The following is a 144,179-nucleotide window of genomic DNA, read 5'->3' as shown; positions in this document are numbered from 1 at the left end:
CTATACTAAATACGAAGAGTCCACACCTGTGGAGTAACGGTCAGCGCGTCTGGCCGCGAAACCAGGTAGCCCGGGTTCGAATCCCGGTCGGGGCAAGTTACCTCGTTGAGATTTTTTCCGGAGTTTTCCCTCAACCCAATACGAGCAAATGCTGGGTAACTTTCGGTGCTGGACCCCGGACTCATTTCACCGGCATTATCACCTTCATTTCATTCAGACTCTAAATAACTTAAGGTGTTGATAAAGCGTCGTAAGATAACTCAGTAAAATAAAAATAAATAAATACGAAGATATGATATTGATGCACGAAATATATTTCAAACATCTTTATCATCGCTTATACCAAAAAGATTGTTCTGCGCATGCTTTCTATCTATCTGTGTAGCTTCAGTACTTTTGAGTCAATTTTCCGAAATATTATAAACATTGTATTGTATTGTATTGTATTTATTAACATTCCATAGTATTCATACACGCTTACAGCTAGAATATGGAACAAGTCAAAAAACTTAATACTATTATAAAATCTTAATTTATAGTCACAGTCTAGATGAAATATATACAGACGAGATTTACAATATAGTCTACTAGTACAACACAAAGTTTTAGTATCAATTTCATGAAGTGATATTGAATGTCATGAATTCACCTATAGAATAGAAGGCGTGAGAAATTAGGTACTTCTTTAATTTGGCCCTAAATAATTTTATGTTTTGAGTTTCATTTTTTATATCTATAGGGAGGTTATTAAAAATTTTTACTGCCATATAACGCACTCCTTTTTGATAGCACGATAGACTTGCCGATGGAATATGAAAGTCATTTTTGACGTATATTTATGCAATGAACTGTTGAATTAGTTACAAAGTTTTCACGATTATATACGAGGAAGATTATTAATGAAAAGATATACTGACAAGCCATGGGCATTATTTGTAGTTTTTTGAAAATAGTGCTACAAGATTCCCTAGATTTGGCACCTACTTTTATTCTAATTACTCTTTTTTGTAATAGAAATATATTGTTACTATCTGTGGAATTTCCCCAGAATATTATTCCAAAACTCATTACCGAGTGGAAGTATGCAAAGTATATTGTTTTTAAGGTATTGGTATTTACTATCTTTTGCATAGATCTAATAGCAAAACAAGCTGAATTTAGTTTGGGAGTAATGATAGGATACCAGGATTTAGGAGTGATATTTGATATCAGACAGCTCTGTCATAGCGCGTCTACCTCCAGACTAGCCGGCCCGGGTTCGATTCCCGGCGGAGTCAGAGATTTTCATGTAAAATTTATACCTTGGCACTACGAGAGATGCCGGTGCACATCTTGTAATCACTAAATTGTGCACCGATATGCTTAAGTTAAATCCCAAATCTCTTCGCAGTGCATATGAAGGGAAAGTATATGTCACTGTTGAAAGTGATTCGTCCGTCGGACGGGGACATTAAACCTGACGGCCCCTTGGTGCTATTCGACAGGAGTAGGTTACATGTCTGCATCAGGCTTTCCCTTCTCCCTTCCTCACCTTCATCATCATCCTCACCCATTCCCTACACTACACTTACACATACAGTCATCGTTGTGCATTACATAACTCTTTACAGACAGACATCATGTACAGCGTGGCCCGCCGAAGTGGTATACATATTGAAAAATGGGTCATAGTCCTGCCATCTATCCGTAATATGCGGAACCCGAATCACGCAATTGATGTTTGTAAGCATTAGATACATACATTTATCAGATATAAAAGTGAGGAGACTTGAATGACTGATCCATGGAGTTATAATTGTTATAGGGCAACAGATTCCCCAGGATTGCGCTGGGTGCAAAAATGGAGGGTAAAAAAAGTCTCGGGAAATACGGGAGGGTTGGCAACCCTAATTGCATTTAACTTCTTGTGACTGGAGGATTTAACCTCTGTTGCGTTGAAAACCGTTCATTAAATTGCTGCAAATTAGTGATTCAAGTCATACAACATTAGTTGCGGATATACTGTGAGTTGTTTATATGAACAGAGTATAGTATGCTCATTGATTAAAGTTCTCGTTAACACTTTGTTAAAAACATGAAATTTTACTTTGTCATACGTTAAAAGTGTTAAAATTGTTTAAAAAGTATTTATCTTCGACAGACGGCCCGTTTCGACGCTATGTGTCGTCGTCCTCAGTGTCTCTTGAATCACTGGTGATCTTGACTCTGCGATGTGCAGTTGTCGATGGTAGGGGTGGGGGTGTGTTGCTCCTATGGTGGGGGTTGTCTGTTTGTGTGTTATGATGTATTATGACGTCAAATAATGTGTGCGTATCGAACTGCAGTTGTGTGTTAAGTATATATTGTGGGTGTGCTATTGTATTCTTATATATTTCGTACTGTTCTAGGATGTTTAACTGTGAACTTTTCGGTGTGATGTGTAAAATTTCCATATCTGTTTCTATATTATTGTAGTCATGATTATTGTCGATAATGTGGTCTGCATAATTTGATGTGATGTAGGGTTTGGTTATAGCTCTAATATGTTCATTATATCTTGTATGAAAGGGTCTTCCTGTCTGTCCTATGTAAAAATGTGGGCAACTATTGCATTTTAATTTGTAAACTCCAGTTGAATTATATTTATTTGAATGTTTAGTGTGGTTATTTAAGTATTTCTGTGTTGTATTATTTGTTTTGTATGCAATTTTGTACTTGTTTACACATTACACCAAAAAGTTCACAGTTAAACATCCTAGAACAGTACGAAATATATAAGAATACAATAGCATACTCACAATATATACTTAACACACAACTACAGTTCGATACGCACACATTATTTGACGTCATAATACATCATAACACACAAACAGCCAACCCCCACCATAGGAACAATACACCCCCGCTCCTACCATCGACAACTGCACATCGCAGAGTCAAGATCACCAGTGGTTCAAGAGACACTGAAGACGACGACACATAGCGTCGAAACGGGCCGTCTGTCGAAGGTATATACCTTTTTTTTTAACAATTTTAACAGTTTTAACGTATGAGAAAGTAAAATTTCATGTTTATAGTATGCTAGTGCTGCTGTACTCAACCTGAAAGCAATGTTTTGGTACGAAATTCCTAAGACTTCATAAGAATAACTAAGAGCAAGCTTTGAGGACCGTGAAAAAATATAAGAACAAGAAGAAGAAGAGTATATGACGAATTCTTTTAAGGAAATTACAGTGTTTTTTGTTGGAAATAAAAAAAATCCATTCAAATCTAAATAATTATATGATAATTAAAATTATAGGCATATTTTTTCCTATTACTGTTACGTAATCACAGACTTGGTTCGAGTCCTCATGGGGGAAAAATTTTTCTCATGAAATTTCGGCTACTGTATGGGAACGGTGCCCACCCAGCATCGTGATGCACTTTGGGAGCTACGATAGGTAGCGAAATCCGGTTACGCAAACCAGCTATAACGGCTGGGGGGCTCATCGTACTAACCACACGATACCTCCATTCTGGTTGGATGATCGTACACCTCTGCTTCGGCATGTGGCCGTGAGGCCAACAGCCCGCTGATCGACCTTGGGCTGTAGCGTCACGGATTTTTAATCACAGACTGAAGCATTATCATTCAATGACGAGTTAATGTAGGTGTTATCCGCTTTTGTTAGGTAATGTCAAAGTTCATCTTAAAGTCTATCAGTTTATTAATGTGATGCATCAGGTTACAAAACATACCCACTCATGGCTAGAGCCGTTTCAAGTGACACATCACAACAAAGGACACAGTTCGTGACCCTGTTCACGCAAAGTTGTAGCAGAAAGAATAGACTTTATGTTCAGTTATTGTTCAAAGTATATTATTTATAGTTATAATGAGTTCGTTAAATTCTAAAATTGCGTCGGATTAAGTTCATAATCTGCACCACTTCTACATTGCTATTGCATACTGTATCACTAATTAGACCTATCATTAATTAAAGTCTCCTCATTAATGGTGTGATTAAATGTTACTTTACCAAATGCGTCTGCTGTTCAAAACTATATGAAATTAATTATTTAAATAAGTACAACAAACACAAAATAATTTTACAGAAAAAAACGATAAAATCTCTTTCGTGAAAAAAAAAGTAAAAATCTTGCTCTTTAAAACAATATATTATGGTTATATTTCTGCAGATAAGGCCTTCGAATGGCCTCTTTAAATACTGAGATGTATCTAATTCATACCTCCCTTTTTTAAGTGCAGTTTTCCGTATAAGTTATGATATTTAAAACATGAGGTCATTTTTTTCTGTAACTACTAAATCCATTTACATGAAATTTTATATTGTTTTCTGCTAAATGTGTTCTGCAAACTAGACCTGCAGCGGATTTATCAACATCACTCACATAACATAAAAAAAAATATATAGCCTATGCACTGAAAGAAAAATGCGAAAAATTGTTAATCGAACTATTTATAATTTTTTTTCCTATTTGAATAAATACCTAAGTAAATATGGTTTAGAAATTACAATATACCTATTTGTAGGGTTGCCAACCCTCCCGTATTTCCCGGGATCTTCCGTATTAACCCCTAATTTTTAACAGTCTCCCGTATTTTTCTCATCTTCGAGAATTTTTCTCCTTTATTTTTACGTAACGTAAAAATTGTAATTCTAAACATTTGATTTTGCCGTGAATGATAATTATTTTGTACGATGAGTTTTGTTGTTCAAGAGATGTATTAAAATGTGCAGTCTTTATAGAACGTAATGCTTGCCAAGAATGGGTTTTAGTGCTTAGTTGTTTAAAATAAAACAGTGTTAATGTTATGAATTTGGAAAAACTGGCTAGTTTTGTTCTAAGCATGACAAGTAGTAATGTTCAAACAAAGAGGGTGTTTCATCTCATGAACAATAATTGGACTGATGTTCCAAACATGAGCGCAACACATCTAATCTAATCAGAGCTGAAAAATGCTGTCGACTTCAACTATTACGCAAGACAAAATGTCTCAAAATACTCTTAATTTAAGCCTAGGTATCGAAGTGTAGAATAAATATGTTTTTTAGTAAATGAACCGAATAATTTGTCTATTTTCTATGTGAAATTTAGTCTATTCCTTAAGGCTCATTCGCAATGAAAATTAAACCTAACGTAAGCTTTAAATTAAAAAATGTAAACGTTACGGTGAAATCAAGAGCATTCACGATAGGAACATAAACATAACCGCAAACATACTTGGTAACCATGGAAACATAACAACGACGCCATTTCCTCATATTCTGTCGTATACTTCAGCGCTCCACGATTGTGTTCTGTTTGCAAATCACGTAAGCATAAGCATGTAAGTTTGGAGTTTGCAAACATTTATGTTAACGTCTTACGGTAATGTTAATGTCAATGCTTATGTGAATCATTGTGAATGATCCCATTTGGTAGCCTGGCCGCAAACTTCTGTGTTTATGTTACGGTTATGTTTAATTTTCATTGTGAATTGGCCTTTAGTCTCCCATATTTCCTTAAAAAAATTGACAATTCTACATACTTGATAGGTTAAAAATTATACAAGGAATATGAGTGAAGACTTTAATAAGAAGCGTATTGTGCATTTAAATTTTGAGGTACGTTTAAGAAAGTGGGAAAACAGGGTTTCAGTTATATCCTTTTTTGCACTTGAATAAGGAATTTTTTGTTGTCTTTTATACCTCTGAATTCAGAATGATTTATTGTGTAACCATAGCAATTTTGCATTCCAATCTAAGCATTAAAAGCCTAGAAATAATGAACTCAACTTCTGTACTGAAATTTATTTATTATTTTCCTAATAATTGTAACATATAATATAAAATATACAGAGAAACTTTAGCTCGCCCCTGAAAGAGTAGAACTCGTGCTCAGGGGCGGATTCCTGAATTGAAATTAATAATTGAATTGGTCATTGCTAGAAGGCCCTTTGTCCAAAAATGTTAGTTCTGAATAAATAGAAAAAAACTGTTTTTAAGGAATACTAATCTTCGTAGAGCAATGTGGTGACTGTCCATCATAAAGGTATATTTGTGCTTTCTGGAAGCACAATTTTTATTTTGTTGTCATATGTAGTTTGTATAATATTATTAATTAAAAATTCAAATTTAAGGGCCTTTTAGCAGTGAACTTAAAATAATTTCACATTTGGTTAAAAATGGAGTACTGTAATAAAATACAGGATTGTAAATTAAATAAACTACCATTATTTCAAGTTAAAAGTATATTTCTCTTCTTAAAATATATTTTAATTACGTATTATAAAGTTTTAGGCCCTTGTTTTAAATCTAACTTGACGATTTCATTCTGTATTTTCTCTATGTTCTGCTAGTGGAGAATTTACAACTTTCTCATAATAAGGTAACTGTTCATGGGAAAATAGCATAGAATTTTCTTGATATCCTGCATTTTGTCTGGGTTGATTGCAATCAATCCATCATAAGTAGGACGTTGGGGAAGGACTATGTTTTCAATTCCAGGTAGACAAAGAGCAAAGGTATGCCTAATACAACCGTCAATGAACTTGGGTGTTGAAACAGTATGAGGAAGAGTGGCATTGTACATATATTCATAATAACTCGCAGGGGCGAATGACAACTTCGAACACCGAGGTACCTTTCTACCATAAGATTCTACAGAAAGACCTCTTTTGTAAAACATGGGCCACCAGTTAATGAGTGACTTTATTTTTGCGCATGCATAAATATTTTATATAGCTTATAAAGATTTTTGTGGTCTAAGGAAATAACATTTTTATGCAATATTCATTTACGTCAGTGATTCAGTGTAAATATTCTGAACTTACCTACAATCCTCACCAGTTCGTCTTTAAGCCACCAATTCTCCAGAGTAAGTCACATGTTCAGTGCCTTTAACTTTGGCTTTCTTTAATATATTTCGTTTCCAACTGCAAGTATCACTACATCTCTTTTTGCTTTTCAAACTCTCAGTCTCCATTTTAATTAGCCGAAATTGCGTATAATATAATAATTTGTATTAAAACACAAATAAAGATCAGAGCAGAATAAACAGACCGCTTCAAACAATGAAATAGCTGATAGTATAGTAAGTATAAAGGTTTGTCATCAGATGGAAACACCGCTAAATGACAAGTTCACAGCTAGAAGGCCCTCTATCCTGGAGTAAGGGCATTTTAGCATGACACGAAAAATGAAATGATCAACTGTGCGTGTGTATGAATGCTTGAGGAAAGTCCTTTTAGCACAGATTGTGTATTTATGTGTAAGGATGTTGAATCTGTAGTTAACTCATTTTTGCAAAAATACGGAGAAAGGGCCTTTTAGCAATGACCAATTCAATTATACAATACAATTATAATTAATAATTATACAATACAATTTGCAATTATAGTATATAAATTTAAATTTACAATTTTTCAAGTTTTATAAAATCCATACATAACTTTTTAAATTTAATACTAGAACTATTAGAATTGACAAGATTAGGATATTTAAATATAAATTTGTTATATATTCTTGGGCCTAAATTTCTACTATGATTAAATACTGTAACAGTGTTGCATTTTGGTTCAAACAATCTTAAAGAATTCATACCTTTTGTTTCATAACTATGGGAATACAATTCAAAATTATTTCGATTTTTATGTATGAATTTTATTAATACAATATAATACATTTGTCTTGCGTTAAGTACATTAAATTCTAAAAACAAATTTTGAGATGGAAAACCAATAGGTTTATGAAGACATATTTAAATTATTTTCTTCTGTAATAAATAAAGTGGATTAAAATTGGATTTAAATGAGCTACCCCATCCTATAATTCCATACATAATTACCGATTGAAATAAAGTTAAATATATTGTACGTAATAAACTTATTGACAAGTAATTCCTCACTAAAACAAAATAATATACTATTTTACGTAATTTATTACAAAGGTAATTAATGTGTTGGTTCCATTTTAAATTATTATCGAAAATTATGTCTTTAAATTCAGAGGACTCTTTAATAATCGGACATTTACACTGTACAAGACAACAATCAGAATTATGTAATTTAATACTTAATGTAGATGTAGGAGGTTTGTTACATGTTTCAGATAATGAGAATGGAATAATTATGGTTTTTTTTTGTTAGAAAGATAATTTATGTCAAACCATTTTTTTATTAATTTAAGTCCATTATTTGAATTATTATACGCATCATGCCAGGTTTTTCCACCAAAAAGTAAAACTGTGTCATCTGCATAAGAATAGTGAACACCATTGTATTGTTGTAAGTCAATTTTTAATAAGTCATTAATATATATTAAAAATAGAATAGGGCCTAGAACTGTGCCTTGGGGAACATCTATATTAATTGTTAAAGGTTCACTTGAATAATTATCAATTTTCGTTATATGAATTCTGTCGTTAAGATACGAATTTATTAAGTTTAAAGCATTACCTTTGATTCCTAATAAGTCTAATTTCTCAATTAAGATATCATGTTTCATTGTATCAAATGCTTTTCTTATGTCCAGGAAAATGCCAATACATTTGTTACCTTGATCAAATTCTCTAACAATTTTTTTAGTAACTTGATATATTGCATTATCTGTACTGAATTTTTTTCGAAACCAAAATTGATTATCACTTAATATATTATGCTTGAATAGGTCAGGAATCACTACCTACTCTCCTTAAAGTTTGTTTACTGGAGTGTCTTAAAATAATATATCAGTAATGGATGCCTCACATACCTCGTCTGCTTAGAATCAGTCCGTGCTTTATATCCAGTCTCACAGAACAAGAGCGTCCTTGGAGTTCTCCACGTACTTGGCATGTCTCCGTTTCTCATTAAACGCACCGGTTACTACAGCAACACGCACAGCAACAAAAAGTATCTGAGGAATTGCCGAAAAACAAGACTGGAAGAAACAGTTGATATCATAGCTCAGCGGGCTGCGACAAGCGATGGAATAGCCCGCAGGCGATCTGCTGGCGGAAAGAATCGCAGAGAGGTTGGCTGAGTCTTGACAAATTGCTGTCGCTTCTTGTTCTAGAGCGACGAAATAATAAACACCGCCATTTTGTAGTGTGTAACACAAGATGCTGAACTTGAGAGTTGTGCTTCTAGGAGGTAGAAGTCATATAAAGTGGATGCGGGGCTCTTTGGCAAATTGACCCTGTGCATGTAAAAGGGGAAGGTTAATAAAAGCATTCAGACGTCATGATGGATATTTTGAAGAGTACAGTCTGTGTCGAAGGCAAGTATACGCTGTAAGAAATATCCTAATGTAAACACAAGCACGTGGCTGTCATAACCGTGATTGGCTCCCAGTCGAAGCACTCACATGACGCAGGAAAATATAGTCCGTATTTGGAAACTATCATCTTGTATTAATTATTTGAAAATAAAAAATTGAATTCTAGTTGTTAAATACAAAGAAACATATAACTTCACTCACATGTGAAATTTACTTACTTACTTACAAATGGCTTTTAAGGAACCCGAAGGTTCATTGCCGCCCTCACATAAGCCCGCCATTGGTCCCTATCCTGTGCAAGATTAATCCAGTCTCTATCATCATATCCCACCTCCCTCAAATCCATTTTAATATTATCCTCCCATCTACGTCTCGGTCTCCCTAAAGGTCTTTTTCCCTCCGGTCTCCCAACTAACACTCTATATGCATTTCTGGATTCGCCCATACGTGCTACATGCCCTGCCCATCTCAAACGTATGGATTTAATGTTCCTAATTATGTCAGGTGAAGAATACAATGCGTGCAGTTCTGCGTTGTGTAACTTTCTCCATTCTCCTGTAACTTCATCCCGCTTAGCCCCAAATATTTTCCTAAGAACCTTATTCTCAAACACCCTTAACCTATGTTCCTCTCTCAGAGTGAGAGTTCAAGTTTCACAACCATGCAGAACAACCGGTAATATAACTGATTTATAAATTCTAACTTTCAGATTTTTGGACAGCAGACTGGATGATAAGAGCTTCTCAACAGAACAATAACACGCATTTCCCATATTTATTCTGCGTTTAATTTCCTCCCGAGTGTCATTTATATTTGTTACTGTTGCTCCAAGATATTTGAATTTTTCCATCTCTTCGAAGGATAAATCTCCAATTTTTATATTTCCATTTCGTACAATATTCTGGTCACGAGACATAATCATATACTTTGTATTTTCGGGATTTTCTTCCAAACCGATCGCTTTACTTGCTTCAAGTAAAATTTCCGTGTTTTCCCTAATCGTTTGTGGATTTTCTCCTAACATATTCACGTCATCATCATAGACAAGAAGCTGATGTAACCCGTTCAATTCCAAACCCTTCCTGTTATCCTGAACTTTCCTAATGGCATATTCTAAAGCGAAGTTAAAAAGTAAAGGTGATAGTGCATCTCCCTCCTTTAGCTCTCAGTGAAATGGAAAAACATCAGATCATATGTAAAACGATATGTAAAAGAAAAGCTACTTTTATATTTTGTTATGTACTATGAACGCGGATGAATACAAACGGTAGTATCGAGGTAGTCTGTTCTTGTAACAAGCTGGTCGCACTTGAGCTCGTAGTTGTTCACGTAAGCACGTGGTACTGAAGTATGGCTTCTGCATCCTCAGTGTTTTTGGTTATTAATCATAAGAGTGGAAACCCTCTCAAAAGCGGAGAAAAACAAATAATCTTAAATTATATAATAAGTTATGTGAGTTTTAATTGCACTAATTATAAAGTAAATGTTTCCTAAGCAAACGAATGCATAGTAGTGAGGTTAGGCCTACTGGACGAGTAACGGGAAATGTTTAACATAAAACAGAATGTACAACAGTAGGCGGGAACACGTACTGAGAATCTATGGTGCCAAACAGCGGCCAATGAAGCCTCACTTCAGTCACGTGCTATTGTTTACATTAGGATTTTTCTTACAGCGAAAAGATTATAGAACCTAAGCTGCATTATCGACAGTTAAAGTAATGCTAATATTTTAGGCTTAGAAATATTTTACAATTAAACAATTATTTTCACGTTGAATTTCGTATACTGTGAGTATACAAATGGAAAGCAAAGAGTATAAAGTAAAAGCGTGTTTTAACACGCAATACCTCAGGAGCTATGAAGGATAAATTTATTTTTGTAGATTATTTTAAGACGCATTATCTGAATGAGATGAAGGTGATAATGCCGGTGAAATGAGTCCGAGGTCCAGCACCGAAAGTTACCCAGCATTTTCTCATGTCAGAGATCTGTTTTATCACCACTACTATTCACTATTTACGTAAATGACATCCCTTCGACTCTACTGCACTGTAAGCATCACCTTTACGCAGGCGATTTACAAATCTATATCCATACAACCCCTGACTCACTCAATGACGCAACACGCAATCTTAACGAGGATCTTGAATCTATATCTGCATGGGCCAGAAAGTTTGGTTTGACTGTCAATGCAAAAAAATCACAAGCAATCCTAGTGGGACATCAACGTCTATTATGCAACATTACTCCTGCTCTTCCAGTCAAGTTAAACGACACAATAATCCCTTTTGCTTCCTGCGTTAAAAACCTTGGAATTTACTTCGATACGCATTTAAACTGGAATAACCAAGTAACACACATTATCAAAAAAGTGCTTTCCGTACTACATTCCTTAAACAGCATTCGAAAATTCCTCCCGCTATCACTAAAAAAAAATACTAGTGGAAACACTAGTAATGCCCCACTTCGATTATTGTGATTCTCTACTGACTGACCTCAATGTCAACCAGTCGCAAAGATTACAACGTGTTCATAATTCTTGTGTTCGCTTCGTCTGCGATGTCCGTCGCGCTGACCACATTACCCCATCCTTCCAAACTCTAAATTGACTACGGCTTAACGAACGTAGAAATTTTCATTCCCTTGTCCTCCGTTTCCAAGTCCTTCACACCTCTACACCTACCTACCTTGCCTCCCGTTTCACATACCTGTCATCATATCATAATCTCTTCACACGCACGCAAAATAGCCGCATACTAGCCATACCAACACATAAGACATCATCGTATTCATCATCATACACAATCTCGCTCTCGCGCTTGTGGAATACCCTACCCAGTGACATCAGAGACTGTCGGAATTTAGCGGTGTTCAAAAACAAACTTATTAAGCATTTTTTACTGCGTAGATTAGGTTTAATTTTTACTTAATTAATAAAAAAATTCTTCATCTTAACTTCTACAATAAACTGTCTAGCTTTTATTAGTCAGTTAATCTTTTAGTACTTTGATTTTTATTGTATTTGTAAATTTAATATTAATTGTAATTATAATTGTAATTTTAGTCTTAATATTGTGGTTGTAATCCCTTGTTAGAGGTGGAAAGAAGGCCTGATGGCCTTATCTCTACCAGGTTAAATAAATAAATCAAATAAATACATATATATTGGGTTGAAGGAAAACCGCGGAAAAAATCACAACCAGGTAACTCGCCCCGACCGGGAATCGAAGCCTTGGTTTCGCGGTTAGACACTCTAACCGTTACTCCTCAGGTTTGGACATGAAGGATACAGGCTAAATTTAACCCGTCAATGAATAGGTACTGAAAAGTTACATAAGTGCACGGGTTGTCTCTCTCAGACCCATTTTGTAAATATGAAAAAAAGTTGTATTTATTTGAGCCATATAATAATAGTTTTATTTTCCTGCAGAGTTAACATAATAAATGTGTGACTTCCACGACCTTCATTATTTTATAACATATTCAAATGAGTCATATCATTTTCTTTTACAAATACAGCAAATTCAAATATGAATATTTAATTAAACGAGAAGCTCGAAACGTGGGGAGCATAAATTATTAAAAATCATATTTTCACTTTACCACATGAAAATAACATATCCCTTTTACAGTCACTGCACAAGAATTATGTATGTTCTAAAAACAGATAATGATTACATAGACAGCATGAGTAGGCCTATAAGGCTTTTCTGTCTTTGCAAAATTCGTAACGAAGTCTTTTATTTCCGTATTTTCTACGCCTGATACTATTTTCACAATATCACGAATGTTCCTTGCTGGACATTGTGATAGAGCTTCTTCCTTCATTTGTTCTTCTGTCAGATCGAACATTCAATAAAAGGGTATATAAAGAGCTTTGATTACATTTATTTTTATTGCAAATCGAATATTTTATAACACGTTTAATAAAAGAATGCAACAGTACTTTTATAAATAGGGTCCTATTGCTTAAAAAAAGCCATAAGGGCCAAATGCAGCTTTAAATGAACATTGTAAACCATTATTTGTGAAAAACAAAATCATGACTGTAATTAATTTATATATTCTAGAGTTAATTTTGTATGTTAAACATAATCTTCCAACATTAATATTAAGAAATGATATTCATTCCTATGACACAAGACAAGGAAATGATTTTAATATCATGACATATAGACTTGCCAAACCCCAAAAAAACTTTTGTCATATGTCATTGAAGGTTGCAAATAAATTTCCACCCAATATTTATAATGTAAACAGAGCTGCTCTCAAATTTTACACCTTCAATTGGTTAATTTTAAATCCGTTTCATAATCTTCACGAATTTTTTATTGTACAACTTCTTTATAATTTAACTGACCTTGTCTATACATTTTGCTTTAGACATGTAATTTAAACTATTAAACTATTATTTCTAAGGTGCTTAGGAAAATATTTGGGGCTGAGAGGGATTAAGTTACAGGAGAATGGAGAAAGTTACACAACACACATATTGTAAGAAATGTTCAATATTTCTTTTTATTTATATGTTCAGAAAAGGTATATAAATAATGATAAGTATTAGTTTATTATGGGAATAATATAATAGTACAGTTATCTTGGTTTTAATTTCATACTTTTAAAGGGCACAAAATCAAAAACTAACATCGGAATATGAAAATAAACATAATAAAAATGGAAAAAACCAAATTTTAATTTTTTCTTCAGTTTTGTTTGAAAATTTCACCTCTGCCTCCCCTTAAGTGCTATCGACCTGGCCCAAGATCGAACCCGCAACCTCGAGCATAGAAGGCTAGCACTATACCGACTGCGGTACCCAGCCCGACTTCAAAGAATATCCCCTAGAATTAATGACATTACTTAGGTTCACCCTGTATATTTTCAAGCAAAATCAAGATATATAATCCGTTCCTTGCGGACATATGCCTTACATGGACACATGCATATTAACATCAACAGTTTCTTGCTGTAATATGTTTGGAAGTCAAACATAACATTAATTAGGCATAGCAGGATAGCAGCCCAATACGTCACTGCGCGTGGGGCTGCGTGTGGTGATTGTGTCCAACCCGACGCCACCGTCGCGGTAACATTGATTTATGCACGACTCAATTCAACGCAGACTCTGCAGTCTTCTTTCGATAGAGCCCGGGCTTCCAATTTATAGGTGCTTGGAGAAATGAAATATGACTTCCCACGGAATACGTTGCTCTCTAGTTACACTGTTCTCCGCTTATTTATTAAAATAAAATTTGCGACAGAACTTGAGCCAGTCTATTAAATGAGACACTACAGTGTCCTCTGGAGATTAGTGTCTGTCTCCTAGTATTGGTTCTCAAAATTACAATAGTCGGATTAAATATTTATTTATTTACTTAGTTATTTACTTACTTACTTATTTATTTACTAAATTATTAACTTACTTAGTTATTTATTTACTTATTTATTTATTTACTTATTTATTTACTTAGTTATTTACGTACTTATTTATTCATTCACTTATTTATTTACCTAATTTTTTGCTTATTTATTTACTCATTAATTTACTTATTTATTTATTTATTTATTTACTTAATTATTTATTTACTTATTTATTTACTTACTTATTTATTTACTTAGTTCTTACCTTATTTATTTACTTAGTTATTTACTTACTTATTTATTTAATTCTTTATTTATTTATTTCCTGAGTTATTTACTTGCTTACTTATTTATTTACTTCGTTATTTACTTACTTATTTATTTATTTACTTACTTATTTATTTATCAACTTACTTATTTATTTACTTATTTACTAACTTATTTACATACTTATTTATTTACTTATTTATTTATTTACTTATTTATTTCCTTACTTTTTTGTTTATTTATTTACTCATTTATTTATTTACTTATTTATTTGTTTACTTATTTATTTATTTAGTTATTTATTTATTTATTTACTTAGTTATTTACTTACTTATTTATCTACTTAGTTATTAACTAAGTTATTTATTTACTTAGTTATTTATTTACTTACTTATTTATATCCTTAGTTATTTACTTACTGACTTATTTATTTACTTATTTACTAACTTATTTACATACTTACTTATTTATTTACTTATTTATTTATTTATTTATTTACTTGTTTATTTAATTTGTTATTTACCTATTTATTAATTTACTTAATTATTTACTTACTTACTATAAATAATTAAGTAAATTACTACTGATCTACTTACTTATTTATTTACTTATTTATTTATTTTATTTATTCATTTATTTCTGTAACAAGGCAAAACCCCAGTTACAATAGACAGTATATATATATATATATATATATATATATATAATGCAAATATTTGCTTATAACATAAAATTGAAGATAACATGGAAAAAGAGACATAAACAGATACAAATACGCTATTACCAAAGAACGTTTTTTATTAACTCCTAATGAAAAAACCATCTGCATGTTGTTTGCAGAGGTTGTATATCGTTATAAAAGTAAAATTACACGTATACACACAAAAACACACAGGATTCATTCATCAGACTGTGTTGTTTTAGGAAGCAGCTTAGGAACCAAAAAGTTTGTTAGTTTGTGATGAACATTGTATTGAATTGAATTTACGGGAGGGGGGCACTATGACCAAGCACTGTCTAATGCTCTAACCCTCAAGCTAGACGCATTCCCAACCCACACCGGCTGACTAAACTAAGGTTCGCTGCGTACCAAAGTGTCGAACAGACAGCCCCCTCGTCCCTAAGCCAACCTCCACCGTACGTCCATACGTCGGCGATCGGGGAATGCTATGGAATGGTGACGGAATGCTATGGAATGGTGACGGAATGGTGCAAATGTGTAATATGGGGAAATACGGAAGAACTCCGAGAAAAATCCCAACTGCGTCCTTGTCCGCTACAAGCGTCACTATAGACTGTTAAACGAAAAATCCCGGACCTCGCCAGGACTCGAACCCGGACCACCTGCGTGATAGGTCAGAGGTCTGACCACTCAACCACCCTATCTTCCAAAGTGCTAAATAATTATCACTCTGCAATTAGCCAGCTTTCCCACATATTGCATTTGTCATGGAGACACTTCACATAAAGTTTTGATTAATGGCGAAGTCTGCCGTGAAGATACAAGAAGCAAGATACTTACTTACTTACTTACTTTTAAGGAACCCGGAGGTTCATTGCCGCCCTCACATAAGCCCGCCATTGGTCCCTATCCTGAACAAAATTAATCCATTCTCTATCATCATATCCCAACTCCCTCAAATCCATTTTATATTATCTTCCCATCTACGTCTCGGCCTCCCTAAAGGTCTTTTTCCTTCCGGCCTCCCAACTAACACTCATTTCTTGATGTGGCAAAGTTGACTAATCTAACTCCATTGTCATTACTAGTTATGTGTAGGCTCTCTTTTTCAATAGTCGGTTTAAAAATATCCTCCCGTCCTACTTTAGCATTGAAATCCCCCCAATAAAATTTTCATGAGATATCTAGGTAACTGATCAAAAGTCTGTTCCAATTCCTCATAGAAGCTATCCTTTATATGGTCATCTTTCTCTTCTGTAGGGGCATGAGCATTTATAACTATGATATCGCACCATCTACCCTCAAGCACTACATACGATAACCTATCACTGATAAATTCGACCTTTTTTGCTCTCGATTTTATTCTTTTATGAATAAAGAATCCTGTTCCTAATTGGTGATTATCGTTTCCTTCCCCATAATACAACAAATAACCTCTTTTTTGTGTTATGCCGTTCCCATCTAACCTAACCTCTTGTACTCCCATAAAGATGCAAGACACAGTGTAAATAAAATGAAAAATGAAATAGAAACATACTAGCCTACGTAAATAAAAGACACAGATATAGATATAAATAAAAAAATACAAAAAATTAAAAATAGATAAATATAGATATCATAACCTAAAGATGTAATATATATATATATATATATATATATATATATATATATATATATATATATATAATTTGAGCTGGTAATGGAAATTACGGGAAAACGGCTGGACGGATTTTAATAAATGACCCGTCATTTTGAAGCTTGGACCTCGAAGTTTTTCGAAAAAAATAGTATTTTTCAGTGAAATGTACATTTTTCAACATAATTTTCCTATTTTCCAAAATCCATCTGTCGTCAGTTTTGAGTACAAGCTAATAGCATTCACGGCCGACTTGATATACCCTTCGCTTTTTTGTAAAGGAGAAGCGAAGCGACCATCAATTCGGCCGTGTTGCATTTCAGAATAAAACAAAACACATACTACAGTAAACAATATTACACGAAGGCCATGATCTGCAAGAATGCTGACATATTTAGAGCTCAAATTAAATTGGTTATTAAAAACTTAACTTACTAAAAATAATTTACAGGTTCGATTCTGTGGTGTGTAATTTTCTGGGTACAACTGTGTATTGGATATTAAAAACTACGAAACTTGAGGTGGTTTGATGACATTATTACCATTAGAAATGAAATATTATTGTAGTTAATGCCATGATGTGACTATTTTTCATTAATTATACATATTAATGCTATATTGATGACATGAAAGTGAAACGTTTTGGGGTTATATGAGTAGATGTAGAGTATAACTTAAATTAGATTTCGATTTGTATATTTTACTGAGTGGCGGCTATATAGTATATGTTACTGAAAGCTATAAAACTTACGTAAGATAATAACATTATTAAAAATCAAATATTTTTATAGTTATTAATCAAGTGGGGTTGGGTCTTTTTCGTATATTTAATGGCGGTGTGATGTAGATATTTATATGCGTGGTTCTCTTCAGTATTGGCTCGAGAGAGAGTATCTTTCATTGTTATGGAAGCAATTAACTTTCCGAATGTCTGGTATTCTTCATTGAAAATAAATCTGAAAAATTTTTATTTGATCGTCTAATGAACTTAGTTTGCAGTATTTGCTGCACAAGCCACTAGTAAACCATAATTTGAATATCAGTTTCTAGAGTTTAGAGAAGTTTGAACGAAAACCTCGTGCTTTACCTCAAATATTTGGTGACATTTACTTCTTTCGTATTATTTACTTCCCTATTTATTTATTTTCTTACTTATTTATTTAATTAGTTACTTACTTATTTCCTTACTTATTTACTTTTTTATTTACTTACTTATTTATTGATTTATTGATTTATATATTTATTGATTTATTTATTGACTTATTTACTTATTGATTTATTAATTTATTTATTTATCGACTTATTGATTTATTTATTGATTTATTGATTGATGTATTGATTTATTGATTTATTTATTGATTTATATATTGATTTATTGATTTATTGATTTATTGATTTATTTATTGAGTCATTGATTGATTGATTGATTGATTGATTGATTCATTCATTCATTCATTCATTTATTTCTGGAACAAGGCAAAACCGCAATTACAATAGACAGTACATATATTATGCAAATATTTGCTTAGAACATAAAATTGAAGATAACGTGGAAAAAGAGACAAACAGATACAAATGCGCTACTACCAAAGAATGTTTTTTATTAACGCCTAATGAAAAAACCATCTGTATGTTGCTTGGAGTGGTTGTATATCGTTACAAAAGTAAAATTACACCTATACACGCAAAAACACTCAGGATTCATTCATCAGACTGTGTTGGTTTAGAAAGCAGCTTAGGAAACAAGAAGTTTGTTAGTTTGTGATGAACATTGAATTGAATTTATGGGAAAGGGGGCACTATGACTCAGCACTGCGACCTGTTACGATCTATTGCGCTAACCCTCAAGCTTTCGTACAGCAGCTCTATCTGCCCTATATAATGATTAGGGAAATTACGTAACCCGGTTTGGATTCTAAGTGTGATTCTGGAATAATGGCGTTAAGTGAGGACGGAGCTGAGAGCTGTTACAAAGTGAATGATGCGCTCCGAAATAAACAACTGGTTAATTAGCTATATTACGTAGCACCTCTTCAGATCTGGCGCTGGCCGGCATTGTAGTCAATCAGCATTAACTAATACACAGAGAGGGGTAGGGAGGGGGGATTATTATTGTATGCATTGTGTGTTCTGCTCCCAGCACTTTGTGTTTGGTAAACTTATTAGCATATTGCAAATAATTGCACAAGGTTCATGTGGAGTAGATCAAAGAATTGACTGGCACAAATGGCTTGTTTGTGGTGTTGGGTGCTCAATTCGCGGCTGTCTATTCCGAATCAAATTATTCCTCGCTGAGAATATTACCACGTCCGTGATGGCTGTGCCCATGTGCGTAGGCTACAGCTCTGAATTGTTACCTGCAGGTTATATAAGGTTAGATACATGCAAGACAGTCCATCTACTTTATGTTGAGTAATACGTAAGTTGTCATTTCCAAGCCAACATCATCAACATCGATTTTAATTTCTATTGTATTGTATTGTATTTATTAACATTCCATGGTATTCATACATTGCTTTCCAGCTAGAATATGGAACAAGTCAAAAAACTTAATACTATTATAAAGTCTTGATTTATAGTCACAGTCTAGATGATATATATATATATATATATATATATATATATATATATACAGACGAAATTTACAATATAGTCTACTAGTACAACACATAGTTTTAGTATCAATTTCATGAAGCGTTATTGAATGTCATGAATTCACCTACAGAATAGAAGGCGTGAGAAATTAGGTACTTCTTTAATTTGGCCCTAAATAATTTTATGTTTTGAGTTTCATTTTTTATATCGATAGGGAGGCTATTAAAAATTTTTACTGCCATATAACGCACTCCTTTTTGATAGCACGATAGACTTGCCGATGGAGTATGAAAGTCATTTTTGACGTGTATTTATGCTATGAACTGTTGAATTAGTTACAAAGTTTTCACGATTACATACGAGGAAGATTGTTAATGAAAAGATATACTGACAAGCCATGGGCATTATTTGTAGTTTTTTGAAAATAGTCCTACACGACTCCCTAGATTTGGCACCTACTTTTATTCTAATTACTCTTTTTTGTAATAGAAATATATTGTTACTATCTGTGGAATTTCCCCAGAATATTATTCCAAAACTCATTACCGAGTGGAAGTATGCAAAGTATATTGTTTTTAAGGTATTGATATTTACTATCTTTTGCATAGTTCTAATAGCAAAACAAGCTGAATTTAGTTTGGGGGTAATTTCTTTAATACGATTTTTCCAATTTAACACATTATCGATTTTTAAGCCAAGAAATTTGGTTGTTGTTGTTGTTGTTTCTAATAGGGATCTGTTGTTAATTATTGCGCTAGAAATTTGCGAGGTTGAATTTGCACAGGATTTAAATTGAATTATGTTAGTTTTAATACTAATTTAATACTAATTTATTGACTGAGAACCAGTCACATATTTTGAAGAGAATTTCCTCTATTGAAGATTGGAATGTGTTGGAGTTATTGGCTGTAATTACTATACTTGTGTCATCTGCAAATAATATGGGATGACCTACATCTTTTATAAGGGGAGCAAGATAATTTATAAACACTATAAAAAGTAGGGGACCTAATATTGATCCTTGAGGAATAAAATAACTAGGTTGTATTCGAACGCAGGACCTCACGAATATCAGGCCGGAACGCTACCATTACACCATCAAGTAAATATTTAGGGCCATTTTCTACAAATGAGTTTAAACTTGGATTTATTTTATGTTGGTTTAAACCTGAGTTTAAACTAAAAATCATTTTCCCCACATTAGTTTAAACTTTGTATCAAGTTTAAACGTGGTCCAAACTTAAACCTCATGTAGTGTACGTTTAAACCGATATTCGTGTTCAACTTCAATAACACTATATTAGTATATCTGCGATTTTTCAAGTGAAAAGGTTAGTTTCGACTGATAATATCATGCTTCAGTATAAAATGAAATTTGGAAAATAGTACTGCCATTAGAAAATGGATGAACTTATTGAAATTTCTGTTGAAATATAAGATAATAAATATGATGTACAACTAAGGTTATGGAGGCCTAGAATTAATCGTGCGAGAGTTGATCATTTCGAAAAATGTGACAGAGACTTTAATAAAAAAACTGCAAATATTATTTTTACTGCAAATTAGCGGATTTTTTTGTTAACTAACTCACAATAGGGGGGTGGCCATATCAGGAACATGGCCATAACAGGAGCACCCAACTTATATCTGCTTATTTTGTAAGATTAAGGTAATAGCTGGAGATAATATATATTACATTATAATTACCAAATTCCTCTGTAGGCCTACATCAGTTAGGTCTAATTTGGTGGGTTATCGAACTCGTTAAAACCTGGAAATTGTTTTCTTGAATTTCATGGGAAAGGGATAATGTTAAAGGAAATTAATTTTTATATTGAAATGGATCCATATATTGCATAAGATAATGCAGATATCACAAAACATGAGTTATTACTGTAATGTTATTGTACGATGTAGCCTATCTGAAAAAAAAAAATGGAATCGAGAATGCTTTCCAAGAAATTCAAGGAAATATTGGATTGAATGATGTTACACAACACTTCACATGGGTCTAAATAATTTAATTAAGCCTATCTGTAATACTACTGGGTGTTCAGTTCAAAGTGTGTCATGGCTTGCTGTATGCCGTCATGTGGCTAGCCGATGAGCCTAGAGAATTCAATCTTCCTTCACTTCCGCAGAGGTGTATAACCTATGAGGCAGAGAAGTTCCCTAGCAAGTACGGCGTTCATTTTGAAGAGTACGTACCGATACGTACGGTAACGCCGGTAGTGGCAGGAATGTGAACTGTTTGGAAACACGTACTGTCGGGATATGGGGAGAGGGTTAAGACGATTACTTACGTATTTGTTGACATTAACTTCGACGGTCAACATGGATACGGAGCATTTTATTTGTGTTGTGGAATGTTACCGTACTCAACCGATGATAACAAATACCCTGCGTACGACTTGCCGGCGCAAGACACAGTTCGAAAGAGGTTATGGTAGCACGCAGACCGTACAGACCGCCATCTGTTGCTACGGCGTTCAAGTTATACCGTACACGTTCTCAAGTTCAGATTGAAGAACGCCTTAAATAATAGGCAACTTCTCTAACATATAAGCTGAAACTCGCTTCAAATCGGTGACCCAACAACAGTGACGTCATGACATACTTTGAAATAAACACCCAGTAGTACCCGTCGCAATTCTTCTTTATTCGCTTTGATTACAGTAATAAATCTTTATAAACAGCTGGCATGTTGAAACTAAATGACGCACCATCAGTATAGCAGTGTATTGGCTTCACCCACTGCCATATTGTCTGAATGATCCTTCACCTTTGCCGATAGATGTTGACGTGAGGCTATGAACCTGCATGGGCTGTCACACCACTTATTTTATTACATTACACCTATATCTTATGCGTTTAACGTAACTTTTCAAATGTTCTGTAAAATTATCAGTGATGTCTTCGTCAAACAAGGAAATGAAACTACTTCTGAATTTAGGAGCACAGTTGCTGTAATGCACGAATACTTTGACCTCAACTTTCCTCTTTAGTTTAGAGTATCAGTATCCAATAACACCGATAAACCAATATATAATTTATTTTCCATTTACCGATATAACGTCAAACATTGTTTGTAATGCAATTTTTGTAGCTAATAAAATGATCTGCATACCTAGCATATTCGCTTTTAACCTTTATTAACAATTATCGGTCCTGGAAAACAATATTTCGGCTCTTACGGATAACAAAAGGCATTTGATACCCTAATTTTTCATAAAGAGAAATTCAGATGCATAACAAGAAATTAAAAGAAATTAATAACTAACAATTTTAATTAAAATTCACCCCACGCTAATGAACAAAAATAGCGTATTATATTTATAATTCCTTTATCAAGAAGTGTTTTCAGTATCAGTGTAACTATTTCTGAGTTTTTATTCTGTATATAAAACAGTGCATCCAGACGTACACTTTCCGATATGCCTCTCATTTTTGCGTTTCTTTCTTTTGGTATGTTATTAATAAGTTCTTTAAAACAGTAAAGGCAATATAATTTCAACCACATGGCAGGCCAAATTTTAGGGTGGCGAGACGCTACAGACACCTTTACAGAAAATCGGCATTAATGTCGGTAATAATGTAAGTCCTACTTGCCCTGCGCCTTTGCTCCTAAGGAAAAACCTTGATATTTCTTTCTGTTAGAGTAGATCCCAGGACCGCAGTTGGTTTCTTTAAAACAGGAAATCACCCTGAGATAAATATTGTGTTGACATTTATGATTATTGGTTTTAAAATTGATAAATTTGTATTTTACAGAAACAAATATAACTTAACAATTGAATTATAATATTTAAATAGCATATAGCTACATTAACGAGCGTGTATATGTATGGATATACAGGGAGTTTAAAATAGTATCGCATATTTTTATAGGAGATAGCATATCTCGAAACTAGAAAAAAGTTCCTATAAACATGTGTCCAGAAACAAATATCAGTTGATATATGAGCCATGCTGTATTCTGGCCTAAGATCGTCAGTCGTTTAAAAACAGTTCACACCTGTGGAGTAACGGCTAGCGCGTCTGGCCGCGAAACCAGGTGGCCCGGGTTCGATTCCCGGTCGAAGCAAGTTACCTGGTTGAGATTTTTTCCCTCAACCTAATACGAGCAAATGCTGGGTAACTTTCGGTGCTGAACCCCGGACTCATTTCACCGGCATTATCACCTCATCTCATTCAGACGCTAAATAGCCTAAGATGTTGATAAAGCGTCGTAAAATAACCTACTTAAAAAATAAAAACAAAAAAGTAAAAAAAAAAAAAACACAAAACAATATTATGCATTTTTGAGAGTGAATAGCATCCCTCAACAAAACTAAACAGAGAATGTAGTAGTAAAGAAAGGTTCAGGATACTACAGAATCTACAATTTTACATGCGTTTGTAGGTACGTACAGTACGTACAGTATTCAATGTATTTCTGTTTATGCACGAAGGGGCACCACCCCATTTTCTATGCCTCACAATAGTCCTGCCAAAACTCTGGAATTCGTTACCTGCTAGCATCAGGGACTGTCGAAATAAAATTGAATTCAAACGTAAACTTACTAGGCACTTGGTCAGTAATTGAGACTCGTTCAGACATGGTTTCTTGTAAATAGTTCTCTTAATCTATCACAAAATATTTCAATATCCGGTAATTTCATCACTATAGAATTGTGTTATTGTAGGTTTAATTTGTAATTCAGTAAATACAAAAATATTCTTTGTTCTTAACTTCTATGATAAAATGTCTAGCTTTCATTAATCAGGTAATCTTGTCGTACTTTAATTCTTATTGTAATTTTATTGTTCATGTTATAGTTGTAATCCCCTGGTAGAGGGGCAGAGAAGGCCTGACGGCCTTATCTCTACCAGGTTAAATAAATAAATAAATAAATAAATAAATAAATAAATAAATAAATAAATAAATAAATACTAATAAAATAATACCTAACCCGGAGGTTTAATGGGTAATGGATTGGTCGAGGAGGTCCAGTAGCATGACCTTCCTGATCACCTCACCTAAATACTTTGGATTTGTGGGTATGTGGACATTTAAGAACATTGTGTATGCCACACCCATCGAGAACGCATAAACGTTGCAGGAACGTAAATCCAACGCATGTGAGGAAACTCGACAACAACCAGGTGTGGTCGCAAGAGTTCGTGATTCACTGAGAAGAAGGGCTGAAGCACGTGTAACAATGCGTGGTAACTACATAGCAGCTTCTCTAGCGTCTACGTAACAGGCAGATGGGTGTTATAGGCCACAACACAGCATGGCCATATATCAACAGATATTTGTTTTCGGACACATGTTTATAAGGAAATTTGTTCTAGTTTCGGCTAATGACACATCCTATAAAAATATGAGACACTTTTTAAACATCCTGGATAACACGAATTTTAAAAGTGTACAAAATTAGAAGAAAGAGAGAAAATTAGATTAAACCCAATTTCTCTACAAAAGTGGATTGAATACTACAAAAGCCTTATAAACAATAACGGCACAATAAAATTAACATGCATACGGAAAATATAGAAGAAACTAAAAAATAATCTTTCACGTAAAAAGTAGCTTAGACTATGGACACAACTTTAGTGGACGTAACTACTAACGCTGCATTTGAGCGTGCGACCACCGGGAGGTTAATATACAAGGTGAGTTAAGAGGAAAGGTACATGGTGTGAGGGGTGATAATATTGATGATTCTGGACAAAAAAACGTTTATATGAACATATACCCTATTCTTAACACTATCTGACATACAGTTGTTTGAAAATCACGGGCGTCAGTCTCATGTCCATCAGCACTCATATTACCGCTCCTGAGCACGAGTTCTACTCTTTCAGGGGGGACCTAAAGTTTTTTCTGTATATATTATATTTTATGTTACAATTATTAGCAAAATAATAAATAAATAAGTAAATAAATAAATAAATAAATATGCACAACAAACCAAAACGACATTAAGTTGTAGTAGGATCAATGAAACTTATCCTGGGGGTTGGATCGGTCGCTGTGGAGTCATTTGTTGGCCACCAAGGTCACCGGACATTACTATATTGGATTACTGTGCGTGGAGTTGGCTTAAGAGCGAAGTCTATAGGGTAAAGTGGAAACTTCTCGCTCGCATTTTACAAGCTAGTGCTCATTTAAAGGAATATCCGAATCAGCTCAGATCAGCATCACAGCAGCTGTATACAAGAGCTGCAAAGTGCATTGAAGTTGACGGTGGACTTTTTTAAACATTTCTGTAAACAAAATGCACAAACGGTTAGGGAAAACGCAGAAATTCTAGTTGAAGCAAGTAAAGCGACAGGGTTGGATGTAAATCCCGAAAAGACTAAGTATATGATTATGTCTCGTGACCAGAATATTGTACGAAGTGGAACTATAAAAATTGGAGATTTATCTTTAGACGAGGTGGAAAAATTCAAATATCTTGGAACAACAGTAACAAATATAAATGACACTCGGGAGGAAATTAAACGCAGAATAAATGTGGGAAATGCGTGTTATTATTCGGTTGAGAAGCTTTTGTCATCTAGTCTGCTGTCAAAAAATCTGAAAGTTAGAATTTATAAAACAGTTATATTACCGGTTGTTCTGTATGGTTGTGAAACTTGGACTCTCACTCTGAGAGAGGATCAGAAATTAAGGGTGTTTGAGAATAAGGTTCTTAGGAAAATATTTGGGGCAAAGAGGGATGAAGTTGCAGGAGAGTGGAGAAAGTTACACAATGCAGAACTGCACGCATTGTATTCTTCACCTGACATAATTAGGAACATAAAATCCAGACGTTTGAGATGGGCAGGACATGTAGCACGTATGGGCGAATCCAGAAATTCATATAGAGTGTTATTTGGGAGGCCGGAGAGAAAAAGACCTTTGGGGAGGCCGAGACGTAGGTGGGAAAATAATATTAAAATGGATTGAGGGAGGTGGGATATGATGGTAGAGAATGGATTAATCTTGCTCAGGATAGGGACCAATAGCGGGCTTATGTGAGGGCGGCAATGAACCTCCGGGTTCCTTAAAAGCCAGTAAGTAAGTGAGTAAGTAAACAAAAGTATACACAATTAAACAGAACATAAGGTAATAATGTTTTAATGTAACTATCTCCTGCACTTTTCCCGTTCCTCATTGTTTGCATTAGTTTTCTCCGAAACCGTTAAGGACAGGACATATATTCATATAAACTTTTTTGTTCAGAATCACCAATATTATCACCCTCAAACTATATACGTTTCCTCCTAACTCACCCTGTATGTACAGTATCCACCCATCATAACCTAGACACACGATCACAACACTCCTCAATATTATCCATTCCCTCCCACCGAACATCCTTATATTCATCTTCTTTCACTGTGGCTGTTCCTCGGCTTTGGAATTCCCCACCGAGTAATGTCAGGGACTGTCAGACATCAAACCAATTTAAGAATAGGCTAACGAAATATTTTTAAGACAATTCTTGTTAACAATAATAGCTGTTTCAGGTTTCTCAATGTTAAATGGTTATATATATATCACAGATAAATATCTAAATTATCTCATTATTATTATTATTGTCATTATTATTATTATTATTATTATTATTATTTTATTATTATTATTATTATTATTATTATTATTATTATTATTATTATTATTATTATTATTATTATTATTATTATTATAACGATTTCTTACCAATGTTTATTATTGTCACACTAACATTACTTATCCAACTTTCATTCTTTACTTTCATGTTGTGTTATGGTCTAGATATTAATGTAATAATTATGTAAGCAATTCTATTCAATTAGAATTAGAGTCTGGCTGGGCGGAAGAGAAGGCCTACTGGCCTTAGATCTGTTAAATAAATAAATTAAATAAAATAAACAATCTGGACGGATCACTGTATTATAATATAAAATACTCACAAAATTGCTTGCGAAACTGGCGAAATACCCCACTTTTTATTCAGATGAACACTGAAAATTGGATTTGTGTTAAATAGCGGTAGATTTTTCACTGGATTGTTTACAGTCATTTAATACAGGTTTCAACTTGAGATTACAGAACTTGTTGGATGTAGGAATTCGAGACACGATGGAAAATTAAATGAAGAAATGAGTATAAAAGTAATTATGTGTATGCCGTTGCGAATTATAGGCTCATGATTTTTTTCTGTTTGAATTTAATATACGGATGTCCCTTCCATGAGGACAGTGTTATTTACTACTCTCTTAAAAGAGAAACCGTCAATGGATTGCCGTTATCTGCGGCCAATGCAGTGAAACAAACGATGAAGTCAGCACCAGCGGGTTATGTTTGGTCAACTGAGCATCTGACGTATGTGAAGGCATTAAGAAACCTGCTGAATGCGTCCACTCGCTTCAGTCGTGCATAATGAATTATGCCATCTCTCTCTATTGAAGTTTTGTCCTCTTCTATACGGCAAAATATGCAGCTGAACAGAGTTCGATATTTTGGCAGAAAAATGTTAGTTTGTTCCTCTTCCATAAGCACATAATGACTCACAAGTAGAGTGCCCATAATAATTATATCAGCCAGAAGTATGAACCTGTCGTTAAAAGAAAAAGGGCGGAGGGGTAAGACGTGATATCCGTCCCCTTAGCCATCAATTAATTCAATGTTACGCAGTTCGGGTATACTCCCCCTAGTACTTTCCCCTTTGCTACTTGCTGTGTATTGCGGACTGCACTTTATGTGACGTAATCTTCGCGGACAACTGCTTTACAGTAACCATTAAAGTAAAAAAATTTCACATACATACAATTGGCTGAACATAATTCAGTTAAAATAAAGTTAATCATCAGCTTCTATACATGTGTTGACGTAATTTCTACTTCATCTGCGGTAGCAAATATTGTACTTGTAGCCTAAACTCAAATAAAATTACGTTTTACTAGCTGAAAGCACACGCATTGCCCGGGTTCTCCTTTTTGCTTCTATTTTTAATTAAGGGGTTAGGCATATCTTACAGCAGTAAATTTTTTGGTAATATCCAACATTTTTTCCCTCTATTACTGTATATTTATATTTCTTTTTCAAAATTCAAAATGGTGGCACTTTACTGTGCAGTGATGAAGCGTTTTCCTCATGCCTCATAAACTTTTTAACTTTTCCAAGTTTTCTCTCTTTTATTTTATTGCTGAAACTCATGTTTACAATATCATGCTCTTTCAACTACATTCCTTAATAAATAATTTTTTTTTTTTTATTTTGTGTTAGAAGAAAATACTGATATTTGACCATTTTTAAATGAATTTATTTTTTTATCAAACAATCTATCAAAGGTAGAAAAGCGATCTTGCATCATATTGTAGACACGACATGCATAAATACACACAAAAAATGTCATGACAGAATGTTGGATAGTTTTTGAGTTATGTGGGAAACGCTTCATCATTGCACAGTGAACTCAATTTGGAAAAAAAAGATGTAAATTAATTTTTTAAAATCGTAAAAATATTCTTTTCATATACGAGAAGGACAGTGTTTTACACATACTAATTTTCATTATTGTACAAGATACAGTAGTGGAGGAAAAAAATGTTGAATATTTCCAAAATTTTACTGCTGTAAGCTGTATCTAACCCTTAAACTGGTTGTTATACTTTTTGGAATTCTCGAAAACTCAACTATAGGCAACCAATATGACTTGAGAAATTATGTTTCACAAATTCAGAACATTTTAATTCTATTATTTTTAATTTATATACAGAATATATAGATACTGTGTAATTTTACAAGAAGTTATTGTTTCTAACATTTCATTCATACATTCGTAGTGTTCAGCTGAAGGGCAGGTCATTCACTGCAAACCCAGCATTCTCCAACATGTCCTGCTTTCCTCTTTGTCTCCCCATATGATCCATAGCCTATATCTTAATGTCGTATATCTCTAATATCTACTTCTGCCACGAACTCTTGTCCCGTTCACCATTCCTTCCAGTGCATCCTTCAGTAGGCAGTTTCTTCTCAGCCAGTGACCCAGCCAATCCCTTTTCCTCTCTCTGATCAGTTTCAGTATCATTCTTTCTTTATTCACTCTTTCCAACACAGCTTCGTTTCTTACTCTGTCTGTCCATTTCACACGTTCCATACTTCTCCATATCCATATTTCAAATTCTTGTAGTCGCTTCTCTTCACTTGTCGTAAAGTTCATGTTTCTGCTCCATACAATGCTACACTCCGCACAAAGCACTTCACTAGTCTCTTCCTTAGTTCTTTCTTCAGAGGTCTGCAGAAGATGCTCCTTGTTCTATTAAAAGCTTCCTTGGCCGTTGCTATCCTTTTGAATTCCTGGCAGCTTATAGTACACCCCAAGTATTTAAAGCTGTCCACTTGCTCTACTGCCGCCTCTTTTAGAATTTGAAAGTTTACCTTCTTTACTTTTCTTCTTATGACCATGGTCTTCGTCTTGTTTGCATTTATCTTCATCCCATACTGCTCACAGCTGTCATTTAGCTCCAGTAGTATACCCCTTAGTATCATCTCCTCTTCTGCTAACAACGCCATATCAACAGCAAAAGTCGCCCTGGTTGGCAAGTTGGTATAGCGCTGGCCTTCTATGTCCAAGGTTGCGGGTTCGATCCCGGGCCAGGTCGATGGCATTTAAGTGTGCTTAAATGCGACAGGCTCATGTCAGTAGATTTACTGGCATGTAAAAGAACTCCTGCGGGACAAAATTCCGGCACATCCGGCGACGCTGATATAAACTCTGCAGTTGCGAGCGTCGTTAAATAAACCATAAATTTAAATTTCACCAGCAAATCTTACACACTTTATTCTTCTTCCTCCTACTATCACTTCTTCCATATTCTGAAAACAATTATTTACTAAATACTCCAAGTAGATGTTGAACAGGGTAGGTGTAAAAGGGCATCTTTATCGTACTCCTCTGCCTATTTCACTTCCTTTTGACATTTCTTCTATTCTGATTTTCTCTCGTTTCATTTAACGGTTCTAATATATAACTTAACAACGGCATATTAATAATTTAACGTTATCATAATCTATAATATCTACATACTAATTACAGGATTGCACATCACTATATTAGTGTTGTAAACGGAACTCGCTTGTTAACAAATTGTTGCTGTTCTACTTTTTGTATAATGTTGTGAGACATCTATCATAATCAAAGGCTTTGAATTTATACGTAATCTGCCAGGAATCTTTAATGTGGTACGATAGTCTTATCTGCATCGATACCGTTGATGCTGCTAGAGGTTGCTAACAAAGCAATTTCTGTAAAATTTAGCATTTTAATTTAATTTTCCTTTCATTGTATCTTTCTTCATGGAATCTCAGTCGATTCCATTTTATTTATTTATTTATTTATTTTTATTTATTTATGCATTTATTTATTTATTTATCTATTTATTTATCTATTTATATATATTTATTTATTTAACCTGGTAGAGATGAGGCCATCAGGCTTTCCCTTCCCCTCTACCAGGGGATTACAACTACAATATTAAGAATACAATATTACAATTATAATTACTTACTGTCTTTTAAGGAACCCGGAGGTTCATTGCCGCCCTCACATAAGCCCGCCATTGATCCCTATCCTAAGCAAGATTAATCCAGTCTCTACCATCATATCCCACATCCCTCACATACATTTTAATATTATCTTCCCACCTACGTCTCGGCCTCCCCAAAGGTCTCTTTCCCTCCGGCCTCCCAACTAACACTCTATATGCATTTCTGGATTCGCCCATACGTGCTACATGTCCTGCCCATCTCAAATGTCTGGATTTTATGTTCCTAATTATGTCACGTGAAGAATACAATGCGTGCAGTTCTGTGTTGTGCAACTTTCTCCATTCTCCTGTAACTTCATCCCTCTTAGCCCCAAATATTTTCCTAAGAACTTTATTCTCAAACACCCTTAATCTCTGTTCCTCTCTCAAAGTGAGAGTCCAAGTTTCACAACCATACAGAACAACCGGTAATATAACTGTTTTATAAATTCTAACTTTCAGATTTTTTGACAGAAGTCTAGATGACAAAAGCTTCTCAACCGAATAATAACAGGCATTTCCCATATTTATTCTGCGTTTAATTTCCTCCCGAGTGTCATATATATTTGTTACTGTTGCTCCAAGATATTTGAACAATTATAATTACAATTAATATTAAATTTACAAATACAATAAAAGTCAAAGTACTGAAAGATTAACTGATTAATAAAAACTAGACGGTTTATTGTAAAAGTTAAGAAGAGAAGAACATTTTTTTGATTAATTAAATAAAAATTAAATCTATTCTACGCAGTTGTCTAATCCTCTATGAATAATAAATTGAAATTGGATTATTTGCATTCAAACACCGATATGTGTCTTTAACTGTATGAACAAACAAATTGTGCGGCATTTTACAGTGGTACAATTATCTATCTTCAAATGTATCTTAATTATAAACTTCTTCTTCTTCTTGTTCTTCTTCTTCTTCTTCTTTCCCTTAGTTTGACCTCTACCTTTTAGGTTCATATACACGACCCACGCCACCCGGGCCTTACAGGGCCGCGACCTGTCGGGAGAGGAATTAATCTATGGATCACATACATACTTTTTTGACCACACAAGGACATAGAGGGCCTCCCCGGATGAGGGATCAGCTCTATGCCAGGGTCGCCTCCGATACAACACAAATATTTAAGACATTACACAGCATTCACTCACACATATGAAAGGATTAAGGGAAGGATCGCCGTCCATGGCCGGACTTTCAAGAGGTACAATCCCGGCATTTGCCTGGAAATAACTGAGGAAACCATGAAAAACCTCAGTTAGGATTGCCGGCCCCTGGGATCGAACCCCGGACCTCCCAAATGCAAGGCCAGCCCTCTACCACGCCGCTAGTTAATTACAAACTTACCCAGTATAAAATGAAAATATGTGATTACTTCAGAGGAGTTTCATAATACCGCGCTCGTGAGTCATGCAGAATGTTTACAGTATAAACCCGCCGTGATAAAATTTTATTACAGCCTGCTTTAAGTCATTTTCGATTTCCCATCTCACAGTCTTGGATGCGAGTTTATTGCACCCGACGGGACCGCGCGGAGCGGAGACGTATGGGCGAAACACCGATGGATGTAAGAACTGTAGTATTGTGCGGAAGATACAGTTTAAATTCTTGTCATGTTCTAAACGGGAGAACGTTTTATTACCAATCTTGCCAGCTTTTGTCTTACATGTTGTCTGTTCGGATCTTAAAACTCATTGATTTCGCGTCATACCGAAATGTGATGAAGATAAATACCATTTGCCATTTAATTAACTTGCATTACCAGCTGCTGTCCCTGTATTTCAGTTAGCTGCAAGTATGCAGATAGAGGATGGATTTTAACTATAACCAGCTAATAGTTTACTTCGTAGTATTAGTTCAGTATACAGAGTGATTCACGAGGATTTACCGTCACTTACGGAGCTTATTTCTGAATACATTCTGAGCAAAAAAAGTCATATAAATATTTGTCCTAATCTCAATATTTTCAGAGCTACACAAATTTGAAGTTGTTTGTAAAATAGCATTGTTCTTGAGTTTTAAGGGTAAAAGAATATTACAGACAAAGAATGAACTATTCAGGAGTATCATTTCTTTGTGTGCATAATGCGTGTGTCCGTTATATTTGTAATATTCGTAAGTATGATCATGTTTCCCCGTCTTTCCAAACTCTGTCTTGGCTAAGGCTAAGCGATCGACGAGCCCTGCATCCTCTTGTTCTCTTATTTCAAATTCTGCGCACCGCTACCCCAATCTATTTGGCTTCTCGTTTACAAAATTTATCCGCATATCATCAGCTAAGTACAAGATCTCATCATAACAATTTACTCATTATACCCTACCACAAGACATCTTTATATTCTTCATCCTATACAGTTTCAGTTGCTAGAAATTGTAACTCGCTTCCGAGTGATATAAGGGGTTGTTGGACAATAACTTAATTTAGGTCAAAATTACATAAATTCTTACTTAACAGATTAATTGCTGATTAATATTTGTTACTTATAATGAAACTAAGATCTGTCCATTCTTATTATTATTATCATTAATTTCTCTAAATAGATTTACAAAACCTCTAATGGCAATTACATTAATATTCTCATTATAGAAATAGAAATATATATACTCTCCCTGTAACATAGTCCTAGTAAGCTCATATTAAATTAATTTTCATCATTTTACTAGCTATCTCAAATATTAAATTAATTATAATTCATTGAATTAAATTAGCTCATAAATTAAGTTACTACTTTACCCTATAGATTTATCTAAATTTAAATAAATATGTAGTGAAGATTATTGCTGGAGAACATTTTAAGTGTAGTGTAAATATTTGTAATTTAAATTTATGTATTGTGTTGATTAAGGCTGGTTGAGTGGAAGAGAAGGCCTTATGGCCTTAACTCTGCCAGCGAAAATAAAACATTATTATTATTATTATTATTATTATTATTATTATTATTATTATTATTATTATTAATTAGCTAGTATTCTCAAGCTAAAAATGCATTTTGAATTCCATAGTTGCTTCGTACAGATTTTTTTTTCTGATTTTTTACTACAAAATTACATTTTCTTACGCCTTTATCAAACAGGTCGTCAATCATTCTTCTTATATGTTATTGCCAGTTATGGTTTTGTTGTTATATTTTTTCAGTCATTTAAAAATATTTAGCTGTTGTAAATTTTCGTTTTTTTTTGGTTTTTTTTTTAATAATCTAAAAGAGTGAGACCGGCAACACTTCTAAGGAATTTCATTTCACTGGTTTCAATTTTTTTTTAGTTGCTCGGTGTATAGACTAATTTTCTAAACCAGGTATGCTCAAAATTGTAAAAGCCCCGATTACACGGATGATGCTGCACTGCATAACACACACTGTGTACGGACTGGGCTCCGCAACTACATTGCAGCTCCGCCCGTGTCATCGCTCTCACTGTCTTACAAATACGGATAATAAACTGAATTTGAAACAGGAAAGAATATACACTGTAATATTCAGTTATTACATTGTGTCTTATATTTAATATAGTTATGATATTATTATATTATAGATAATGTTATTTTCATATTCCACCATACATTGCGATCTGTTAAACATGTGGATTCTTTCCTGCAAGTAATCGGAAATCTATTTCCAACGAATTTACTGTAATGCGTAGCTGACTCGAGAGATGCTCATCTGTTAATCGGGATCTATCTCCCCCGAGTCGCCTCGAGAAGAAAGTTCCATGATGAACTAGAGTTGCCAACCATAGACGAGTTCATTGCTCGACTGGCTAGGAACCTGTGTGCGGAAGCTCGTGCTAACCCCAACCCTCTCATATCTGGCCTCGGCCAGTATGATCCTAGGTTACGGCGTAGACACCAGACAAGTCCATTAGCTATACTATTGAGACAGGAGGACAGGGAGGCTGGCGTTACTCCCAGGTTTTGGTAGCCACGACTCAACTCCATGAGACTCCTTGGATAGTGCAACCGCTGTAAAATGACCTTGTCTTAACTGGGCTAAACAAAATCCTTCCCTAACAATATCTACTTTTGTTGCTCGATGGAACTATCATAGAGCCAATTGGCTAGTATATATCCATCGATTCATAGAGTCATTCAACCTAAGAGCCAACTGGCTAGTCTCTGATATTGAGACAACTCATCCTGCCTAAGGTTTTTCCGTGGTTTTCCTAAGGCGCTAAGACAAATATCGGGATGAGCCCTAAAGAAATGGGCCACGGACCTGCACTCATATCCCCATTAATCTCCCTATTACTTAAATTAACTAATTCATCTCTCTCCCCTCTTCGTAATTGAGCCATCATATAGCCAAATGGCTTGTCTCAAAATTGAGACCATTCAACAAGGCTCATATCAATCACCTCCTACATAATAGCCAAATTGCCTAGTCTCCTATACATGAGAAAACTCATCTCGCCTAAGGTATTCCGTGGTTTCCCTCAGGCGTAAGACAAATGTCGGGATGAGCCCTATAAGAAATGGGCCACGGACCTATATGCCCTTCCCCATATATATTCCACCTTTATTATAAACGATGTATGCCCTAGTTCAGATAATATTAATAGTCTATTAAATATACGAGGTCACTCAATAAATCGCAAATTGAAAGGACAGGGACCTCTCAAATTGCAGATTAGATTTCAGGGCGCTTCCTCCGACGGCCTTCACATGCTTTGTCATTGAACAACAGATGACGGCGTCTTGCCATCCTAACGGCAAACACCAGCCAACTCCTCCTCGCCCCGTTCCGTGATCAATTGATCAATCTCAGCCCCCCCGCGTATGTGGTACCTAAGAGGTTACGTCCAATTTCGGCTTCCCCTTCAAAATTTTCTAGAGTTCCTTCAGGGGAGCAGCGTAACCCGGAGTGAGACTAGTGGCCAACAGGCTTGGAGCTCACATATTTAGTTTTGTACAGCCCCCAACCCCTTGCCAGGACGCGTTTTGCGTACCTTTTAAATTTTCCTCCCAATTCTCCTTCGATTTTTCGATTTTCGATATGTTTGGATTTGGCAACTTTCATTCTCTAAAATAATTCTTTGCACACATATGTCGAGGCAAAGGTAGCTAACATAGTGGCAACGAATAAGCTCATCTTGGGATATTTCGTTTTGTTAATTTTTTAATACTTCTATGCTTGTCAAGTCACATTCTCTGCATTTAGTTCTCAATTCTACGTTACTTTGTAAATCAATTAACTCGTCGTCCTGGAACTGCACTCTCACAGATTGTACTAAATTTACTATGAAAGGATTAACAAAAAGATTAATATCACTTTCCATACGTCTAAAATCACTAAATCTGTGTTCTGTGAATTCAAATTTGAGTTGTTCCAGTACAGAGATATAATTAACTATATTTTGTTCAGGCACCATAAATCTCTTTACAAGTTCACCATCCGTGAAGGGTTTTAGTGCCTTAGCTAATTCCCAACACATTACATAACTTGCTCCTAAACATAGACTCTGAATTGTTCGACTCTCTTCAATGTTTGGCCTTTCATGAAGTGCTTTCAATTCTTGAAACTGGAATGCCTCTGAAAAATTATTTTATCATAACATGTAGCTATTTTTGTTGGAATAAAATCACCACAACAACAATAATAATAATAATAATAATAATAATAATAATAATAATAGTAATAGACCTAAAAATAGTAATAACAATTCTGCTGCTGCTAGTAATAATAACGTTGGTATATGAATACATATTACAGAAAACAGCTTCCCTGTCATTTCGGCATGTTCTGGATGTCAGAGCGTATAATGTCATTTTATGTTGAAAGAGTGATGGAGCGGAGAAAAATTCTCTCCGGCGCCGGGATTTGAACCCGGGTTTTCAGCTCTACGTGCTGATGCTTTATCCACCAAGCCACGCCGGATACAATCCCGACGCCGTTTAGAATCGTCTCAGATTAAGCTCCATCTCTGGGGTTCCCTCTGGTGGCCGCCCTCTACACTACGTCATAGATGTCTATGAACGCAGGACCGAAGTCCATACATGTGTTGAGGTGCACTCAGATGAGTGACTGATTGGCCGGGATCCGACGGTATGGGCGCCGTCACAAAGTGATTTATTACGCATATCATATATATATTGATGTACCGAAGTACATATGATATTTCCATGCAGATATTCTGCGTCATCACATGTTGAAAGAGTGATGGAGCACATGTATGGACTTCGGTCCTGCGTTCATAGACATCTATGACGTAGTGTAGAGGGCGGCCACCAGAGGGAACCCCAGAGATGGAGCTTAATCTGAGACGATTCTAAACAGCGTCGGGATTGTATCCGGCGTGGCTTAGTGGATAAAGCATCAGCACGTAGAGCTGAAAACCCGGGTTCAAATCCCGGCGCCGGAGAGAATTTTTCTCCGCTCCATCACTCTTTCAACATGTGATGACGCAGAATATCTGCATGGAAATATCATATGTACTTCGGTACATCAATATATATATATCATTTTATGTTGCTCAGTAGTATTCCTGACAGTACCTTACAACATAGTAAACACTTTACCGAACGCACAACAAAAATAGTCTTCCTCCCACACTGTACGGAATGATCGTTTGCTTACAGAAGGTTTTGACTGTGGCATTGTCCCGCACTGTTCGTACGTTTTCTACCCAAGGTTGCGGGTTCCATCCCGGGCCAGGTCGATGGCATTTAAGTGTGCTTAAATGCGACAGGCTCATGTCAGTAGATTTACTGACATGTAAAAGAACTCCAGCGGGACAAAATTCCGGCACATCCGGCGACGCTGATATAACCTCTGCAGTTGCGAGCGTCGTTAAATAAAACACAACATTTATCATTTTACGTTTACTAACTACTTGAACTGCCTTCTGCAGTCATCCGTCGAGCTTCGAACGGGGAACAGCACGCTCTACATTCGAAGGTTGTGATTACAGAACGTAATCGGGAGTCAGAGAATGAGCGTACCTGCTCTAAACCAGAAGTTAATACTTTGTTAAAAATCTTGAATGAAATTACGGCTAAAACGTCAATATTACGCAACAAACCGATAAAAGACATATTTGTTTGTATTTTCTCTAGAAAATCTTCCAACATCGCCTCTCCAACATGACCCGTTTTCCTGGAAAACGTATTCGTAAATTCAACTAAAAATGCTACTTTTTCTGAAAACCTTTTTCCTAGATACCGCAATGATATTATACTTTCATGCTTAACTCACTGCCTATCCTCATCTCTCAAAAGCACATATTTAGTCTCGTTCCACTCTGCGTTTTAAATGGGCTACTAAATGGATGTTTACCTGTTTAAGAGGGACATTATATAGATACACAGCTAAGTACCAGGTGCGTGAGTTTCTTTTTTGTAGAAGTACACCAAACATTGATATATAATGCATCACAGACTAATGATTAGCTAACAGCACTAAGCAAATTAAAAATAATGGAACAGCAACTATGAGCAAGTATCTTTCCAAATGCGACGTTGTAAAAATGCCAGCAATGGCTGAGATTCTGTGAGTATTTTGAAGTCTTCCGTCCTACTTACTACATTCGCCTAAAAAAAATTAAGAGCTAAAAAATCCACGAGTCCGTCGGGAATGGAACCCGCGATCACCGGCTTTGCAGCGTTACGCACCTTCAGAACAATTTTTATAAAAATGTACATATTAGTTTAAGAGTAGCACACAACAGTGATTAGGAATGAGTTTGTACTCCAGCAATTCATGCTATTTCAGACGTTCACAGTGACTGGTGTATAAAGAAATAGTTTACGATGTATAATCCTCTGAATTACGATCTCAGGCTAATAACCTGACGGGTTCGTTTACTCAGATGGTTGTGTTATGAGGGGGACATTTGAAAGTGATGGTCAATAATTTAATAATGAAAAGTGAAAACTAATGAGTCCACCTATGAATAATCATCACTTAATAATACATAATACTTCATGAATTAACAAATAATGTAATCGCCCACATTATCATATTCCACACAAGTTAAATATTTAGGAATTATTATAGAGCAGCATTTACTTTGGGATAAGCAAATTGATTTCATGTGTACAAATACAAGAAAGACAATTTATAAATTCATAATACTTCGAAATATGATCGCTAAGGATGTATTGTGAATAGTAAGTTTTGGATATAATACAATCGTTAATACCCTTACATCATATTACTGGTTGTTTTGTATGGTTGTGAAACTTGAACTCTCATGTTAAGAGAGGAACAGAGGTTAAGAGTGTTTGAGAATAAGGTGCGTAGGAAAATATTTGGGGCTAAGAGGGATGAAGTTAAAGAAAAATGGAGAAAGTTACACAACACAGAACTGCACGCATTGTATTCTTCACCTGACATAATTAGGAACATTAAATCCAGACGTTTGAGATGGGCAGGACATGTAGACGTATAGGCGAATCCAAAAATGCATATAGAGTGTTAGTTGGGAGGCCGAAGGGATAAAGACCTTTGGGGAGGCCGAGACGTAGATGGGAGGATAATATTAAAATGGATTTGAAGGAGGTGTGATATGATAATAGAGAATGGATTAATCTTGCTCAGGATAGGGACCGATGGCGGGCTTATGTGAGGGCGGCAATGAACCTTAAAAGCCATAAGTAAGTAAGTATTATTTTATACGTTTCATATTTAAATTATTGACCAGTACGTTTGAAACGTCCTACATACTCAAAGCTTCTACATTTTTAATGCGTAATTTTCAGAACTTTCGTGTCTTCTTGGCACAGGTTAGCCATTTGGTATTGCGTGCATTATTATAAAATTTAAGTTGGTTATCCCTGCTATAACTAATCCAGGGTTCGAAACTAACAATATATCCTGTCTCACTAGGCTACTTAGATGAGAGATCTAAATATTTTCCACTAAACTTTTTTAAAATGCATTTCTGCATTGAACATTTAATAGGATTTCTCAAATACTGTATGTATTTATTTCATTTGGAGTTTGTCTGCTTGCGCTCGTCTCTATCTTTTCACCCTATCCTCCTTTTCTGCTGCAGTTCCGCTGCAACGACACGAATTCGATTTTTGATTGATGATACTACATCCCATTTCCTTTCGTATGAATATAAAAAAATGTAAATTTTACTACAATTTTTTCAACGTGTATGTCAGAAAGGGTATTGAATATAACAGGGGAATATACAAAGCCCTTGATAATGGATCACATATTACCAAACTACATATATGCATAGTCAGTTCAAAGCAAACATAGGCCGTGAATAGACGTGCATGATACGAACTTGCTGTCTGACACGTTATGAATCACTACAAATTGCAGGAAATTTTTCCTTATAAAACAGAAAATCTTGTAAAATAAAATATCCTTTCTTGTAACTTTTATGAAATTGACTAATATACTCTGCAGATAATGATAGCCTTTGACCTCATATGCAAAGGCTTCACCAAGACCACACTATCTCAAAATTCAAAGTGAAGGGGATATCAGGGGCGGACTGTTCATAAACAGGATTGATGTCCCGTGCGTTGCTCTCACACGTCTCAAGAGTAATAAATATTTATACAGAATTATTGATTGCTTCTATTTTGTCACAGAATATAAAATAAAACAACGACACAATACTTTTACTCCTTTAATATCATATCACTTATCTTCTTCAATTTTATATCCGTTAGGAGGAATGAACGAATTGAAACATTAGTGAAATTAATGAAAATTAATTAATTTACATTTACAATTTGTTTCCATAGTTTGGTCTACGTTTTAAATGAAAGATCCTTAGAAAGTCAATCTAATTAGTTCTTTCTAAATACTCCTAAATGCCACACAACCGCTGGATTAAAACACAGCAGAAATTTTGGACCCAAAATATATAATGCATTAATTAGAGCTTACCCTGAGCTAAGTACACTTAACACACATAGATTTAAGAAAGAAATCAGATTAATTATTTAATTGTTTAAGCTAATTGAGTTAAAAATTGATACTCTAATATTCATGTACTTTTGTATTTTCTATTTGTATATAGACCCTATTATCCCTATATTATAAATATATTAACATGTTATTTATGTACAATGGCTGGAGAGGGTATCCTGCTCGTATAAGACCCTAAATCGACCTCTGGCTCAAAGCCAGAAATGTCAATAAACAACAACAACAACAACAACCCTATTATTACATGCTTTATGTATTTTACCACTTATTAATGTTGTTGTGCTCAATGAACTTTTTTAATTTTGTGATATATTTAGTATAACTGATCTGAACTGCGCCCGACCACGAGCTTCTGCTCTTTCGGGCTACAATGCCTAATGTAGCTCAAGCGTAAATAAATAAATAAGTAAACAAGTAAGTAAATAAGTAAGTAAATAAGTAAGTAAGTAAATAAGTAAGTAAATAAGTAAGTAAGTAAATAAGTAAGTAAGTAAGTAAATAAGTAAGTAAGTAAATAAGTAAGTAAGTAAATAAGTAAGTAAGTAAGTAAATATGTAAGTAAGTAAATAAGTAAGTAAGTAAATAAGTAAGTAAATAAATAAGTAAGAAAGTAAATAAATAAGTAAGTAAATAAGTAAGTAAATAAGTAAGTAAATAAATAAGTAAGTAAATAAATAAGTAAGTAAGTAAATAAGTAAGTAAGTAAATAAGTAAGTAAATAAGTAATTATATAAATAAGTAAGTAAATAAATAATTAAGTTAATAAGTAAGTAAATAAGTAAGTAAGTAAATAAGTAAGTAAGTAAATAAGTAAGTAAATAAATAAGTAAGTAAGTAAATAAGTAAGTAAGTAAATAAGTAAGTAAATAAGTAAGTAAATAAGTAAGTAAATAAGTAAGTAAATAAATAAGTAAGTAAATAAGTAAGTAAGTAAATAAGTAAGTAAATAAGTAAGTAAATAAATAAGTAAGTAAATAAATAAGTAAGTAAGTAAATAAGTAAGTAAGTAAATAAGTAAGTAAATAAGTAAGCATATAAATAAGTAAGTAAATAAATAAGTAAGTTAATAAGTAAGTAAATAAGTAAGTAAGTAAATAAGTAAACAAGTAAGTAAATAAGTAAGTAAATAAGTAAGTAAGTAAATAAGTAAGTAAGTAAATAAGTAAGTAAGTAAATAAGTAAGTAAATAAATAAGTAAGTATGTAAATAAGTAAGTAAGTAAATAAGTAAGTAAATAAATAAGTAAGTAAATAAATAAGTAAGTAAATAAGTAAGTAAGTAAATGAGTAAGTAAGTAAATAAGTAAGTAAATAAATAAGTAAATAAATAAGTAAGTAAGTAAATGAGTAAGTAAATAAATAAGTAAGTAAATAAATAAGTAAATAAATAAGTAAGTAAATAAGTAAGTATATAAATAAGTAAGTAAATAAATAAGTAAGTTAATAAGTAAGTAAATAAGTAAGTAAATAAATAAGTAAGTAAATAAGTAAGTAAGTGAATAAGTAAGTAAGTAAATAAGTAAGTAAGTAAATAAGTAAGTAAATAAATAAGTAAGTAAGTAAATAAGTAAGTAAATAAATAAGTAAATAAATAAATAATTAAATAAATAAGTAAATTAATATGTAAATCAAGATAGAGACGGATGGCGACAATTACTAAGGGAGGCCCAGGCCCACCAAGGGCTGTAGCGCCAAGGATGATGATGAATATGTAAATAAATAAATAAATAAATAAATAAATAAATAAATAAATAAATAAATAAATAAATAAATAAATATTGTCTTAGATACATAATTAATATAGGGGTAAAATTTGTGTTCTTGGCTCAATATTCCTAAGTTTTTTTAATAAGTGGTGCTTATTAATAAAGAGCGCAAATGTGGTGCATTGAGAGAATACAAGTTTACTACACAGCGTGCTATAATGACGTCACGAGTGTGGGTGGAGTTGTACCTCTTAGGTACGCTGACTTTTCCCTCACAACTCACTGGTTGAATGTTATGTTTTATTTAACGACGCTCGCAACTGCAGAGGTTATATCAGCGTCGCCGGATATGCCGGAATTTTGTCCCGCAGGAGTTCTTTTACATGCCAGTAACTCTACTGACATGAGCCTGTCGCATTTAAGCACACTTAAATATCATCGACCTGGCCCGGGATTGAACCCGCAACCTTGGGCATAGAAGGCCAGCGCTATACCAACTCGCCAACCAGGTCGAAACAATTCATTGATAGTGGACGTGATTTCGTATCATTCATTTATCCATTCTTCGGGAGTTCTTTGCTTACTCCAGTACTTCTACACTTGCCGACACATTTCTTAACTTCTTCTCTTAGCTTTTCACATTCATCCATACGTCTTCACTTCTTTATTCGTACATATGCGCTACGTACAGCATTTCTTTACTTCCCACCTTAATTCTTCTCATTTTTTCGTACTTTTCTACTTAATTTCGTAGCATTTATTTACCTTTATACCAAAACATCGGCAAGATATGCTGAAAGTAAACAAGTCTCGGTATTTAAAGCTGCAGTTATTTTTTAAAGAGTTCAGACCTCACTACTTCTGTACGGACAATTTTAGCGAGAGGAAAATACTTTTATTATACCCATAAGTCTAGTTTCCTTAATTGTATGCTTTTTCCCATAATTTTAAGAATTTATATCGGATATTGTGTTGAGAAATAGACTAAAATAATAATGTAGCGGTATGTATCATATTTTTAATTCGCTCCTTCCACACCATATGCTTTGTGGTGAGACGTTTTAAGCAGTATAAACACTGCCTAAGTGAATATCATAAGAGGTTCCCGTCTCAATCCCTGATGAAATATATTGTTCTCCATTGCAACAAATGCAGCCGTGAATGAAGGGACAGTAGTGCAAAGTAAGATAATATAGTACATATTCTATGTGTGGTTAATTGTATATTCATTGTAAATATGTGTATTATAATTCTGTAATAGACTGAATTGCAGATATTGTAAATAAATGTAGTAACTTAATGTTAAATATAAACAATATGTGGTTTAATATTTCAGAGTGCATTCACGGTAAATAGAAATATGTATTTCAAACGACTATATCGCCAAGTTCTGTGCTTCTGGCTGTATGAGGACAGTACACTGAACTGCCTTACGTGCTGATCATAGTCATAACTAAGGCACGGTCTTCATTGCCCGCGTTCATAAGTTACCTGCGCTTGGATAGTGTGGTGTATGCCTAGCTTGTGTGATGGGAGGGGAAGATACGGACGTTCCGTCCGTTGTGCAGGTTCAGTGCGGTGAAGGACAAAGTTGCACCTTCTTTACATGACAGTGTTGTTGTAAATAATTGCATTGCAACACATCCTTAGAAGTTTAATAACATTCTATTATTAATAGAATGCAAAACTGTACAACAGTTTTCATTTATGATTCACCTATTGGTGCGTCCACAATTCCATTACAATAAAGAGCAATACATTTCCTTAAATTATCGAAAGAAAAACCTCTTCGCCTACCACTTTGAACTGAGAAATGTGCGTTCCATATCGCAAGACATGAGTGGTGCGAAACGAAAATATGAACTGTATACGTATCATCTGAGGGGTCGCCATTAACCGACAAAATATCTCTTATTTCATACAATGCTGAAAATCCACAGTTCTTTTTCAACACGATCCCAAATTTCGGCTTAACCGGTTCCAAACTTGGATGTGGTTTTGCTTCACACAGACTTTAGTACAAATGTTCTACGAGTCGGAGGCCACTGAACATTTCGAGGGTTGACGATTCTAGTTGTTTTATTGTTGTGGGAACATCTTTGTAAACATCTTTTATGTACAACAGATACCCATTTTTATTATTTACGACAGATTTCCTAATGCTGTTGATGACATAATCATAGAACTGGGATAAATATATTTTGCGTAGATTTGACTCGCATGGAACGTTTCGCCCAGTATATTTCTGCAGAAATGATTTGAAAGTAGCATTTTGTAACGGAATATTGCAACTTACCATCATATTGCAGAGGTCGCTACAAAACTCTCTCTGAGCAGGCTTATATGAATTTGAACTCGATGTTGTATCATGTCTGCCAAACAGGGTTATACTTTTTTTATGTTGTTTAGACTTACAGTACTACTGGATGGAAAGTGTTCTGTGACCTTTAAACTGTATATGGCATACTTTGCAAAATATATTTACTAATTGTATAGTGAAATAATCGCGGCAAAATTCCTCTGTTTCTTTACGTCTGACATTACTGGCACTCTTGTTTACAACTCTGCACGGTCTACAAGTGCCCGACCGACTGCTGTACGTATTGAGAATGTGTCGAAACGCCGCCGTACCCTTCGCGAGTGATGTGGACATGACGTTAGACTCTCGGTATAGCCCTTGTGCAGACAACTTGCATCGCAGCAGCAGGCAATGAAAAGGCAACGAGGTCCGCGCTTTAGTCATGACTAGAGCCCAGATATTTAGGCATTTATAACAGTTAAAATAGGCAGGCAAGAAAGGTAATAAAAACTAAAAAAAAAGGCACAATAATTTTTGAAAAAGGCATTATATATTTTAAAAAGGCATAATATATTTTAGCAATAAATTTAAATAAATATCAACATAAGTCACGTATTTACTTCGTAAGTGACACATGTTGACTTATAAAATACTTTTTTCGTGATTAACTGCCTTTTCACAAACTTTACATAACAAAAAATATTACATCGGTTGAAAACACATGGACACCAAATTCATTAACGTAAGCATGAAGTTTACTTTTCAATGATTTACTAAATTTAGGCATTCTAGCTAACCAATCTTATATTTTCTGTCACCCAACAATAACTGATTATTCCTCACTCATACTTCTTTCTCCTACAATAATAAACATGTGCAGCACAAAATTTCAACACTAAGCAAACTATTAGAAATTCTGAGTGACAACTTCTATGAGAACGAGATTAATATTTAAAATTATAAAGCTGATTGTTGGTATCGTGAAGACATGACAATATTATATTGGTAACTGTCGATTGGCGATCATTATTCATATTACACCAATAGTATTAAAGCACGATTATTAGCAGATTAAGCACCAGAATAAATTACTTTTATTTACTATCGTTAATAAAGTTAGTCATTGTTTCAAATACTGTATTTAAATTTCATACACATTACATTACAATTAATCAGACAATTGCAAATAAACAAGAAATATTGCTTTAAAATGACAAAAACAAACAGCATTTAGTAATGAGGAACACCTTAAAAAGGCAAAAGAGACAAAATAAAAATTGGCTCTATCATTTTGATTTAGTCCAAATCACATTAGTGTCTATGCAAATAATGATTTACTTCCACCCAGTAAAAAAGGCATTTTACCAAATATCCCGGGCTCTAGTCATAACTAGAGTCAATGTTGTAGTTACCTTGCGGTTTACAGAACCAAATGCGCTTTCTACTCAGTAATATAGGGGTAAAAATGTATATTCTTGGCTCGATGTTTCTAAATTTTTTACTGATGGAGTGTGCTCGACTATTCATCCATATAGCCAGTTAAGTAGATCAATTTACCGAATGAGTCGTTACCCATGGACCTGGTACACTGGCTCGCAAAACTTTTGTCCGATATACTGTAGAGTTTTCCTCGTTCTTAAGTTGGTATTTGTACTCACCCCAGTCGGCAGGTAGCCAACCATGACCCACCCCTCCTCACAACAAGAAGGTTGACGACACGTAAGCTAGTTGATTCTAAACTGAAAGAGAATCCTAGGCCCGATTGTATAAACCATTTAATCTTGGATCAGAGGTTAAATTGATCCTTGTTTCAGCTGAACTTGGAATTTTGTGTTGTATAAAGTCTAATCTGAGATTAATTTGTCTCAAACTAAAGTCAACTTTAACTGAAGAAATTTCTCCGATTAAGTTAGATGATCCAAGTTCAGTTATTTCTTTTCTGTTTGAAATATACGAGTGACATATTGTGCAAATAAAATATCCATTATTATTAATATTAATAGATATGTTAGGTAAATTTACATATATTTCTTTCAATTTCTTGCCTTAATACACAAACAATCTTATATTTTATAAGACTCTATCTGTTCAGCAGTATCAAATAACATAACCTATAATTATATTATGTTTATAACAACCATTAATCATTAATGGATATGATAGGTACATTCATAAATGTTCAATTAACTGTATTACTAAATGAAAATTGTCGTTTTATAAAGCTTTATTATGTTTAGCAGTAACAAACACCATAACATGATAACAACTTGGAGAACAGTCAACCTTCTTCTTATTGTCCGCCATTATTTACATTGCAAAAAAAAAAAAACAGTGTCTCCAACAGAGTGTAATACGGAAAGTCGCGAAAAAGTAGTTGTAAAGTCGCTAGATTTCTCATCAACAAAGAAAGATTAAATTTTGTCACTATGAGGTGCTAAAAAGGTCACTAAATCCCTATTTAAGCAATATAAAAGTTAAAAGAAATTGTTGTTGAAAAAGAGTTAAAATCGCTAGATTGGCAACACTGAACAAACCTGTATAACATGGTCCGCGCATCACGTATTTCACCTGTTTATGCGATGTTGCCAAATCATTTTCACGTGAACTTAGATTGCATTTGAACCAAGGTAATTTGATCGCAGAAAAGTTTTATACAATAGAAGAAGTGTCTGAACTCGGTTTACTTTTCGATCTTCGATCAAAGTTGATCTTTAATCAGAGAGTTTTATACAATTGGGCCCTACTGTCATATTTCAATAAACATGACATATTGTAGATCCTCCTCTAGCCACAGTTCTTTGTGCTATGAAGCGCGTATAGTTTATTTTCTTTGACTGTTGTCATAGAAATAACACTACGTAAATTACATTAACTAAAGTTGGCTCTAACAATCGACAGATTAATATCCTAAAAAAATCGTCTAAATAATTATATTAAGACAAATTTTTTTGGGACTGTCTATAATTTAAACCTTAATTGTCAATTGTATCCCGTGGGATATGCAGTTTAATTTACATTTTTCACACAAAAAATAGGTATGCAGATTAACTCTCATATAGTAACGGAACGAAAATGTGGATGTAACGAACAAAAAATAAACAAATCATATAGAAAATAGCGAATGTCTGTGCTTTCAACATCAAACATGATATTAGCTGACTGCTGATTTAGAACATGCACAACATTTCTCCATCTGTATATTTTTATAAATAATAGAACGGAGAGGAAATTAATGAAAATTTTTAATTTCAAGTAAAATCAAATTATAGTATGCCAGAGATGAACTTCATTATTTCGTTTCTTCGCACTCCAGCTGGGTTTATGACATTTATTTGAAAACTGAATTTTCATCAATTTAAGTGTTAATGAAGAAACATTTTTGTATTGAAGAATGGTAGCTAATAAATGAAATACAGCTTTCCTTTTTAATTTGTTATGATTAATATAATCAATAGCCACTCCAGTTACCATCATATCGTATAATGTTGTCCATTCTTCTCATGGAAGTTACCAACCCATTTATATAGCATTCAGACGTAAATACGTCACCTCAAGCATCCTGTAATATTTCCCTTAACTGTTGTGACGTTTGGGATCCTGTGTTATCCAGGGTATCATTCACCGTGCGCTGAACTTCGGCCCAAACATTTTCCAATGATTGAGATCACGACTTTTTGGAACCCAAGGGGCGAGTGAAAGATCCCTTATTACAAACTGATGTTATATTGTATTTATACGTACAGAAAAGATTAAAAATTATCCTGGAATGTTCTATAATACTCAAGATAAACAAACAACATGTTTTAAACATTTCGCTGCAAAATTGACTTAATCTTTTCATTTATGTTAGGTTACATATACCGTTATTGCTCTAAAATGTTTTGGGTTCGATTAGCTCGGTATACCTGGGACTCAGAATTCGAATACCTCCCTCCCCAGAACATATTGAGTGGGGTATGTAGGTATATTGCCAACATAACGTCTCCCAGAGTTCACTTCCACGTTATTTCATAGGGCAAAAGTTTTGCGAGCCAGTGTACAAGCGACATACGCTGTGAGATCATATTGAGGTTCGTTGTGATGTCACAGGGGAATCGAAGCCCTCGCAGAAAACCCCTGTGTTACCTGGACTACGGGTTCCTCAACACAAGTTATAAATCAGGGGTACACCGGGGATTGAACCAGGACCTACAGGATTATGAACTCAGCACTCTAGCCACTGAACCGCTGTGGAGGCGTGCTTCTAAGTTTGTGTGTTGGTTAATTTAAAAGGATGCTATTTTAAGGTACATGCTTCCGAGATGAAAGGTGAGGTTTCATCAGGTTACTGTCAACTATGTATTATGTGTAATGGATTGAAAGTGGTTCCATTTAAGTCAGCAACTCAAATACAGTGTTACTATAAATGATCTTTCCGATTAAAAACTTGAATAACTATCGTTAGGAGAAAGTTAGAAACATGATATTGGTATCTATTTATTTTATTGGGTTATTTTACGACGCTGTATCAACATCTAGGTTATTTAGCGTCTGAATGAAATGAAGGTGATAATGCCGGTGAAATGAGTTCGGGGTCCAGCACCGAAAGTTACCCAGCATTTGCTCGTATTGGGTTGAGGGAAAACCCCGGAAAAAACCTCAACCAGGTAACTTGCCCCGACCGGGATTCGAACCCGGGCCACCTGGTTTCGCAGCCAGACGCGCTGACCGTTACTCCACAGGTGTGGACGAAATTGGTATCAATGGGAAGAGAAACTCAAATATGTTTGTTATCCATTCCGTTAAATCACATGTGCTACTCTTAAATCAGCAAAAATTAGAAAACATGAAATTGGTATCAACAGAAACAGAAACTCCAACAATTTTTTCACTGGAAAACATGAAACAGAAAGAGAAAGATTTGGTTCACAACCGTAAGTAAGTCACATATGCTCAATGTGAACTCCTTGTGTCACACGACAATATCAAGCCTGTAGTCAATTTCCTGCCACACACGTTGTAGCATTGGACCATCCACCAGTGCAATGGCCTCTGTGATGCGGACACGAAGATCCTCAATGGTAGGTGGTAATGGTGGCTGATACACTTGTTTTATAAAACCCCACAAAAAAAATCACAAGGAGTGAGGCCAATGCAAATATTCTAAATCTTCACGGCCAGCACGTCCAATCCATCTCCTTGGAAGTCGTGTATTCAGTTCGTTTCTGATACCTAAGTGGTAATGGGGTGGTGCCCCATCCTGCTGAAGAATGAGACCTTCGATGTCCTGTTCCAGTTGTGGAAGAAGCCATAACTGTAACATGTCTAGGTACGAATTACCTGTGACTGTCGCCTCGACAAAAAAGAAAGGGCCATGCACCTTTTCACGGCTTATAGCACAAAACACGTTCACTTTGGGGGAGTCGCGTACATGTTCCACATAATTGTTAGGATTTTCCAAAGCCCATATCCTGACATTGTGCTTGTGCACTTTTCCTGACAGATGGAAAGTGGCTTCGTCACTAAACACCAATGATTGGATGAAACCTTCAGTTTCCATTCTGAGTTGCATCTCCTCACAGAAAGACTGTCGCTTGGCTTTGTCGTCTGGTTTCAGAGTCTGCAATAATTGCAGACTGTATGGATGGAACTTCAAACGTTTCCGTAAAATCTTCCACACAGTTTGCTGGCTTTTACGGTGGATTTCTGTGGACTTGGTGTGAAACTCTCTCTCACACGCTCCACATTTGCCTCACTTACTGATGGACGACCGGTTGACTTCCACTTACAGATTCATCCCTTCGGTTTGAAGTCAGCGCACCATTTACGGATACTGGGCCCACTGGGGGATCAACACCAAATTTTCTTCTAAAACTGCATTGTACAGTGACAACAGACTGGGTTATGTCAAAATCTATCACACAAAATGTCCTCCTGTCTTCGTTTGCAGCCATTTTTCTGTCATATCGTCTCATAGCAACGAAATTAATAAATAAGCGACAGGTTCGCCAACATAACAAACAATATTTGAGTTTCTCTTTCCATTGATACCAATATCATGTTTCTAAGTGTCTCCTGACGATAGTTATTCAAGTTTGTAATCGGAAAGATCATTTATAGTTACACTGTATATTACTTTCATATGTTACTGGATATATATCGAAATTTGAGAATGTAAATATAATATAAAATGATTTATTTGTGGACATACAGATTTACTTAAATTGTTGACATTGGCACATTTTTAATTTTCACGGTCAGACTGTTAGCCTACTCCACAGCTGTGGACTTGCCATTTACTTACTCGGTCGTGTATTTGTTTAGACTTGTTTATTTATTTATTATTTATTTATTTATTTACTTACTTATTTCACTTAGCTTATTGTTAGTAAACATAATGATTTCGTTATTTGTTTATTATTCTTTTGTTTTTATATCTTTTCTCTAATTTCTTTCTTTCAATATCTTCATTACCTTCCTTTCTCCTTGCATTCGATTTTCTTCCCGCTTACCTCTTTTTCTCAAATCTTTACTCTATGCTATTTTCTTATAGTTTTCCTCCTTCTTCTTTCCCTATTTTGGTTTCTCTCAGCCATCCTATTATCCTCCCTCCCTCCACGCTGCGTAATGAAACTTTGAATGCTAGTGAGGCGCTACTCTGCTCACAGGAGATGATGCCCTGTCCTTCCACCTCACAGCCCAGCCTCCGCTCTTCGACTAACTCATTAATCATTCACGGCTGAATGGCCCGAATGGGGCGGAGGGCCCTAAGACGCCCGCAGCAGGCTTGTAAATGGGCCTCTCTCACCAGCAATATTAAGAAGAGGTGGAGGCTCCCGGCCCGGCTTTGAGAACGAGAAAGAAACTGTTGGCAGTTCAATCGAGCGAAAAAGGATTTTTTCAACAAATTTCTTCCTTTTATTTCCATTTATGAGAGCAGCATTACATGATAGATGCCGAATAAAAGGAGTTCTACCTCTCAGGCAATTATCGTGTCTGCGTATAGAGGGAGTGATTGTAGATGAAACATATGTAAAAGTTTGCAGCTTGATGGCTTTTGAATACTCGCCAACTGCAAGGAGCAGCCATTACTTGCGAGTATTCCAGCCTAATTGCGTACTCCAGCGCTGCTTGTTACACAATGCCGTACACATCTAGCCCCTGCCTGCACGTCTAGGCGGATAAATTCGCTTCAGTAAACTGACTCTGCTTCCAAAATACAACACAAAGCAAGTAGAATTCTAAATGCAGGCATTGCTCATATAGTAAAAAAATATTAAGTACAATATTACATCACATTGTGCTTAGAATTGAAAATTAACATCAGCTAATCATAAATAATAAATTGCAATAGTGATTATCATACAGCTGGGTTTAAAAAGTTCCCGGAATTTTACTACCATTTTTCGTATTAATATACAGGGTGTTTAAAAAATACGGGGCATAATTTCAGGTATGTATTTCCCACATGTAGACAGTCAAAATAGTTCATTACAACATGTGTCCGGAAATGCTTAATTTCCGAGTTATGGCCTTCACAACATTGAAATTCACCGCAACGTTTTTCTTTCCGCAGGTCGTTGCCGTCAAAGGAGACATTAAGAGGGCACTCTGACAGTTCATTCCGAGGCGAAGGATACATTCACTGTTGTGTAGGCGTTAGACTGTGTGACATGTATTCAAATCAAGAGCTGGCAGAGATACACTTCATGTACGGTAAGGCGGACGGCAATGCTGCGCTGGCTCGTCGTTTGTACCAGGAGAGGTACCCACAGCGACAATGTCCAGATCGGAAGACATTTGTACGTCTCCATTACCGTCTGTGCGAGTATGGAAAATTTAACTCTCCTGGTTTGGGAAGGGGACGACCAAGATCTACAACTCCAGAAGTACAGGAGGAGATTCTGGAGGCTGTGAACATGACTCCTTCTATCAGCACACGAAGGGTAGCGTTGCAAGTCAATGTTCCTCATACGACTGTCTGGAGACTGTTGAAAGAGTATCAATTGTATCCTTATCATTTACAACGTGTACAGGCCCTGTGACCAGCAGATTACCCTGCACGAGTTAGGTTCTGTCAGTGGTTTTTGCAGCAGTGTGGTGTAAATCCGAACTTTCCTGCCTTAGTATTATTTACAGATGAAGCACAGTTCACACGAGATGGCATAACAAATTTCCACAATCAGCATGTATGGGCGTATGAAAACCCACGTGCAACTGTTCCATCTCATAACCAGGTGCGGTTCTCCCTCAACATGTGGGCCGGTATCATTGGTGATCGATTAGTTGGACCCCATGTACTTGTAAACAGACTTACGGGGCAGGCGTACACAAACTTCCTGGAAAACACCATACCTCATGTTTTAGAAGACACTCCACTGATCAATCGTCAACACATTCACTTCTTGCATGATGGCGCTCCTGCACACTTCAGTCGTACGGCTCGCCGGTACTTGGATCGAAGGTTTCCTGATCGATGGATAGGTAGAGGTGGCCTAATTGCTTGGCCTCCACGTTCACCTGATCTGAACCCTCTCGATTTCTACTTGTGGGACCATTTAAAATCATTGGTTTATTCGTCTCCGGTGCCTAATTTGGAATCCCTTGGGAATCGAATTGTGGCATGTTCTGAGGACATACGCAATACTCCTGGAGTTTGGGATCGTGTTCGCAGGTCAATGAGACATCGATGTGAGGTGTGTATTCAAGCAGGAGGTGGACATTTTGAACATCTTCTGTAATGACAACGACCTGTGGAAAGAAAAACGTTCCGGTGAATTTCAATGTTGTGAAGGCCATAACTCGGAAATGAAGCATTTCCGGACACATGTTGTAATGAACTATTTAGATTGTCTATATGGGGAAATACATACCTGAAATTATGCCCTGTATTTTTGAAACACCCTGTATAACAAGGGATATTATACATTTGTTTTGTTGGTAACATTCATGGTGTCATTTCCTTAAAGTTTGTTGGCAATTGTTTATCATAGTGTTTTGTTTGTTCATCGCATTTTGTAATTATGTCCACAGAGCAACGTACAAACATCAAGTTCTGTGTTTTGTTACACAAAACTCCTGCAGAGACATTAAGATTGTTGGAAGAAGCATATGAAGAAGCAGCAATGAAAAAAAACTCAAGTGTATGCCTGGCATAAACGCTTTTCTGGTGGCCGCGATAGCATCAAAGATGACGTACGCAGCGGCCGACCAACAACTGTAACAAATGAAGCAATCGCTCAGCGTGTGCGTAATGTTGTGAGGGACGACCGACGTAAAACCATAAAAGAGATAGCAGCAGAGGTCGGAATATCAGCCGGAAGTGTACACAATGTTCTTCACAAGCATCTCAACATGCATTACGTGTCTCAGAAGTTAGTTCCGAAAATGTTGTCGGCAGAAGAGAAAGAAACAAGAATGACTCTTGCTGGGGACATGATCAGTATGGCTTGTGAAGATGGTGATTTCTTAAACAAAATTATTGCTGGTGATGAAACTTGGTGCTACTTGTACGACCCAGTCCCTAAACGACAGTCATCTGAGTGGAAATCGAAAACATCTCCTCGGAAGCAAAAGTTTCCTAGGGACACTTCCAAAGGCAAAGTTATGTTGGAAGTTTTCTTCAGGGTCTCATCCACCATGAGTTCATTCCAGAAGGTCGTACTGTAACGAAAGAATTGTACGTAGAAATCCTTCGTCGCCTCCGGGACGCAGTGAGAAGGAAACGTCCAGAAAAGTGGGTAGAAAACAACTGGTTCCTTATGCATGACAATGCACCTGCTCATCGCGCAATTATTGTAAAGAATTTTCTTGCCAGGCACAACATAACTGCTTTGGATCACCCACCATACTCTCCTGATCTCTCACCTTTCTGTTTCCCCGTCTGAAAAGTCATCTGAAAGGACGGAGATTCAATGCTGAATAGGTTATCGCAAACGCGACGAGAGCACTAAGACGGATTTCACAAAATGGCTTCCAGGAACTCTACACGCGTTGGCAAAAGTGTGTTGTTACGGAAGGCTACTATTTTGAAGGGAATGCTGTAGAATAGTGTTTAAGGTACGTTGTTTCTATGATACTAGCAAATTCCGGGAACTTTTTGAACCTAGTATGTAGTTTGTTACAATTATATCTTACTTTATCAATCAAAGATTTTCGTCTGTTATACAGGATGTTAGGGTTAGACGTGTAAATGTTCCTAGACGTAATTGGGTATCGTTTACTGAACAACATTATGTAAAAATTTCTCAAAGCCACCGGCTTGGCTCAGTCGGTAAAGGCGCTTATCTGACGGTCTTAAGTTGCGCTCGGGCGCGGGTTCGATGCCCGATTGGGCTGATTACGTGGTTGGATTTTTTCCGAGGTTTTCTCCAACCGTAAGGTGAATGCCAGGTAATCTATGGCGAATCCTCGGCCTCATCTCGCCAAATACCATCTCGCTATCACCAATCTCATCGACGCTAAATAACCTAGTAGTTGATACAGCGTCGTTAAATAACCAACTAAAAAATTTCTCAATATTATAAGATATTTTTAAAAAATTAAAACATGCCACTTTTTTTAGATTAGTGCTTCCATGCGATTTTATTTCACTACGAATGCCTGATTAGTGAGGCGAAGATGCAAGCTTGAGGAGAATTAATTATTAAATAAATTCACATTTAAAAATTGTTATTGAAATAAATGAAACTTACGAAGTAAAATAATATCTCAATTGCTAATAAATGTCAACATTTTCTTAAGTAGCGTAGAATTATTTTTTGAAATAATATTTTACGTTGCGGTACATGATCCTCGGTGAGAGACAAGCCAGCCTGTGCATCTTAATATATAAAATTGAATATGGGTATGTATGTATGTATGTAGGTGTGTGTATATGTTCTCTATACAAATCTACACGCTTTGACCGATATGTGCCAAAGTTTGCACATTTAACGTTCATAACCAGGAGAAGAACATAGGCTACATTAAAATTGTGCAAATGGAAGTTAAATTACTTAAAATTATCTATTACTAATAATAAATCTGTAGACGAAATTTTTCTGGTAATTTTCGATTTTCCAAATATAATTGGTCCTAACATATATAATTAACCACCGTGAAACCGAAAATCGTTTTTTGAAATTTTTCTTTCTATGTCTGTCTGTCTGTCTGTATGTTTGTTACCTTTTCACGCGATAATGGCTGAACCGATTTCGATGAAAATTGGAACATAAATTAAGTTCGTTGTAACTTAGATTATAGGCTATATGGCATTCAAAATAAGTTATTTAAAAGGGGGTTATAAGGGGGCCTGAATTAAATAAATCGAAATATCTCGCTTATTATTGATTTTTGTGAAATATGTTACATAACAAACGTTTCTTCAAAAATGATTTCTGATACTTTTTTTTCTTTGAAAATTTTTCATAGGACTGATATTTAATGAGATAAATGAGTTTTAAAATTAAAATAACTGCCATCTAAGGCGGTGTATTGAAATAAAAAACAAATGACTTCGTCTATAAGGGGCCTTGGACACAACAATCGAAAGCTATGAAAGATAGCCTACAGACAATGTTTCTGTGTTTGTATGAAGTAATATCGGAAGCTGAATTAACCGATTTGTATAATTAATTATTATTTCATCATTGGAAAGTGTAGTTTCTCTGGATGGACATAATTCTATAATGTTATTACTGTAACTTGTGAGTGAATTGAGGACAGGTAAGATTAAAATAGCTTCTTATGCACAGAAAACTTGATAGGTTGTTCTGTATATTCATTTCCTGTATTTCTTATAATAATGTTTATGAACATATTCATTTTTATCTCAGAGAATTAACGAACAACGAGAATGTATTGATTTAGTATGCAGTAATAGTACGTTAGCTTAGCAATCCATTATTTTATAATCCAAATTTTAACTATGTTCAATTGAATCGTGTTAAAATACATAAAATGCATATGCAATAAATGCAATGCAAAAAAATGGGTAATGAGCCAAGCAGATTTTGTTGCGCTGTTGTAAAAGTTGTTCCTCCTGAGATTCAAGAGCTCCCACAACAAATTAAAAACTTTCTAATTCGAGTACATCCGTTATCAACACACTTTTTCATAATATAATATAATATAAACATAATAATAAATCTGTAGCCAAAATTTTTCTGTTAATTTTCGCTTTTCCAAAAATAATTGGTAATAACAATTAAGAAACATGTTAAAGGAATTGTCATTGCACCAAATGAGTGCTCTGGACCAAAATGATCGCATTTTAATTATTTGGATACAATTTAAATTAAGTAACATATTAAACGATTTATCCTTCTATCAAACACGAATGTTCCCTGGATCAAATATCCTATTTTAATTATGTAATTACTTTATATTTATTTCTGACGGGTGCAGCGGAGTGCACGGGTACGGCTAGTAAAAAATAAAAAGAAATACGCTCAAACATTCATGTGTAATACTAAAATGCAATGTTCTATAGTCAATTGTTTTTTATTATTGTCTGTTGTATTCAACATCGACTTTCATGAGGCCATGGAAATTATAAAACGAAATTAAATAACATTTGTTGATACACATTACGAAGGCTAAAACTAGATAATTCGTGAAATAAGTATCTTTACGCAGTCCAGGACAGTATTACGAATTTCTCGATGCAGTTGTAGATAGTGAGCAGACTGTGTTTTATCAAACTGAATTCTAGAATTCTTTCAAACTACAAGGATTGCTACCACATAATTTACTTAATATTGAATAACCAGAAGTACTATTGCGAAATATTGACCCACCAAAATTATGCACCAACAAGAATTGGTGTAAAGAATCATACGAAACGTAATAGAAGTGGTAATATTAACTGGAAAAACGAAAGGTGATTTTTTTATCTCGCGTATTCCTATGATACCCATTTGATTTTAAGCAACTGCAATTTCAGTGCGACTGACATTTATAATGGCCATATTAAAATGAAGCTCAAGGACAGTAGCTCTAAGTTGCAGACATTAACTTAAAAACTGCGTCTTTTTCACATCCTCGACTATATACTGTACAAAGGAGTGAAAAAAAAATATTTTACACATATCAAAAAGCAATTCAGTGATATTTTTGTCATGTTGTTAATGTAGTATGTGAATGTACGTAAAGCGACTGAAAATAACATTGTATTAATTATGAAATATACGTCTCTCAAAATATTGTTGTTCGCATCCGAAAATATGTTACTGCGAAATTCTATCTGTATAATCACGTTACAAATATAGTATGTTACGCATTGTGGAAATAACAATCTCTTAATTTCTAAAATACCATTAAGCTTATACGTCTCCCACAATATCAGTCTTTATGTTAAAAAATGACTTATTGCAAGTTTATATTGTAGCTGTATTCTGTGTATAAAATAAGAATTAATATAATATGTCAGAATTTGTGAGATATAGTTTTACAAGTCATATTAAAAAAACGGGTATGATATAAATGGATGTACAGCGGTCAAGGGATAAAAAATCTTCCAACAAATTAAATTATATATGTACATATTGATTCGATGCTGAAACTGATCAGAAAGAGGAAAAGAGATGACATTTTCGTTGGGTTTTACTCTGTTCATGATTTGATTTTTCTATTATTTTATTTGTATTTCTGGCGGTGTGGAAGAGAAGGCCTAATGGTCTTAACTACACCAGAATAAATAAATAAAAAGAAATGAATATAAAAATTTAAAAACCCGTTGAACGTCGGGCACATGATGACATGTTTTCTTTTCGGTGCCTGATTTACAACTATTTTAAACTGAGTTAATGCTGGCAGGAATTTCGCTAAGGAGTTCATCAATTCATGTAAGTGACGTTAAGTAAAGATTCATCTTAGCTTAGTAAAGACAATTCGTTTTGGTTGTCTATAGTTAGGTTTCCGAGATTTCCGAAAATTTAATAACCAGTTTAATTAAAAATAGAAGCAGAAAGGAAAACCCGGGCAACGCCGGGTGCTTTCAGCTAGTTATTTACAATAATAAACGAGAATTGTGCACAAACTGTGCAAAGAGATGTAAATATAATCTTAGTTGTCCTTGCTATAAGTATAATACCTACTTTGTCGAAGGTTTTTGAGATTTTGCTTAAGAAACAAATTTACAATTACTTTGAATCTAATTCTTTGTTCACCAACTGTCAATATGATTTTAGGACTTCACATAGTACTGTGAAGGCGGTGGTGTCCTTTGTTAAACGTTGTTTTGTGGGTATTGAAAATGGTTATATTAGTAGTAGTTTTTATGATTTCTCAAAGGCTTTCGAAACAGTTTCTCATGAAACACTTTTACTTAAGCTCAAATATTATGGTTTTAATGGTCTTAGTGTAAAATTTTTAGCGTCTTATTTGAATGATAGGCATCAATCTGTTTTGGCAAATGGTAAAAGGTCACAGTATCAGGTATTAAAACATGGTGTGCCTCAAGGCTCAATTTTGGGACCTTTATTGTTTATTATTTATGTTAATGATCTTCCCGACTATATTCAGAATGGATGTTCTGACTCTTTTATGTTTGCTGATGATTTAGCAGTTAATACTATTCATAAAAATAGTGACATATTGTCTATGGAACTTGCTGATGTATCAAGTAGGGTTGTTGATTGGTGTAGTGCGAATAACCTTATGATTAATTCTAACAAAACTGTTAAATTAAACTTTGGTATTAATCGTCTTACTATTGTTAGTAATACTGCTGTTAGGTTTCTGGGCATCTTTCTTGAGCCTAGAATGGGATGGAAAACTCATGTTGACTATGTTGCTAAGAAATTAAGTAAAGGCCTATATATGTTAAGGTTGTTAAGGAATAATTTACCTAACAAGGTATTGTTTACAATATTTCATAGCCATATACAAAGTCATTTAAATTATGGTATTATTCTTTGGGGTCACCATACTTCTGCTCAAGCTCTTTTCATATTACAAAAGAAAGCTTTAAGATTAATTTATGGAGTACGAAATACGACTCATTGTAAACCTCTTTTTATAAGGTCACAAATCTTGACATTGCCGTCTATGTATGTATTGGCCTGTCTTCTTTACATTCGGAATAACATTAATAATTATATAGCATGTACTTCTGTTCATAAATATTCTACAAGAAATAATACAAATTTATATATTGACAAATGTAAATACAGTATTACTCAAAACAGTTTTCTGTTCTTTGCTTTTAATTTATTTAATAGTCTACCTATTGATATAAGGAATCTTCCATTCCGAATTTTTAGGACACGAAATAGGACTATATTATTGGCAAATCCATTGTATGATGTCGATGAATTTTTTAATATTCATGTATCTTAATTTGTATTCATTGTATGATATCATGTATTTTTAATGTATATGACGATGCCATACAAGTTCCACATGTTTTTGCAAAATAAACCATCCATCCATCCACCCACCCACCCACCCACCCATCCACCTATCCACCCATCCATCCATCCATCCATCCATCCATCCATCCATCCATCCATCCATCCATCCATCCATCAGCAGCGATAGACCTGCAGCGTTTCTTGCACTTTAATATATGGTACTTTCCACATTTTTCTGAGCACAAAACACATATGCACGTATCGTCCGGATCGTGGAATGTCTTATTGGAGCACAGCTTGTGGTGGAAGCCATGGATTGCCAGTCTTGTAGTCACATGTCGCATTTCGTAGTTCGTCTGAGTCCAGCTTCTGTCTCCCATCGCACAGGTTGCATAGAATTCCGGTGGTATGTCCCTTTTCTTCTAACGTAGGTTCTGTAGAAGTCCACTGTAAGCTACACTAGATGGCAGCATTAATGTAGTCCGCAAATCTTCTATGTGCATTATTTATGTAATGACCCTCGTATTATTTTCAAGTGCTGTAATTAATATTGTATTAGTCTTTATATTATTCCTGTATTTCTCAAAATGAAGGATATATTCTAAGATATTTTAAAAAATTAAAACATGCCACTTTTTTAGATTAGTACTTCCATGCGATTTGTTTTCCCTACGAATGCCTAGCTATTGACTCGAAGATCCAAGCTTGAGGAGAATTAATTATTAAAATGAGTTCACATTTAAAAATTGTTATTGAAGTAAATGAAACTTACGAAATAAAATAATATCTCAATTTTATTTTTATTTACTTATTTATTTAACTAGCTAGCTAGTGAGTACAAATTAAATTTATAAAACAAAAATGTTTCTAGCCACTACCGTAAGAGCAAAATCTACAATGTCAGCTTACCAAATATAGTAACTTAATTAAAAGCAATAAATAACACACAAGAGCCAAAAAAAAAAACATTTAATATAAATTGACAATCCGACCGTGATATTCAATAGAAATATGAATATAGTCGACACAAAGAAAAGGTAAAAAAATTGATAATACAATATATCATGAATAAATTTATAAATTTCTTTTTTAAAAGTTTCAATTTTAAAATATTCCAAATTTGGAAAATGGTTTGTAATTTTATTATAAAGTCTTGTGCCGAAACTAGCACCATGTTTAAGAGCTGCACTTGTATGACATTTAGGCTCAATTAATGGGAAAGTAGACTTTTGTCTTCGAATACGATATTCATGTCGATTAGATTTATGTTTTATTTGATTTCTGTGGTAGTAAGTTAGTAAACTATATTTATAAATTTCTTCAATAGTTAATACATTAAAATCTGTATAAATTAAATTTGTTGAGTAATCTATATTTTTTGGATAGACAAATTTTTATTAATCTTGTGTGCAGTAAAATTCCTAACAATAGTTAACATTATCTTAAGTAGTGTGGAATTATTTTTAGAAATAACAGCCTATATCACATTACGAAGGAAACAAGGTCAGTTTGCGGTGCACGATCTTCGCTTCGAGGACAAACCAACCTGTGCATTATTTATGTAATGACCCTCGTATTACTTACATGTGCTGGAATGGTAATATGCGTTACAAGAGCGGTATGTTGAAGTTTTCATCTTCGAGGAAAAGTTTGAAAAAGCGAAACGTAGTTGAGCTTTTTTAATTTCCGAGAATTGAAAGAAAACATACCGCTCGTGTATCGTACATTAGTTTGTGCGAAGATCGTTTATTACATACCTGAAAGAGGAATTTCTAATTAGTTGCATTGAAATCTCCATCTTGGTTTCTTATCAATGACGGCAAATTTGCAAAACAAAAATATCTATCTTCAACAATGTTGCTTTAAAATATTTTCTGTGTTTACTATACTCCAGCAGGCCATGATATACGTGTCATTTTTTCCCCCAGTCTATGATGAGAGTGGAATCTTGTTGATTTTTTCACGGCTTCCTTAATGTTACTTGCATCACGAATGCAGTAACTTTAGTGGAGTTGTAGAGTTTACTTAATTTTTGCAAATATTTAAAAACAATAATTAACAGTGCAATTTAGGTGAAATTGCAGTGGTAAGATTCCAATCTATAATTATTACTATATTGAACGTCTCTAAAAATATGTTAAAAGCCTAAAGCAGTAAAATGAATATGTCACTTAAGCGGTAAGAAGAGGGAAATTGTTATGTGTGTTAGGTTGGGAATACTGAATGTGGAATTTTAGACTTTCCGCGGATTGATTTTGTGCGAAAAACAAGCCAATACGCACGATCTCGCACAAAATAATGTTGTATTATTCTTTATATTATTCCTGTATTTCTCAAAATGAAGAGATATTGACGATATTTAAAATTATTATAACGCTATAAAGGTTTGAATTAAAACACACGCTGGTATAAACTTATTTCACGAAAATGCTGTCAGCGATCATTTCCCGAAGTTTTGTACGAAATTCGTGATCACCCTGTATATAACTTAGTAGTTCATGCAGCGTCGTTAACTAACCGAGTAAAAACCTCATACAACTGTGATCTGCCCCCTTGCAACTGACGAGCTATAATATCGAGTAATTGATGGCTGTAGCTGTTCCACTTGCCTCGTCCGGGCTACTTGTTGCCCGCAGGCAGACGGTCCGTGTAGCAACTCTGGAGTGACTTCGATTCGTGCCACGAGCGCAGTGGAGGTCAGAGCTATTCCGACTAAATTAGCGATGATGTGTGTGCATTCCTAGTTAAATATTGGTGAAGGAAAACACTTCCGTACAAAATGAGGAATTCAACAGAAAACCTTGAATGTGTTTGAACATCAGATAGTGAAATTTGTGTACTCAACTGAAGCATTTCCTGTTAAATTCAACTACATGTAGTTCGTAGGGGAGTAGAAAAAATTGGAAGTTTCAATTCAACGATGGATATATCCCGTCAAGGTTCAGAGTACTTGAGGATTTGGATGGGAAAATGGAATTTTGATCAAGTTTTTTTTTTAATATATCATTCATCTATATTAATAATAAATCTGTAGCCGAAATTTTTCTGGTAATTTTCGATTTTACAAAAATAATTGGTCCTAACATATATAATTAACCACCCTGAAACCGAAAATCGCATTTTTGAAATTTTTGTTTGTATGTCTGTACGTTTGTTACCTTTTCACGCGATAATGGTTGAACCGATTTATATGAAAATTGGAATATAAATTAAGTTCGTTGTAACTTAGATTTTAGGCTATATGGCATTCAAAATACTTTATTTAAAAGGGGGGTTATAAGGGGGCCTGAATTAAATAAATCGAAATATCTCGCTTATTATTGATTTTTGTGACAAATGTTACATAAGAAAAGTTTCTTTAAAAATGATTTCCGATAAGTTTTATTCTTCACAAAACTTTGATAGGACTGATATTTAATGAGATAAATGAGTTTTAAAATTAAAATAACGCCATCCAAGACGGTGCAATGAAATAACAAATGACTTCGTTTATAAGGGGCCTTGGGCAACAACAATCGAAAAAGGGGCCTTGGACAGCAACAATCGAAAGCTATTAAACTATTGCTATGCACAGAAAATTTGATAGGCTCTTTTGTACACTCGTTTTCTGTATTTCTTAAAATAATATTTATGTACACACTCATTTTAATCTCAGAGAATTAATGAACAACGACAGTGTATTGATTTAGTATGCAGTAATAGTACGTTAGCTTAGCAATCCATTATTTTATAATTCAAATTTTAACTATGCTCAACTGAATCGTGTTAAAATACATAAAATATATATATATATATATATATATATATATATATATATATATATATATGAAATAAATGCAAAGCAAAAAAAATTGGGTAATGAGCCAAGCAGATTATGTTGCGCTGTTGTAAAGGTTGTTGCTTCTGAGATTCAAGAGCCCCCACAACAAATTAAAAACTTTCTTATCAACGCACTTTTTATATTATATAATACAATATAATATAATATAATATAATATAATATAATATAATATAATATAATATAATATAATATAATATAATATAATATAATATAATAATAAATATGTAGCCGAAAATTTTCTGGTAATTTTTCCTTTTCCAAAAATAATTGGTGTTAACATGTATAATTATTAATCCCCAGACCGAAAATCGCTTTTTTTGAAGTTTTTGTTTTTATGTCTGTCTGTCTGGTTGTTTGTTACCTTTTCACGCGATAATGAACGGATTTCGATGAAAATTGAAATATAAGTTAAGTTCGTTGTAATTTAGATTTTAGGCTATATGGAATTCCAATTTCCTCATTTAACGGGGCCTGAATTAAATCGAAATATCTCGCTTATTATTGTTTTTTTTTTTTGTGAAAAATGTTACACAACAAAAGTTTCTTTAAAATTGATTTCCGATAAGTTTTATTCTATGCAAAATTTGGTAGGTCTGATAGACTTTTAAAATAATAATACAATACGTTTTCACCGCCGCCTCAGATTGTAGCGATGTTGTTCGTGCAGTAATTCCCATGTGCAAAATATAAAATTTTTTGAGTAGGAAGAAAAAACACATTTATTCATTCCATGACAATGGTACATAGGAGATCGTGAATTCTTACATTTTCGAAAGAAAGAAATATAATTACATATAACTGTTTATGCTGTATCAGTATTTAAGTTATTTGAAGGTTTCAGAACCATAGTGGGCCAAGCGCCATTTACTGAAGACGTAGAAAACAAGGGTTAAAATTAAGTTATTATCATAATTCAATGGAACCATATAGCAAGTAATATAAAGTTTACACATTAAAACTAAATGATATGTCAATCTTCATTAAACTATGGTTGCGTGTAATAACAAATAAGAAACATGTTAAAGGAATTGTCATTGCACCAAATGAGTGTCTCTGGACCAAAATGATCGCAATTTAATTATTTAAATACAATTTAAATTAAGTAACATATTAAACGATTTATCCTTCTAACAAACACGAATGTGCCCTGGATCAAACGTCCTATTTTAATTACGTAATTACTTTATATTTATTTGTAACAGGTGCAGCGGAGCGCACGGGTACGGCTAGTAGTATATAAAGTTCCTTACAAGATGGTTCACGAATCTTGAAAATTTTAATTTTTCACTGAGTTATAGTACATTTTACGTTGGACAAAAATTACCCTTTATCCACTGAACGTATATGCTGTGGTTGAACAAGGCGGCAAAAATGAGTGCTTTAATCCATCTTCAGCATCGTTTGACTTCAGTTCTAAGGTTTCTACCAGTCAATATGAATATGATGATTTTTTTTGCTCTGCTTCCGTACAAAATGAGAAATTCAAAAGAAAACGATGAATGTGTTTGATCATCAGATAGTGAAATGTGTGTACTCAACTAACTGTTAAATTCAACTAGTTCGTAGGAGAGTAGAAAAAATTGGAAGTTTCAGTTCAACGATGGAAATATCCGGTCAAGGTTCAGAGTACTTGAGAATTTGGATGGGAAAATGGAATTTTGATCAAGTTTTTTTTAAATATGTCATTCATAGTATATGAAGTCCCTTACAAGATGGTTCACGAATCATTTTAAAGTTTTAATTTTTCACTGAGTTATAACTCATTTTTTTACGTTGGACAAAAATTACCCTTTATCCACTGAACGTATATGCTGTAGTGGTTCAAGGTGGCAAAATGAGTGCTTCAATCCATATTTATCATCGTTTGACTTCAGGTCTGAGGTTTCTGCCAGTCAATATGAATATGATGATTTATTTTTTGCTCTGCTTCCGTAAAAGTGAGAAATTCAACAGAAAATTATAAATGTGTTTGATTATCAGAGAGTGAAATTTGTGTACTCAACTGAAGTATATCTTTTTAAATTCAACTAGTTCGTAGGAAAGTAGAAAAAATTGGAAGTTTCAATTCAACAATGGAAATATCCCGTCAAGGTTCAGAGTACTTGAGGATTTGGATGGGAAAATGGAATTTGGAACAAGTTTTTTTTTTTTAATATATCATTCATAGTATATGAAATCCCTTACAAGATGGTTCACGAATCATTTTAAAGTTTTAATTTTTCACTGAGTTATAGTTTATTTTACGTTGGACAAATATTACCCTTTATCCATTGAACGTATAATGTAATCGATCGTGGCGGCAAAAATGAGCGCTTTAATCCATCTTTAGCATCGTTTGACTTCAGTTCTGAGGTTTCTGCCAGTCGTAATGTATGTGATGATTTTTTATTTTTGCCCTGCTTCCTTACAAAATGAGAAATTCAACAGAAAACGATGAATGTGTTTGATCATCAGACAGTGAAATTTGTGTACTCAACTGAAGTATGTCCTGTTAAATTCAACTAGTTCGTAGGAGAGTAGAAAAAATTGGAAGTTTCAATTCAACGATGAAAAATACTGTCAAGGTTCAGAGTAGTTGAGAATCTGGATGGAAAAGAGGAATTTTGATCAAGTATTTTTAAATATATCATTAATAGTATATGAAGTCCCTTTCAAGATGGTTCACGAATCATTTTAAAGTTTTAATTTTTCACTGAATTATAGCTAATTTTACGTTGGACAAGTATTACCCTTTATCCATTGAACGTACATATAATGCAGTTGATCGTGGCGGCAAAAATGAGTGCTTCAATCCATCTTTAACATCGTTTGACTTCAGTTCTGAGGTTTCTGCCAGTCAATATGAATATGATGATTATTTTTTTGCTCTGCTTCCGTACAAAATGAGAAATTCAACAGAAAACTATTAATGTGTTTGATCACCAGACAGTGAAACTTGTGTACTCAACTAGTTCGTAGGACACTGGAAAAAACTTGGAATTTTCAATTCAACTATGAAAAATTCTCTTCAAGGCCAAGGGTCAGAGTAATTGAGGAACTGGATGGAAAAAGGAAAATTTGATAAAGTTTTGAAAAACCGTTTACACAACACCACCTTCAAAGTACGCTCCCCGGGTAGTGACACACTTCTGCCAGCGTCCATACCACTTCTCGAAGCATTAGCCCATCTTTGGTGACTTCCTACAGAGCGCGCGTCGCATGAATTTTAACCTCTTCGGCTGACGCAAACCTCCATGCCTTGAGTGGGGATTTGACCTTTGGAAATAGAAGAAATCTGCTCGAGTAAGATCTGTGGGAAATGGTGAGTGTGTTTGGACAGATATTTTGTGTTGTGCGAAGAATTCGCTTACCAAGAGCGATCGATGGCCTGGAATATTGTCATGATTGTACTTGCCACAAATTGAGTCTTTTTCATCGAACTGCATCACGAAAATGTCGAAAAATTACAACATACTTCTTCTTACTGACAGTTCGAAATGTACCAGGCCCTGGATATCAAAGAACACTGAACTTCAAGCATTACTTTCCCTTTTGATCGGTCGGCACACTGAGTATATACGCCTGGAGAGTAGGCCACATGCAACACGGACAAGGCAGAGCAGTTGCCTACAGAGCATGGCGTTGTCACCCGAAGTTCGGATACTTTCTAACTCTACTAGTATATTATTACATGGCATTTAAAGATGTTTCACGAATCATTTTATAGTTTCAATTTATCACCCAGTTATATAGCTCATTATATGTTGCAATTCTAATTTTATTTATTTTTATTTCTTCTCCCCTGGAACTCTTTGCCGCCTGAAGTCAACATTGAAATCTTTCAAATCCAAGTTAGAAAATTATCTTATGACGAGTTGCCAAACTAACTTACTATTATGACAAGTGTTGTATTGCATGTTTCCACGTATTCACATTTTTTTATGTTCTAGTGATATTTAACTTATTTTATATTTTCGTTTTCATATTTTCCGAAAATGGTATATCTAGAATGTGATAAGTTGAGCTATATATAATCATAATTTTCCTTACTGTGTGTACATAAAATATTGTATTCATTGTATGCTTTGTACTGCACTATTTTATTACTACTATTAGTATTATAATTACTATTATTATTATCATTATTATTATTACTATTCTTATTTTTTATCATTATTATTATTAGTATTATTATTATTATTATCAATAATTGTCTTATTCTTTATACTTTGTATGCCTCATTTATTTTGACCCGCTGTTCATATTTTATTATGTTTTTTCTTTCTTTCTGTATGTTATATATTATGTCTGATTTCTTCTTACTTGTTGTTTACATTTTATTATTATTATCTTATTCAGTTTTGTGTGTAAAATTGTAGTGTACTTTGTAAATTTGTAGTGTTTTTGTAACGCAGTTTTACTCCTGGTTGAGTGTTAGAGAAGGCCGTATGGCCTTAACTCTGCCAGGTTAAATAAATCATATTATTATTATTATTATTATTATTATTATTATTATTATTATTATTATTATTATCATCATCAATAATTGTCTTATTTTTTTATACTTTGTATGCCTCATTTATTTTGACCCGCTGTTCGCATTTTATTATGCTTTTTCTTTCCTTCTGTATGTTATATATTATGTCTGATTTCTACTTACTTGTTGTTTACATTTTATTATTATTATTATTATTTTATTCAGTTTTGTGTGTAAAATTGTAGTGAACTTTGTAAATTTGTAGTGTTTTTGTAACGCAGTTTTACTCCTGGTTGAGTGTTAGAGAAGGTCGTATGGCCTTAACTCTGCCAGGTTAAATAAATCATTATTATTATTACTATTATTATTATTATTATTATTATTATTACTTATGGCTATTCTTCTCATAACAATTAAGCTTTGCCATGTAAATTTCATCTTTCCTTATTAATATTCATTCACTGCTAGATTTGTGACCTATTATTATGTGCCCTCAAATGTAGCGGAAAAGTTATTCTATATCAGTAATTGTGTAGGAGATTATGTAAGGTGATAATTTTTCAACATAAATTTGCTTCACAGGATGGTCTTCAGAATCTAATATATGAATTACAAATCACAGCCTCAAGCTACAATTTAACAATATCTCCGACAAAAGCAAAAATTTTAGCTTTCCAAGGCAAAACACATGTACGATGTAAAATTTTAATTAACGACCACGTTGTAGAGCAAGTGAGAGATTTTAAATACCTGGGCTGTGAAATTGGAAACACAAGAGAATAAGATCAACAAAGAAAATTACAAAATTTCAATCAAATATGCGGAACGATTAAAAGAACCCTATTAAACAAGACAAGGAAAGAAACCATTTTGAAGTTTTATAAAGTATTGGCAGTCCCAGCTCTCTTGTATGGCTCAAAATCTGGACCCTAACAGAAAACCAAAAACACAAAATAGAAGTATCAGAAATGAGATTTTTGAGATCGGTAGCTGGATACAGAATAACAAACAGACGATATAATGACACGATAAGAGACGAACTGAACATATTCAACTTAAATAATAAAATAAAAGAATACCAAGAAAAATACTATGAACACGTACAAAGAATGCCAGAATGCCGTATCCCTAAATAGATTCTAGAGTACAAACCTAAAGGCAAGAGAGACAGAGGAAGGCGTACGAAGAGATGGAGAGATCAATTTCTTTGAGAGGACGGAACAGGCCGAAAGGCCTAATCCCTGTGTATGATGATGGTGATGATGATGATGATGGTGATGATGATGGTGATGATGATGGTGATGATGATGATGATGGTGATGATGATGGTGATGCTGATGATGATGGTGATGATGATGATGGTAATGATGATGATGGTGATGATGGTGATGGTGATGATGATGGTGGTGATGATGATGATGGTGATGATGATGATGGTGATGGTGATGATGATGGTGGTGATGATGATGATGGTGATGATGATGGTGATGATGATGATGGTGATGGTGATGATGATGGTGGTGATGATGATGATGGTGATGGTGATGATGATGGTGGTGATGATGATGATGGTGATGGTGATGGTGGTGATGATGATGATGGTGATGATGATGATGGTGGTGATGATGATGATGGTGATGATGATGATGATGGTGATGGTGATGATGATGGTGATGATGATGATGGTGATGATGATGATGGTGGTGATGATGATGATGGTGATGATGATGATGGTGATGGTGATGATGATGGTGGTGATGATGATGATGGTGATGATGATGATGATGGTGATGGTGATGATGGTGATGATGATGATGATGGTGATGATGATGATGATGATGATGATGATGATGAATTTGCTTAAGGTGGCGAACTTAGGGAGGCTTATCTTATAATTCTAATAATTGATTAAATGGCGATCTTACTCGTGTTAATTGTGTAAGCATGTGCTGCTAACAGCTGTTTCGGTGTTTCTTCACATCATTCTCAGAGCCTACTAGATCTCGGCGTCATCTCGAACTTCGCTGCCTGTTGTGTGGGTGCGTTCGATTGTTGAAAAGTGTTGAAATTTGGTGTCAAATAGAGTATGTGTTCTGAAATTGATCTGTGTGTTGAGAATTTGATCAGGGTGTATTTTGGTGTCTGTATATTTCATATTGTTCTAGTATGTTGAGTTTTTGGTTTTTGGGTTGTATGTGTAGGATTTGCATGTCTGTATTTATGTTATTGTACCTATGTGTGGTTAGCATTAGTTATGTGTTCGGCATATGTAGATGTATTGTGTCCTCCGGTTATTGCTTTAATGTGTTCTTTGTATCGAGTTTGGAACGATCTGTCTGTCTATCCAATGTAGAAACAATTATTTATATTCAAGTGTTAAATGTAGTATACGGTCCACACCTGTGGAGTAACGGTCAGCGCGTCTGGCTGCGAAACCAGGTGGCCCGGGTTCGAATCCTGGTCGGGGCAACTTACCTGGTTGAGGTTTTCTCCGGGGTTTTCCCTCAACCCTATAGAGCCAATGCTGAGTAACTTTCGGTGCTGAACCCAGGACTCATTTCACCGGCATTACCACCTTCATTTCATTCAGACGCTAAATAACCTAGATGTTGATACAGCGTCATAAAATAACCCAATAAAAATGTAGTATACGAAAGATTCAACATGGATTATAATTTTAGTTTTAAAACTCAATTTCGGACCCCCGACCATTAGGTCTCGGCCGCGGACCACAGTGTAAGAATTACTGGTCTGGATGTTAAAGTGTGTATAAATACAGACTAACAAAAATAAAACTTGTAAATTAAGCAAAATATCATTTGTACAGGCAAGCTTTACAAACTCAGATTGCAAGACAAAAGTTCAGAATTACGAAAAAAAGTATACAATTTACAGTAAACATTATGAAAGTGGTCCCTGGATGTTTGGTTGTCTGTGGGATTCGTTATTTTATACAGGGACATCATTTTATTTTTACTTCAATTTTTATTGTACCTGAGTTTTTGAATGTACTTCACTCCCACCCCTTCTACTAAGGAAGTTCCAACTCCAGACAGAACCAAGACCGCAGATAGTAAGCAGTACTGAGTTACTGAGTATAGTACGTTCCAGAAATATGTTCGCGTTTTCCAGTGACGAAAGAGCTTTCAATATTGAATCATATTTTCGCACAGGTACTGTCCGTTTGCCTACGTCGCATCCCGATTTCCCCCACCTGCTTCTGCTCGCCCCTCTGTAATAGCTGGGCTGTCTTAGCTCTTTTCTGAAAACATTTATTTCTCTTAGGAATTGGAAGTTTACGTAATATTATACAGCTGTTTAATTTAACTTAAATAAAAGGGCCTCGTTAAGTAATTAACTGTCACTTGATTTCCTCCCTTTCTACAATCCTGCGGCATAACAACTTGGACGGACAGTAGATAGCATGTCTGAGTAATTTTATATTTTCAGGTCGGGCAGAAGTGAAGATTGAATTTATAGTACGCAGAGTAGGTACAGAATTATTTCAACATGAGTTACTAGCACGAAGGATGAAACTGGCAATTGGAATTAGATGCAATAGTCTATAGTGCGATAATATGCACAAAAGAACTGAAGCCTGTATCGAAATGAACGGCCACCATTTTCAAATTTGTGTTTAAATATTCATATTATGATTATTTTTCAATTTAACTTCTTTGTCTATATTGTACGCTAATGTGCTGTAGACAGTATAATATACACCGCACAATGAATACGTTCGCATGGATAACTCACTTCGTGAGTAAAAACACTTATTCTTAATACAGTACTGTACTTTGATTAAAGAAAAACCTAATGAAAACTATCAAACTCAAAATCGCGATATTTCCTAGTTTACGTAAATGGATGAACTACTTTTCTTCCTTCCTATTCCTAGTAGAGTGATTTGTGTTTTACGCCAGTATCATCGAACACCAGTCTTGGAGGGGGGTTATTTTACGACGCTGTATCAACAACTAGGTTATTTAGCGTCTGAATGATATGAAGGTGATAATGCCGGTGAAATGAGTCCGGGGTCCAGCACCGAAAGTTGCTCGTATTGGGTTGAGGGAAAACCCCGGAAAAAACCTCAACCAGGTAACTTGCCCCGACCGGGATTCGAACCCGGGCCACCTGGTTTCGCAGCCAGACGCGCTGACCGTTACTCCACAGGTGTGGACTGGAGGGGGGAGAAAGCGGTGTTTTCGGTTCTCTAAAGGTATAGACAGGTTAATATTAAAAATGTTAGTAAAAATAAAATGATGTCCCTGTATGACTTTCAAACGTTCTGCATCAATTTTCACACGGGTCTTGTACTGCTACTTCACCGAAGCAGTAATAAATTATTAGCGGCCGCAGACAGCATGCTCATAGCCCCGTAGAAATTCATGACTTCAAATTCCGACATGAAAATTACAGCAATGGCAACAGGAAGAAACCGCTAATGCGGGAACAATCTGTGGTGTGGGCACGAATTCGACACGCAGCGTACAGGCGGCTCCGGCGGTTTCCGTACTCCGGCCGCTGGGTGACGTATGACAACAGGCGTCCAGTCGCTCCAAACTTTATGACGCCGCCACGGAATACCCAGAGACCCAAGCGGTTTCTTCTTGTTCAGCTACATCCAAATATCAAACCGAATTCCAACAGTCTGCTAAATGTATGCAAAAAAAAATTTCTTTCATCACTGAAACTAAAAATATCATTTTTTAATAGTCAATATAGTTTTCTTCATACAGGGTGTTTCCGAGGTGGTGTTACAAACTCTCAGGGATGATGGCGAAGGGCACATGTACAGGGACATCATTTTATTTTTACTAACATTTCTAATATTAACCTGGCTATACCTTTGGATCAACGATTAAGAACCGGAAACACCGTTTGCTTACCCCCTTCCACGAGTGGAATTGGATGATACTGGCGTAAAATACAAGCAAATCACTTTACTAGGTATAGGAGGGGAGAAAAGTAGTTCATCCATTTACGTAAACTAGGAACTATCGCAATTTTGAGTTTCATAATTTTCATTAGTTTTCTGTTTAATCAAAATACAGTACAGTATTAACAATAAGTGTTTTTACTCACGAACTGAGCTTTCCATGCGGACGTATTCATTATGCAGTGTATATTATACTGTCTACAGCACATTAGCGTACACTACAGAGAATGAAGTTAAATTGAAAAATAATTATAATATGGATAATTAAACACATTTTTGAAAATGATGGCCGTTCATTTCGATACAGGCTTCAGTTCTAATGTGCATATTATCGCACTATAGACTATTGTACATAATTCCAATTACCAGGTTCGTACTTCGTATCAGTAACTCATGTTGACATAATTGTGTACCTACTCTAGAAAAGAGACAGTACTGTAAATTTAATCTTCACTTCCGCCCGATCCGAAGAGATGAAATTACTCAGACATACTATCTACTGTCCGTCCAAGTGATTACGTCGCAGCGTCGTGGAAAGGGAGAAAATCACGTGAGAGTTAATTACTTAATGAGGCCCTTTTATTTAAGTTATTTTAAACAATTGTATAGGTATAATATTACGTAGACGTCCAATTCCTAACAGAAATTAATGTTCTCAGAAAAGAGCTAAGACAGCCCAGCCACTAGCATTTACAGAGAAGTCAATAGAAGCAGGTGGGGGAAACCGGGATGCGACGTAGGCAAATGGAAAATGATCCAATATTGAAAGCTCTTTCGTCACTGGAAAATGCAAACATATTTTTGGAACGTACTGTTTTTCTATGATCGCAAGGCTACTATGACTGTATATGCGGTCTTGGTTCTGTGTGGAGGACTGTTGAACTTGATTAGTAGAAGGGGTGGGAGTGAAGTACATTAAAAAAAACTCTTGTACAATAAAAATTGAAGTAAAAATAAAATTATGTCCCTGTATCAATTTGAGATAAGGAACCCTGGTCCGGAAATGACCGAGTCGAAATTACAAGAAAAAATAGTTCTGTGGAAATGAAATAATTTTATCTATCTGTACACCTTATTTATACACGTATTTATCTGTACATCTTACACATACTGTATTCATCTGACGTTGTTTACGTTGTCTACTTACAGTATTCCATTCAGTGCGCTGTCTGAGGGGTGGGGACAGGAAACTACACTAAAGCAATGCAGATAGCGTAATGTGTAACGGACATGGTCGATCCTGATATGCACGTCTGTAGACAGCAGTGTATGTGTATAAGTTGCAGTGTCCAGTCGATCAGTCCTAGTGAAATGGAGGAGTACACGAGAGCGGAATAAGCAGACCTGATTTTCGGGTACGGATGAGCTAATGGGAACAGTAGACAAGCTCACAGATTGTATGAGGACAAGTACCCACGTAGGAGACATCCGACCCATAACATTTTTCCACGACTATTCCAAAAGTTAAGGGAAGGAGGGCACGTGGTGCCAAATTACAATTCCATTTCCACAATTGTTTCTTTAAGACTTTAGCGAAATATACCAAAGAGAATGTCTTCCTTGCCTCTAGCTCTTTTAAAATAAGTAATTTATACTCCTTTAGCACTATTTTCACGAATTTTTCTTGTTTGTGAAATAGTAACAAACATATTAACTCGCTCATATGGGAAAATCGCTACTTACACCATCTCTGGACTGCAATTTGTACTGTTACGCACGGATAATTACGACTGTCATCTTAAAGTGAAAGATCACGTTTAAATGTTGACAAGTACATGATAAAGTATTCAAATTTTCATTATTCCTTATAAAATATTTCAGACAATATTACAGGAATGATGATAAACCGTTCCTTCCATCCTGAAATATGCATTTAATACCAATGAGGTGGACATAATCTAATTCGAGGTATGACGTCATGTGGCAAACAGCATTTCCTTCGCTATACACTTTAATGACGTCACTAATAACTTTTTACTAATACTACACAACTGTTGTACATTATTTTGTGGAACAGAAAGTTACTTTTACTAATAACTAATATTATAGTAGATTATTATAGATTTTATTAATTTGTCCTACAGAATGATATCTGTAATATTGACAATTAATATTACAGATATTATTCTGTAGGACAAATTAATAAAATCTATAATATTCTCATAGCTAGCAGTGCATATGTCTGTACAGATTACTGTGCACTTAACTGCGGAATCCCGGCCAACAAGTCACTCAGCTGAGTGCGCTCCTAGTATAATGGCAGTTGACATTGGACATATAAGTCAACATATATGCCTAACTTGGAGTCAGGCCACAAAGAGGAACATTGAAGGAGGAGAGTTCGATCCGGTGCTGTGGATTGAATTCAGCGTAGCTCAGTGGTCAAATCACTTGGTACGTAGAACCAGGGACCCGGGTTCAATCCCCGGCCCCGGAGCGAATTTTTCTCCTCAAATATTAATTGTATTAGATCATACTTTTATGAGATAGGCCCCTGCATTCTTTATTGCGAGATTTTCCCCAATCATAAGACGAATGTCATGTAATCTCTGACGAATTCTCTGCCTCATCTCGCCAAATACCACCTCGCTATCACCAATCCCATCGATAATAAATAACTCTGTAGTTGATACAGCATCGTAAATTATCTAAGTCAAAGCACTTTATTCTCGATCACCCTTAATCTCTGTTCATCTTTGCTATGGTTCCGTCAATTTGGACCAAAGCTATGGCGGCACATCGCTGATATACAAGTTCCACCATAACTTTGGCCCAAATTAATCGAAAAAAAAAATAAATTAGGTTCAAATAATGATGCGCAGCGTTCCCAGTATTTTAAGCCAAAGTACGTTATCGTAGCTCCATTATATCTCGAACTTACTTACTTACTTACTCACTGGCTTTTAAGGAACCTGGAAGTTCATTGCCGCCCTCACATAAGCCCGCCATTGGTCCCTATCCTGAGCAAGATTAATCCAGTCTCTACCATCATATCCCACCTCCCTCAAATCCATTTTAATATTATCCTCCCATCTACGTCTCTGCCTCCCCAAAGGTCTTTTTCCCTCCGGCCTCCCAACTAACACTCTATATGAATTTCTGGATTCGCCCATACGTGCTACATGCCCTGCCCATCTCAAACGTCTGGATTTAATGTTCCTAATTATGTCAGGTGAAGAATACAATGCGCGCAGCTCTGCGTTGTGTAACTTTCTCCATTCTCCTGTAACTTCATCCCTCATAGCCCCAAATATTTTCCTAAGAACCTTATTCTGAAACACCCTTAATCTCTGTACCTTTCTCAAAGTGAGAGTCCAAGTTTCACAACCATACAGAACAACCGGTAACATAACTGTTTTATAAATTATAACTTTCAGATTTTTTGACAGCAGACTAGATGACAAAATCTTCTCAACCGAATAATAACAGGCATTTCCCATATTTATTCTTCGTTTAATTTCCTCCCGAGTGTCATTTATATTTGTTTCCGTTGCTCCAAGATATTTGAATTTTTCCACCTCTTCGAAGGATAAATCTCCAATTTTTATATTTCCATTTCGTACAATATTCTGGTCACGAGACATAATCATATACTTAGTCTTACCGGGATTTACTTCCAACCCTATCGTTTTACTTGCTTCAACTAGAATTTCCGCGTTTTCCCTAATCGTTTGTGGATTTTCTCCTAACATATTCACGTCATCCGCATAGACAAGAAGCTGATGTAACCCGTTCAATTCCAAACCCTGTCTGTTATCCTGAACTTTCCTAATGGCATATTCTAGAGCGAAGTTAAAAAGTAAAGGTGCTTTAGCCCGCAGTGAATTGGAAAAGCATCAGATAGAAACTGGCCTGTACGGACTCTGTTGTAAGTTTCACTAAGACATATTTTAATTAATCGAACTAGTTTCTTGGGAATACCAAATTCAATAAGAATATTATATAAAACTTCTCTCTTAACCGAGTCATAACCCTTTTTGCAAACTATACAAAACTGATGTAGGGGAGAGTCGGGTAGTATCGGACATCGGGTAATATCGGACAGAGAGTTTCTTTCATCTACCGCACGATGATAGTACCTGATTGACATGGTTACGTTTCTGTGATGTCGCATAGAGAAACGTAAGCATGTCAGTCAGGTGCTACCATATGGTAGTAGATGAAAGAAACGCACTGTCCATTATTACCCGATGTCCGATACTACCCGACTTTCCCCTACTGTACCCTTGTACTCCCATTTTTTCTCCAATATCTGTCGAATACAAAAAATCTGATCAATAGTCGATCTATTACGCCTAAAACCACACTGATGATCCCCAATAATTTCATCTACGTGCGGAGTTAATTTATATCTGGAGCTATTTCAGTCTAAGTAAAATATGAATAGATTTTCCAATTATTTTAGTCGCACTTTATACACAGGCACGTCCGCTCGATTGTGACTCGAGGAACATTGCTAGCTATAAGTAAGGAGAATTCAAGTTAGATTCCCTGGTAAGTGCAGATTTGTCTTTACCGCACAACAGCGTCCCGAGTTCTGTATTATCGCAAGTGGCTTTCCATATCATGAGACTTCCGCTACTTGTGGATGTCTAGTGTTGGTCCACAATCCTCAACGAGGGCACAACGGGCTAAATGGCAACAATTCCAGATAAACATTATGCCATAGAGCGTATTCCGAATCTCATCGGTGAGCAATCCGATGGCATCACGGTGTTCCGAATTCCACCGATGACGTCATTGATGCTCCACCGGTGTCGCACCGGTGCCATCAGCTTGCGGAGGTGTTGGCAGTCTCCATCAGCCGCCATCAGTGAATCTGACTGGTTCTTGCATAGGGCAGGAATTAGCAGACGAATAACATCGTGCACTGTTGTGTCAAGGCGGTGTGTTCTGCTGTATTGTTTGTAATGAGCACAACGTAAAAACAATATGTTAATGGCTGATGAGCGAACATGTCAACGGACCAGTTATTACTACCGGTTCAAAATAGTAATATACGTTACAAGAGCGGTATGTTGACGTTTTCATGGTCCAGGAAAAGATTGAAAAAGCGAAACGTAGTTGAGCTTTTTAATTTCCGAGAACATGAAAACAAACATACCGCTCGTGCATCGTACATTATTTTGTGCGAAGATCGTTTATATGTAAGACGAATTTCTGATTAGTTGCAATGAAATCTCCATGTTGGTTTCTGTTTAATGACGGCAACTTCGGAACACCAAAATATCTTTCTTCAACATTGTTGCTATAAAATGTTTTCTGTGTTTACTATACTCCAGCAGCCCGTGATATACGTCTGTCTTCCCCCCCCCCCGTCTATAAATGCGAACTTAAAACAAACGGTAAGGTTATGTAATGATTTATTTTTCATTTTAACATTTTAACAATATTATTTATATAACATATTGCAGTAAAAACATCGGCATCTGGAATCTTGTTGATTTTTTCACGACTTCCTTAATGTTACTTGTATCAGGAATGCAATAAGTTTCGTGGAGTAGTAGACTTTACTTAATTTTTGCAAATATTTAAAAACAATAATTAACATTGCAATATAAGTGAAATTGCAGTGGTAAGTTTCCAATTTATAATTATTACTATGTTAAACGTCTCTAAAAATAATAATATGTTAAAAGCCTAAAGCAGTAAAATGAATGTCGCGCTTAAGCGGTAAGAAGAGGGAAATTGTTATGTGTGTTACGTTGGGAATACTGAATGTGGTATTTCACACTTACCGCGTATTGGTTCTGTGCGGAAAACAAGCAAATACGCACGATCTCGCACAAAATAAGTTGTTTATGGTCTCTTTTCTTTGAACGAGATGGCAGTACGGAAATTTTGAAAAATTTTGCTAGCGTAGCACAACTTATACAGTCGCCATGATAGCCATCGATCCTTCCACCAGTTTATGTTCCTTATTTCGCTGCAACGTGACGTCATTGATGCCACCGGACCGGTGAGATTCGGAATACGCCTATACATTTCTTCTTTCTGTAGTTACTCATAAAACTAGAATTACAAGCAGTTGATTATTTGTTTCTTAGATTAAAGCTCTCTCCGCTCCTGCACTTCGGAAGAAACACTTGTTTGCCCTAGATGCGGAATTCCTGAACATTGCCACTTGTTACGTTCGAAGCGAAGACCTTGGACTCGGCGTCGCCGCTTACAGACAGGTGTGCCGGGATGAGAGTGGGTTCAAGTGTTCCGTGTGGCCCCAATTTCATTAAGAGTGTAGTGGCGTTTCGTTGAGGGGAAATGGTGGAAGAGGGTGGGCTAATTTATGAAATGGGGAGGTTCAAAGCTCCGGGATTACATGTGAAGGAAGGGGATGTTTCCTTCTGCATTTCTGTGCTCCTTTCTCCTCTTTCTCCGCCCCTTCCGCCCCCTGCAAGACGAAGCACGCGAGCTGTGCAAGAAGTTTGTGAACTATAGTCGAGGTACAGTAACGGTGAGGGCTCGATCGCTTTGGAAGTTCTCCCCGTGTCGACTGTAGACGGGCAGGTTTGTTTGCGAGCGAGATGCACAAACGTTGATAAGATGTCGGGATGTTTGTTCCATCCAAACTAACAGTACACAAAACTAATTAATTATAATCCATTTCCTTAATTACATTTTTTGTTTCATATTTATAAACCAAAGTAGTTACAAATAGTAAACTAAAGTTCATCTCAAAAATTAATTTTCCCACTGAATATATTTACGAAAAGGAATATTTTAAACCAGCGGTTCTCAACCTTTTTCAATGACATTGCCTCTAATTTAAATCACGGTATATTAACTGTAGCGTAGGGTGGGGCTACTTAAATCAATTTTACTTCAGCCTCAATTCACAGCTATAGAATTCCCATTTTCAAAATTTTATTTATTTATTTATTTAAATTTAAATATACAGAATAAAGAATATAATTACAAAACAAACAAGAGAAATAAAAATAAAATAATACAAGCAATATAAAAACAAGATACAATAGTATTAACAAAATTTGAGACCGGATGAGCAGCGCTCGTGCTCGGTCGCAGTTCAGATATAATATTAAAATAAAAAGTAATAATAATAATAAAAATAAATAAGTAAAATAAAATAGGAACTAAAATATAATTACAGCGGCAATGGAATTATAGAATATAATATTAACACTAGAGAAGAATAATATCGCACGTGAAAAGTAGGACTAATATATATTTCAAAATTATGGAATACAAATATAATATAGGTTGATTAATTCATACACATAGGCTATAAATTTATTTAATCAAATTTAAGATATTAACACGTTTCTAATTTTCTTGTTATATGTTAGTGGGTTACATGTTAGAAGTTCTGGGTGTAATTTAGTTAAAGCATTGTACAACCGAGGGCCAAAATTAATGCTATGCTTTAGACCAGCAGATGTGAGACATTTAGGTTCTACTAATGTTGAATTAATATTTCGTCTTGTGTCATAATTGTGTGTCTGTAATACAAACATATTACGATTTTTATGATAAAATTTTAACAGCGTATACTTATAAATTTCAATTGAAATTGGAACATCATTTTACATTGCAGTGAGGTGTTATCTATTAAGAAATAGCAGATCTAGTTTTCATACGCGAGTATATTCCAAGATAAACAAACTATTATATAACAAGTCAAAACATTGATTTTTCACGAAACGTGGGGTAATTTGGATCAGTAGTGGGGCTATTTGGATTACTGTTCATTGCTATAGCCCTCACTATTGACAATCCTCCTGGTTTCCTCAGAGAAATGTCTGCATGCCGCTTAATGAAAGACAAACCAGTCCTTGCCTGCCATCTTTGTTCCATCACTCCAAGGAATCTTAATCTTATTAACTACTAGCCGTACCCGTGCGCTCCGCTGCACGCGTTAGAAATAAATATAAAGTAATTACGTAATTAAAATAGGACATTTGATCCAGGGAACATTCGTGTTTGATAGAAGGATAAATCGTTTAATATGTTACTTAATTTAAATTGTATTTAAAATATTAAAATGCGATCATTTTGATCCAGAGACCACTCATTTGGTGCAATGACAATTCCTTTAACATGTTTCTTAATTGTTATTACCAATTATTTTTGGAAAAGCGAAAATTAACAAAAAAATTTTGGCTACAGATTTATTATTACGTTTATATTATATTATATTATGTAAAAAGTGTGTTGATAACGGATGTACTCGAATTAGAAAGTTTTTAATTTGTTGTGGGAGCTCTTGAATCTCGGGAGGAACAGCTTTTACAACAGCGCAACATAATCTGCTTGGCTCATTATCCAATTTTTTTGCATTGCATTTATTGCATATATATTTTATGTATTTTAACACGATTCAATTGAGCATAGTTAAAATTTGAATTATAGAATAATGGATTGCTAAGCTAACGTACTATTACTGCATACGAAATCAATACACTCTCGTTGTTCGTTAATTCTCTGAGATAAAAATGAATATATCCATAAACATTATTTTAAGAAATAGCGGAAATGAATATACAGAATAACCTATCAAGTTTTCTGTGCATAAGAAGCTATTTTAATCTTACCTGTCCTCAATTCACTCACAAGTTACTGTAATAACATTATAGCATTATGTCCATCCAGAGAAACTACACTTTCCAATGATGAAATAATAATTAATTATACAAATCGGTTAATTTAGCTTCCGATATTACTTCATATAAACACAGGAACATTGTCTGTAGGCTATGTTTCATAGCTTTCGATTGTTGTGTCCAAGGCCCCTTATAGACGAAGTCATTTGTTTTTTATTTCAATACACCGCCTCAGATGGCAGTTATTTTAATTTTAAACTCATTTATCTCATTAAATATCAGTCCTATCAAAATTTTCAAAGAATAAAACTTATCAGAAATAATTTTTAAAGAAACAGTTGTTATGTAACATTTTTCACAAAAATCAATAATAAGCGAGATATTTCGATTTATTTAATTCAGACCCCCTTATAATCCCCCTTTTAAATAATGTATTTTGAATGTCATATAGCCTACAATCTAAGTTACAACGAACTTGATTTATATTCCAATTTTCATGGAAATCGGTTCAGCCATTATCGCGTGAAAAGGTAACACATACAGACAGACAGACATAGAAACAAAAATTTCAAAAAAGCGATTTTCGGTTTCATGGTGGTTAATTATATATGTTAGGACCAATTATTTTTGGAAAATCGAAAATTACCAGAACAATTTCGGCTACAGATTTATTATTAGTATAGATTGCATATTTGTAAACTGTTCTTCTTATACTAATGGGTGTGAGCCCAAACCCAAGGTTACTTAGTGATTTCAATCTTTCAACTAGGTCTCTCTCTTGTTGAAAAGAAAGTAAAGTTGGGTGTCCTTGAGGCGGCTTTGCTTTCTTGCAGGAGTCCTCATTCCAATTTCTTGAAATTTTCTAGCATTCCTGAAGCGTTGTAAATGGAATTTTGAATATTTCTGCAGCCCCACGAATACTTAACTGTTCATTACGAACACTGGATATGGCTTGGCGTAAAACTTCCTCCTCCCAGTGTAAATAGGCTTCCTTCCGTTTACATTTTCTTACCATCTAAAACGAATAAAAGTAAATTTTATCATTTTTTTCATATGATTCAAGTAGCCCCAGTAAAAATGATTCAACTAACCCCATCCTTTGGATTTACGTATATGTCACGTAGTTCCTACGTTTCGCAACAGAATGCGCTAGTTGTACCTTAAAAGAACGAATGGAGTAGTATATTACTTGACAACAAATAGGTTATACGGAATAACTACATAATTTCAACACTAAGCCTTATTTACTAACGTTTGAAGATTGTATGGCATTAAAAACAAAGCAAATGGCGCTTACCTAAATGTCTTTGAAGTTCTCCTGAAGCTTGGAAAATGTATGTAATGACTTAAAAACGCTTGAACAAAACGGCCAACTGATCTGTACAAGTTGTCAATGGTAATGGCTGCCTGTATGTGCAACAGTTTGTGCGCAGTAGGCCAAATGCTTAAATTGATCCTACTAGCCCCTTGATTCAACTAGCCCCACTCTACCCTATAACTTATCAAATTTATCCATGTTGAATCTTTCGTACACTATTTTTAACACTTGAATATAAATAATTGATTAAATGGCGACCACCACACACAGAAAGTATATTCTATTATCCATGTGCTAAAAAGGATAAATGTTCATCTCCCCTCTTGCTTAAAAAAGTCCCTTGTGCAGACACTTGTTTTTCCCTATTTTGACTATGCTGACATTTTATTGACTGAACTTTTCAGCGACAACAAAACGAAACTTTAACGTGTTCATAATTTGTGTGTACGTTTTGTAAGTAATGTTCGTAAATATGATCATATTACCCCATCCCTGGAAGCAATAGGTTGGCTTAAACTAGATAAGAAAAGAAATTTACATTCACTCCTCTTTCTCTTTGAAATCTTGAACTCTTCTATTCCTTCGTATCTGTCGTCTCGCTTCACTTACCTTTCTTCCCACCATAATCTGAACACACGCTCTCGTCATGAAACAATACTAACAATACCATCCCATCGCACCTCCTCATACTCATCCTCTTTCACAATAGCCCTGCCAAGACTCTGGAATTCGCTACCTGCTAGCATCACGGACTGTCGAAATAAAATTGAATTCAAACGCAAACTTACTAGGCACTTGGTCAGTAATTGATTTCTTGTAAATAGTTCTCTTAATCTATCACAAAATATTTGAATTTCCAGTAATTTCATCATTATACAATTTTGTTATTCTAGGTTTTATTTCTAATTCAGTAAATATAAAATATTCTTTGTTTTTCTATGATAAATTATCTATCTTTAATTAGTGAGGTAATCGTTTCGTACTTTGATTACTATTGTAATTGTAATTATAAATTTAATACCAATTTGTAATTTTGTTTGTAATTTTAATTGTAAATTTAATACTAATTGTAATTTTATTCTTCATATTATAGTTGGAATCTCCTGGTAGAGTGGCAGAGAAGGTCTGACGGCCTTATCTGTACCAGGTTAAATAAATAAATAGTAATACTAATACTACTACATACACAACACATCAAATCACCCCACACAACACAAACATGCTGCATTCAGGACAATGGTACACAGATTACTCAACATACCCATGAGCCAACAACACTACAATGAAGAAGTGAACACAATCAAATACATAGCACAAGAAAACGGTTACAACCCAAACATAATAGACAACAATATAAGGAAGACAAAACAAAAACTCAACAAACACAAAAACACAAGAACACAAGAAATACATCACACTAACATACGAAAACAGAAACACACACAATATCGCATCCTCATTCAGAAAACAGAAATACAACATAGCATACAGAACAGAAAACACACTACAAAGACATCTCAACACACAAACAACACAAACAAATAAATACAACCACACAGGTGTATACAAACTCACTTGCAATAGTTGCGACAGTTTCTACATTGGACAGACAGGCAGATCATTCCAAACTCGATACAAAGAACACATTAAAGCAATAACCAGAGGACATAATACATCTACATATGCCGAACACATAACTAATACTAACCACACATACAATAACATAAATACAGATATGGAAATCCTACACATACAACCCAAAAACCAAAAACTCAACACACTAGAACAATATGAAATATAATAATAATAATAATAATAATAATAATAATAATAATAATAATAATAATTATTATTATTATTATTATTATTATTATTATTATTATAACAATAATGATTTATGTTAGCTGGTAGAGTTAAGGCCGTAAAGCCTTCTTTTCTTCCACTCAACCAGCGAAAAGTGTATATACATATATGCATGAACTTACAAAGAATTCAACAATTTGATTTAGATGAGAATTATATGAATACAGGAGTTATTTACGAATGAAACAACAAAATACTATGAACTATTAATTAAACACTGAAATAAACTGTGTAGCAGAATTAAGCTAAAATACGTAGAATGTTAATATATTTCAAATAATATTAGCTAATAGAAAGAGATTATTATGAGACAATTTTCAAAATACAGCACTATCAGGATGATGTCTAAAGAAAGAAGTAACAATGTAGTCAGTGATAGTTTAAATCAGTATGATTGGAGTGAAATGCTAATTAGGTTATCTTTTAAGCTCTTTTTAAAGGTGTTTATTGTCTTGCAGCCCCTAATACTTTATGACAAGGAATTCCATTGACGCGAGGTGGATAATGTAAAAGATGATGAATAACAAGATGTTCTATGAAGAGATATACTTAGCGTGCCACAGATAAGTGATCTGGTATTTACGTCGTGGTTAGAGTATAGATAAGAGAAACGAGACGAAAGGTAATTTGGTGTTGAGGTGTGCAGAATTCGAAAATTAAATACAAAGAGTGTAAAGTTCTGCGTTCTTTAAGTCGGAGCCACGAAAGACTTGCGAAGGACGGTGATATGTGATCATATCGTCGGATGTTGCACACGTATCTGACGCACATATTCTGAGCTCGCTGTAACTTGACTGACAGATTAGAACTTAGGTCACTTAACAAAACGTCACAATAATCGAAGTGCGGCATTACTAGGGTTTGCACTATGGTAAGTTTTAGTTGCTGGGGCAAGAAGTTTCTCAAGCTACTCAAACAGTGAATGGAGGAACAGATTTTTTTTATCGTTTCTTTAACTTGAAAATTCCAACTTAGATTATTATAAAAAAAGAAGCCAAGAAAATGGGAAAGCTATTGTTTTATCTGTATTAATTACAAGTGAATTTAAATCGAACCATTTTTTATTAATTTTAAGCCGCAATTTGCATTATACCTGAATAACTAATTTTTCTCGAATACTGGTATCATATTGTATGGTTTATCTCCAAGGGCTTTTGGATAAAACGTTTTTCGTGTAAAACTATAATTTAAGAATTAAATTCTATAATGCAGGTGTATTTATTTACGATTGGTATCACTGACTATTATCTTCACTATCTATTCATAGAAATAATAACTAAAGAAGACACATTTACATCAACAAATTATCGATCACTATTATCGATTAGTAGGGTCAGGTACCTTCGATCGCCAGTGTACCTATCTTCATTTATGATCGCCGAATCAACGACCTCTCGAAGTGGAGCATTGCACTCTACAGTGTTGCAAGATCTCTTATAAAGCGTCGTAAAACATACAGGGCAAAAACTTTGTAGGGCTCTTAAAGTAAATCTTCTACGTGTTGAAATGAAAATGATGCAGTGATAAGGTTACAGATCTGAAGAAATGTCTGCAGAGCTCAAGGGGACCTGGCCGGGTGCCACGAAGGAGAAACAAACGTCACAAAAAGCGGACAAGACCGTGTACTACTTAACAAGAGTAAAATCCCGAGAAACCAAGTCTCCGTTTTCTTATTGGCTGCAGTATGAATCAGACCTATTCTTATTGGCTCTGTTGCCTTGGAGACTTCAACAGCGCGTAACAAAAGCCGTATACGTACATGTCTGCCTGGCAAGTTGCTATACGGGAAATGGAGAGGAAACCTTTCTTATGGGCAAGGAAGAGCCAACTTCTTAGAATTGTGAATATTTTATCTTACAGAAGTTTTATCCCCCAACCGCCTCGCTATCATTTTTTCTACTTGCTATACGCGAGTCTTTGTTTTATTCTGGCCTCATATTCGTATTTCCTGTCATATATAAACGACTCACACATTCGCGAAACAGGACGGCAGTTTCTTCTAGCTCGTACTCCTCATTTCTCTTCCGCGAAGAATAACCTACGATACGTTTGTTGGGAATGTCTGGCAAACAAGCTGGCACAATGTCTGGGGTTAATAATGCTTTGCATTCACTCGATAGTTGATAGCAAACGCACATGTTACCAATACACCACAGAACTGTGTTAGCTCCCTCCCTCTCGAGAGCCCAGCTTTGACTAAGTGCGTTTCATTAAACTTCATGTCTGGATTTTATAATGTTATTTATCGACTGGCCTCAAAATATATTAAAATTTTATTAGTACAAATTCCAGTTTATGATGTCCTGAGGCTTTATTGGTAGAACTTCGTGTATCAGAAACATTGAACCGATCAATACTGTGATAAAAGCCACTGTTATAAATTTGATTTTGTCGATAATCTACTGGGTGAGGCGACTTTTATTGTACTTTAATTATTAATTAATTATAATTACCTTAGAATAACAATTACAAAATGTATAATAAGTACTTCCGAGAAGAAATTAATTTAGGGTTGCTCCCGAATACAAATTACGCACGGTGTGCTATGTGTGACGATTTCTACGGTACATTATTTGTAATTTAAGAAGCTCTGTTATTTGTATATACGGTACCTGATGGGATTCTTTGCTACAACATATTATACTGAAATTATTACCAGTATTAACGCGGAATTAATATGGCAAATTCCTCTTATTATTCGTTTAAGAAGCTTTTGTCGTCTAGTTTACTCTCAAAAACGCTGAAAGTTATTATTTATAAAATAGTTATATTACCAGTTGTTCTGTGAAACTTGTCCTCTCACTTTGAGAGAGGAACAGAGGTTAAGGATGTTTGAGAATAAGGTTCTTAGAAAAATATTGGGTGCTAAGAGGGATGAAGTTACAGGAGAACGGAGAAAGTTATACAACGCGGAACTGCACGCATTGTATTCTTCACATGACATAATTAGGAACATTAAATCCAGACGTTTGAGATGGGCAGAGCATAATAATAATAATAATAATAATAATAATAATAATAATAATAATAATACATACATACATACATACAAATGGCTTTTAAGGAACCCGAAGGTTCATTGCCGCCCTCACATAAGCCCGCCATCGGTCCCTATCCTGTGCAAGATTAATCCAGTCCCTATCATCATATCCCAACTCCCTCAAATCCATTTTAATATTATCCTCCCATCTACGTCTCGGCCTCCCCAAAGGTCTTTTACACTCCGGTCTTCCAACTAACACTCTATATGCCTTCCTGGATTCGCCCATACGTGCTACATGCCCTGCCCATCGCAAACGTCTGGATTTAATAACAATAATAATAATAATAATAATAATAATAATAATGATAATAATGGTTTATTTTAACTGGCAGAGTTAAGGCCATTCGGCCTTCTCTTCCACTCAACCAATATGATAGAAAATTACTACATTGCTATGAATAAACATAATTAATACAACACAATACAATACATTCAAAGCAATACAGTACTACAATACGAAACAATATAATACATAATTAATATAATAACTTACAATGGCAATTTTTTTATCTTCACAATACCAATAAAATAATTATGTAATAATAATAATAATAATAATAATAATAATAATAATAATAATAATGATAGTCATACCTAAATTAATTTAAATTTTTAAACTCGGTCACAATTATAACTTCAATTTCACTGCGCCCGTAAGAAATCGTTTAGCCTTTTCTTGAAAGTGGTTATTGTCTGGCAGCCCCTAATCTTCTGAGGTAGAGAATTCCATTCACGGGGGACTGAGACAGTGAAAGAGGATGAATAGTGGGATGTTCTATGGGCAGGAATTGCTAGGATTTGGCTCTCCTGTGACCTGGTGTTTAGATTGGGACTGGAGGATAAGTAGTTAAACCGGGAACGAAGATAATTTGGAGTAGAAGTGTGAAGAACTCGAAACAGAAGAGACAGCGAATGAAGTGTTCTACGGCTACTAAGTTGCAGCCAGGATAAAGATTTGAATATGTCGCAAGTATGGGCGAATCCAGAAATGCATATACATTAGAGTGTTAGTTGAGAGGTCGGAGGGTAAAAGATATTTGAGGAGACCGAGACGTAGATGGGAGGATAATATAAAAATGTATTTGAGGGCGGTGGGATATGATGGTAGAGACTGGATTAATCTTGTTTAGGATAGGGACCGATGAAGGGCTTATGTGAGTGCGGCAATGAAACTCCGGATTCTCTAAAAGCCATAAGTAATCTTTATTATTCACATGCGGTATGGGGGACTTTTTCAGAAATTTCTCACAAGAGCTAACCTAACTATCCATAGAAAACTGTAATTGCCGATTAACAATGAAAATTAAACATAACGTAAGCGTTAACTTAAGAATGTAAACTTTATGGTAAAATCACATCATTCATGACGGGGACATAAACATAACCGCAAAGATACTTGCTAACCATGGAAACATAACAACGACGCCATTTCCTCATATTGTGTTGTATACTTCAGCGCTCCACGATTGTGTTCTGTTTGCAAATCATGTAAGCATAAGCATGAAAGTTTGGAGATCGCAAACTTTCATGTTAGCGTCGAACGGTAAAGTTAATGTCAGTGTTTATGTGAATCATTGGGAATGATCCCATTTGGTAGCCTGGGCGCAAACTTTTGTGTTCATGTTACGGTTATGTTTAATTTTCATTGTGAATGGCCTTAATGGGCGTTGCCAATATTTAATGCAATGTGTTCCTCTGTGTATATATATATATATATATATATATATATATATATTGTTTTTATTGTCTAATCATGTAAGTCGTGTTTATTTATCCCTTAACGCCAATATGTATCCCACTGTGTTGTTTTTTTAATATTAATTTATTTTTTATTGTGTACATTTTATTCAATTGTCGGTTTCTGGTTTAATTATGTGAATCCTAATTACTTGTAATCTAATACTAATATGTATACTAATGTGTTTATTTTTATTTTTACTGTATAAATTTTTTATTGAATTGTCGGCTTCTGTTGTTATGTGATTCGTATTTGATTCTAACAACATTAATATGTATTCCACTATTTTTATTTTTATTTTATGAGGCAAATTTTATGTAACTATCTCCTTTGATCTCATTATGTACCTAAATTGTATCAGTATGTAATTACTTAATTCCGATCCAGTTGTATGTTCAACTATGTAAGCGAGTTTTAATCCTGGTTGAGTGTAAGAGAAGGCCTTACGACCTTAACTCTGCCAGGTTAAATAAAGCCATTATTATTATTATTATTATAATTATTATTATTATTATTATTATTATTATTATTATTATTATTATTAAGTATTGTTAAAACGTGCACAGACTCTTAAGATTCCCTTTATGGTGCAAACCTCTTGTCTTTGTAGAAATCTTCAGTAATGCACAGGGACATCATTTTTTTTATTTCAATTTTTATTGCACCTGAGTTTTTGAATGTACTTCACTCTCACCCCTTCTACTAATGAAGTTCAACCGTCCTCCACACAGATCCAAGACCGTATATATAGTCATAGTAGCTTTACGTTCAGAGTAAACAGTACGTTCCAAAAATAGTTTCGCGTTTCCCAGTAACGAAAGAGCTTTCAATATTGAATCATTTTCGCACAGGTACTGTCGTCCATTTGCCTACGTCGCATCGCGGTTTCCCCTACCTGCTTCTATTCGCCTTTCTGTAAAGGCTAGTGGCTGGGCTGTCTTAGCTCTTTTCTGAAAACATTAATTTCTGTTAGGAATTGGACGTCTACGTAATATTATACTCATACAACTGTTTAAAATATTTTAAATAAAAGGGCCTCGTCAAGTAATTAACTGTCAATTGATTTCCTCCCTTTCTACGACCCTACGACATAACCACTTGGACGGACAATAGATAGCATATCTGAGTAATTTCATCTTTTCGGATCGGGCAGAAATGAAGATTGAATTTACAGTGCGTAAGGTACTCTTTTACAGAGTAGGTACAGAATTATTTCAACATGAGTTACTGACACGAAGTACGAAACTGGTAATTGGAATTACGTACAATAGTCTATAGTGCCATAATATGCACATTAGAACTGAAGCCTGTATCGAAAAGAACGGCCACCATTTTCAAAAATGTGTTTAAATATCCATATTATGATTATTTTTCAATTTAACTTCATTCTCCATAGTGTACGCTAATGTGCTGTAGACAGTATAATATACACTGCATAATGAATACGTACGCATGGATAACTCAGTTCGTGAGTAAAAGCACTTATTCTTAATAGTCATACAGGACTGCATTTTGATTAAACAAAAACCTAATGAAAATTATCGAACTCGAAATCGCGATATTTCCTAGTTTACGTAAATGGATGAACTACTTTTCTTCCCTCCTATACCTAGTAAAGTGATTTGTTTGTTTTACGTCAGTATCATCGAACTACAGTCGTCGAAGGGGGTACCAAACGGTGTTTCCGGCTCTCTAAAGGTATAGCCAGGTGAATATTAAAAATGGCAGTAAAAATAAAATGATGTCCCTGTATAATATATCCTAGCCTAAAGCAGACATAAAAGTTTAGCCTACAGTTGGGTAGATACTATTATCCCTTCCTCAGTTCATGTCACAAACGTCAACAGCTGAAGTTATAATCTTTCTCGCCTTCAAGAGGAACAATCCAGTCTTTTGTTCCCATTCTCTATTCCCCATGAGGTCAATACATGCAAGCGAACTCCTATTCCGACTTAGCATCGAGGCTGGTAGATATTTTCTCCGTACATATTCCAGTTCGAAACACTGAAATAAAATATGTTTATAGGAGTCCTTTTCTCTGCAAAACGGACAAAGGCGCTCTCCTCATTCGTTGACAAATTTATTACCCTTCCATGCCCCCAATCTTAGCCACGCTTAACCTGCTCTGCTGTCTTTGTTACAAGAATTTATGTAGTCACACCTCCCCCAGTTAAGCATGAAATCTGATCGTAAATGTAGTGAGGACTTTTCCGAACATTGGAGCTCAATCTCTTGCCTCTCGATATCAATTAATCGCATCTTCACATTACGCCATACATTCCTTCTGTTATTCTCTCCTTTCTCCCACATCCATCCCATTTGTATATGATGCAGCCCTCTCTGCAGTTTATAAACCCACCCCTTTTCCCAACCCTCACTTTGTTGAACTTTGTAGCAAATCGACCTTAGAAGCGACTGATCCCCAAATATAATTTTTATCCAGTATTTTATCAATGTATAATGCACAAAGTGAGGTAAGACTGTATATTTTTTTAATTTGAAATAACTTTGAATTCACATTTTTTTTTTACAAAATAATAACGAATTTATTCTTTTCGCACGAAATAACACCGAAATAGTATACATTTTCGAACAGAAATTTAAGCTTCTTATTCACCGTAAAATAGCATCCGTACTGATTATGTGATCGAAAATTTCCTGGACTCTGAGTACAAATATATCTCAGTCTACTTTGAAATATACGGCGATTATACTATAAACACATTACAGTGCTTGAGATGCCAGGTTGCAATTAAAGCAACACGCGGGATGTCGACAGGATCTGTGGGGAAATCTGATTCCAGTTGCGTCGGTGAATAAGCCTTCCTTTGCAATGTATAGAGAAAATACAAAGAGAAAGGTACTGCGGGAGTGGTTTTCAAACTTTGTGCAACCTAACCCTCTGTAGCTTAGCAAAGTTTCGTCCCCACGCCCCACCTCTCCTCCTTCTCTGGACTGGTTAATATTGTGATCGTGGCTTAGGAAAACTTTTTCGAAATTGTTGCCATCTGAGTCTTCATTACAGACTCGGCAGCTTCATGAAGCTTCATTGATTACTTTCTCCTTTAAATATATTGTTCCACAGAGATCGCGTAGGTGGGCAGGAGACTCAATGAAAGTTCAACTGTGCAGCGCTACGCAAGGACGGAGAGAGTAACAATCTGTCAGCTTACTACGAAGAGGAAGGAAGATTTTGTGCGAATTTCACATCTTCGAATGAAATAACAATTCTAAACTAAAGTTGTTCTACAGCATAATATTGGTATTTTACACAAATAATCAGGAATTAATATCTAACTATATATGTATAATTTGAACTGGTAATGGAAATTACGGGAAAACGGCTGAACGGATTTTAATAAATGACCCCTCATTTTGAAGCTTGGAACCCAACGTTTTTCAGAAAAATAGTAGTTTTGAGTGAAATATCAATTTTTCTACATAATTTTCCTTTTTTCATAATCCATCCGTCGTCACTAACTAATTGCATTTCACAATAAAACAAAACACACACTACAGTAAACAATATAACACGAAGGCCATGATCTGCAAGAATCCTGACATATTTAGAGCTCAAATTAAATTGGTTATTAAAAATTTCAAGACTTACTAAAATTAATTTACGGGTCTGATTCTGTGGTGTGTAATTTTCTGAATACAGCTGTGTATTGGATATTAAAAACTACAAAACTTGAGGTGATTTGATGACAGTATTACCATTAGAAATGAAATATTATTATAGTTAATGCCATGCTGTGACTATTTTTCATTAATTATACATATTAATGCTATATTGATGATATGAAAGTGAAACGTTTTGGGGTTATAGCCTATAAGTAGATATAGAGAATGTCTTAAATTAGATCTTGATTTATATAATTTACTGAGTGGCGGCTATATAGTATATGTTATTGAAAACTATAAAACTTACATAATATAATAATATTGTTATTAAAAATCAAATATTTTTGTAGTTATTAATCAAGTGGGGTTGGGTCTTTTTCATATATTTAATGGCGGTGCGGTGTCGATTTATATGCGTGATTCTCTTCAGTATTGGCTCGAGAGAGCGCAAAAATTAGAGTTCCTAAGGAAAGAACAAAAATATTACTTACTGATAAAATAGCCTATGAGGTCTACAAGATGTTGTAGTCTCCCGATCATTTCAGCAAGATCTCTTAGCAGGATAAAATGATTTTACCCTCTACATTTCAAGGTAGATTACGAAAACATGCAGCAGCTATACCAAGACGTTATGTCTATTGTTCGAAAGCATAGCAAACCTGACATTTTTTTTTTTTTTTAACTTTCATCTACAATCCTCAATGATCTGAAATAGCTACTGCTTTACTCCCACATGAAAAACCGACTGATCGTCCTGACATTGTTACTTGCGTTTTCGAGTTCAAACTAAAACACTGAAGGTGTATAGGTTTAATAAAAAGTATTTGGCATAAAAAACCATTCAGAAGGAGTATGTTTCATTGTTATGGAAGCAAATAACTTCCAAAATGTCTGGTATTCATGAAAATAAATCTGGAAAATTTTTATTTGAACGTATAATGAACTTAGTTTGCAGCATTTGATGCACAAGCCACTAGTTATGTCTAATAGTCCAATAATGCATAGCTAATGCGATAAATAATAAAAGTTCTTGTTACTTAGAACATTTCTGAATAATATCGAGTTTCAGTTGTCCTCCGCGGGTTTTAAAGACATGCTGTTTCGTGAACTGGAAAAGTTTCGAAACAACTACAGAATTCCTTAATTTAGCAGCAGAATTGAGTGGAAACTTTATCTAGTAAAAGGAGTAAAACCTAATATAATAATAATTATTAAGGACGGGAGTTCTCAACCTGGTGCTCGCAACATTTGGTGCTCTCGTCATGATAGTTAAAATGTACTCGCGATTACGAATGATCCTGAGGTTCTGTTTTCAATTCAGAGTTTGTTGTAAGTGCCGGAACAAATAGTGTTCCTATTTATCCATTATAAAATGTTACTCACTACAGCTTGCCAAAATAGTGTTAAATTGTAAAAAAAAAAAAAGAAAATTACAAAATTGTAAAACTATAAAAATTTTAAAATATTGTAAAAATTGTAACTGTAATATTGTAAAATTTTTGACTTCTTCCACATCTTAAAGCTTCATTGCTCATAAAAATGGTAAAATATTGTAAAAATTGTAATTGTAATATTGTAAAATTTTTTACTTGTTTCACATCTTAAAGCTTCATTGCTCATAAAAATTGTAAAATATTGTAAAAATTGTAAAAATTTGTAAAAATTGTAATTGTAATATTGTAAAATTTTTGACTTCTTCCACATCTTAAAGCTTCATTGCTCATGTAAGATCTATGGAATATAATAAATGAAATGAAATGCAGACCTGATAGGCCTTCTCGTATTTCATGGTGTATAACCCTTTTAAGTCCAGTGTGGATTTAATCAGAAAAATAAAAATTATTCAGAAGAATGATATGGCTGCTCCTATGGAATTTCAGTTGATATTTGTCTAGTTCTCAGCGATGAAATATTTATTTTAAAATAAGGTATTCATAGCCTTTTGGGAGTAGAAGATACAAAAGGCTGCAAATACTGCGGACTGTTTCTCTCAAACGTCTGACGTATCTAAGTGGGGGGGGGGGGAAGAAAAAAAGAAAAAAAACTTTCTCATTTATGAAATACCTCAAGAACAAGGCAAGATCCCGAACAACTAATACACATAGGGCTGTTTACGTGTAGAGCTACACGCAACTTCTCCATGGACATCACTGAAATTCTGAGTGACATTAAATTTAAAAGATACCATTATCCTGGTGAGAGTTTCAAAAATACATTTGTTTATTTAATTATGTTATTTATGCTCGACCATGCCGAAATGAAGTAATTATACACCTGGTAGCAGCCCTTTAATGGACCTCATTAAAATACATCTATTCATTAAAGTTCAGGTGCTCCACCAATCAGAAACCACCATTGTAGCAATATGAAAGCGTAAGTATCGATTATTCTCGGATATGCAATCGAAAGACAACTAGCGAAACATCACGGAGGCTGGAAATCCAATATTATGGCAGAAGGTTATGTTCTGTTCTATAATAATTAGCGTTAATTGTAAATAATATTCAAATAAATTCAATTTGTCATCTCGTTTTTTCAATGTCTAAATCAATTTCAAGGTTATATCAAGATTAATGTTTATTTTACACTCTAGATTATATCAAGGTCAATGACATATGTTCCTAGGAAAAAATCAATTCTTTCGCGTCTGCGCACATCTCACAATTTACGAGATATTGCACAAGGTCAGTTTCGCTCCCCAGTCAGATAAGAATAACATGAATACTTATGAATTATTTCAAGTTAGAAATATGGTCGAGCATAAAAAGTCGTATGAAACTTGCCTATAATGGTAATTAAGACGCTCGTATGAAAATTATGAAACTCGCTTGCGCTCGTTTCATAAACATACTCGCGTCTTAATTACTACCATTATAGGCTCGTTGCATAATGTACTATTATGTATTCATAGGGCTATTTGGCTCTGGTTGAGGTTCTGGCTGATATGTACAGTAGTGACGACAGTAAGTAAAATAGAGGTGAAGTCCAGTACAGTATACTTACAGCACGTAAAGAAATCCAGGCAATGCAGAATTGCAGGTCGACTTTTCCTCAGAAGGCGACGTTTCTTGCCTTGTGGACAAATGTCTCTCAGGAATAACGTCTTGACTGACACTGAAGGTATCTCGAGAGACACGGACGTTGCTGCCAGACATAGGAAAGCACAGAGTAAAGAATTGAGGCACAATAGCTCTGAATATCGCATCGGTAAATGGATGTAAGTGAAGACCACTATACGACTATTTACATTTACGTTTACATTACGATTTTGCTACCTTTAGGTATAAATTCAAATGAATGCAACACTGAAAATATTAAATAAATGGCGGAAATTACCTTTATGAAAACGCAAGTCCCCAAGTGATTTCTCTGTGTTTAATGTGGCTTATTTTGGGAAATATGCAAGCTGTAGAAATACAGTTAGTCTCAATAGAGAGCTAATGTGTCCTACTCTATCAAGAGTAGGCTATCATTTACTCATGCTCTGGCTATTATTTTCATTCTCTTGTTCTCCTTTTCCAAGTCCTTCACACCTCTACACCTACCTACCTTGCCTCCCGTTTTAGGTACCTGTCATCATATCATAATCTCTTCACACGCACGCAAAATAGCCGTATACTAGCCATACCAACACATAAGACATCATCGTATTCATCATCATACACAATCTCGCTATCGCGCTTTTGGAATACCCTACCCAGTGACATCAGAGACTGTCGGAATTTAGTAGCGTTCAAAAGCAAACTTATTAAGCATTTTCTTACTGCGTAGAGTACTGTATGTTTAATTTATACTTAGTTAATAAAAAAAAAACATTTCTCTCTTCGTAACTTTTTCAATAAACTGTCTAGTTTTTATTAGTCAGTTAATCTTTTAGTACTTTGATTTTTATTGCATCTGTAAATTTAATATAAATTGAAATTATGATTGTAATTGTATTCTTAATATTGTAGTTGTAATCACGTGGTAGAGGGGAAGAGAAGGCGTGATGGCCTTATCTCTACCAGGTTAAATAAATGAATAATTAAATAGATAGATATAGATAAATAGATAGATAGATAGATAGATAGATAGATAGATAGATAGATAGATGGATAGATGGATGGATGGATGGGTGGATGGATGGATGGATGGATGGATGGATGGATGGATGGATGGACGGACGGACGGACGGACGGACGGACGGACGGACGGACAGACAGCCAGGTAGATAGATAGATAGATAGATAGATGGATGGATGGATGGATGGATGGATGGATGGATGGATGGATGGACGGACGGACGGACGGACGGACGGACGGAGGGACGGGCGGGCGGGCGGGCGGGCGGGCGGGCGGGCGGGCGGGCGGGCGGGCGGGCGGGCGGGCGGGCGGGCGGACGGACGGACGGACGGACGGACGGACGGACGGACGGACGGACGGACGGACGGACAGACGGACAGACGGACAGACAGACAGACAGACAGATAGATTTTTATTGAATGGCGTTATCGAAACTTTAGAAAGTTTTCTTGTCCTGAATTTCGTAGCTCATCGATTTTTTGTGACTTCAGGAAGAAGAAGACGAGTTCATATTTTAGCAAGATTGTTAACAGCCTCACTTCCACATTAACTTTTTAGTTGACTATTTAACTACGCTGTATCAGCTACTGGGTTATTTAGCGTCTATGGAATTGGTGATAGCGAGATGGTATTTGGCGAGATGAGGCCGAGGATTCGCCTTATATTACCTGACAATGGCAAATGTCTGGTAATCTCTGGTGAATCCTCGACCTCACCTCTTCCCGTCAAGAAATTATGTAACTCTTAACTTGTTCCGCAACTCCGCTGATATAAGATTCACGAAATACAATAAATGAAATGAAAATAAAAAAGAAAATAAATTGATTTAATTGATTAAATTGGCTTTCCTCCAAGAAGTGCAGTTATGTTTTTAGGATACTTTTTCAAAATATTTTTGAGAAATGTTTCTCAATTAGATAAATACATGACGATTTCTCTTAAAAAATGCATGTTCATATAAGTAGGCTAAATACTTAAATTAGACATCTTGATTACACAACTTTTAACACTGTATCACTTCAGAATATGTAAGATAAATTACAACATCGCATACAGAACAAATAACACTCTACAAAAACATCTCAACACACAAAGAACATAAAGAAACAAATACAACCACACAGGCGTATACAAACTCAAATTTAACACCTGCAACAACTTCTACGTAGGACAGACAGCCAGATCATTTCAAACACGTTACAAAGAACACATCACAGCCATATCAAAATTACAAAACACCTTCACATATGCAGAACACATCATAAATGCTAACCACACCCACAGAGACATCAACACAGACATGGAAATACTGCACATCCAACCAAAAAGCCAGAAACTAAACACACTAGAACGATATTAAATATACAGACACACTAAAACACACCCCAACGAAATTTTCAACACACAACTCAATTTCAGAACACACACACTCTTTGACTCTACATTATACCACACGAACACACCCTCACAGGAAACAAAACAAGAGGCGCCAAGACCAACAACGACCAGTTTTGAGGATGACCCATTAATAGATCGATACATGTAAACAAGGTACGATAGAATTTAACACAAGAAAGTCTTATCATACATATTCCGAACTTAAATTAGGATTATAACAGATTGCAGGAACAGATTCACAGAACATATTAAAATAAATACTAAACAATCTAATGCAAAATAAGGATAAAAGCGGTCGGAGCACACTTGAATTCGAGAAATTAAAAAAAAAAACAATTGTGAACTGACAAACAAAATGAAGCAGGGACACCATAAAATAATGACATTCGTCACGAGCTAAGTATTCGATAGACAGACAGACAGATAGACAGACAGACAAACAAACGAAACAATGATATACCTGCTACAGAGACCAAGAAAAATGTGACAGGAAAATTTCAGCTCTCCACATTTCTTGAGTTAAGAAATCAATGAAATGTATAGGAATTGGGGATGATGACGGTGACGACGACGATGACGATGATGAAAACGACATAATTATTATAGCCTATAGCCTATTCGCTTTTTTTTTATCGCGGATTTCGTTTTTGAATTATAGTATATAAAGTTCCTAAACCTAAACATTCATCTAAGAGATTTTATTCCTCAGCCAGATTGATGTAATCAGTTTTATTTATACTAGATTTAAGTACGCCAATAAAAAAATGAATTAAACACTTTCTATTTGTTTTATTTTATTGTGAAAGATTTTCTTGGAACTTTATAATTACAGCTTGAATTACTTATTTATTCATATGGGAAAATATAATAAATACGTGAAAGAATCAATTAATAAATTCATAATTTTATACACGTGTTTCTATTTTTTTTTTTTTTATAATTTACAAGGATGTAAATAGAACGCGGTTGGGAGCGTTAGGCATAGGAATATATCTGGCCTTCATGCAGATGTTTTCCCTCTTCATTCTTTATCCAAAAGCAAGCCTATAAATAAAACCGCGTGGTTTAACGCCTACTTATTCATTGAAGCTGACGACAGAGATACAGCTGAAGCTAAAACATATATTACAACGTTGCAGACTCTGCCGTGTTTATAAGAGTGATTAAGTTTTGTACTTCTTGTTATATATAAGACTGTAACAAAGTGTAGACTTGAGAATATGGGACGCAGAAACTAAAATATACACGATATAGGGGTTTAAGGTTCGCTGCCAACGATAAGCCTTTGTTCTGATGGAAAGAAGGAAGGGCGATATTATATTCAGGCTTATAATGTATCTCCAACAATGTTTCCCTTGTGTTATCTTCAGTAATCCTTACACCAATATTTATAATGTCTCTATAAATCCATTTCCACGTCCTCTGCCGTCTCCCAGACACGGGTGTCGATTTACATGTGTAACATATCACGGCTGTGTAACGAAGTCAGTGTCGGCTCTAATAAGCTGTATTTGATATGCGAATTTTATCTTCCAAGGTGTTTAAAATTTAAGAATAATTTGGAATTATGGCACAGAGTTTCGAACTAGCGTGACATAACGGGGCCAACAGGACAGGAGACTCTTCCAATTTTAGGTTGTTTCAAGACTGATGACGGAACCTGTAAATAGTCCTGAAACGTCAGAAACAGCAAATTTCTAAAAGACTTTAAGTTATTCTTCATAAGCTAGAAATCTTTTACAGTAATCTAATGCAGTGGTTCCTAAAGAGTGAGTCACGGTCCTCTGAGTGACGTCTAAAATCTGAGGAAATGGCAAAATTTAAATTTTCAAAGTCAAGTGACCTTCATATGTAAGAAAACTTTTTCCATAATTCATTCCCTCAGACACTTAACCAACGTTCTACCTCTCAGCCTTACAAAAAACCTGATCCAAACTTTAGTGATGCTCCACTTCGGTTATTGCGATTCTCTATTCACGAGATCTAAATACTGATCTCGCCCATAGACTACAGCGTGTTCACAATATCTGCGTTCGTTTCGTTTGTAACATTAGAAAATTCGATCATGTATAACACCGTCACTAGAATTGTTGTCTTGGAGTCCACTTAAAGAAAGAAGATTCTTCAACTCTCTCTTATTACCATTTAAAATCATCCACACCCTCTTACCTAGCATCTCGTTTTGTTTACCTTTCTCTACCTCGAACCCGGAACATGTACCTTCTATCTATTCCTCCTTCTACTCATCATCTTTCAGCATATCTATTCCACGCCTCTGGAACTCTCTCCCTGACCATGTCAGAGACTGTCGGACAATATGAAAATTCAAATTTAAATTAAAAAAATTACATTCTAGTTCATGGAATTGCTTGTTGAACACCTGTCAGGTTGCGCAACTTCGGCTTAACCCATGACATATAGTAAATATTGTAACTATGCTGTTGTAAAATTGACAATTAATATGTAATGCATTTATTATTATTATTATTATTATTATTATTATTATTATTATTATTATTATTATTATTATTATTATTATCAGTTATCAGTTATCACTATCATCATTACTATCTCTGTTTTCTTTCTTTTTTCTTGTATTAGCTCGATGAGAGCTCTGTAGTGTTCTTTTGACTATTGACCCTCTATAGAGCTTTAACTTAATTTGTATTATTTTCATCAGTGTTTGTATTTCTTTTTTGGTATTTATATGTGTTATCTGGTAGGATGGAAGAGAAGGCCTTATGGCCTTAATCCTGTCAGATTAAATAAATAAATAAATAAATAAATAAATAAGTAAATAAGTAAATAAATAAATAAATAAATAAATAAATAAATAAAATGATTTGAATCAGTGATTTTTAAAAGGACCTTATTTCATTTCTTTGCTAAAATCAGTTAACACTATCATATTCTTCTCAATTGAATACTTGTCTCCCATTTCTTCTCCTTACCTTACCCTTCTTCTCCACATCTTTCTCTTGCAGGCCTACTCCACACGTTCTTCTTGTATTCCCCTTTTTGTCCTAGAATTCTCGTATAATCGCTCTCACACGTAGTTCTGCGTAAATAATGCAGCTTAGTAAAGCTATGTTATTTTCTGGGAACTGTTTTAACCAATACTTACTAAAGACTCATCGTAGTTGACTGAAATTAATTTTAAAGTTAGTGTTCATACATACTAACATCAGTTATTCATAGATTTCAAAAAGTCATATGACTCGGTTAGGAGAGAAGTATTATATGATACTCTTATTGAATTTGGTATTCCCAAGAAACTAGTTGGATTATTTAAAATGTGTCTCAGTGAAACATACAGCAGAGTCCGTATAGGCCAGTTTCTATCTCATGCTTTTCCAATTCACTGCGGGCTAAAGCAAGGAGATGCACTATCACCTTTACTTTTTAACTTCGCTGCAGAATATGCCCTTAGGAAAGTTCAGGATAACAGGCAGGGTTTGGAATTGAACGGGTTACATCAGCAGCTTGTCTATGTGGATGACGTGAATATGTTAGGAGAAAATCCACAAACGATTAGGGAAGACACGGGAATTTTTCTGGAAGCAAGTAAAGAGATAGGTTTGGAAGTAAATCCCGAAAAGACAAAGTATATGATTATGTCTCGTGACGAAAATATTGTACGAAATGGAAATATAAAAATTGCAAAATTTATCTTTTGAGGAGGTGGAGAAGTTCAAATTTCTGGGAGCAACAGTAACAAATATTAATGATACTCGGGAGGAAATTAAACACAGAATAGATATGGGAAATGCCTGTTATTATTCGGTTGAAAAATTTTATCATCCAGTCTGCTGTCGAAAAATCTGAAAGTTAGAATTTGTGAAACAGTTATATTCCCGGTTGGTATGTATGGTTGTGAAACTTGGACTCTCACTTTGAGAGAGGAACAGCGATTAATGGTGTTTGAGAGTAAGGTTCTTAGGAAAATATTTGGGGCTAAGAGGGATGAAGTTACAGGAGAGTGGAGAAAGTTACACAACGCAGAACTTCACGCATTGTATTCTTCACCTGACATAATTAGGAACATTAAATCCAGACGTTTGAGATGGGCAGGGCATGTAGCACGTATGGGTAAATCCAGAAATGCATATAGAGTGTTATTTGGGAGGCCGGAGGGAAAAAGACCTTTGGAGAGGCCGAGACATAGATGGGAGACTAATATTAAAATGGATTTGAGGGAGGTGGGATATGATGATAGGGAGTGGATTAATGTTGTACAGGATAGGGACCGATGGCGGGCTTGTGTGAGGGCGGGAATGAACCTTCGGGTTCCTTAAAAGCATTTTATGTAAGTTCATACACATAGTTATCTTTTCAGAGATCGTCATTGCCGTAGTGTACGAAATTATTGAGTACAGCGTGCATTAAAAGTCTCACTTATGTTGGCTCCTTCAATTTGAAGAATATTAACAGATACAACTCAAATACTAACCATATTTCTTGTTAGGAATTTACTCTTGTCAGAACTTGGTCTTTGTCCTTCCAGGCAGATTAAACCATATAGGCCCTAATAAATAAACAGAATACGTTACAGATTACAGTATTGACGTCCCTTGGAATCGTCTGCATACCGACTGACCTTATTTAAACAACAGACGTATTAATACGAACCATTCTGTTGGAGAGATCCCATTCATTCATTCATTCATTCATTCATTTATTAGCCTATATTCCATAGATCTTACATGAGCACTGAAGCTTTAAGATGTGGAACAAGTCAAAATTTTACAATATTACAATTACAATTTTTACAAATTTTTACAATATTTTACCATTTTTACAATTCTACAATGTAGTAATTTTCTACAATGATGAGGTGAGGTCCGAGGATTCGCCGAAATATTACCCGGCATTTTCCTTTTGGTTGGGGAAAACCTCGGAAAAACCCAACCAGGTAATCAAATCAAAGGAGTGAAATGAAGTGATGCCGAGGACTCGCCATAGACCATCCGGCTTCAGTCCCACGGCTGGGGGAAACCTCGGAAGAAACCAAAGACCAAAGGGGGATCCAACCCAAGCCCGAACGCAGCTCCGGATCAGCAGCCCAGCGAGTCTGCCGACTGAGCTACATCGATGGCTCTACTAAAAGTATACAATACATAGCCAATCATATTATTAAATTTACAAACCCAAACGATCATTCATCAGCTGAGCTACAGTATATGTATAATATAAAACAAGTAAGTTAATTAAATTTAAGGCATAAACAATTAAATCAGTTGTGATATACAGAAACTGATAATACATATCATGCAAACTACTTCAAATTACAAACACAAACAATTTATCAATAGAGCCATACAGATTACTATTCAATTTAAAGCATATACAATTCATCGGCCAAAACTATACAAACATATACAATACAAAATTAAGCAGATTAATTCAATTTACAAGTATACTTTCATTAAGCTATACAAATTGTGCAATTAATATCAAGTAGATTAATTCAATTTATAAGCATAAACAATTCATCAGTTGAGCTATACAGACTTCTGTTCAATTTACAGCATATAGAATTCATCAATTGAGCTATAGAGACTACCATTCAATTTACAGCATATACAATTCATCAGTTGAGCTATACAGACTATTATACAATTTACAGCACATACTGTACAATTCATCAGTTGAGCTATACACACTACTATACAATTTACAGCATATACAATTCGTCAATTGAGCTATACAGATTACCATTCAATTTGCAGGGTATCCAATTCATTAGTAGGGCTATACAGATTAGTATTCATTTTAAAAGCATTTACAATTCATCAGCCAAACTATACAAACATATACAATCAAATTAGTTCAATTTACAAACTTATTTTCGTTAAGCTATACAAAATTGTACAATTCATATGAAGTAGATTAATTCAATTTATAAGCTTAAACAATTCATCAGTTGAGCTATACAGTATACTATTCAACTTCACAGACATTAATTAAAAGTTATAGTTACTCTTTAACCATTGCGTGAACATGGCCGCCTCATCATGAGATAATGCTAAAGTGTGATGTGTTACATTCCTCGACTCCCTCTATAAAACGAAGAAGTGGATATGTAAGCCGGCAGACTATTGTGTGTACCACAAATGTGCAACGTCCCCCTCCCCACAAGTAAATTTCGTGAAGTATATCCCGACGTTCAGCGCGTCTCGATCAGACGCTCTCCCGAGACAAGTTGTCGAGTTCTGTTGCTGTGAAGTCCCAGCTTGCGCCTTTTCTATCGAATTACGAGGCAAGGAATGAATTTGGGAACAAGAAGGCTTACACTTCCAGTCCTATTTCATTCCTACAGAAATTAAACGCGCAACAAGCATCAGCGTTGCTAGGCTGTTCTCTGCTGCATAATGCTGGCGGAACATTACACATACTTGCACTGTGTTTACTAAAACTATTGTCTTTGTTAAAATCATCAGCTTCAGTGTTAGTTAAGACCATACAGCAGAGTCATAGAGTAATTTTATATTTGTAGCAATAAATGATGTACTGCCTGATATTTTAGTAAAAAAAAATATAGTCCACACTTGCGGAGTAACGGTCAGCGCGTCTGGACGCGAAACCAGGTGGCCCGGGTTCGATTCCCGGTCGGGACAAGTTACCTGGTTGAGGTTTTTTCAGGGGTTTTCCCTCAACCCAATTTGAGCAAATGCTGAGTAACTTTCGGTGCTGGACCCCGGGCCCATTTCACCGGCATTATCACCTTCATCTCATTCAGACGCTAAAGAACCAACGTTGTTGATAAAGCGTCGTAAAATAACCTACTTAAAAAAAAAGATATAGGTATAGCGTATAATATGGTATCTTACATTCTGTGTCTAATGCAGTAGTTAGTCTTCCAACATCTCAACAGATGGCAGAAATATACATATTTTACTTTCCTTGTAACTATACAAACTTTCGCATGTACAGGGACATCATTTTATTTTTACTAACATTTTTAATATCAACTTGGCTATATCTTTGGATTAAAGGTCTAGAACCGGAAACACCGCTTGCTCCCCCTTCCACGACTGGAGTTCGATGGTACTGGCGTAAAATACAAATCACTTTACTAGGTATAGGAGGGAAGAAAAGTAGTTCATCCATTTACGTAAACTAGGAAATATCGCGCTTTTGAGTTTGGTCATTTTCATTAGGTTTTTGTTTAATCAAAATACAGTACAGTATTAACAATGAGTGTTCTTACTCACGAACTGAGCTGTCCATGTGGACGTATTCATTATGCAGTGTATATTATACTGTCTACAGCACATTAGCGTACAATATAGAGAATGAAGTTAAATTGAAAAATAATCATATTATGGATATTTAAACACATTTTTGAAAATGGTGGCCGTTCATTTCGATACAGGCTTCAGTTCTAATGTGCATATCATCGCACTGTAGACTATTGTACATAATTCCAATTACAAGGTTCGTACTTCGTATCAGTAACTCATGTTGAAATAATTCTGTACCTACTCTATAAAATAGTCTACCTTATATACTGTAAATTCAATCTTCACTTCTGCCCGATCCGAAAAGATAAAATTACTCAGACATACTATCTACTGTCCGTCCAAGTGGTTATGCCGCATGATCGTAGAAAGGGGGGGGGATCACGTGACAGTTATTTACTTAACGAGGGCCTTTTTATTTAAGTTATTTTAAACAGTTGCATAATATTACGTAGACGTCCAATTCCTAACAGAAATTAATGTTTTTAGAAAAGAGCTAAGACAGACTAGACTTTACACAGGGGCGAACAGAAGCAGGTGGGAGAAACCAGGATGTGACGTACACAAACGGACGACAGTACCTGTGCGAAAATGATTCAATATTGAAAGCTCTTTCGTCATTGGAAAACGCGAACATATTTCTGGAACGTACTATACTCACTAACTCAGTACTGCATACGCGGCCTTGGTTCTGTGTGGAGAACAGTTAGAATTTTACTAGTAGAAGGGGTGGGAGTGAGTACATTCAAAAACTTGGATATAATAAAAATTGAAGTAAAAATAAAATGATGTTCCTGTATAAATGTTTACCTACATAATAACTTCAAAACACTAAAACGTCACTTACCAAGTTTTACTCCCGAACGCCTCAATTATTCACAAGTAATAGCCGTATGACTCTGTGATCAGAATTGATGAAGATCTAGCATCTTCAGCTCAATGGTTGCAAAAATTTTGACTCAGACTAAACCCGGACAAATCGCAAGCTATAATAATGGTACACCAATGACAATTAAACAAAATACATCTAGCCCTGTATCGAACACGAAAATAAATAATATCGCAATTACGTATAGCAAAACAGTAAAAAAAAATGTAGGAGTATATTTAGGATAAAATTTAACTTTTCAAAGTCAAATGACCTATATAGTAGGCCTATGTAAGAAAAGTTTTTCTATAATATTCATTCCCTCAAACTCTTGATGAACTTTCTACCTCTTAGCCTCAAAAATAATTTCATTCAAACTTCAGTGATGCCTCATTTCGTATATTGCAATTCTCTATTGACGAACCTAAATACTGATCTCGTACACAGGATAAAATGCCTTCACAATATCTGCGTTCGTTTAGTTTGTAACAATAGAAAATTCGATCATGTAACACCGTCACTAGAACTGTTGTCATGGAATCCACTCAAAGAAAGAAAACTCTTCAACTCCCTCTTATTACTATTTAAAATTATCCACACCTTCACACCCTCTTAGCATGCATTTCGTTTTGTTTATCTCGTACCCGGAACATGTACCTTCTCTCTATTTCTCTGCACAGAACATCCTTCTACTCATCATCTTTCGGAATACCGATTCCACTCCTCTGGAATTCTCTCTCTGACTATGTAAGAGACTGTCGGACAACATCAGAATTCAAATTAAAATTGAAGAATCACATTCCAGTTCATGGAATTGCTTGTTAAACACCTGTCAAATTTCTCAACATTGGCTAAACCCCTTAATAAATATTCTAACTGTTCTATTGTCAGTTTCTCGTTTAATGTGTAATGTATTCATTATTATTATTATTATTATTATTATTATTATTATTATTATTATTATTATTATTATTATTATTATTATTATTATTATTAATTTTTTAACGCAGAATAAATATGGGAAATGCCTGTTATTATTCGGTTGAGAAGCTCTTATCATCCAGTCTGCTGTCAAAAAATCTGTAAGTTAGAATTATAGAACAATTATATTACCGGTTGTTCTGTATGGTTGTGAAACTTGGACTCTCAATTTGATAGAGGAACAGAGATTAAGGGTGTTTGAGAATAAGGTGCTTAGGAAAATATTTGGGGCTAATAGAGATGAAGTTACAGGAGAATGGAGAAAGTTACACAGTATAGAACTGCAAGCATTGTATTCTTCACCGGATATAATTAGGAATATTAAATCCAGACGTATATAGCTTGTCGGCGATGTATCCAATGGAGGGGGGAAAGTAACTGGCCATCCTACCCCATTATCTCCTGACCTAGTTGCCTCATAGGTGGTGCCTTCTTGGTATTACTTGTGACGTTCAGACCTGTCTTCAGACAGTTAACTTAACAACAAATCGAGACGTTTGAAATGGGCAGGGCATGTAGCACGTATGGGTGAATCCAGAATTTCATATAGGCCTAGAGTGTTAGTTGGGAGGCCGGAGGGAGAAATATCTTTGGGCTGAACGAGACGTAGATTGGAGGATAATATAAAAATGGATTTGAGGAAGGTGGAATAAGATACTAGGGACTGGATTAATTTTGCCCAGAACAAGGACCTATGGCGGGCTTTTGTGAGGGCGGCAATGAACATCCGGGTTCCTTAAAAGCTATTTGTAAGTAATTATTATTATTATTATTATTAATACTTACTTATTGGCTTTTAAGGAACTCGCAGGTTCATTGCCGCCTCACTTAAGCCCGCCATTGGTCCCTATCCTGAGCAAGATTAATCCATTCTCTATCATCACATCCCACCTCCCTCAAACCCATTTTTATATTATCTTCCCATCTACGTCTCGGCCTCACCAAAGGTCTTTTCCCCTCCGGTCTCCCAACTAACACTCTATATGCATTTCTAGATTCACCCATACGTGCTACATGTCCTGCCCATCTCTAACGTCTCGATTTAATGTTCCCAATTATGTCAGGTGAAGAATACAATGCGTGCAGCTCTGTGTTGTGTAACTTTCTCCATTCTCCTGTAACTTCATCCCTCTTAGCCCCAAATATTTTCCGAAACACCTTATTCTCAACACCCTTAACCTATGTTCCTCTCCCAAAGTGAGAGTCCAAGTTTCACTACATAAAGAACAACTGGTAATATAACTATGTACTCGACCTGGTTGGCGAATTGGTATAGCGCTGGCCTTCTATGCCCAAGGTTGAGGGTTCGATCCCGGGCCAGGTCGATTGCATTTACGTATGCTTAAATGCGACATGCTCATGTCAGTAGATTTACTGGCATGTAAAAGAACTCCTGCGGGACAAAATTCCGGCACACCCGGCGACGCTGATATAACATCTGCAATTGCGAGCGTCGTTAAATAAAACATAACATAACAAATATAACTGTGTTGTAAATTCTAACTTTCAGATTTTTTGATAGCAGACTGGATGATAAAAGCTTCTGAAGCGAATAATAAGAGGCATTTCGCATATTTATTCTGTGTTTAATTTCCTCCCGATTATCATTTAATAATAATAATAAATAATAATAATAATAATAATAATAATAATAATAATAATAATAATAATAATAATAATAATATCTTTCAAAAAATTTTCTCTTCTTTCAGCAGAAAAAAAAGGAAGAAGTGTTTGTAGGCCCCCAAATTAGAGAACTTCAGCAAGACCCAAATTTCGAAGTATGTCATTTAATTTTAGTGCCTTATGATTATGAATTAGCCTACAGGTCAAGACAGTTAACTTATTAACAGTAATGTAATACGCAACATAAAAAAGGAACTCTGTAGTTGCTGAACACTAAGGGCCATATTCATAGACATTTTCAGCGCGGGCTTCCGGTGGATGATCAGCGAACTAACGTTTTTCGTATTCATAAACCAGTGTTAGCGATATGATATGAATCCTGTACAAGTAATCACTCGATAGCCGGGGCTAGTTTAGCACGCTCGTAGCGCGGGCTAGCGAAATGTCTATGAATAACACCCCTAAAAGTTTAATGAGAATGTACGTGTTTTGTCACTGAAACAGAAATCTTGAATCAAGTTTTTCGTTGCGCCAACTGCTTGGTTACACTCCAGAGAGCTGATGGAAGTTTCAGGGAATGCACAGATATCCGATTCTCGAAACGCTTCTAGTTCAAGTTTTCATACCGCGTTTATATGTTTCTTGTTCCACCCAGTAGGCCTTTCTATCCCTTTGGGTTTTGTGAACAGTGTTGCGTCTTTTACCATTCGATTTATTCTTTCTCCGGGTTTCATTCAATGTTCCTGTAACACATCCGTCTGTGTCCGCGTTGCCATGACAATCTATTACTCATATGATGCGGCCAGAGTTTTGATCCCGCTTCTGTCATCGGGTGAATATTGATGCGGCTGGAATATTAAAATACAGGTCATCTCCATTTTATTTATTTGCTGGTCTAACTCGGGAGACTTAAAGTAGGAGGGAAAAATAGTAAATTTGAAACTGCTACTTTCTGTTTTGTCATTTACATTTGCCGTTCTCTAATACTTGTACAGTGACGTAATAAAAGGCCACCGGAGTAGTTCAGTCAAATGAGACACTTGCCTGCCGATCCGAAGTTGCGCTGTGGGTTCGATTCCCGCTTGGACTGATTACCTGATTGGTTTTTTCCCCGAGGTTTTCCTCAAACGTAAGGCGAATGTCAGGTAATCTATGACAAATCCTCGTCCTCATCTCGCCAAATACCATCTCGCTATCACCAAACCCATCGCCGCAAAATAAAACGTTATTAAATAACTAACTGAAAAGAGACGCAAAGAGAATAGTTAATGTTTATGTGGAATTACGGTATATATTCATTTCAATTTGGAGGAGAATTCATTAAAATACTCCATTACAAACAAATTATATTCAGTATATGTTTCCAGGCAAAAAAATTCTGAAATTTTTACAATTCGTCGTCGTCGTCGTCATCATCATCATCATCACTAAAGAGCGCAGATGAGGTACGTATTGAGAAAATACTAGTTTACTATACGGAGTGCTTTAATGACGTCACGAGTGTGAGTGGAGTTTTACCTCCTAGGTACAACCCTCACAACTCATTGGTGCTGAATGTGATTTCGTAGCATTTATTTGTAATGCTTCGGTAGTTATTTGCTTACTCCCGTACTTCTACATTTGGTGGCATATTTTTTAACTTCGATTCTAAATTCTTCATATAGTAATAATGATTTTATAGTTTCCGTCTACAACTTATCAATTAATATAGAAACAATTTTCTGTTTATTCACACTACAAAGTTATAATTCCACTAATATTTTCGATTTTTTTAAAATCATCTTCAGGAGGAGAGACATAAATTGACAAATTGAGCATAGGTGAAATACAAGAAGAAACATATGTGCTTATTATAAAAGAAATTAAAGACATGTATAAAACCAATTTAAAATTGTGCAAGGTGTGGTTCTAAGTCATTTTAACATGTGATAGATATTTATTAAGTTTATAAAATAATACTGTTTTTAGAGGTGACGACACTATTTCAATCTTTTGATGTTACATAACCAGTTTTTTTCCGGGGTTATCCCTCAACCCAATATGAGCAAATACTGGATAACTTTCGGTGCTGGACCCCGGACTCATTTCACCAGCATTATCACCTTCGTCTCATTCAAATGCTAAATAACCTAAGATGTTGATGCAGCGTCAAAAATAACCTACTAAAAACATTTAATTTTATATAAAATACTGCTTATACATAAGGCTTTACATATATTAATATCACCACTGACACTACGGTATTGCTCATTTCACTTCTTCTCTAAGACGAATAATTACAAAGAAGCTTCAGCAGTTCACAGAAACCATCCTACATTACTTAGGATTTTCGAACGAAAAATTCTTCGAGTCCTACACATTAATGTTATTAATAATACGATGTCTATTTTTTTTTAATTCTTGACCTCATTGCCCAGCCAAGTAAGGTTTTACTAGAACTAGATAAAGGTATGTTGATATTTTCTTCTGCAAAATATGCTTAAGTCCCTTAAGTGAAATTGTGTGACGAAGTGGAACAAATGGCTTTCAGGCTAGGAGCTCACAAAGTTTAAGATGATTCCCAAGAGCACTTGCAAGGATAAACATTCTGTAGGCCTCTTTTCTCTATGATTCACCTATGTGTTTGAAATACGATAAATTGATCAGACTACACTTGAAAATAGTAGTGATTGTGGGTTGGCTGTTGCACTAGAAAATTGTTGTCAAAGATTCTTGTAAACTTCCTCAGTATTTCAACTTGAATAAAAAATTACATTAAAATAACTTACTTACTTGCAAATGGCTTTTAATTAACCCGAAGGTTCATTGCCGCCCTCACATAAGCCCGCCATCAGTCCCTATCCTGAGCAAGATTAATCCAGTCTATACCATCATATCCCACCTCCCTTTAATCTATTTTAATATTATCCTCCCATCTACGTCTCGGCCTCCCTAAAGGTCTTTTTCCCTCCGGTCTCCCAACTAACACTATATACACATTTCTGGATTCGCCCATACGTGCTACATGCCCTGCCTTTCTCAATCGTCTGGATTTAATGTTCCTAATTATATCAGGTGAAGAATACAATGCGTGCAGTTCTGCGTTGGGTAACTTTCTCCATTCGCTTGTAACTTCATCCCTCTTAGCCCCTATTCTCACACACCCTTAATCTTTGTTCCTCTCTCAAGGTGCTTTATATCCTGTAGCAACTATTTTATAAATATAAACCATTTTTAACTATCCCATTTTAAAGTCATTTCTGAAAGTTTATGTTCCTCAAAATCTTTACGTTCAACATCTGATATTATAATGTTTTATATAAATCTTAACTGAACAGTTAAGGTACTGAATTTCATCTTTGTTCATAATAACAAAATAATCTTGTTCTTATGTTTCTTAGAAATTAAAAACGAAACCTACAGTTTATTCGCAATATTCCACCACTTTACACATTTCTGATTAGAACGCTATGATACCGAGTTCAACCCCTGCTTACTGTATGCAAAATTAGAAATACATAAACACGTTGAAGTTAAAGGTATTTGAAAGGAAGGACAAATGACCTATAATACTGACTCAGAGTGGTAATGCTAGGGATAATGTTAATACTATGTGGCTTGTTCTGGTGAAGATACATGGAAATAGACCCAGGAAGTTATTAAATATAATTATTGAAAATAAAGAGATGAAGATAAATGATGCTCCTTTATAAACATTTTTTGTTCCAAGTAATCTTTTGAATTCTGTATGTCAATTTGTTAATAATTTATTTCATGAAATATAATGCTGTGATGGAATTAATCAGAATCCTATTGGAATAGTGAAGAATCCGATGGGAAGAATTAATTAACTCTTTTTCTGTAGTATAGGCTACATTTATTTATGAATGGTTGATCCAAGTTTGTTGATTATAGGATTAAATTACCTTAGGGATAACAGCGTAATCTTTTTTGAGAGTTCTTATTGATAAATGGGTTTGCGCATAATTATAAGTAAATAACAAATTTAATAAAAAATTCCAATGAAACAATTAAATACTAATAAATCAAAATCTAAAAAAAAATAAAATAAAATTTTAACAAACTTAAAATTATAGTTATTATAAAACCAACACTAATCAAAAATAATAAAAATTATAAAAATATACCAATAGAGCTTATCCCCCATAGCATTTATATTAATAAAATAAAAACTAAAAAGATAGAAATGTAAATAATAATATATGAATTAAATTCATTTCTTGAAAAACCAGAAACCATTGAAGCCGAATAACATTTCACTACTAAATAATAATTATTAATATATATAATATAATATATATTATATATTATATAATATATATAAATACATATTAATATATATTATCCCCCATAGCATTTATATTAATAAACTAAAAACTAAAAAGATAGAAATGTAAATAATAATATATGAATTAAATTCATTTCTTGAAAAACCAGAAACCATTGAAGCCGAATAACATTTCACTACTAAATAATTATTATTAATAATTATGGTTGATCCAAGTTTGTTGATTATAAGATTAAATTGCCTTAGGGATAACAGCGTAATCTTTTTTGAGAGTTCTTATTGATAAATGGGTTTGCGCATAATTACAAGTAAATAACAATTTAATAAAAAATTCCAATAAAACAATTAAATACTAATAAATCAAAATTAAAAAAATAAAATTTTAACGAACTTAAAATGATAGTTATTATAAAACCAACACTAACAAAAAATAATCAAAATTATAAAAAATATACCAACAGAGCTTATCCCCCATAACATTTATATTAATAAAATAAAAACTAAAAAGATAGAAATATAAATAATAATATATGAATTAAATTCATTTCTTGAAAAACCAGAAACCATTGAAGCCGAATAACATTTCACTACTAAATAATTATTATTAATAATTAGGTGGGACATTTGTGGAGGAAAAAATGGAGTGGTATATACAGTGACTGTGCGGCAACAAATTGCCCATGCCTGCTCTAATTTTTTAAATCATTTTGAAGAAGGAAACAGGTTTCCTTAGCTGTTAATTAATAACAGAAATATTATTTATTTTAAGTGTTCTACTTTTTGTCGGTCAGTAGACTATTATATTCGTGAACAACTAAGATTTTCCTGATGTAAAAAGTTTTGGCAAGTACTAGAAGTAGCCCTTCATGCATCCCCACATTCCAGTTCATCTCCTTGTAATCATCTCCTCAGAGCTCATTCGCAGACCCTTCTCTGTTTCTTACCTCACATATACCAGAAGATGCCGCATTTTTTTTTTTTTTTTTTGCGTGGGTCGAATGTCTTGAAGCCAACCGCCAAGCGACATTACTTTTTTACTCTCTGTTTTCATTCGCAGTTCCTTTTTTCCAAAGAACACATCAGCCATGACGTCTGCTCCGTTTCTTTCCAGTCATTAACACTCCACCTCCAGCAACTGCCTTTTCTCTTAGATTGTATGAAAGTGTGTAACATCACGCGCTATAAGTACCTACTATAAAGTTACCAATAGGCGCATTGTAATCAAACTTTGCTGGAATACACTCTTATAATCTATTCAATAGTAAAACAAAGTTAAATATTGTTATAGGTGTCTAATTTCTGGCTAGTATTACAGCGGATCATACTTCGATTCCCAGCGGAAAAATGGAAATTTGCCTTTCCTTTATTCAGTGTGGGTTGTAAGCTTGTGTTAGTGTGAGTGTAGTTTGTACAAAACAGCTGACAATGAATTATTATCATTTTAGTGTATATATTAATGCTGTTACTGATTTTTGGAGTAATGTCGACTTAAATGCGTACAGTTATACTTTCTTCATACTTACTTACTTACGGCTTTTAAGGAACCCGGAGGTTCATTGCCGCCCTCACATAAGCCCGCCAACGGTCCCTATCCTGTGCAAGATTAATCCAGCCTCTATCATCATTTCCCACCTCTCAAATCCATTTTAATATTATCCTCCCATCTATGCCTCGGCCTCCCCAAAAGGAACGACCACTCATATAAATTGAGGGAAAGAAGACAGAGGACGGACACTGGAAAGTTTTCTTTTCTCAATCGTACTATCAGGGACTGGAATGCTTTACCTGCAGACTTACTAAAGGCTTTACCAACAACCAAAAATGCATTTAAAAATAGGCTTAAGGACCTTACTAATAGACGGTAATTATACACAGTATGTAAAGAGTGTAAAAGATATGTTGTTATTGAAGTGTTGTATCAGTGAAGAATTATGTTGTGTCAGTGAAGTGTGTTGTATCAGTGAAGAAGTATGTCGTGTCAGTGAAGTGTGTCGTGTAAGTGAAACGTGTTCCTGTCAGTGAAGCTTTATAGTTTATAGTGGCAGTGCAAAGTATTTGAACAGTGAAATGTTTTTGAAGTGTTAGTGAAATCAGGATAGAATCAGTGAAATGTGTCGTAGTTCCATTGCAGTGAGTGAGTTGACAGCGAAATGAGTGTAATTTGAAAGCTACCTGTGCAGATATGAACATATCATACTCGTGGGTTTTAATTCGATCTTAGTTTTAAGATACAAATTAGATTTATTTGAAATGTTATTTTAAGTGATCATTTAATTTAATTTAGTATATTCCCTGCTGTTGTTGTTACTATTATTATTATTATTATTATTATTATTATTATTATTATTATTATTATTATTATTATTATTATTATTATTAATTATTGTTAGTATTGATTATTAGTGATATTATTAATCGTATTTTTAAGTAAGTTTATTATTGTCATTATTGAGTGTAATTAGTTACCACTGCCACCGGGTATATACCTATTGCAGTGTGAATAAATACATACATACATACATACATACATACATACATACGTACGTACATACATACATACATACATACATACATACGTACATACAAAGGTCTTTTTCCCTCCGGCCTCTCAACTAACACTATAGATCAGTGGTGCTCACTAGAAATTAGAGGAAGAGTCAAAAATGAGAAATAGTAATTTGCCGAAAGCCACTGTGCATTTTACAGTATTGAAGCTTAAAGATTTTACTAATTATAGTATTTGGCCTATTATTATTATTATTATTATTATTATTATTATTATTATTATTATTATTATTATTATTATTATTATTATTATTATTACAGCTGGGCTCAAGCTGTAACGTTTGCAAATAAAAAAGATAACCGGGATTATATTTTTTGCGGTGTTTTTGGTCTGGTTGTCTCGGGACATGTCCTTGCACCGGTCTAGCAATTTGTTAGGGAAGTGCAATTTACAAATTCATAATCTTAGTTTAAAATCTTAGCTATATTTGTAGTTACAGATGCGTGTTAACGTAGAATAGCAGTTAATGCATAAGAAGTACAATAATGAAGACTGCAGGATTTAGGAGTTACGCTTTGTTTATATTCTGATACATTAATACAGTAAACTTGTTTTAATTTTTCTCCTGAAACTTCAATGCCGCAAGTATTCAAACTGCAAGTTAATGATGCTTCTAGAAGCGAACACAGTCGAGACGCTGCGCTAGCTGCTGGCATCGTTAGAAGCCACAGCCTAATTAGGTACACGGCACAATGACTGCTGTTAAATTCGCTACTTGCATCTGATGTCTCTTTGTTGTATTTGTACGCAAATGCGATGGTAGCCATATCAGAATGAGTTCTTTTGAAGTAAAGAAGCAAATTGAGCTATCGACTGAGAATATAAAGATAGTGGCAATCGGGTGGGTAGAGAAGGCCTTGATCCTTGAGGAACTTTTCTACAGAGAATAAAAGAAAAGCGATAAACACAAACAATTTGAGGAGATGGAAAATAAACTTTGTCGAGATATACTGTAGGGAGAGAGAGGAAGAGGCGTTCTTACTATAGATCCTGCATTTTGCGAACGACAATCGTCTGGTTAGAGATGTCACATTCGCAAAGAGCACAAAAAATGGAAGCAAATGGGAAGGAGTAATAAAGATAGCAAAGGAAGGAAGGAAGGACAGTGAGCGACCGATTCAGGGAGCGGAGCAGTACTATGATGACAGCGAGGCTATCTTACACTAGACAAAAAATGTACAGTATAAGGCTTAAAAGAGAAGGTTAAGAAAATTTGAATAAATGATTACATGTAAGTCGTATAGAGTTACGAACCTCTTTGGAGGCTGCCCAATAATCATAGGTTTCAGAGAAAACGTATTGTTCTACTCCTAGGCTAATCAATATTTTATTATTATTTTTTTAATTTAGAAATCTTCTCACTATTCGTGAGCTGCCACAAGGGACAAAGAGTACTTAACCATATAAATGTTCAAAAGTTCAAATGAACCATTAATTTTGTTTTGACAATGAAACTCCTACAAGTACATAGCTGCAAATACATTTTGTCCGAGATCGTGCGTATTTGCTTGCTTTCCGCACAAAACCAATACGCGGTAAGTGTGAAATATCACATTCAGTATTCCCAACGTAACACACATAACAATTTCCCTCGTCTTACCGTTTAAGCGCCATATTCATTTTACTGCTTTAGGCTTTTAACATATTATTTTTAGAGACGTTTAACATAGTAATAATTATAAATAGGAAACTTACCACTGCAATTTCGCCTAAATTGCAATGTTAATTATTGTTTTTAAATATTTGCAAAAATCAAGTAAACTCTACAACATCACAAAATTTACTGCATTTGTAATGCAAGTAACATTAAGGAAGCCGTGAAAAAATCAACAAGATTCCAGATGCCGATGTTATTACTGCAATATGTTATATAAATAATATTGTTAAAATATTAAAATGAAAAATAAATCATTACATAACCTTACCGTTTGTTTTAAGTTCGCATTTATAGACTGGGGGAAAAAAGACAGACGTATATCACGGCCTGCTGGAATATAGTAAACACAGAAAACATTTTATAGCAACAATGTTGAAGATAGATATTTTAGTTTTTAAAAGTTGCCGTCATTGAACAGAAACCAAGATGGAGATATCATTGCAACTAATTAGAAATTCCTCTTTCAGGTATGTAATAAACGATCTCCGCACAAAATAATGTACGATACACGAGCTGTATGTTTGTTTTCATGTTCTCGGAAATTAAGAAATCTCAACTACGTTTCGCTTTTTCAATCTTTTCCTCGAACATGAAAACATCAACATACCGCTCTTGTAACGCATATTACTATTGTGATTGGTGGAAATGTACCTACTTTTAGAGACGCAAGTGTTACAAAAAAGTAAAGAATGCTAATGAACTTGATTTCATTTCGAATATAGGTGATGCTTCAGGAGAGCAAATGATCCTTTCAATGCAGCTAAAGTTACAATCGGAATAATAGATGTAGGTATTCCAAGCCTCTTAAACATATCTTTCGTGAAAAGAGTAGCGGTACCTCTTGCTCCAACCAGAAGTCCGATTACTTCAAGCCCTTCTAGCTGGTACTTTTGGAGGTAATATGGAATGGTAGGATTGTAGTTATTCTTTTTTTCCTTATCCACTTCTGCTGGCTGTTCCTCATTCGTTTCGAAACGTACAGTGGGATCAATTATGAATCCAGATCTTGAAGATTCCTTGAAAGCTATTATATCTATGCTCCGTGTACTGCCAGTGAAAGAGAGACTCGTGGTCTTTTCACAAAGGTCTCGATCAGCGGTGACCAAAACTCGAGCTGCAGTGATTACATGCGACAGACAGCCTATGAAGTAAGGAGACGGAGGAAAGGCACTTGGCATGAAAACTACAACCAGTGGTGGTTCCTGTAGTAACATCTTCATCATTCCCGCGGATAAAAATCTCAAGATTTGCTGTATCAGTAATGTCACTTCTGTCATCAAGAGCAGTGAATAATACACGATTTTTCTTGCTTATTTTTTTAACCTTCCTCTTGAATATAATCAGGAATTTTCTAAATTCTTCTTTTGATACGTGGTCGAGAAATTCGTAGTTTTCAAAATTAAAAACTTCTTATGGACAGGTTACTTTAATCATTACTCTTTTGAGAAATTCTGTTCTATTCAAAGGTTTTAGAGCACGAGATATTTCAAACCCCATTAGGTAGCTGAATTCCTTACATTTATTTATGTCATGTTTCTCTTCCTGGTTATGTATGTATGTATGCATGTATGTATTTATTCACACTGCAGTGGGTATATACCCGGTGGTAGTGGTAACTAATTACACTCAATAATGACAATAATAAACTTAATTAAAAATACGATTAATAATATTACTAATAATTAATACTAACAATAATTAATAATAATAATAATAACAACAACAACAACAGGGAATATACTAAATTAAATGAAACGATCACTTAAAATAACATTTGAAATATTCTAATTTGTATCTTAAAACTAAGATCGAACTAAAACCCAAGAGTATATGTTCATATCTGCACAAGTACCTTTCAACATTACACTTATTTCGCTGTCAACTCACTCACTGCACTGGAACTACGACACATTTCACTGATTCTATCCTGATTTCACTAACACTTTAAAAACATTTCACTGTTCAAATACTTTGCACTGCCACTATAACCTATACAGCTTCACTGACAGGAACACGTTTCACTTACACAGCACACTTCACTGACACGACATACTTCTTCACTGATACAACACACTTCACTGACACAACATAATTCTTCACTGATACAACACTTCAATAACAACATATCTTTTACACTCTTTACATACTGTGTATAATTACCGTCTATTAGTAAGGTCCTTAAGCCTATTTTTAAATACATTTTTGGTTGTTGTTAAAGCCTTTAGTAAGTCTGCAGGTAAAGCATTCCAGTCCCTGATAGTACGATTGAGAAAAGAAAACTTTCCAGTGTCCGTCCTCTGTCTTCTTTCCCTCGATTTATATGAGTGGTCGTTCCTTGAAGAGTAATTTGGCGGCTGCAACCTATTTTTTATTTCTCTCCAGGCAGGCTCACCTCTGTATGTTTTGAACAGTACGCATAATCGAATTCGCGTTCTCCTGTCATTGAGTGTGTCCCATTTTAATGGGTGAATTTTTCCGACAACACTTAAGAGCCCGTTTTTTTAATCTTTTCCAGTGTCTTAATATGTATTATGATTTAAGACATATCAATTCCTGGCGTTTAACAGTTCATTGACACATAACATTGAATCAGTTTTTCTACAATATTATTATTAAATGAATAACTAATAAATAGTTACCCTCATCCAAAGATTAAGAAGATTAAAATTGAGATAAAATCTAATAATTTTATCCTTATAGGGAGAAGATCTAATAATATAAATATTCATGCATGTACAGAAGAATAATTATAGAAACACATATTTAGTGGTCAATAATAATAATAATAATAATAATAATAATAATAATAATAATAATAATAATAATAATAATAATAATAATAACAGGGAACATCCTAAATTAAATGAAGCATGATCACTTAAAATAACTTTTAAAGTAAATCTAATTTATATCTTAAACCCATGTTCGAACTAAAACCCACGAGTATGATATGTTCATATCTGCACAAGTTCCTTTCAACACTACACTCATTTCGCTGTCACTCACTCACTGCACTGGAACTACGACACATTTCACTGATTCTATCCTGATTTCACTAACACTTCAAAAACATTTCACTGTTCAAATACTTTGCACTGCCACTATAAACTATAAAGCTTCACTGAGAGGAACACATTTCACTTACTCAACACACTTCACTGACACAACATAATTCTTCACTGATAGAACACTTCAATAACAATATATCAATTACACCCTTTAAATACTGTGTATAATTATCGTCCATTAGTAAAGTCATTCTATTAGTAAAGTGCAGATTTCTGGATTCTGAGATGAGTTAATGTATATAGCATATTTAAGCTCGATCGATATTCAGCATTTTTGTCATTGTTCGAAATCTTTGTCATGAAAATAATATAAATATAAAATAATGTCGAGATGTTAGAATTGGAAGACAGAGCAATAGAAAGAGACGATCGCTATAGCCCGATTTAAATGTCTTCCTCAGGTTTAATACATAAAACTGAAATCCGTGGACCTATTTCGTGCCTTTTATCTGTCGTCACAGTAAAAAAAAATAAGTATTTCCAAAGAAAGCACTTGTTTCTTATCTGACGTCACTCTTGGTGAACAATAAGATGTATGTTAGGAAAAGAAAGCAGGTCTGACAACAAACTCGGTGCACAATGAGAGGAAATCAGCATTTCAAGCGAGACAAAATAGAAGAAGGAGACAGAGCTATGGACAAGCAGGCAAACCGCTTGCAAGGGAGTGAAACAAGGCCATTCAGACCGGGATGTTCGCTATTACACTAGTGGAGAGGTGATCGGGATGGTGATTAGTTCTCGGAAAAAGAGACGCCCAGCGCAAAGAGGTGGGGCTTACTGGACCAGGAGGATAAGACATTGTGTTAATGGAAAACGGCCTGCAACTGCTGGCAGGGAGCCCAATTTACTTTGTGCGAGAAGAAAATGTCAATAACTAAATGGAATCACGAGCTACATAATAATGCTCCCGTGTCTAAGTAGCACTTGTACAGTTTCTGTGTTTACATTTGGCGTGGAATCGTTGGGATGCCATCAGACAGAGAAATTGATTCAACACCACTTGTGAGTCTGCTGAGTGTGAACTTTAATAATTCAGTTCTTTGGGATTATTCACAATGGATGTAACAAAAAAGGAAGTATTGGGAAAGAACAATAGCAAAATAAATTCAAATGTTCTTTGAAATTCGGTGTAATTAACATTTTTAATTATAAATGAAAAATCGTCCTGTACGTGTTTTAAGGGGGTTTCTAAACCTAAAAAATGACGAACTTTTGAAATTTTATTTTATTGTCTCATTGTATTCTATGGACTTCAGGTATTACAATGATATATGACACTGTTTTGGAAATTGGAAAGTCCTTTTTTTTATCTTTTTTTTTATTTTTGTTACACCTGTCAGTTGATGTTTCTTGTCAACTTTGAAAGAAGCTTCCCAAAAATTACATTTTTTTTTTACATATGACCCATTATCTCAGCTTCTACATAAGATACAAAGCTCAAATTTTTGCCACATGTTTTTTTATAAGTACTTCCTACTTTTAACACAGAAAAATGTTTCTATGTTGGATAATTAAAAAATAATAAAAAAAATTCTCTCCTTTTTTTCTTTCCAAATTTCAGTCTCGTAATAAAATATTTTTTTAAACATTTTTATAATAACTAAACTACTTCTGTCTAAATCATCAACAGGTTTCCTGTAATATGTGGTAAAGGTTTCATCTTTCTACATATAAAGTTTTCTGGGAAAATGGTTCATGAACTTGGTGAAATTTAACATTGTGAAGATAGGCGAATCCGAACCCCCTTAAGTGAGCTGCATGTCTTCAAGTACAACAGGGATAAGACGATCTTAGCTCCCAATCACGATAGAAGAGCTCGACAGACAACAGGGATGTAAAGTTATCCTTAAAAGGAATGAGACGACTCTTGGTCGTCGGAAGTTAAAGTTCTACAGGGCGGTTCACTCGATATCGACGTAACGATACGTAACATGACAAATACAGCAAGAATTGTTACGAGGACCACAACAAGGACAAGAACCAAAATAAGGATCAAGAAGAAGACAGCCATTTAAGGCCACGATTTCACAACATAGCTCGGGTCACAATCTATCATTGCTTCTCTGTACAGAATGGCAAACGCCTGCTATGGGATCTACATTATAGACTGCTGCTGTCACTGTATTGTCTCGGTAGCTCATATAGTAGCGTGTCGGTTCCACTGCTTAACCGAAACGTCTCGTGTGCGATGCCAGGTAAAACTTTTTTTATTGAGGTGTAATTAATTCCTTCAGAGTTCCTCGACTGTCTAACTTGTCGAAAAATATGTAATAATTTATGCTCAATTTCTGGATCTTACAAGTGGGCCGAACCTCGTCAAAAATATAAATCGTACTTGGAAGTTAAGAAGTATTCTTCCTCAAACAAAAATCATAAGAAACGAAATGAGACCTGTTAACTTACAATAGTTACTATTCACAACCGTGAAGCCTTCACAATAAACCCACGTACATAACTTGCTATTACCAAAGACAACCCCGCTTTCCAAGCCGCCAATACTTTGTTAGATTATTTCTACGTATATAGGTAAAGCGACGAAGATCACTTGAGGGTGCCAGAGAATAAATAATTATAGGAATAGTCTAAACATAGGAACTTAACAATGAAGATAGATATAAAAAATGGAAGGATAATCTTGTTAGATAAAACGCCAAAGTATATCAGCATTTAAAGTAAGAGGGATAGAGTATTTTATTTTAAAATGTGTGTAATAGGTATATAAGACGGTTGCTGCTATCTATCCTTCTGACGGGGAATCTAGAAAACGGAAGGAATACGCAATCAGTGAAGAGCTATTTGTAGACATTAATTGGTATGCTTGACCTAAACTTTTGTTCTACATGCCTAGAAATGGTATCGATTGCAAGGAACTTAGACTGAGAAAAGATGTCTTTGAAGATAGTTCGTGAGTTTTCGATTACAAGTATGTAGAATCTAAGTTAGTGTCTCCTATCGGAAATACACGATAACTGAGAATGTATTTGTAGGCAATGGTGTATTCGACCTCAACGTGTGTTCTACAAGCCTAGAAATGTTATCGATTGCAATCTACGTAGAATTTATTGTTTGGTTCCGTTAAGAAAATAAAATTCTAATACCTCCTCTCTCATTATACTATACCGTACTCCAATTACCAGGAGACAAATTCTATAGGAACTCCCAAGCACACAATTTTCGGAATTACAGAGACATCTATCAGAGGAATAGCAAAATGAAAACGATAATGTAAGGTAAATCATGAATGAAAAACATGAACCCTCAGAATATAATTTTTTTTAAGTTGTTTCTATTTATTTTCCAAATCTACATTTATGGACATACACTATTTACAGTTACTCTTAAAAGGAATGAGACGACACTTGGTCGTCGGAAGTTAAAATTCTACAGCGCGGTTCACTTGATATCGACGTAACGATACGTAACATGAAAAATACAGCAAGAATTGTTACGAGGACCACAACAAAAACAAGGACCAAAGTAAGGATCACGAAGAAGGTAGCCATTTAGGGCCACGATTTCACAACATAGCTCGGGTCAAAAAATTTCATTGCTTCTTTGTACCGAGTGGCAAATACCTGCTATGGGATCTACAGTCTAGACTGCTGCAGTCACTGTCATGTATCGGTAGCTCATATAGTAGCGTCTCGTTTTCACTGCTTAACCGTAACGTCTCGTGTTCGATCCCAGGTAAAAAATTTTTTTATTGAGGTGTAATTAATTTCTTCAGAGTTCCTGGACTGCCTAATTTGTCGAAAATTATGAATAATTTATGCCCAACTTCTGGGTCTTACGAGTGGGCTGAACCTTGTCAAAAATTAGAGATCTTACTTGGAAGTTAAGAGTATTCTTCCTCAAACAAAAATCATAAGTAACAAAAAGAGACCTGTTAACTTAAAATCTTGTCCACATGCCATCAGCTTCTATTACAGCTCTAAGTCGGTCCGACATGAATGTCACGAGAATGTGGAATAAATTCTAATCCCCGGGGAGATCTTCCCGGGTGTCAACAACTTGATTCCACAATTCGTCTCGATTTAGAGGGCGTCGGTGGGCATAGGTGGCTATCCTTCTCGTTTTCAATTCCGCCCATAAATTTTCGATGACATTCAAATCAGGTGACTTCGGAGGCCAATTAATGACTTCGATCTCGGGTCTCCTTTCAAACCATCTTTTAATGCTTGCGGCATAGTCCACGGGATGGTTATCCTGTTGGAACAGCAATGTTCCTTCGGGAAAATCGTTCTAGGTGCGGAAGAAAGGAATATATTTTCCAGAATGTGCTCGTAAGTTCCCGCATTAAACCGGCCATCGATGCGTTCTATAACGCCAGGTCCATCGTAACACATCCACCCCCAACACGATATGCTAAAGCGCCCCGATCTTTCACGTCGGTGCACATAGCGCTGATCATGTCGGAGACTATCCTCACGATAAACACGGACAGGACTTTCGTAATCACTCGAGATGGTTGTTTCGTTGGAGAAAATTACATTTCTCCAAATGAAATCCACTCTATTTGTAGCGAAGGCAAGACGGTCGACATTTGCACAGCCCTCCGGCTCCTAATACCGCGGTTCCTCAACCTGCTGATCACAGTCTGTGAACAACCGGGGAAGTTAGATGCTGCTCTTATTTCGTTAGCAGTCCGAAAGGTGTCCTGTCGAACTGCCAGCCTCGAATAAGAGAGCATCTTCTTCCAATGAAGAAATCCGCGGACGCCCAGGGATAGGGCGATTTTTGACCTCCACTGAATTTGGTAACGATGAACCCACCTCTCGGCTGTACTTCCAGGAACATCGACCAAACGGCCTGCTGTTTTAGCCCCATATCCAGCCTCAACTAGAGCTATAACTCGCTGTCTCATGTCACGTCGGTTCGCCATTAAGATGAGAAATGAGGGATGACGATAATACTTTAGTGTAGACAATGACTATTTAACATGATACAGAATTATTTAAATATGGGGCATCTTGTACAGCAAGAGTTAATAAATCAAGTCTCACTTAAATATTTAAATATTAGGATATAACAGGAAGTCCAATTGTTGCGAAGCTAATCAAATTAAATTTAATTACATTAAGTAAACAAACCCAAAGTTATGACGCCACATTGCTAGAGCTAAATTGTAGGGTATTAACATAAGCATTGAATAGGTCCGTGCTTATGCGTTGGACGACAAAATCAAACATCGAAAGATCGAATCTTGCCGAGGAATGTAACTTCTTGTTTTTTTCTAATGTAAATCAGACTTCTAACTACAGTCATTCATATTTCTTAATATTTATTAATAATTATGGCCAACATTGAATTTGTAAAGAAAAGATTTTAGAAATCTCATATGGAATTTGTGATCTTTAGTGACATGAACATAGATTATCTCTCGGAACTTTTCCGTAAAAATAAATTAAATTCACTCCTTGAAACTGGAAACCTTAGTCGTAGAGTCATTTTCCCACCAGCATACAAGCTGAAGTAGCACGGCCATTGATAAAAGTTTTGTACACTGAATTAGACTGAATTCCTATTCGACAGCACCTATTATCAATTGCTTGTATGAACATGATAAACAAATCCTGTTGCCAATGTTACTGAACAATTTCAAAATATTAATATAAAAGCAAAAAAAAAAAGGTTGTAAATGCTGTATCTAGTGATTATTTACAATTATGTCTACAAAATGAATTTTGGAAAATGTATATGTTATTGGTACTACTGATATTAAGAGTAAATGTATTATATATTTTCACTTCGTTTCAGAATCACTTCAGTGGATGTTCTCCACTCAGTGTTGTGAAAAAATTCAAAAGTAAAAACATGTAGATAATGCAGGGACTTAAAAATCTCATGTATTAAAAAGAAGAATCTACATGTAATGAGCTGCAATGTAACTATCCTCATATTCTTCAATACTACAAGAAGTACAGTGTAATTTATCAAAATTTATGAAAGAGGGAAATAGAACACATTTGAATAGAAAAGCACAAAATCCAGATAATGCAATTAAAGCCATTAGGAATATTATTAAAGTTAAAGTTGTAGATAATCTAAGAAAGAAAATTTTTTTTCATTAAAATCAGTGATTATAAAGTAGAGGATCCCAAATCTATTGCAAATTCTTTTAACGTCTTATATTACATAGTAGAGAAATATTATTGACAACTTAAATATTCAAGATTTTGGAAAAGATACTGCAATTAGTTACTTAACAGATGCATTTAATAATTAGTATTAATATATGTAATTAATCAATAACTGCAACAGTGCTTATTCATTCAAACATAACAAGAAGTCCACTCCTGTGGAGTAACGGACAGCGCGTCTGGCCGCGAAACCAGGTGGCCCGGTTTCGAATCCCGGTCGGGGCAAGTTACCTGGTTGAGGTTTTTTCCGGGGTTTTCCCTCAACCCAATACGGGCAAATGCTGGGTAACTTTCGGTGCCGGACCCCGGACTCATTTCACCGGCATTATCACCTTCATATCATTCAGACGCTAAATAACCTAGATGTTGTTACAGCGTGTAAAATAACCCAGTAAAAAAATCCTCCATATGACCTGAATAATGAATCTTAATTATACGCCATAAGCCTAGTTTAATCTCATTAAGAATTCATTTCAGATTGATGGTGATCACGTAGGTAGAATGCCATAGTAGCCTTGGATATTCGGGATAAATGGGTGATATTTCGACGACTATGAGAATAACGATGTTAACGATTTGCGCACTGAATTAAGTTATTAAATTTTTAAGACTTATTATTTAGGCCTATATATAATTGTCAGGAACCTGTATGAATTTTAAGACGGACATATCAGCACGAGGATTAATTAAAAAAAAACCACTAATTTCAAGCCACTGAACGATGCGAACAGATTGCAACATTGTAGTCACAAAGGGATGTGGGAGGTAGTTCTCCTAGGGAGACAGACCTGAGTTCGTTGATCTTTTACATCTGTAATACGAGAAGAAAACCAATCTCAGTACTAGGAACAGAGATAGAACACGTGGACGATTACATCTACCTAGGGCAGACTGTCTAGGGATGGAGAAAGAAATACAAAGGAGAATAACACAATCCTGGAAAGCCTTCTGGGCGCTAAAGTTTATACTCCTTGACAGGTCCATAAACCGCATACTCAGATTAGATGCTCTTAACTCCTGTGTATTCCCGGTGCTAACATACGGTTGCCAAACCTGGGCCCTCACAGAGAGGCAAAAGACGAACATCGAAATATGCCAAAGGAAAATGGAGAGGAAGATAGTTGGCGTTTCACTGAAAGACAAGGTCTCCATCACGGCACTGCAGACAATTACAGCTTCTGAGAACATCACAGAAAAAGCCCTCATAACGAAGTGGAAGTGGGGTGGTCATGTAGCAAGGCAGCAACAAGGCAGGTGGGCGCGAGAAACCACCATGTGGGACCCGCACATAGGAAGGAGAACACAAGGCAGGCCAAGAAGAAGATGGGCAGATACCTTCAAGCAGCAGCTGGGAGGGAACTGGTCAACCATCGCCCGCAACAGGAACGAGTGGAGACAGATAGTGAACAAACTCATATAGAACTAAAATTTGACAAACTCTAGTGTATCTCACATAGTGAATGTGAATGTAAATATTGTTCACGTGAAATAGCTCATCATGTGAACCGCACCCACCGAGCTTCCCCTCCTGTAGGAGGCCCTAGCCCTTCATGGGAAACAGGGCTTCATTCATTCATTCATTCATTCATTCATTCATTCATTCATTCATTCATTCATTCATTCATTCATTCATTCGATACGAGAAGAAATAGCGGCGATGTTGCCAGAAGAGTGAAATTTCCAACTTAATTATCCAATTAACCGTGTATTTACATTTATAACGCTTAAAAATTTGAAGTGTCTTTTGAATAATCTTTTACATTAAAATTACTTTAGAACAATATTTATAGTTGCCCTACAAGTAAACAGTGACAAACTCGGTCTAGTGGATTCTGTTCTCTTCTTGCACTGAACCAATTCCAGAGTATTAGAAGCTCTAATCTATCATTTGAATTCCCACAGACGCGAAAATACGAACCATCTGTGCGAACTTCTCACTTTAACTATGCAGTAGTATTGCGGGTTCCTAATCCGTGTGAAAGACGTTACGGTGTTATTTCAAACGCGTATTTTTGATAATATTCTTCCTTTTGCCTGATTGTATTCGGGTTCGTGAATTTTAAAATTGGAGTGAAAGGACTTTATTTATTCATTTTAAATAAATCTCGTGAATATGCTCTGAGCTTCGTAAAAGTTCAGTTGTCATGGCTACTTGGTTTGCAATCGGATGTAAATCCGGATATTACATTTTCAATAAAAAAAAAAAAAGACTTTCTTTCCAGCCCCAAGAGAAAGAAAGTGTTATATAAATCGATCAAAGCAATTCTTCGGCAAGACAAAAACTCTCTTCAAGATCCAGGGTTTGTCATTGTCACTTTTCAGATCACTTGACTCTGATTGACAAGTTCATTATTGGAGAATAGAATTTGGAAATATGTGAGGAAATAAATTTTAGAAGACGAATGCTCCACCACACATTTTTCAGTCTTGTCAGAATATTTAACGTTGCATTAAACAACATAAATCAATAAGAAATTTTAAAAGTGATTACGTATTAAAATATTGCTTACTCTATTCCAGGCATCACATCTGATTTAAATTCTGGCTGATATGTAAGCCTACATCTGTTATCAGGCAGTACAACTTACTTGACGATATGTGTCAAATGAAAAACAATTGTTTGTACACATCTGAACTCTCATTAGTGTAATATGTAGTAGTCAGAAATGTATGCAATGGAGGGGGAAAAGGAACTGGTCACCCTAACCCATTTTCTCCTGGCTTAGTTGCCTTGTGTGGGGTGTAATTTATGAGGTTCCAACCTGTCCTCGGACAGTTCATTAAACAACGTCGTCCAAGTAACTTGTATAAAAAATTGATTGTACCTTCTTCGTATTCTATTAATATAATTCAAAATAAAACATATTACCATTATTATTATTATTGTTATTATTATTATTATTATTATTATTATTATTATTATTATTATTATCTCGAAAACAAAGCAAAAATAAGGAAACTTCTATTAAACTTTATTGTTTGAAATATCTGCCGCTTCAGGAATTTCCGACGAAGTTGAGAAAGAGTTAGATGTTAATAAAGTGTGGGAAAATATCAGAGATAGTATCAAAATTTTAGCTGAGCAGAGCATAGGTTATTATGAAACGAAGATAAAGAAACCGTGGCTTGATGAAGATTGTTGCATGGTAGTAGAAAGAAGGAAACAGACAAAATTGTAATTTTTTCAGGATCCAGTTGAGGGGAGTAGAGATAATTATTGAATAAAAGTCGTACACTTAGTAATAAAAAGAGAGATTAAAGAGAGATTACATAATGGAAAAACTGCATGAGGTAGAATAAATAGCAAGAATAAAAACATTAGAGACTTATATAAGTGCATAAAGGAATTTAAGAGCGTATATCAGGCAAGGATGAACGTGATCAAGGATGAGATTGGTGACTGAAACGATTAGGGAAAACACGTAAATTTTACTTGAAGCAAGTAAAGCGATAGGTTTGGAAGTAAATCCAGGAAAGACAAAGTATATGATTATGTCTTGTGACCAGAATATTGTACGGAATGGAAATACAAAAAACTGGAAATTTATCCTTCAAAGAGATGGAAAAATTCGAATACCTTGGAGCAACAGTAACAAATATAAATGACACTCTGTAGGAAATTAAACGCAGAATAAATATGGGAAATGCCTATCATTATTCGATTGAGAAGCTTTTGTCATCTAGTTTGCTGTCAAGAAATCTTAAAGTTAGAATTTATAAAACAGTTATATTACCGGTTGTTCTGTTTGTGAAACTTGGACTCACACTTTGAGAGAGGAACAGAGATTAAAGGTGTTTGGGAATAAGGTTCTTACGAAAATATTTGGGGTTAAGAGGGATGAAGTTACAGGAGAATGGAGAAAGTTACATAACGCAGAACTTTACGCATTATATTCTTCACCTGACGTAATTAGGAACATTACATCCAGAGTTTTAAGGTGAGCAGACTTGTACAGTGACAACAAAAACTTTTTCCTTGCATTTTTATTTGTACCTTGTTTTTGGCTATACCATGCAGGCAATTGCTTATAAACCGAGGTAACCGTCTCACTGTACTGTGTGCAGTATGAAGGGGAAAAACATTCAGTTGCTGTGTGTCTGTTGCCGACGTAACATAGAGTGATATAGTGTATTTCGAAGACATGGTTGCTTTTTCTGTGCAGCAGAGCTTTTCTTCAATGATGGAGATGGAAGCTGGAAGTATAACATTGAAGAATATGAAAGACAGCTTGTTTCTCGTCCTGATTATGTAGGCCAGTGATGTCAAAGCAAACGCATTTTTCTGACCTTGACGTCGTGCGTGGGCAGCAAGCGCTAAACATGGATAGAGGAAGGGTTGTGTATATGGATACACAACCTGTTGGATTAAGAAAACAGTTGTGCGCAAACTTCAAACGGAACGTGAAATGTTATATCGTTATTTTTATATGGCTTCTTTCTGTTTAATATTATCTATATTGTCTGTAAAACAAAACTACTAACACTGATTTCTTAATATTGCACATGTGTTTTAAAATTTCAATAACATAATAGAGAGTTAAGAAGGAATATTCACTTAAATTCCATAGTAGTATAATATTATACTGTATTAAGTGGATGAAACACATCATTCTTAAAGAAAGTGATATTCCAAAGAAGGAGATTGAGTATGACATGATAAGTTGGCATTTATATTGATAGTATCTTTAGCCTTACAAAAGTAATCAATAAACTAATCAAAACTATATTACAGTACAAAGCAAAGTTACCTAGGTACTGTATCTGTTTTAAGTGTAACTAATATTACATAACAAAACTCTTATCGCATTATGCTTTTAAGGTGATATTTGTGAGCAACTTCCTTTCATCAGAATATTAAATTATTTTCTCGAAATCTGCTGAAGCTATAAAGCTGACATTTTTACAACACATGGGTACGTGTCTTTTGCTTATGATGTAACAGTAGTTGCTTTGTTAATTCATTTCCTTACAAACAATTTCCATGCGAAAGTTTTCAAAATTTTCAATACACTATCTTCAGTAATATGTATATTAGATTTACGAAAATATTCTGTAAGGCTACTAAATAAATAGGCTTGAATAAAAAAAATCAAACTTGTGAAAAATGAGCATTAAAATTAAAACTTACACTCTTATAATGCACTTATACTTCTCAGGAAAATCTAAAAATTACCATGGATACAGTTTTAGTAAGTTCTCTTCCCTTTATCTATTGAATCAGTGCTGGCCATCCCTGAATATAGCTCGACCAAGCGGCATACACCACCTCTTTCGTCTGTCTCTTTCCTTTCCGCTGTAAAGCGCTCAGGTTTAAGATCTAATAAGTCTTGTTGTGGTACCTCTTAATTTCTGTCCAATTGTGAGTTCATTTTCTCATAAAATTTTAGAAATTTAGAGACTGCATTTTCTGATAATATTTGTGGTTGTTTACGTATATGTACCCTTAAAAAAGTTCTGAACTGCAACCTAATACGTGCATTGCTCATCCCGTCCATAAATTGATTAAACATTATTATATAAAAATATCCTCTTATCATCTTTTTTATGCTTAAGTACAAATCTTCTCTTTTAGTTGTATTATTGAAATTGATTTTCTTGTTTCGTTTTAATACACGTTTTGTATGTATGTATGTATTTATTCACAGTGCAATGGGTATATATCCGGTGGCAGTGGTAACTAATTACACTCAATAATGACAATAATAAACTTATTAATTAAAAATACAATTAATAATACTACTAATAATTAATACTAACAATAATTTATAATAATAATAATAATAATAACAACAACAACAGGGAATATACTAAATTAAATGAAACGATCACTTAAAATAACATTTGAAATATTCCAATTTGTATCTTAAAACTGAGATAGAACTAAAACCCACGAGTATGATATGTTCATATCTGCACAAGTACCTTTCAACATTACACTCATTTCGCTGTCAACTCACTCACTGCACTGGAACTACGACACATTTCACTGATTCTATCCTGATTTCACTAACACATCAAAAACATTTCACTGTTCAAATACTTTGCACTGCCACTATAAACTATAAAGCTTCACTGACAGGAACACGTTTCACTTACACAGCACACTTCACTGACACGACATACTTCTTCACTGATACAACACACTTCACTGACACAACATAATTCTTCACTGATACAACACTTCAATAACAACATATCATTTACACCCTTTAAATACTGTGTATAATTACCGTCTATTAGTAACTACCGTCTATTATTATTCCCTATTTCTTCTAAAACCCAATTTTTAGTTTTGTCAGAAGTGATAACAAAATTTAGGTGCGCGGGTAGGCAAGTCAGTGACTTTGCATAGCGTGGAAATAATAAAAGAATAACGTAATTTGCGTAGTTAGTTAACATGTGCACACAGAACTACAAGGCAAAGCCTGAAGCCAACCGCAGTACGTGTTGTTTCCGTTTCTAAATGAGAGCTGGATATGTTGGCGCAATTCCTGATGCAATTTTTTAAGCTTGTAATTAGCATTACCGAAGTTGGCGTATCTCAGTTTTTATCTGATGTAGCGAAAACATACGCTCCGCTGACGGAATAACGGCCTAGCAATATTCTACTTTCACAGCAGCGGCAATATAATTCGGATTTAATTAATATTGCGCAGACAGAAGCGAAACATCACAAAAGAAACTGTAAACTTTGAGAGAGGCAGAGATTGGCTGCATGCTATCAGCCTGTCAATCTGTCTGTCTCTTTTCTTCCAGCTTGGCAGGAGTCTGGTTGGAGGCGCAGGGCTTCGAGAATGCGCGGCATTCGAAGACCGTACTTAATTGGATGAAGACGGGGACAGCATAGTTCAGGGAGCAAGTGGGCGCAAGACCTGCAACTGCAGTTGTTTCTCGCTATTGTTGTCGTATCGGCTCATTACCACACAACAGTAATATTACAATACTCTAGACACGCCGTTAGCATAGCTCTTTTCCCCCGCGCCAAACACTGGAATTTGCGGTAATGGCACCGTTTTTCCTCCGTGTAGCCGTGTCCGTAATATTTAATACAGTGAAACTTCTCAATAGCGGACACCGCCGGGGAAAAATTAAATGTCCGTTATTGAGAAGTGTCCGCTATTTAGAAAAGCGTTAGTATTTACTGTATACAGAGGTGTGAAAATTATTAGAATAATCTTAATTTTAAAGGTTTTTTTAATAGTTCCTTCACAAATATTAATTGAATTGATGAATATTGGTATATAATATTACTATACTGATGCAGGATATATTTACTACTAACAATGCCGGAAAGCATTGTTGTACATTGGTATTTTTCTTATTTTGCAATTGTTATGGGAATTCAGAAATTATTATATTATGTTGGCGGAATTGGAAACATAAAAAATTAATTAAGAAATGCTTTAAACAAATTGTTCTTTATGTTTACATTGTTGTGAAGGTTCAAATGAACGTATACATCTGGTTTGTGCATATAATTTTTTATGTTTTCAATTCCGCCAACATAATATAACAATTTCTGAATTCCCATAACAATTGTAAAATAAGAAAAATACCAATGTACAACAATGTACAGAAACCTGCAGAAAAGTATATTCTATTATCCATGTGCTAAAAAGGATAAATGTTCATCTCCCCTCTTGGTTAAAAAAGTCCCTTGTGCAGACACTTGCATTTCCCTATTTCGACTATGCGGACATTTTACTGACTGACCTCTCCAGCGACAACAAAATGAAACTTCAACGTGCTCATAATTTGTGTGTACGTTTTGTAAGCAATGTTCGTAAATATGATCATATTACCCCATCCCTGGAAGCAATAGGTTGGCTTAAACTAGATAAGAAAAGAAATTTACATTCACTTCTCTTTCTCTTCGAAATCTTGAACTCTTCTATTCCTTCGTACCTGTCGTCTCGCTTCACTTACCTTTCTTCCCACCATAATCTGAACACACGCTCTCGTCATGAAACAATACTAACAATACCATCCCATCGCACCTCCTCATACTCATCTTCTTTCACAATAGCCCTGCCAAGACTCTGGAATTCGCTACCTGCTAGCATCAGGGACTGTCGAAATAAAATTGAATTCAAACGAAAACTTACTAGGCACTTGGTCAGTAATTGATTACTTGTAAATAGTTTCTTTAATCTATGACAAAATATTTCAATATTCAGTAATTTCATCACTATACAATTTTGTTATTCTAGATTTAATTTGTAATTCAGTAAATATAAAATATTCTTTGTTTCTCTATGATAAATTATCTAGCTTTAATTATTCAGGTAACCTTTTCGTACTTTGATTTTATTGTAATTGTAAATTTAATACAAATTGTAATTTTATTCTTCATAATATAGTTGGAATCTCCTGGTAGAGGGGCAGAGAAGGCCTGACGGCCTTATCTCTACCAGGTTAAATAAATAAATACTAATACTAAAACTAATGCTTTCCGGCATTGTTAGTAGTAAATATATCCTATATCAGTATAGTAATATATACCAATATTCATCAATTCAATTAGTATTTGTGAAGGAACTATTAAAAAACCTTTAAAATTAAGATTATTCTAATAATTTTCGCACCTCTGTACAGTACATTAAAATTTCTCATACATATTTACCTTTCACAAATATCAGTAAGTTTACTTTACCAGTCAGATGCAATTTCTGGATCAACAGAAGCAGATTCACCACATACACTTTTGTAGGAAAGATTGTGTCGTGACCAAAACTTGTCTAGCCAATCATCCGAAGCTTTAAAATTAGAATAGCCCAAGTTACACAACACAGAACTGCACGCATTGTATTCTTCACCTGACATAATTAGGAACATTAAATCCAGACGCTTGAGATGGGCAGGGCATGTAGCACGTATGGGCGAATCCAAAAATGCATATAGAGTGTTAGTTGGGAGGCCGGCGGGAAAAAGACCTTTTGGGGAGGCCGAGACGTAGATGGGAAGATAATATTAAAATGGATTTGAGGGGGTGGAATATGATCGTAGAGACTGGATTAATCTTGCTCAGGATAGGGACCAATGGCGGGCTTATGTGAGGGCGGCAATGAACCTCCGGGTTCCTTAAAAGCCAATAAGTAAGTAAGTAAGTATAGCCCAACTCTTTTTCAATTTCTAAGGCCTTCTCTCTAATCAAGGTTCCAGATAAAGGCATCTTATTTGCTCTAGCACGGCAGAACCATTCATATGTTAAATTGTCAATGGCAAGCCCCTCAGTTTTAGCAAAACCTTTTTTTTGTGTTCTCATTTGCATTCTCAGTGTATGATTTTAAAATAACATCCTTGTTTTTCAAAATTTCACTAACCTGAGTTTTTCCCACATTAAACTTTGTGGCCAGCTCACGAATACTTAATTTCTCCTTCTCACTATGCTTTACAATATCCACTTTCTCTTTTAGTGAGAAACGTTTAAGTTTTTTTTACCTTTTTAATGTGACTGTACTTCCGAATACTCAACTTGACAAACTAAGAAAGTATGGACTGCTCACGTACAGTATCACAACTAACAACTGTGCTGCTTACCTTCAATAAAGTACAAGAACGTTCAAATGCACGATAATGATTGTTGCAAAGAACTCCGTTTAATTTACAACCGTCTTTTTCTTATTTTTCTTTCACACTGTCCGTTATTTGGAAGTTTTATTTGTTGTTGGGAGATACATTTCAGTATCCGCGTCCGTTATTGAAAATGTCCGCTATTTGTAAGAATTTTATCATAAGGGCCAATGTTATTTTGCAGGGAAATTTTAAAATGTCCGCTATTGAGAGGAGTCCGCTATTGGGAAGTGTCCGTTAAGGAAAGTTTCACTGTAACTCTTTACACCGGTCCGAAAACCAAATAAGTAATTACACATGGATCATTCTATAAGTTATGCATCTTCTTACCATACCAAATTTGTCCCGATTAAAATATACGGCACCGAAATTCCGTTCAGTGAATCAGTAAAGAATCTAGGCATTTATATGGATAAAATTTTAAATTGGAACATTCAAATTGCAGAAACCTGCAAAAAAGTATTCGCATTAATCCACTAGTTTAGGCGATTGAAGAATTTTCTACCCTTTTCCATGAAAAAAATGTTAGTGCAAACACTCGTGATGCCCCACTTCGATTACTGTGATATTCTGCTTACTGACCTAAGCGTTACTTCGGCGCAGAGACTACAACGTGTTCATAATATGTGCGTCCGTTTCGTCTGCAATATTCGCCGGGCTGATCACGTAACACCATCCCTCGAAATGTTGTCCTGGCTCCGTCTAGAAAATCGTAGGAAAATCCACTGTCTTTCTCTTTTCTTTCCATATTGCGTTTCTCCACTCCACTTCAAAATTTATCCACCCATCATAACCTAGACACACGATCACAACACTCCTCAATATTATCCATTCCCTCCCACCGAACATCCTCATATTCATCTTTCACTGTGGCTGTTCCTCGACTTTGGAATTCCCTACCGAGTAATGTCAGGGACTGTCAGACATCAAACCAATTTAAGAATAGACTAACGAGATATTTTTCTAACAATTCTTGTTAACAATAATAGCTGTCTCAGGTTTCTCAATTTTAATGGTTATATATATCGCAGAATAAATATTTAAATTATCTCATTATTATTATTATTAGTATTAGTATTATTATTATTATTATTATTATTATTATTATTATTATTATTATTATTATTATTATCACCACTATTTCTTACCAATGTTTATTATTGTCACACTAACATTATTTATCCAATTTTCATTATTTACTTTCATGTTGTTTTATGGTCTAGATATTAATGTAATAACTATGTAAGCAATTGTATTCAATTAGAATTAGAGTCTGGCTGGGCGGAAGAGAAGGCCATATGGCCTTAGCTCTGCCAGATTAAATAAATAAATTATTATTATTATTATTATTATTATTATTATTATTATTATTATTATTAAATTATTATTTTTACAAAATTTAATTATGAAGCAGACGTTATCTCATTACAATTTATCGTTGCTTCGTAATTAATGTAGAGAATTATAAAAAAATTATGCCTGCAAATATGTACATAAAATGCCAAAATATGCACTTGTATGAATCTACTTGTTTTGAAATGGCATCAGTCACTGACATATATAATTCTAAAAATAAGAAAAAAAAACATTACAAATTCTTCTCAAAATGTTACGTGCTTTATTAATAAACAGAAAAAAAAATATCACTATTTTTAAACAACTTAACCCTTCTGCTACTAAGTGGGGTAACAGGATTATGCCATTGATAAGGTGACCAGATTCACATCGATAAAAAAGAGGACAGAAAACTTAAAAAAGGAAGACATTGTTCGAAAAAAAGATGACAGAAAATATGTACTTAGATTTAGGCTAAGGCCTATATTATACTCTAATTTACGTTAATATCTATTTTATTACAAAATAATTATGATAAAACTTTATAATAATGATTTTACAGTTAGCTACATATGAAAGTCAAGGGAACTATAATACTATATTGAAGTGGACAGAAAATATCTAATTAGATTTACATTCGCAGCTCGATCTCTCGATTTACTAGCTACATGTAAGCAACGACCATAACAAGGAAGAGCAAAGAGAGTTATGATCGTTGACAAAGAGTATTTTCCGTCGTTGCTGCTGCCACCTGCAGGCACATTAGTTGAAAAAGCCTTTTAATCAGTTAATTTAAAAATAACAGGCATATCAACAAGTTACGAAAAGGAGGACATTTCTTCATTTTTTTTAAAATTCGCCCGGATCCCGGACAAAGGCCTAAAAAGGAGGACGTCTGATCACCCTACACATTGATGATTTTTCAATATTATTTTCAATTTTCTCCATATTTCTTTTTGAAATTCCATGTATTTGTCCGTTATATCTCTACTAACAATTTGAATTAAGAATAACCTAAATAATTAATAAACGATAAAAAAGCGACACGAACGATTATCACCATTTTTCTTAATGAAAGAAAATTAGCTTAAATATGCATTTTGATTAAACTCAAACTACATGACTTGGGACGGTTCCCTTGTCAGTCCGCATCTTAAGACAACTGTTTAATTCGTAAGAACTTAGGTTTACACGTAGAGGAATTTCTTATGCAAGACACCGTTTTGTTTTTCCTTTGTTTTGTTTCTTTGTTGCTTTTTCCGTTTACAGAGCTAGTGGTCTAAATGATCTGTAACAAAAATATTATATTCAAGGAACAAATTAGTTGCAAAATAAACATCTGTTCCCTGGTCACGTGAACAAGGTACTGCTTAAATATGGATTAGACAATTTTACACTGAGGGAGTTCAGTCATTTTTATGTACACTGCTGTACATAAACATTACACTATCAGTATTAAATGCATTACTTTAGAAATATTTGTTATGTTTAGATGCAAACTATATCTCTTACGCCACTTCCTTTTATGAATGTACTCTTAACCATAAACGTGTATTTTTTATCTTTAATTAGAAACATCTGGTCTCTCAGACCAACTTACAAAAAAAAGTACACTTTCAGAAAATTAAAAATGTATTAATGCAATAATTCAGTCTTAAACTCAAAGTTTTGACAAATGAAATGGCATATAATGAACACATCTACTGTAAACTAGTGTAGCAGATTATTACACATGAAAATTGCTCTTAGAGTTATCTCGAAATTGTTGTATACACAATTTACTTTCTGAACACACAGTCCTACAAAAACATGAAAGGGTCAAAATATCTAACTTATCTTATAATGAGGATCAGGTAAGAACAGTTCCTAAACGGCAACTCTTACCAGATATCACACGATCCTACGTACTGAATGACTTATTTACGTACCGTACTTCACCTTAATGTTAAAAGGTTATTCTAAATAATTCAATAATTGTTGACATGTTTTCGTAGGCAAACTATACGAGAAAGTGATCAACATGTTAGATATTTTGTCTGGAAATATGAAATTCATTGGTTTGACTAAACAATTGAATTACGAGACTTAACCTAAAAATGTATTTTGTTTGACCACATAAAATTGTTAGTACTAACTCCGAAAACTTACCTGACTACAGTCTTGAATTATTACTGCAACGCAACACATAAAATAACTATTATGTATTAATATTAATTCATTAATTAGTAGGTATGTTCAAATTTCACTAGCTTCAAGTAACCGGTTCAGAAATCTAGTACAATTTTAATTTCATGGAACTCCAGTACTGACAACATTTGTCTCATCTGCCAACATAACTGTTACAAAATCACTACCATTTGTACTATTTATCAGTATCGAAATTCTAAACGAAGTTGGTAAAAGAAAATTCAATCTACAAACTAGAAAATCACCAGAAATCACTAGCATATGTAGTAATGGGGGCAAAATGGTTAGGTTTCACCCATAGGATATGAAGTAACGTGACCCGGACTATAGACTGGAACAACATAAGTTCTTCCAAAACATTCATACACAGAATCACTGGGTCTGACACCATGCCACAGAAAGCACACCTAATTAGGAACCCAAGGTCTCCCAGACCAGTAGACTTCCAAGAAATCGTTAATATACCATCTGTGTTTATAATTATTATGACAACAATGGTGACATCATAGAAATGACATCTTGATAAGAAGGTACTGTAAACAACTAATATCATATATAAGCATTATTACCAACACAAAAGATTTTAATTTCACCGTGGTCTCACACATCTATGTTTCTACAGTCGGATCTCATGCTTAACTGGGGGAGGTGTGACTACATAAATTCTTTTAACAAAAACAGCAGAGCAGGTTTAGCGTGGCTAAGATTAGGGGCATGGAAGGGTAATGAAATTGTCAACGAAGGAGAGCGCCTTTGTCCGCTTTGCAAAGAAAAGGACTCCTATAAACATATTTTATTACAGTGTGTCGAATTGGAACATAACCGGAAAAAAATATCTATCACCCTCGATGCTAAGTCAGAATAGGAGTTCGCCTGCATGTATTGACCTCATGGGGAATAGAGAATGGGAACAAAAGACTGGATTGTTCCTCTTGAAGGCGAGAAAGATTAGAACTGCAGCTGTTGAAGTTTGTGATGCGAACTGACGAAGGGATACTCAATTATACACTTTTATGCCTGTTTAAGTTAGGATATATTATATAATGTGTTTGTTTGTGCCATTTTTATTTTAATTCGTGTGTTCTTTTGGAGAGTGGTTGGATCTAACTATAGGTGAGGGGGGTGAAATATAGAAAGTAGGACTTGTTTTAAGTACAAAGCACGTATGATCAGAAGACCAGCACATTAGAGTATGTATAATATTACTCAATAAATCTATTTATCTATAGTCGCGACGCTGTTATTCCCGGCGTGACTCCTCCTCTTTGCTTACGTCTTAGAAAGTGAAGGCTCTATTAAGTCTAGGTAGGTAGTATCGTTCGCCATTTTTGTTCTTTCGTTGCCGAGCTACCATACGAGGGATCTATTTGCCATACCGTTAAACATGATCATGTCGTAGCTCCTATGATAATAAATCAAACGCACTGTAATTCAGCAAATAATTGAGCGGCAAATAACTTCTTCGTGTGCTTTCTGCGAACGCCAACGAAAGAGCCAAAATGGCGGGCGATTGTATTAAGTATTTATCGAGCCTTAAGAAATGAATAACGTCTTCATAAGCGAATCACAAGACGCACACGTTTAAGTGCAGCCGACCTGCAACGCGATTGGCTGCCGGAAATTATAGCGACGGGACTATAGTTAAGGGTGCAGCGTAATAAAAATTCACCAACGACTAGCCGTTTAAAATTACAATGAAAGGACATGAGGTAAAGGATTTATTTAACATCCATAAATGACTATAGATTGCTCCATTTAGTGCCGGTGCTCTGAAAGTGAGTGTCAGATTTAATTTTTAAATATGTGCCTAGACTGCAGTGTTAAAATAAAGTACATCTATCTACTCTTCCCGAATAGCGACTCGTTCCTACAAAAGAGTGGAACGGTAAAATTGCGTGATTTGACGTACGAAAGATTTTAGTCACAGAGCATTTTGAAGCGGTTACATCCATTACGTCCATTTAAAATTTAATTGACATCAAAACCTACAGGGAAGCTAGTGAATTGCATATTGTGTCCGAGCCGTCGAGATCTTTGTCTGGTTTAGTGGGGACCATGCCACTGTTCACTAGAACGTAAGGGAGCAAACAATGGGTCATGTAAAGAGTGTGCAATATTTCAGGAGTAAATTTACCCGAGCTAAAATGTTTTTGTCTGTGATGGGAGAATAATTTGTCGCGGTCTTATTGTTAATAAAAGTTCTCATGCCTGCAGGAAATTAACTCAGTGATGAAAAAAAGTTTTACTCCACGTACCGCAGTGACATCTGAGTCTTAAGACTCATTCACAATGAAAATTAAGCATAACGTAAGCGTTAACATCAAAATGTAAACGTTACGGTAAAATCAAAATCATTCACGATGGGAACATAAACATAACTGCAAAGATACTTGGTAACCATGGAAACATAACAACGACGCCATTTCCTCATATTCTGTCGTATACTTCAGCGCTCCACGATTAAGTACTGTTTGCAAATCACGTAAGCATAAGCATCAAAGTTTAGAGTTTGCAAACTTTCGTGTTAACGTCTAACGGCAATGTTTATGTCATTGCTTATGTGAATCATTGTGAATGATCCCATTTGGTAGCCTGGGCACAAACTTCTGTGTTTATGTTACGGTTATGTTTAATTTTCATTGTGAATGGGCCATTACACAATGTAAGTTAGACATAAAAATTCGATCGAATGATGAGGATCTAATATTCAGTATCAAGTCTGAAATATCATGAATAGCAGTTCGGAAGAACAATGTTGGATCGAATCTCATTCATCTTTTCTTAGGATATACTTTGTCGTAAATATAGAAATATTTATAATTTGCACTTTACAAGGAAATAAATTCCATTTATTGTATAAATGTATGGGCGTCCGATTTCAACCGAAGTGGGTATATGAAATCAGACACTGTAGTCGCCACGCTGTTATTCCCGACGTGACTCCTCCTCTTTGCTTACGTCTCAGGAAGTGAAGGCTCTATAAAGTCAAGGTAGGTAGTATCGTTGGCCATTTTTGTTCTTTCGTTGCCGAGCTACCAGACGAGGAACCTATTTGCCGCACCGTTAAACATTATCATGTCGTAGCTCCTATGATAATAAATCAAACGCACTGTAATTCAGCAAATAATAGAGCGGCAAATAACGCCTTCGTGTGCTTTCTGCGAACGCCAACGTAAGAGCCAAAATGGCGGGCGATTATATTAAGTATTTATCGAGCCTTAAGAAATGAGTAATGTCTTCATCAGCGAATCACAAGACTCACACGTTTAAATTTAGCCGA

Source organism: Periplaneta americana, chromosome 1 (assembly GCF_040183065.1).
Source record: "Periplaneta americana isolate PAMFEO1 chromosome 1, P.americana_PAMFEO1_priV1, whole genome shotgun sequence".
Taxonomy (NCBI): domain Eukaryota; kingdom Metazoa; phylum Arthropoda; class Insecta; order Blattodea; family Blattidae; genus Periplaneta; species Periplaneta americana.
Note: the sequence above shows the minus strand (reverse complement) of the source record.